Source organism: Melospiza georgiana, chromosome 4, assembly GCF_028018845.1.
Source record: "Melospiza georgiana isolate bMelGeo1 chromosome 4, bMelGeo1.pri, whole genome shotgun sequence".
NCBI classification, from domain to species: Eukaryota; Metazoa; Chordata; class Aves; order Passeriformes; family Passerellidae; genus Melospiza; species Melospiza georgiana.
The window spans coordinates 22597809-22741987 of NC_080433.1; the positions used below are offsets into that span (position 1 = coordinate 22597809).

Here is a 144179-nt window from a genome sequence, read left to right on the forward strand (position 1 = left end):
GATGTAACTCCACTAATCGTTGCTCGATATCCAGCACGCTTGCTTGCCTAGCAGGCGATACGGGAACGTACGAGCAGGAATTAAATTTATTCTTGTAAGGATTTGAAATTTTTTCATTTGAGAATCGCTCTGCAGTTGTGCAGTAAAGCCCTTTACATGTAATTTGCCTCTCCTCAATGCATGCGTTTAACTCTCTTGCTCTCTACTCATAATATCATAGGAGTGCAATATTATATATTTATGATTCTACGATGGCCTGATTTCGAAGCCGAGGGAAGCTGTGCGTGCTCGGTGCCTCTGAGAAATACACCAGGCACTGTCACGGAAGGGACCTTCCCTCGGTCACCCCCGTGTCCCCCTGCACCCCGCCAGGGCCGGACCTCCGGAGTGCCCCGGCGCCCTTCTCGCCCCCAGCACCTGCGCTGCCGAAGGGACGGGCAGCGGCTCTCTTGGCCGCGGGCGCTGCCCGGAGAGTCCCCCCGCAGCCCCGGCGCCAAACTTCCCCCTGACCGCCGCGGGAAGGAGCGGGGCCAGCGGCACCCCATCCCCCGAAAGGCGGGCGCGGAGTGTCCCGCCTGCGGACCGCACGCACCCGCTCCCCGAGGCCGCGGTGCCCCGGGCCGCGCAGCCTCCCCTCACGCCGGAGGCGGCCCCGCGCCGCCCCCGCTGACCCCGCGCCCGCGGCGGGAGGGGACGGCCCGCGCTCACCGCAGCGCAGCCCGGCCGCGGGCACCGAGCTCCGGGGCCATGCCGCGCCGCGGGCCCGGCGCAGCAGCGCTCCGGCCGGGCGGGGAGGAGGCAGGGCCGGCAGTGGGGGATTCCTGGCCCCCCAAAGGAGGTGGGGGAGGCGGGGGAGGGGAGGCGGGGGGGAGGGGAGGCTGAGCTCCCGGAGAAGGAGACGATCGCTCGCACAAAATCCTGCGTCCTCAAGCCGGCCCCGGCGGGCAGGGTACGTATCTGGGCAGCCCCCCCGCCCCGCTGCCCCCGCAGGGATGGGGGTCGGGGCTGGGGTCCGGGCGGCCGCCCCGGGCGGGAGAATCGCGCGCAGGGCCCGTTCCCGATGCGGGATCGGTGGAAGGCGGTGAGCTTCGACCGCCTCCCCCGGCTGGGGACCGAGGAGACGCGGGGGGGATGGGTCCGCCTGTGTTGCCGTGCGAGGGTCTGAAGCCCCCCCAGCTGCACCCCCCACCTACCCACCCCCAAGCGCGTCAGGGTTTTGCTTCTCCCAACCAAGCTTCCCCTTGGCTTCTTAAAACAAAAAAAAAAAAAAAAATATATATATATATATACACACATACACACACACATATATATATACACATAATATCTATGCCCCAAAGCCAGAGAGCGTGAGGCAGGCGGGGGGGGAGCGAGGGGGGGAAGGGCTTTTCTGAGGATCGGGAGAGAGGCGGAGGGAGAGGCGCCGGGAGCCTCGCAGCATCCCGTGCCCCGGCCCCGCGGCGCTGCTGCCGCCGGCCGTGCGGAGCGCCTGCGGAGCAAGGTAAGGGCTGGCACCGCGCTCCGGGGACCCTGCGGGCCGCTCTCCCGGCCGTGCGAGCGCTCGCTGGCGAGGGCAGAGCGGCCGTGCCCCGCCGTGCCCCGCCGTGCCCCGCCGCCGCCCAGCCGCCAAGTTACTTTGTTCGCAGAGTTGCCGCGGAGGCCGGGCTGGGAGCCCCGGGCGCCCCGGGCGCTGTCGCTCGCATCCCCGCGCCGTGCTCAGCGTCACCGGGCAGCAGCGCCGAGGAAGCCCCCGTGGAAAAGCCGTGCGCGCCTTCCCCGATAGTCCCTCGCACAGCCGGGGGAAGGGGTGATGGAAGAGGAAGAACTTCCCTTTGTCGTAGGAGAGGATTGAGTGACCTCCAAAGTTTTGTTCCGGGAGGAAACCGCTCGAATAAGTTTGGTAGGATTCATGCCGATTTGCATGTGATTTATTGCGCTGTTATTTGGTATCCAGCACGCTTAAAGCAGTATAGCAGACCAAAAGAAAAAAAAAGGTAAAAAGGTTGAGGACATGTAGATGGAGATTTCAGTTCTTTTCATTGCTTTCTTAGGATTAGCGTTTTCTCTCTCACGCTTTCAGATGGGTAGTGTGGAGTACATTTATAAATGGGTGTGCTTGTCCGTGGGTAACACTGAGGGTACAGATGGGAAACGTGAAGAACTGGGCAGATTTTAAATGCTTCATTCTCTTTGGCGGAAGATCAATAGTTGAAGATTCCTGCTTGCCCAGTCTGTACCTTAACAATATTATCATTGAGAGAGATCTGCTGATAATGTATGGTATTGATAGCCGTTGCAACTTCAGTTTAATGAATTTTGTGGTTAATTTAGACTAATGTAAAGGAGCTCCGGATATTCTGGATAAATTGATAACTAGGCATGATTATTAAACTTTGCATAATATTAGCTTGTGATGAAGTGAACTCTCAGGTTTCATAAGGTAAATATTTAAAATGCAAGGCTACATTTTAAAAGTGCATATTTGAAATCTGACTACCAAAAATCATGCATCTTTTGAGAAGACCAGTTATGGAGTCATTGGAAAATGGCAATCTGTGTTGCACCTATTTGGAATAAACAGTTTTGTGATGCCAGACACTGTAAATTCTCTGGTAGTGTACTACAAAAATAGGGGGGTTACTGATTTCTATTTGCATATAGATTTTTTTTTTAATTATTAAATGTAGTAGTTTTCCCTTGTATCATATGTCTGTGAACTGATTAATATTAGCAACTACCCATAAAATTTCAATGCTGTGTTTAAACAGTTTTGGCTTGGCTCTTGGGGTTTGTTTCATTGTCTCAATCTATCTGAGACATCTTTAAAAATCTTTAAAATTTCTTGCTTGTACACTATCCCCTCTATCTCCTTTCTTCTCTTCCTGTCTCCTGTGGTATAATTCACAGCAGAGTAACTGCAGAGAATACCTGTATATGTTTGTGTGAAGTAAAATGCCCATTTTAAAGATACACAAATGTTCTTGGTGGACAGGAGCCATCCCCTCATGCCCTGTATGCAAACCTTCTGGGCTGCTATTACAAGAGACTTGCTTTGGTGTTAGTTTGTGATGCCAAACAACAAACATTAGAGAATGCAAAGATAAAGCTCTGATCTTTGTTTAAACAGGTCATGGTTTTTATTTAATGCTGCATGCTCATTATGGGAACTGTCAGCAGGAATGTAAAGCAGACTGGAGTTCTGATCTGGCATACATTCACAGATTACTCTGACATTGATGTTTCTGCTTCTTCACTTAATAGTTCATAGAATGTAGTGTAGTTTTTGGTCATATTTATTTAATTGAATGTACTATAAACCTCAAGATTAATGTCCTGCTAGGAGCCAAACATGTTCAGATCTGCTGCCTCAGGTGCAGTCCTCTTGACCTGAAGAGTTACACTGAAGTGGACTTTTCTATTTAGTAGAACAAGTAAAAGTGTATAAAGAGATCATTGGTTTTTAAGTCAGCTTGAGTTCTGCCACTGAATTACGAGGAAGGAGACTCAAATCCCCTGAAACCAGGTAGCTGCTTAGTCAATTACCCAGTCAGTTTCTTTTTTTCAGACATATGGAAACAATATCAAATAGTAATTAGAAAGTGCATTCATAATTGAGAATTTTAATGCTTTTCATCCACGAGAACAGTTTTCATCTCAGTTGGTTTATAAACATAATACAAATAATTCAGTGCAGTCCATTTGATCCTTGCTGAATTTTGTTTTGAAGAATTCATACAGGATGTGCAAGGTAAGCTGAAGAAAAAGCCTTTTCACATTTTCAGTTACATGAAGGAATATTAGAATATTGCAACATACAGTATGAGCTTTCAAAATAAGACTCAGTGTAGCCCTGGAAACTTTAATTTGGGTGTTGTGGATCATACATCGGTTTGGGTTCTGTCATCATTTTCCATAGGTCAATTTCATCTGTCTGAGAGGAAAGTTTCTAATTATTATTTCTAACTTAAAACCTTCATTTTAAATCCTGGCTGTTCTAGGTTATGTTTCAAAATATAAGCAAAGTTGGTTAATGTAAGACAGTTCTTTAAGGTCGCTGGATTGTTATCCTTTAACTTCCCATTAGAAAATCATCTTTTCAGTCAATGTAATTGCAAATAAAATAGCATGAGAATGTGATGCTCAGGCAAGGTTGCAGAGTGACAGCCCCTGATAAGATCCATTGCAAAAAGTGGTAGAGCTGTTGCAGTGCTGGCTGTTTCCGTGCTTCTGCAGTAACCACCTCTGGAGTCAAAGCAGTTCATTCCTGAGCGCTGCTCACTGCTTGACCTCATTGTTGAGACTGTCAACAAGTGTGGCAGTTTTGCCATGCTTTGACAAGGCAGTGGGAATTGTATTAGGATCAACAATTAGCCATCGTGGTATATATGAGGCAACTTTCGGTCGTAACTGATCTGGAATTCATTATACTAACCCTAAACACAAAATGCTCAGCATCTTCCATTCAGTCACAATTTAAAATGCTATGATTTACTATGGGAGTAGAGGTTGAGTTCATAATATCATTTAAATATGCTGTATTCTGTGTCAGACTAATATCAGTGCAGTAAGGGCTCATCTTTACTGATTGAGAGGTGCAATGCAGAAATACATTTCAACTGCAAGCATTAGCCGTCACTTGTTACATATATCTAATTTGTACATTTCTGCTAAAACCAAGAGTGTATCACTTTTCTTTGCAAGCTTACTTTTTATATGGTGTGTCCTCTTCACCTTTTAAATTGAATTCCTCTGTCATGCAGTCAGCCCAGCTTCCCTTACGGCATCTAGGGTCTTGTCACTGAACCAAAGACTGAAGCCAGCAGAGCAGCTGCACAAGTGGCTTATGAAGGAGGAGATTGTGACTGATATTTTTGATTGTTTTTTCCATGTTTTCCTAATTGGCTGTTTTGCACAAGCCTCCTTTTTTGCCTGCTCTTGGAATCGCATCGCTGCGCTTGATGCGCTGTGGAACTCCAGCACCCTGCATGCCACTTGATTCCTTATCACCTTTTCCCTCCTCTCACCGACTCTTATCAGATCCCATCTTCTTCCCACTTCTGTCTTTTGTGATGCTAATCTTGCATTATTTTTTCCTAAAAGAAAATGGAAGGAACACCGTGTGCTGCCGTTGCACTGATAATTCCTGTGCTACATTGTTTTCCTCCCATATCCTTTGTTGAGTTTCTGGAGGCTGTAATCTGGGGCAGAGACTGTTTTGCTGTAGGGCTGTATCCAGCATCATTTGCTGCTGGATTTCACCTGGTCTGTGGACACTCATAATGTATTCGTAAAAGGATTATTTTGGCTTGGTGGGACAGCCCTTCTTCTGGTTCTTTGGTAGAAAAGCAAAACATTTCTGCTTGGAGGTTTTCTATACTGTATCGCTGTTCTGAGTTTTGTCCCTCAACACTGTGTCCCTGATATGAGGGGATTTTGGTAAAAGTTTAAGACACCTTGCCTAATGTAGTGGGGATGGGGTAGATTAGAGTTTAGCTACTGACAGAAATTAACTGGCTTGTAACTTCAACAAGAATGACAATAAATGTCAATTTCAACACATATTAGTGGAAACTTCAGGTTTGTCAACATCAAAAAAAATGTTCAGATTTCACCATGTTGATCAAATAAAACAGAAGGGAAAAGAAAAAGAAATGTACAATGAGTTCGTTTCAGAATTTGGTTATTTTCCTCCCAGATATTTTTACATTTTGATCTCCGTTTACTTTCCATCCCCAAACTGTGTAGTTTTATTTTAGCTTTTTTATTTTTGTGTCCCATGAAAATCTTTTCACCAGTGCAACTAAAATTTTTCAAGTGAGCGTTTCAAGCAGCCAGTGAATCAGCTGATGGACAGAGCACAGTTCAGGGGCAGCCTTTCTTGATCTCACATGGACCACGTAGGGGGGCTCTTTGTGGATATGACTTCAGGGTAGGAGTGGTTGTTGACTGTTTTTTCCTTACAACAGTCCTGGAGGCAATACCTGGAAAAATAAAGGTAACAATCTCAGTGACTCCATCCCTGAACATGAATCAGATGACATGAAGGGTTTCAGTGGGATTGATGCAGCTAAATGAGGGAGAAGTGGAAACAGCAGAAATAATATGACAGCATAGTAAATTTTCAAAGTTTTGTGTATAAGACAAAAAAAATGTAGCTGTGAAGGATTTGCTTGTTTAATTTTATAATTTATCTCCAGATCTTAGTAGAAAAAGAGACACTGATACCAGAAGCAGTATCACTATAAATATATTTGCATGTGAGCTGTGTTCTACATCCCACCTTTGACATATGTGCTGGTACTTTGGCATTTCATTCATCTTGAACTGCAGGGATGGATAGGCCGCTTCTCTTTTGTGCTCTTGTCCTTTCAAGAGTTGTTAGCATCAGATTTCTCTCTGAAATCAGATGAGAATATTGGCAGTAGAAATGAATCCACAGCCAAGCAGGGCTGCTGCACGAAAAGGGAAGAGCCTGTCAATTTATTACACACAAATTCCACTGAAAGCAATTTGGATAAAGTGAGTGTTGCAGGCAAGTGGCTTTCACCCAGCAGGACTTGTACTAGGCTAGGAAGTGAGGATATGGCCAGTTGTCACAAAAGAGTAAAGAATAAGAACATTTTTCAATTTAAAATTAAACCAAACTGTGTCTTAAATATGTTTCAGTACTTAGTCTTCTTCTCCTCAGTAAATAATATTTTGAAAGATTTAGGAATAGATGACATGCCCAAATTGCAAACTGAAATGTAGAATCAAATCCCCACAACCCTAATTTACTTCTGTTGGAATGTCCATTTTTTTGTAATTTCCCACATAACTTGTATTTTTACCTATTTTCCTTTAGAATGAGTATTCTCATTTGGGGAATTCTAATTTTTCCTGAATGAATATATACAAATGGTTTACAGTAACATAGCAGATTATATATTACTGCCAGAGATTAAGGCAAAAGTGAGAAATTATTTTTGTGGCTCTTAGATATTTATTTAAAATTTCCTTCCCTAGAGGTAATTACTTACATAGATTATCCACTCTGCAGGTATTTTTAGATAACTAAAGGTAGTATTGAGTGAAAATATTATATTTTTCAGGAAAAACATTTGGTTTTATTTTAAAAAGTGTCCATTTAAATACTTCATTGAAATATTACAATGTTTCTATACATTCAGGCGCTATCGTATGTAGGATTACAATAATGTGTTTAGCCTTGACAAATATTCAGTCTATCTGTAAATCTTAGAGCACTCCAGTATTTAAAATATATTGGATATATGATAAAGCAGAATTTTAAGGTGGAAACAAAGCAATATTATTAGGTTTTGTTGATTTTTCAAATTGAATAAATGAACAGTTTATTTGTATGGATGAGAAATTGATTCAGAAAATTATACTGCTAATGAGCCAAAATAAAACTAAATTTTCATAAATAGAATATTCATTTACTATACAGTTTTGGGAACTAAGTAAGGAAATGAGAAAAAGTAATTAAAAATCAAGTGATCATTCAAAATAAGACTGACAAAGCGGGTTTCTAAGTGGTAACTGCTTTAAATAAAGAGAATTGGATTTCTTAGGTAAATGTGCCATTTTTGTATTTTCTGAACTCAGTGTCTGTATCCTTTCCTGGATGCCTTGTCAGAACTTTGGTGTGCTGTAGGTACAGTATATTTTTGGATGAAACTTCATAGAAGTGGATGTTACCACATAATCCCAAAACCCAAATAATTTATCTCATCTCATTTTGTACCTGCGGTGTCCATATAATCTTTTTATTACAGTTAAAGCTCACAAGTATGTTTGTGTTCTTTATAAGGAAAATAATGAGAGAAATCTGCAGTATTTATGTTCGAGAGCAAAGGAAGTAACTAATTTGAAGAAAAAAAATTCAGAGTTTTCTCATACTGTATGTGACAGGTCTTTATAACCTGCAAAGGAGAGCAATGATGTGTGTTTTAGAATGGTGAGAGATAACTTGGGGGATTTTGTTGCCTGTTTTTTTTTTCCTAATGCAGGTTAAGGTGGTTGGAATTATAGAGAAATAAGAGGTCTATTTAAGTCACTGGTTGTTTCTTTTCCCATGTTAGAAACCAGATTGCTCAGTGCCCTGCAGATCTGCAGTTAACAAATATGTGAGATACATGATGAGGCACTAAAGTATTCATTGATATCTGAAATATGAGATTCTAAACAGAAGAGGACAAAAAGAGTAGGGTTTTGAGGCTTACAGGTAATTCAGAATTACGTTCCCTTGTTTTGCTTATATGGGTGGAAATAGCCTTACTTCCAGGGAAAAGATGGAGTCACAGAACTGAGTATTATTTGATTGATATCAAATTTAGATTTGCTGGCACAGAAATGTTTTCACTTCAGATGTTTTCTAAAAAGGCCTAGAAGTGCATTTAGTTTTGTTTATTGTTTTAAATGCAATGGGAAATGTTCCTATCTCAGACAAATCCTATTAATTTAGGAAGCCTAATGATTCTATCAGTAGAAGTGTGCATGATCAAACTTAAAATCCTCAAGTGTGTCCATGACATTTGACTGTGCTTCCATCCCTTTAAAGTCCTCATTTGTCAGGTGAGCACACCAGGCTGCCAAGGGGAGGCTCAGTGGTTTTGCTTTCCCAGGACCTGCATTCTGTTTCAGAAGATGAAGAGGAGGAAGAGGAAAGTGTGTTATTTCCCTGGCTCATCCTTTCCTGCAGAGACATGCCTTTTTAGGATTATTTCAATATTCATTTTTCGGTGGCAGAACTGAAGATAGCAGACTGATTCCATTGATTGGCCTCTATCTGAACTGTGTGAAATGGGTATTTTAGCAAAAACCCTTAGTATTTTCAGCCTATTCCTCAGAGTAAGTGGTTGCTTTTCTAGTCTCAGTATGTTCACTTACTGGTGGTCAGTTTGTAACAAGCGTTTTCAGGAGTTAAAGCAAAAGCAGGAATTTGTGACGGTGGAGCTGATTATTGCAAAAATTTTGCTGTGACAGTTGTGATTTTGGGGGTTTAAATAAAGGGTCTACTTCCTCATGTAAGGGGTGATCTGACAGTTTATGAGGGCCACTGTAGTATAGGGAAGACTTGGGTGCTTGTAAAAGCTCTTGAAAGAGTTTCTGCTTAGCAGTGTCCAAGACTTGAATGAGAAGCAAGTGTGTCACCATGCAGTCTATCACAAACTCTCAATGCTCCTCTTTAAGGTGCTTTACTGCTCTTGTCTTACTGGCTTTCCCTGAAAAAATACAGCTTTGATGTTTCATAGCTGCATGGAAATGCCTTTTTTTTTTTTTTTTTTTTTGTACTACATTTTATTCTTTCATTGCCTCCCCAAACATCAGCTTGAGAGGCTGGCTGAGCAAAATTAACATGTTTTCTGTAGCTGCCTCTCTGCCCCTGACCTTGGTACTGCCTGGAGTCCCAGCATTCTCTTCTCTCTTTGTCTCACTGGTGGTGGAAAATCTGGAAACTGCCCCTGTTCAGCTTCTTGCCGTGATGTGCTACAGTCACACTGTGCTTCTTGACCTTCAGATGTTTGCAGCCTAGCAAAGTTCAGTCCTCAACAGAGAACACCTTTATAGTTTTCTCCCAATTACTGACTTTTAAAAATTATTATTAAAATTATCATAATCAATATTTTATCTTGGTTTCTAATTATTATTTCAATGACATCTGCTTGATCCATGTAGCTTCAGTTCTGGATTCACATTGTGTGCTGCAGGAATTATTTTCAAGAAGTGTCGGTGGTGTTTTTAGACTTGAGACAAAGGGTGGACGATGGAGAGAACAGTGGGGCAGTGGAGTGAGATTTGGGAAGAGACAGTGGTCGTGAGAGTGAACCTAGAATATAAAGCAAAATATGTGAGTGGAGAAGTGAGATCAAAATAAAACATTGGCTTGAAATGAAAAAATAAAAGATAAATAGGATGTATAAAAAGGCGGGGAAGTTCATCTAGATGGGGAAATATTTATGCTGGTGAGATATAACACCAGAAATTTCAGGCTGAAGAAGTAAAAAAAATATAGAATCTTAATACAAAGATTTGTTTGAGGACCTCATAAAGTACTTAAATATAGCTGGGTAGTCCTAGCTACCTAGTCCAGTAATTCTTTAGGAGAGGTGTTTCAGTGCTCACAGTTTATGTCCTGATGTGAAGCCTTCTGAAGGCTGGAGCAGTGTCCATTACACACAGTGGACTTTGGGGCCCATTTGAACACACGCTGGAGAAAACAGCAGGAAATTAATGTACAGAGAACATTCCTGCCTTCTGTAAGAGGATGGCTTAGCTGATTTAATAGCTTTTTCTCAGTCTGTGATTCCAACAGCCAGGTTTGTGATATTTATTTTAGCATTCATGTTCTTGCAGTCCTTTTTACATTTCTCTGTTTTTCCCTGGCAGACATCCCGCAGCTCCATAAGTCTGGGGGAAGAGGATGGTTAGCATGTTGTTGCTGTGGGGATTTGAGTCTTAACTCTCTGTGTTGTTAATGCTGGGCATATAATTTTAAAACTTGCATGCTGCAGAAGCAGATAATTATTTCCCTGCTGCATTTTATACTGTGGTTTGGGAAAGCAATACATTTCAGAATATTAAAAGAAAGGAAAAGTTACAATTTGGGGAACTATTGGAAATGGAAAGAGAAAGAGGGGAGTAATGGGTGTCAGTCTGGTTATCAGTCAAGCTGGAAGGAGACAGCTTGTTCTGTCGAACACCAAGAATGTCAGTAGTCAGCCAATCACTTATGCAGGAAGAAAACCATAGACTGAAAGGTAAGGTTCAAAGACATCTGTGTATGTTTCTGAAATGAGCTTGAAATCAGCTTGATACTGAATTATCAGCTTGATACTGAATTATGCTTACTGATCCTGTGTGTTACATAGATGATTTCTGTTTAGCACAGGGCGGCATTTCAGTGACTACTGTTCTTTTTTTTTGCCTTTTTTTTTTTTTTTTAAGATCTTTTCTTCCCTCTCCTCTCCTCTCCTCTCCTCTCCTCTCCTCTCCTCTCCTCTCCTCTCCTCTCCTCTCCTCTCCTCTCCTCTCCTCTCCTCTCCTCTCTTCCCAGAACTTCCCTTTCCATCTTGTTTTATGGTTTTTATGTGTCCAGGGTTGGCACTGAGTGACTGAGCAGACGACTCAATATACCATTGCATTTTTCCCCCTTCCTATTTTTTTCTTTTTGAGCAGACGACTCAATATACCATTGCATTTTTCCCCCTTCCTATTTTTTTCTTTTTTCTTCTTTTTTTTTTTTTTTTTTTTTTTTTTTTTTTTTTTTTTAATCAAAGGAAACAGGTTATTTTCCCATTTTTCACCTGTACATAGGAAGACCTTTTTGCTGGGTGTTTGCTGCCATTCTCTCAGGCTGGCCAAATGGTGTGTGGTTCACTCACTCTCCGTGGGCAAGGGTGAATTCCCTGCTTAAAAGAGCTCTTCAGCACTAAGGGTGTGTCGAGTGGTGTACTGGATACATTTCTGTTCCCAAACAAATTTGTCTTTTGAGTTAAATTGTGTAGGTATGTGCCATTCCACTAACCCAGAAAGGGGAAGAGAGCCAAAGGGTGGATATTGGGGTACATGCAGGTTTATCTGCTGTTTCTGCAGCACGCTTGACATCTAACTTGTGACAAGCTGTAAAGGACAGAAGCCAAAGAGGAGACTGACAGAAGCTGTTTCCTCAGCTGCTGTGAACTCCTGAGAGCTTCCCAAGGCTAAAGGGAGATTTTAGGTCCCTAAGGCAATGCCTTAACTCCTTTGAAACCCCAGTTCAGTTGTGTGTAAAGTGGGCACAATCCCCAAATTGTAAAAAAAAGGCTGTGTTTTTCAGGTACTTTGAAATCCTTATGTGGAGATGTGGAATCATAAATTATTTCTCTTACTGGAGTATATTTCTAGAGGTCACCAGTTCTAATAGTTTCTTTCAAACAGAAGTAGGTTCACTTAGAACAGTTTGCCCCCTGTAAAATCTCTGACCTTGACTATTCAAACTTCTTTACAAATGCATCATTTAATACAGGAAGCTCCTTAGGGAAGGTTCTTCACATCTGCTGTCATAATTTCTTATTTCCTAAATGCAGCAATTTCTACTTGATTATTCTTACAAGGATCGTGCCTCCCTTCCCTCCCCCTGCTCTGGCACATTCCTTTGTGCTGCTGCTTCTTCTGCAGCCTAAACTCACCATCTGAGAGTGTTTGAAATCCCAAATTTTCTTTGTTGTTATTCTAGCATTTCCTTACCACGCCGTTCTAGGGGAGGGCATGTAGGAATCTGCTCCTTTATTCTGAGGCTGTTTCGCTGTGGCTTGTTAGTGACAGCAAGTTGTCAACATCTTACAGCCATTCAGCCAGTAACAAAAACCAAGCTGAATCTTTCATTTCGGCTTCCTGAGAACAAGATTTTGCCAAACAAAAATACTCTGCCACTTCTTGGAGCACTTAACATCTGCGGTAGTTAAGCAGAGGGCTGCAGCCCAGATTTTTAAAGATGCTTAAGTGCTTTACTGCCACTAAACTGAATTGGACCTAAGTACTTGTAAATAGCTTTAAAAATCTGAGTGACTGTGAAGACCTCCCTCATCCATCACTCTCGGCAGTGGTCCCTTCAGAATGGCAGAAAGGCACATCAGCTTGGTCACAGAAAATATTTCTAGTCCTGCTCTCCAAAACTCTGCATATTAAGTGAATTGTTGCACTCTAGCATGGCTTTTCATGAAATATGTCTTTGAATCAGATTGCTTGTATTCCCTAGAAGAAAATAGCCCCTGCTTGCATGAAAGTCAATGTTTAAGTCAGACAACTTGTAAAAAAGATGCAAAGTTATACTGTAAAAATACCCACCTTTATAGCTTATAATCCATTTTTTATTAAAACTGGGAAATAAGAGTAAAATTCACATTTAAATTACTTTCTGCTGTTTCTAGGGGATACTCTTTGCATTCCAGTTGGTTTCACATTGTTCTTCCCCTACCCATTTTTGGTACTGCTGTTCTAGACTTGCATAACCTTCAGGGAAAAAATTATTCCCAAACATAAAACCTGCAGGGATTTTACATTTTTTAATATTTAGTAACTTTTAACTGTGTGTTACCCTTGGAATCACTCTGTTTTCCTGTGAATTCAGAATGCTGGGGTAGTACTGACTGGAAATTATTTGAAGAGGGGAGCCCTTCCTATATATGTCCTTTACTCAAGGAGTTGTGTGCTCCTCAAGGAGTTCCTTCAGTGGTGCTATAAAACCAGGATCGAGTGCACAGAAAGCCATTCACTCTTCTGTTGATGTAAAGAACAGGCATTTGCAATGCTTCTCTCTAATGTCAAAGAGTTTGGGAAAATTTAGTTAAACTAGTTCTTGTTCAATTTACTTGCATTTGAGTGCTGTGCATAGTCATGTATTCCATTTCAGGTTTGGTGGGGGTTTTCTGAGGGAGGATGGGGAATAAAACTTCATCAGTTCTATGAAAAAAAAAAAAAGAATGTGAACAATTGTATTGGAAAAATATTGTGATTTGATGTGGCTTGGTCTTATCTTTTGGGTTTGGATTGAAAGTCTGAAACACTTGAGCTATGTTCTTGTTATAAATGAATGAGCCAATTTGATTAATAAGGAGAATTTATTCCATAATTAAAATACAATTGTAAAAAGGCCTCAAGCAAAGATCAGATTGGTGCTGAACCAGGTTAACAGCATTGGGTGCTACAGGGGGCTACTATGGCTCCTCTCCTCTGTGCATCACTGAGAGACAGCTCTCACAAAGTCGTTTTTATACATTTCTAAGTGTAGCAAGTTTACTTTTACTCCGTGCTTCCCACCCCTAGTAAAGCACGTTCACCAGGTTGCTGACTAGAGAAGTTTGTGTGCTTTGAGCAGTCTGTCTCTGTCCCTCGCCTTCCCCTCCCGTTCCACAGAGCCCTCGTGGCAGAGGAAGTGCCGACAGTGACGCTGCGTGTCTCCCTGTGCCGCAGGTGTTTGCGAGGGCAGCGTGCTGGCCGGGCCGGGGGCTGCCATGCTGCTGGCCCCCGCAGCAGGCAGATAGCAGAGATGGCGGCCTGAGGGCGCCGGGCCCGCGCGCAGACATGGCCTTCGCCCAGTCCCACATCATGGCGGCCAGGAGGCACCAGCACAGCCGGCTCATCATCGAGGTGGATGAGTACAGCTCCAACCCCACACAGGCTTTCACGTTCTACAACATTAACCAGGGACGCTTCCAGCCCCCGCATGTGCAAATGTAAGTATTATAGTGCTGTTATTGCTCCGGCACAGCCTTCAGAATGGTTATTGCCTTGTTGATGTGGTATTCCATGGACCAGTCACAAAGAATTCAAGGAACGCTGTTTTGCTGCCTTTCTAATAATATTTACTATAATGACAAGAAATCAGGCCATTTGAAAACTACTTTGTTAAAAGATGGGAGAAAGATTCCCTCACTGGTGTAAGTGTAATACATAGTACTTAGGTATTGAAAAGAGAAATAAAAAACAAGTGATGGCAATAAAACACGAGATGATACAAGGATGATACTTTCTGCAGTCTTAATAACTAATGTTTGTTTGCTTTGTGCTCTTGCATAATGATGTACGTGGTTGCTGAACATACCAAGCCTGGATCTGTATAGCACACATTCTGTTTGGTTAGTTATATTACAGCTGCATACAAGGGAAAAATGATATAAATACATAAAATACTGTGGGCACCCATCCGAAAACTTACTTTCCAAAAGTGCCAAGTGCTTAAAGAGTAATTAAAATAATGTGTTTGTTTCTGACTTCTTATATAATGACAACATCAGTAAAATTAACTGCTCTAGATGATTTACTTGTAACGTAAAGTGGAGAATTATAATTACAAAATGAAACCTGCCATAAAGTTTAAAGCCAGAAGGAAGAGCAAAACAGTAAAGCTATTACAAATAAATTAAGTATAAAATTCTACTGTAAAATATTTTTATAGGTAATGAAAATGTCTGCACCATTTTATTGTGTATATTAAAGAGAGAAGCAGCCTTATCTTTAGATCAGATGGCTGGTTTTAATTTTTTAATTAAAAAAGTGTTTGTTCAGTCTTCCTTTTCCTTTAGGAAGACTGAACAAATAGTCACCTGATTTACATTTTGCGTATTTAATATGATTTGATAACTTAAAAGTGTAGGTCATGATTTCTGCAGTTAAAAAACTCAGCACTTGTGACTGGTAGAATGCTGTGTGTCTATTTAGTGAATGCTTTTTTGGCATAAATTAGATTATATAAAAAAATCTGATGACTAACATATATATCAAGATGGTGAGCAAACACTTGGTTTTTGGGGGCAGTATATTATGGTCTGTGTTGGGGTTTTTTAGATCCTACTGAAATGCAAACAGTAAAATGAGTTGAGTGTTAGCACTGGGAAACATCTTTTGTTTATAGAGCTGGCAAATGGTAGAAAAAGTACAAACAAACAAATGTGGGTTCTGAAATACTTTTACAAATGAAAATGCCAAATGCAGGTTGCCTGATTTGTTGAGGCTTAGCTATTCTTTGTGAATATTCAGACAGCTCTTGGACACTCAGAAGTCTGTTTCCTGATCTTAAAAGCTAAATGTTTTTCACTGGACTGAAAATAAGTTATTTATTAGTATTCACTTGTCTCTCAACAATATGCTGCTTAAACTTCTAACCAGTAAGAAATCATGGTACTGGAGGCTTAGACAGTCAACTACATGATCGAAACCCAGCACCCAAGCAAGGAGTTGAAAATAAGATATCCTTAGAAAATAGTTTCTCAGAAGAGTTTAGCAATCTCTCATGAATGATTAATACTATTGAAGAAGCTTGTGCAAATAGAAAAACAGGCCAAATCAATTGAAACAGGTGCCACAATCTGACCTACGCTTTCTCTTTGTACAGAAATAGTAAATAATGTTTCTGAATACCAGCAGGATTGCTTTTTCTTCCTACCAGTGAACAGAATAGTAACAAAGAAGGGAAAAGTAGACATAGAAAGGGTGACAAAAGCACCTTTTATTCACATGATTGTTGTGGGTGAAATCCTAGCCCTGCTTCTGTGCATGCAAGTTTTGTCCTTAACTTCAGGGAGGTGAAGGCTTTGTGCATGGTTCAAAATACCTCCATTAGTGATGTTGCAGACAATCAGCAACATTTCACACAGACCTGTTAACATCTGAACTCTCAGTAAACTACTTTAACCATGGATGAGGGGGAGCAGAGGGTTGTATGCTCTTTTTCTTCTGCTCTTCCTTGGTCCTCTGTGCAGGTTTGGATTTCTTATTTGATGTTTTAGCTCCCAGAACATGCTGACAGCCCTTTCTAGACCTGTCGTAGTCTGGCATCCCTGTGCTTGAGAAATGACTGGATTGCCTCTGACAAGGAGGATGGTAAATTCTGCCAGTGTTTTCAAGTCCATCAGTCATTTCTGGAAAGTGCCTGTCTCACTCCTTCCTGAAGTACTGAAATCTAGTGTATAAACTAACCTCTAGAAGTGTTTTTGCTCTGAGATGTTCCAACTTCACTTTTCTGTTCCTCTGCAAGTTTTCCTTCTGATCTAAAGAAAAACAAAAGCATTTGCACAAAAATAATCAGCAGATCTGTATTCCTCTGCTCATGCTGCAAGCTGTGCATTGGGTGTTGGTGTGACAGCTGCTGTGGGAATGCGTTACACAAGAATATGGGGATTGAGCCTTCAGAAATTATTTCCAGTAATACAACTTAGATGAGTTTGTGAAACTTGACATATGCTTTTACCTATATATGGTCTCAGTGCATGCATATCACTTCAACATGAGAAATCTGCATCTCATTTATTTGGGTGGCTTTTTTTATATTGATGCCTTTTCCCCACGAAAATTTTCTGGCCTATTGCAGAGAATTTAAAAGTTACACATACTTCAGCAACCAGGAAAATGCTGTCCACACCTTCCCCATCCCCATCCAAAGCATGTGCATTATGTGCTGCATGGGGTTGCCATGGTAAGTCTGCTGTTCTTTCCACACAGCCTCCTATGTGAAACATACACTGCTCCCTAGCACCCGGCTCGCTGCTGTGCTGAGCTTTAAAAGATTTCTGAAAGAGAAGCTGTACCTGCTTTAAAGGCTACCCTAGCATGAAAAGTCATAGAGTGGTGTTTTGGACCAGTCCATATCCTTCTGTTTGCCAAGGCAGTATCCATGATTTAAAGCTGGCTCAGTAATGCCATCTGTAACTCGCTTTGGGAAGTGTTGGGCCGGGAGAGCAGTAATTCAGTTTACTGCACTGGTGTTTAATCCTTTTAGCTTGAACAGCTACAGTGATAGCCAAGGTCAGCCCCTCATCATTTTTATCCAACCTTCCTGGTTCATTTTGTGAACTGACTGCACCATCCTTCACCCAGCTCCCACTTGAGGGCAAATCCTCACCTCCCAGTCGGAGCCCCACCATTCACCACCCACATTCCTCTGCACTCCTGCTGCCGCCCCTGGAGCCTGCCCTGTGCAGCTCTCTCCTCCTCCAAAACAGAGGCATTTTTAACATCTCTTTTCATTAACTCTTTTCTTAACTCTTTTCATTCATCTGCCCTTCCCCACATGCCCTACACAAGGTGTTTCCAGCTGCTTGGAGTCCAAGCACTGCACTTTTTGCCCCCCAAATTTTGGAGTTCCCACTGCATCCCTGCTTACACATGCCCCTGGCATGTGGTTCATCAGGTAGGATTTGATCACAGCTGGGTTTACCCCTCAGCTCATACTCAACTACGTTCTGCTTAAAACCTGAACTTCAGAAAGACAGCCTTAAGGTGTTTGTACAAAAAGGCTGCTCCTCCAGTTTTGCTATAAAAACCCCAGTATTTCTTCTTCCTATGTGGCAAAGAAACAAAATAATTGGTTCATACTCTGGTTTTCTAGTTACATTGTAGAAAATACTAAGAACTTTTTTTGTATTTAACAAGGTTTCAGTGTTTTAGATTTGTTCCTCACCCTATCACTTATCCTGGGAAGTTGTCAAAACCACCTCAGTTTATCTGCCTATGAATTTCATAGATTTTTTGACACAGAGAAAAGGTTGAGTGATTAAAGATTATTATCTTACACCTTTTAAGCTCTAAAATGCTTTTTGAAAATTTACCTAGTAAACAGAAGTAGTATTATTAAAAGAAAATATCTCTGTAATTTTTTCCCCTGAGTTTGTTTATGTAAAAGTAAGCTCCTGAATTAAAGCACAACCAGCAAGGGATAGAAATATGTACTGTATACTGCAACAGGGAACAAAACTAATTTTATTTGCCCTTTCAAAAGAAATGTTGTAAAAGTAAAATAGTTTATAACATTTCTGTATATCTCTCTGGTTTCTAGTGACATTAATATAACTCTTGCATCTCTTGCTTTTTTATTTTTTTCCACCAGAATTCCCTAACTGGAGTAGCAGATACAGTATAGCTGCATATAGATAGATTTGCTTCTATGTATTCAAACAAAATATGGATTGAGGTTAAAAAGATTGATTTGGAAATAAGTATTCCTTCTATGGCAGAGGGGTGTTCTCTGATTTCCTCTTGTAAAATACAAGTGAGTCTCATCAAACTGGGTCAGATCTTCTAGTTTCTTCAGTTTTGAATGTAGAGATTGGGTTCTGAACAATGCTGCCTCACCCCTCACAGCATCTGATTTCATTTAGTGTAATTAAGCCCAGAAAGTCGTCACTTTGTCCTGACAATAGTCAGTCTTTAACATACATTTACAGCTGTTAGGAGAGTTTTAATGTTGCTTTGCATTAACACACTGAAACATATCTCCAAAATGTGTTAATTAAATTTGCTCAAATTGAGTAACTTGCAGAAAAGAAGTTATAATTAGGGGGAAAAAAAGCATCTAAATGTATTTATGTATCTAAAATAAATATTTTTCCTGTGTACAGTGTAATCATATTTAAACAATGAAATGGGATAGTACTTTTCCTTTGAAAATGGCAATACCTTTTATTTATTTGTATTTGTGTCAGAGTTACTGCCAGAGTCCAATCTCTTTTCCTTAATCTCTTTAAATTAATCTATCTACCCAACAAACACTGCAAATGTTGTGATGTGAACATCAAGAATTTTTACACCTCCCATTAGTGTTAGGTTTGTTTTAACAAATCTTTCCATCAGGCAGATTTAGAAATCTGTTTACTCTTTTGTAAAGGTAAAAAAGTAGTGTCAGAATTGCAAAGCAGGCACTGAGTAGGTAAATACTTTATAACCTTGTTATGATGCATTTCCTGCAGGGTTGATCCGGTGCCCCATGACGCTCCGAAGCCTCCAGGATACACACGATTTGTCTGTATTTCTGATACTCACTCAAGAACTGATCCCATCCAAATGCCATATGGAGATGTGCTAATACATGCTGGTGATTTTACTGAGCTGGGGCTTCCTAGTGAAGTAAAAAAATTCAACGAGTGGCTAGGTAGGTATTGAATTCTGTGTGGATTCGACAGTAAATTTGTTTACTGATTGTATCTGCCCCTTCTGCCTCCCAGTTAAAAACCATCACACACTCAGAAATCATGAATATTATTTTGACTTTTAAATTTGAATGGCAGTGAGCGGGAATCAGATTTTTTTTCCTTAGATTCAACAAATATTTTTGCATTTTTCCAACTGAGCAAATAGGATTTGTGAGACTATTCATCTGTTCTGCCTTCACACTCTCAAGTGTACATTAAGCAACTTCTTGGTGTTAGCAACAATTGAAGTCAGGAGGCTTTAATGATTTGCATAAAACCTCTTGCATACATTGTTACAACTTTGCTGCCTCCCCTAAAAAGTTGTTGTGACTGAAAACATTTTTCTGTTTAACCCCAGAGGGCTCATAGGTTTGAGGGTTTTTTTATATCTGAGGCTCAGCTGCGCCACAGAGATGAATTCTGAACAAAGCAAACCCTGCGTGCCTGTGGTTGCTGCCTTGGATGTAGCAGACCAGATGTAGATGCCTTCTGTAGGCAACTTTTGGCATTGCTAACTGAAATTCTGTTCCACTGGGCAAGAGAGTGATGATTTACATGTGCTTCTGCAATGTTTTGTATATGCTAAAAAAAAAAAATAAATTAAAATTGGAAAGCATGCGCTGTATCCAGACAAAAACCCTCATCAGTGTTGTTCTTGCAGCATTGCAGATACCTTAATTTAAAATAAAAGTGGCTTCTGGATTTTAGGACTTCATTAATTAAAAAAAGGTGAGAGGGAATGAAGGAGTTGGAGAGAGAAAGTACACAAAGTACACAGTTTAAGGGTAACAGATTTCAAGTTTTTGTGTTGATTTTCTTTCTTATAGTTGATATAGTTGATATCTTTGCATTTTTTTCCTTTTTATTTTTTTTTTTTTTTTGCTACATATTGCAGCAATCCACTAGGAAGGCACAAAGCAGACAGATGCATGTAGGCTGAAATGGAATTTAAAAAGGAAAGTCAGGACTTCACAATTTAAACAAATATTTACTAGCAAATAATTATTAGTACAGCTGATAAATATTTATTTGAGCTCAGGAACCCAATAATATGCCCCACATGGAACAATTGGTTTTTTCTGTGAAGGTAGGAACAGCAAGTGGAATAATTGATATAGAGCCATCAACTCTGTCTCTGCACCCAAATGGAACAAGTTGGTTATAAACCAGCAAGTTTTGACCCTATTTTGTAGGTCTTTACCATGTATTATAGTAATGTTCTGAAAATAGCATTTACAAATTATTCAAACCATATGGTTACCCCTGCTAAATAATCCTGATTTTATTTATCTGCTGGTGTGGGAAGAAAAGTGCTTTGGGATATTGCTGGTGAGCAAGGATGGGGCTGTGCTCATTGCTTGCTGCAATTGGAGTTTTTGTCTCCAGTTCTCCATCTGCCTCCCTGCTGGTCACAGCTGTACGGTGTTCTGAAGATGTCTGTAAGCTGAAATCCTCTCAGAATGGTAGGAAGATTTCCCAAGGCATTTCTGCGATGTTCTCTTCATCATTTTTATTCCAAAAAAAAAGGGCTTAATTTTCTGACTTTTCAGGCATGCTTCCAATTTCATGGTAGCGTGCGCTTGGGAAAAGGTGATCTTGGTGGTTGGAGTTATATTTTTGCAAGAGCAAAAGATCTGAGATACAGGAAGTTAGCAAGTTAAAAGGTTTTTGTTCAGTTTCTTGGCAATTTAAAATAAAGATTTAACTTAAATTTTTAATAAAGTTTTTGTTTAGTTGTTTATCAACCAGTTTATCAACTCTTGAATATACTGAGTGCTCACAAAATCTGCAGTAAATGGCAGAATGGTTAAAAGCATCCCCATTGAGAAGGAATTTCAGAAGGTTTTGCTGATTGTCCATTTTTTTGTGAAGGCGTTAGTCTCCAACAGCTTTGATTTTTCTAGATAGCTGCTTCCAGTACCTTCCATAATTTTGCAGCTAATCCAACCTTCTCCTTTTTCCTTAATATTTTACTGGTTTATTGAGAAGGTAACTGACAGACTCTGGCACCAACTTTTCCTCCAGTGACATTCTTCTTTGCTGCTGCCAGATTTCCCTGTTTATTCCTTCATGTACAGGGCTCGCTTTCCCACTTCTTGGTCTAATCTGTGTCTCCTGCTGTCCTTAGATTACAACTTTGTTTTTACCTTGCAATAAACACCAGGTTTGGTACAGCTTCCCTTGATCTCAGCTTCCCCTCAAGCACGAGATAAAACCCTCCTCCTGCTTTTGCTCCAAGTCTCTATGTGCATCACTGATTCCCACCTTTCAGTTTTCAGTTCTGCCATACCCTCTTGGGTCTGTGCCGCTCTAATCTCTCTGTTGCATCTTTCCAGATGAACTCACCCTTCAGCAAGTTCAGATTTTATCTTTGCACTTTACACAAAACTCCTGTGCCTGTCTGATGGAAAATTTATTTTACATTACCATCATTAACTTCCATGGGCCTTATGGTTCTATCAAGCACATGCTCAAGTGTTGTGCTAATAGAGGCACATTGGCTGGATGAGTCATCCCCTAAAATCTGTTCTCTTTTTCTGACTGTCCCTGGTTCCCAGGAAGGCCGCTACCAGCTCAGTAACGGCGCTTACGATCCCAGAATTGTCCCTGCCTGGGGCTGGTACCCAGGTGCTCTGTTTTGGCAGCCCTTTAGTCACCAAGTTTTATACTTCTGACCCCTAAAGCCCTCTAGTTCATTTCAGTTTGTTCTTTCTGGTGATTAATTGCTTTCTGTCATGTGTGTTTTTCTCTAAGCCCTTTCTCAGGGAGAGAGTTGAGGTTTCACTAGGGCTGACTTGGTGTCTAATTCTGTGGAAGAGATAAAATGTTGGTGATCACTGTCTGGGCTTATTTTCCCAGCCTTCTCTGGTAGGCAGTCCAGCATTACTTTTAATTTAATATATAGATTTTTCTTCTCTGAGTTTTTTAATTGCATTTTGGGTCAGTGCAAAGTTTGAGCACAGACACAGTTTTGCAGCAGAGTTCCAGAATAAGCACAGTTCATCCCTGTGCTGTCATAACAGGGATGTTGAGATGAACTGTGCTTATTCTGAACCTCTCACCTACTAGTTTCATTTGGTATTTCCTAATACTGGAAGAGGCAAGTGAAAAAATTTATCATTCTTTATTCTGCTTAAAAATTTTTAGGCTCTTTCCATATCTGCCCCTAAGATATTTTTTAGGCTGAAGATTGTTCAGAAGTCCTTAAATGCCTTTGATCATCTGTGTCACTCTTTGTACCTCTTTGTTCCACATCCTTATAAAAAGAGTGAGACCAGAACTGCCCATGTTCTGAGAACTACAGATTTATTCCCTGCACAATGAAATTTCCTAGTTCTCTTTTCCTTTTTGGTCTTGTGGATTATTCTGTTTTTAACAGAACAATGAGATGGCATTTTTCAGGGTAACTTAGGAAATTAAGGGAATGAATAGTCAGTTTACAAAGCATACAAACGGTGCCAACCTGCTCATTGCCCTCCCTTCTCTTTTTTTCTGAATAGACCCTTCTCCTGTTACCATATCTCAACTTTTTTCTTTTTTTATCTAGTTTGTTCTCTTACTGTATTTTTCTTCCAAATTTAAAAATTCAGTTTTGGAGAACCAGAATAAGATGAAGTACAAGGTATGTTTTATGGTAGGAATGAACAGGAGGCCAAGAACCCAGGGAAACTTTCTGATGATTTATAAGAATTCATGGTATGACTTTGAATGTGTGCTAATTTTCCAGCATGTTCAGGAGATTTTAATGATAACATTTCAAACAGACAAAAATAATCTGCAGCTTTTTCATTATTTTGGGTTTTGTTATTTATTCCCTTCCTTACCTGCATGTCAATCAAACATGTTGTAGGACAAATACAAAGACATATGTCCTGCCTTAGTACACTCATCAAATACTGACTCCAAAACCATCTCTATTTTTTATCTCCTATATTGTTGGCACTGAAAATTGCCCGCTTGGGTCAGTTGTTCATGTAATTCCCTTTGCTCAAGCCTGTAATATAATTTCCAAATTGTGTATGCTCCAGGACCCGCTGTCACTTTGAGCTTGTGGGTTACTTTCCTGGAAATTTAACTAAATAGCTGATCTGTGGTATAAGCTGCAACACATACTTCCATCTTTTCTCTGAGAATTCTCTTCTGTGCATGGATTGGGAAAATTACTTAAACTAACACATTGTGTAATATATATTGTTTCAGTGTGTTTGCTTGAGATTTTCCAATTTCTAAGACAGACTTTCTATTTAAGATTCAAGTTCAAGGTAAATTGGAAATAAAAAAAAGAGAAAGTGACTTGCAGTTGTAATGGAAAACAATAATTAGCTCTTCAGAGTATTTTCCTGAAAATATTATTACATGTTGTACACACACAAACACAGACAAAAAAAAAGGATTACATTATTTGACATGCATTTCAGAAGTTGACCTAGGAAAACTCAGCACAAAGGATGAGATTTTTTTTCAGACTAAAAAATAATTTAGAGTGAAGATATCTACCAATTGTAATAATTAGCATTACTAGAACATTATCTGTTTCTAGAATTAGATTGTATTTGATCTAAACTTGTAGTATTAGATTCTGTAGACAGAATCAGAGATTTGTTAATAAATATCATCTCTACTTTTTAAAGGTTTTGAAAAAAGATTTTCAGAAAAACTTGTGGTCACTAGGCTTAGCTTTACTTTTGCTTTACTACTCAGCTTTGCAAAATGATAGTAATTATTTTTCTTCCTCTCTTAACAGGTATATTTTTAAGTTCAGCAATACTCACATTTAAACCAGATTAAAACCACGTTGAAGATGAAAAAATCAGCTTCAGAGCAGCAAAAGGAATTAGAATTTATATATTGTAGTCATGCCATTTTGACCATCGATAATTGCACTATTTTTATGTTAATGTAGAAACCCCTTGAAAGAAGTATTTAAGCATTAATTATCTATTTACAAAATAATGGCTTTGGAAATGCAGTGAAAAACATTGAGCTGTGCAGGGATTCAGAACAGATGTCAGTTTTAAAAGACTGGGCATACTGAAAACAAATGTTGGTTTTTACTGCTGTTCTTAAATGTATGGTGGCTGGATGCATTTATACATCCAAGGCTCAGACACAGAAAATTGCACTGCAATGCACTCTCCCAGTATTTCTCCAGTTCTGGGGAGTTAGGATGTCCTAGGATCTTCAGAATATTAAACTGGCTTCTGTGAGGAATATTTAAGTTGCATCCCTGTATTGGGAAGATGATCCAAAGGAACTTTTTTCCACATAGACTTCCTGTGCCAGTGGTGAGAAGCTGTAGAGGTGATAGGTGCTAAAGCATTGTTCCTTCATTTCCAACTTCCAAACCCATGAGCTTCTGGGGGATGTCTTGAACTTTGTACTAATATTGAGCTTGCCTCCTTCCACTCATGCATTGAAAAGTACCCAAACTCCAGGATTCTGAGTCTGAGGTTTCATAAACACCGAGATCCCTGACCCTTCAAATGAGCAAGTGAATAAAAATACCCAGTCTTATCCCAGACTAGCAGACAAGGGTAGCTTTAGGAAGGCAGTGTGGCCCAGAAGTGAACAACCACAGAACTGGAAAGATCTGGGATGTGAGTCTGTGAACTGTCATTGCCTCTGGCAGAGAGATTTGAAAGAGCCTGAGGAAGACAGGCAACCAAATTCTAGTTAGTCATCTTCAGATTTGACAGCCTCTTTATTTTTCCCCCTTGTGAAATTGTGAAAATGATGCTTGATCCACCTACTACATGAATGTGTTGGAGGATTAATTATTCTCAGCACAGCACTTTGAACACCTATTGTGCAGCACTGTACACAAACATTAAACATGGTTATTAGTGCTGTGCACCTCGTATGCTGACATGACACACGGCTCTTTGTAGTCTTCCCTTCCAGAAGGTGACAAGTGGGAGATGCTGAAAGCACCTCCGTGGGATCTGAAGTTCTGAATAGGAATCTGTATCAGTGTGCACAGAGATCCATGTAGGAAGTGTAAAATGTTTTTTAATTGTTACTTTTTAACTCAGTTTTCCCAGCTCCTTCCTTTTCAAGGTCCCCAGATAAAAGTTGTAACCAAAACTAGAATATTTCAGGGGGTAGAAAAGATGTGGTAGGAATTATATCTCCTCAGAAAATTTAAGATTATAACTATCCCAGGAAGCAAAAAACCCCCAAACAGAGTTATGAAAATGGACTGTGACTTACATAGTCAGTGATTTTCAAGCCATCAAGTGCCATAAGCTGAGGGGACACATCAAAGGAAGGTTCAGTCCAGGCAGACATTGCAGTTGTGCAATTTTTTAGACATCTCTTACAGACCACAGGTGAACAGAAGGTACAGATCCATGTAACCTTTTGTCTTGATTCAGTGCAGCTACTCTAATGGCCTAGTTATGCATTGGGCTGGTTCTGCATAATTGCAGGGTAATTAAATAAACCAGGCTAAAAGGAAGCCACTTTTCCTTTAGAAGTAATTTTGACCAATTATATGTGTGTGGGTGGGTATAAAGCACAGTATATCAAAGAGCCTAAGTTGGATTATAATCAGGTGTTTTTTTAGTTTGATTTGCCTTCGTCTATTTTTAAGGAATCCTGTTTTATCAACGTGAGCAGTGTTATATGTGTTTGCTGTTTTAGTGTTTGGTATAATTACTGGCTTTTTCAATGCTAGAATGGATAGAGCTGGAAGGTTACAGATGACTTCAGAGGGAGTGTTCATTTACAGTATTATTCCAGATTACACACCATACAAAAAGTATGTTAATGTGAATTTCCCAGACATCAGCACCAGTGTTTAAACACAGAACTGTCAAAAAGATGCTAAAAAGCAATCTGAGACAGTTATGCAGTCTTTCCACTGTATCACTCATTGCTGTATTCTAAAAGGTTGAAATGAGAGGGAAGAAGCACTAAGTGGGCACTTACGTGATTGTCACTTCTTTTAATGAATACTAAAAATTTTGCTCAGTACAAAATACCAGGAAAGAAGCAAAACACATCTGCCTGTCCAGGTCGGCAAAGTTGGGAGCTGATAACCACTGTGAGCTTCAGAGGAGGTGCAAAGTTGATAAAGATCCCCCACTTGGTACAAGAGGAGCCTGGATTATGGACACCATGAGTTTGCTCTTGGATTATTTGCAGTGTTGGTCTGGTTTACTTGGTTGATAATAGAACAAGATGAACCCTTAATAACACAGACTTCCACTTTGAACACTCAGCTGCAGAGAAATAGCAAACAGGCAGTGTTGCTCAGCAGGCTGCATTATGCAGCCTGTAGTCCAAGTGATGGTTCCCCAGCACTTCAGGTTATTTTGTAAAAATTATGTTCACCATAAAAAGAACCTACTGGAGTTTGGAAGTAAAAAATTGCTGCAATAATTCTGTAATTGGTGCATAAACATGCAAAAATTAGATGTTCAGTTGATTTTCTTAATTAGTAATCTGCAGTAATGAAAGGAATAAACAAAGATGTTCCTAGCTGAAGAAATATATATGTTCCTATACATACTATATTACCAGAACTGCTGTCATATTCTTATCCTGAACAAATGAAGGCTAAGAAACTTTCTGAGGAAGCTTTGCTGTAAACTGACAAAAACTCCATGGATGAAGTGAAAAAGTCTGTAAGATGATAACACATCTGGCTATATATAAGTTAAATATGATAACCTGAGCTTGTTGACAGTAAACTAATCCCAAATTATAAGAAATTATATTGATGGAGGAAATTTAGGGCCGATTTTTTTGTGTAAGGAGTTGTTCTGGGAGCAGAGCCACTGCTGCCTGACTTCTTGGATCTTGTCTTATAGATCTGCTGTGGGTTCCAAGTTGCCTCATTCCTTTGAAACCTCTCCTTCAGATTGGGAATTATTTATCTTAGACACTTTCAGGAAATTCAAGGGAACATAATTACCTTTGAGGTCTTTATATAGTAAATGGCTTTTCAATCTGCTGGGCAGTTTCAGATAGGCAGAAGTCTAAAGCATTGTACTTCAGCAAGTTCCATATTTTCCCTAAGAAAAAAGATATCTTTTTCTAATACTGCTAAATTAAGGGCAAGATAATGTGTCTCCAGCATTTTATTGCATATAAGGGGAGATTACAAAATGGAAAGGGGAAAATAAGACAGGAGAGATAAAGGGTCATGTAGCTGAGAAGAAGGAAAAGGATGGGAGAAATCTCTTATCCCACATTAAGACAGAGGCTGACAGAGGTGAATGGTGGCTTGGAGCCCCATTCCAAATTGGCAGAAGGCAAAAGTTGAATGTGGCCTGAAAGAGAAAGCTCAGAAGCCCAGGGCTGAATCTGAGCCAGTGTGTTTCTGATAGGATTTTGATTTGTAAATGTTTCATTCCAAATCCAAATAGGATGAAGTGGATATAGGTTGATTATGGAGGAAAATAATTTTAGTTTCTTGCAAATTAAACATTATGAGAGTTAAAAACCCCAACACTAATTTTAGGGAAAAATAAAAGAAATTTTGCCTAGAAATGAAATTTTTATTCACCCCAAAATATTTTAAATGGACATTTTGCTTAATTTTTTTTTTTTCCTTGGTAATGTCAGAAAGACTGTGTGAATTTCCAAATATAACCCATTCCATCCAAGTGGCATTTTAATACAGAAAAAATATTTAGGTAAAATTTTTCCAACCGATTCTAGTTGCAGTTTATGGCCAGATTAGAGGCATATTTTAGCAGAATCTTCTCAGGTGCCAAGAACAGAAGGATCCCTGGACTTTGGACAAAAACACTTGCCTTGTTTTGGCTGGTCAAGATAAGAGATCAGACAAAAAATGTAACTTCCCCCAAATTCATAACTTTTCTTCTTTTTTTTCTTTGTTTGAAATTACATCTTTGACTCCCATAGCATATGTTCTTGCATGTGTTTCTTGGCACTCCTGAAGGGCAGATCTGTTTCTTACATGCTTCCTGTCTTATTTTTTTCTGAGGAATTAATTTTGTCCTGGATATGTGTGCAGGATTCCTGTGACAGCCATAATTTTTCTTTAATATCATTGTATACACAGAGCTTCTGTATTAATACTGAGTTTGCTACCTGCCCACCAGCAAAGCCATATGCTAGAATCAAATGTTAATTGGTTATCAGTTGGGGATTTAGTCCTACTCATCTGCTAGATGGATAATATGAGAAACTTACACCAGAGTTAATGGAACATATTCTCTAGTCTTGTCAAATTGCCCGTCTGCCATAGACTTGTTCCATTACAATCCAAACACAAAATTAGGTTTGGATTTGTTTTAGCATTGCAGGTTCTTTAAAATTCTGGTTTGTTTTTCAGTGTGGCTTGACAGGAGTCTAGAAAAAGGGAAGGGACCTTTGGAGGATATTAAGTTTAACCTTTTCCTCAAAGCAGGCATGGTTAGAGATCAGAACCTTGGCCTGGTGAACTCTGAGTGCCTTTGAGGGAGGAGATTTCCCAGCTGCTCAGGGCACCTACTTCACTTTTTTACCATCCTCATGGTAAAATTCTTTCCTTGTAGCATGTTCTCACGTGTGCCTGTTGCTGTTTGCCATGCATCTTTGAGAAGGACTTGCTCTTGCATTTACCCAGGCTCAGGTGGTTGCAGACCAGCAGCAGGGTCTACCCTGCACCTTCTCTGGGTCTGAACAGCCTCAGATCTCAGTCTCTCCTCTCATCCCAACCACCTTGGCTGCTCTCTGATGGGCTTGTCTCAGGGACTTGTGCGTCACCGAAGAGCCCGGATAGGACCCCACACTCCAAAGGAGGTCTCACAAGTGCCACATGGTGGCACATTGTTCAGCTGGTTTCTGAAAACTCAGCGTGGTGATTAACACAGCCAGGGTGTTACGGCCACAAAGACTCCCTGCAGAGTCTTTTTGAGTGCAGTTACTCCATCCTGGGTGCAGCTGTGGGAATAACTGATGAACATGGAAGCATTTGAATTATCTACGATCAAGAGCTGTTGGGATAAAAAATGGAAAGTGTTTGTTCTAGGGCTGTGCATAGGAACACAGCCATACAACAGCTCTAAGATTATGTGCCCTTGGGGATGTCCTGCTCCTAGCCAAGGAAGCCAGGGCTACAAACTGTGCAGAAATCTGTTCCTTACACATAACTTCACAGCAGCAGTGTCTAGGCAGGAACAAGATTTCAAAGATTTATACCTAAGTCTGACTTTGTAGTTCAAGAGCCCTCGGAGTATAAAGCAAAGCGCATTCTAAAGTATTCCAAGGAGCAAAGTTTGAACAAAACATTGCTAAATCTATGAATAAGCAGCAGAAGGTACCCTGTTAGTAAAAAAAATTAAGATTTGAAAGGTAAAAAGTAGTTAAGGAGACAAAGAAAAGAAAATAATTTTACCAAAGCCTGGTGTGGAATGAAAGAATAAAACAAACAACTGAGATGCATACTCATCAAAAACACAGTTGTTAATTGAAAAGCTGACAGACCTGTAACTACAGCAGTGCCTCTGGCCGCCACTATAATAAATGTAACTGTACATTTAGAGTAATTTGCTAATTTGCCTGAGTAACAACCACAGACAGCAACATGACATAAATACATTAGTGGAAGCAACAACTATAACCAGTTCATACAGGTTCTTGGCTGCTAGATGGATGGATCAGATGAGCTGGAAAAGATTTACCGAGCAGAACAGAAATGGAGCTGGTAACCACATTGTGGGATACAGGATTTCTTTATTCCTTTAAGGCCTGAAGATGCCCCATGTTGCAGCATGTAAATAACATTTTTAACTTGTGTGTGTGTGTACACACCTAGAAAGCTTGTACAGGTGGAGTACACATCTGCTAAATGCCAAGTGTTTCAGAAACTAAACAGAGAAGCCTTTCAGGTAAATCATTGAATCTTGAACCTTTAACATGTAATTATAAATATCTGAAAAGAGTTTTTGGTAAATATTCAAAAGACATATATGTATTTGGTCCATAGGAAAGACTGGAACCTGTACCATCAGCTTTCCTAATACAGGTGTTCCAAGTGTCTGAAACTTGTATTTCAGAATTACCCACGTCTTCATCTGGCAAAGTTCAGCCCTGTGTCACCTCCCTTAGGCTAGCACTGTTGCGTCTTCTGCTTCCATAGCTCTGAATCACACTGTTGCATTTTATTCTGAAGTCCTACTCATGCCAACTTTTGCCATTGCATATTAACTGGGTTTTTTGTGTTCTCTAAATAGCCTGCCTCCAGGTTAAGCTTGGGCCATCACTAAGGATTTTTATGTTATCAGCAATGCATTTCTAAAATTAAAATCCCAAAAAATTGCTGTTACGCAAGGCGGGTTTAATTTTCAGTAAGATATTTCTTTCTGGTCCCAATCTCCTCTTCTGACCGTCTTGATCCTGATGCAAATTAACAGTGCAGAAACAAAGCTAATGAATGCAGCTTTGCACAGTTTCTCTCTTTGTTTCTTCCAGATGTGCTTAGGAGGTTTGTGCTGAGCTGTTTGAGACAGGCAATGCCAGCTCTCAGGGGCAGAATCCAGTGAATAACCAAATGCAGAGTCAGGTGAAAAGTTTCTGTTTCAGTGCTGCTCTCAGGAAGAGCCCACGTGTGTGGGCATATATATGCTTGCCTTCATCAGGAGGTTGTTCTAAGGTTTTTCACTAAATACAGGTTGTAAAATATTCTTGAACATGAGTCACTTTAAATTATAGTCTGCAGAGCTAAGGAAGTCACTGAGAAAATGGAGCATGAAAAAAGCCATGGGATAGAGGCAAAGAGTGAGATTTCACTGTGGGATGTGGATTTTTGACAGCCAAACTGAGTCCATGCCTTGCTTGAAGGCTTGATATTAATGTCAGGGCACAGACCCCTCTGGCTGACCCAAGTTCTGAGTGTCAGTACAGGCTGACAAAGACCTCAGCTCTGGGAGAAGAGAGCTGACATGATTTTATGAAGCATTATGGCTGATCTTCTTTGAACCCTAATTTCTGTCAAAGAGTTATCATCACTGTCACAGTAAATGATACTTGCAGCACAAATGGCAATTAACTAGAAGTAAATAGTAGAGCAGAAGTCTGCAGACTGGTTTTTAAGGTTGATGAGTTGAAAGTAATTTCAACACATTAATGCTAAGCATGCTAAATCATAGTGTGCCATGAAAAAGACAGTAATGTCATTTACCTGAAATCAGCAGGAATTACAATAACATGTAGTAGGGGTAGGCTTGATTGTTTCAAATATGTGAGCGTATTACAGGAACCGATAACACTTTGTCTATCTGTTTGCTTTTATCAGATTTTTCATAAAACAAGTAATTTGTTTGTTTTTCACTGTTTTAGGTAGCCTGCCCTATGAGTACAAGATTGTGATAGCAGGAAATCATGAATTGACCTTTGACCAGGAATTCATGGCTGACTTAATCAAGCAGGACTTTTACTATTTCCCCTCTGTTTCTAAGCTGAAGCCAGAGAGCTATGAAAATGTACAGTCTCTTCTAACAAACTGCATCTATCTTCAAGACTCTGAAGTGACGGTGAGGGGATTCAGAATATATGGCTCCCCTTGGTAAGCAGGTTTTTAAGCATACATAAAAAAAAATATTGTTGATTGCTATCACATCAGCCATTTTGTCTGCATCAGCTGTATTTGAATTGCTGTGTTAGGAAGAAAAGTAACACTCACTTTGATAAAGTTTTTATATTTTCTTGTAATGAATCATTTCTGTGACAAAATAATGTACTGTAGTGTTGGTATGGTTAACCAAATAATGATGGGAAAAAAAGATTGTGTGCTCTTCAAACTCTCAGCCAGGAACAGTTGTTTAAAGTCCATGCAGGGGGCTTCTGTGTCATAAAATATGTTTTCTATCCTTGGTGAATTTATTTAATTACAGGTTAATATTATCGCAAGGGTATATTCTTTTGACAATTTCTATCCTGCAGAAAGTATTGGAGGTTCATTAGTGTGTACAGTAGTCACTTAATTCAGCAAGCTTATTTCAGCAACTCTGAAGGTCTTTTATTGCATATCCCTCAGAATCTTACTTTCTTTTATAAAGTAATAGCTTTCCTCAAGGTCTAGCTGAGCTTCTAAAGTCAACAACTCAGTGGCAGCTTAATATTTCATGGATTTTGCTCTACTGCATAGTGATCACTTAGAACCCTTGACAGTATTGAAGGCAGATGGACTTTGGTTCCTGACTTCCTTGTATGTGCTGCTTCTGTGTCACTTACTAATGTCCCATTCCTGTTTATTATTTCTGCTGATGGGCGATCAAATTGGATCTTTTGTGAGCATTTGGTACATGTTTAAAATAAGTAAAAATGTATTTTAAAAGGCAGGGTTTTAAGGGAATATATTATTCTTCCTTTTAACATCACATCAGGCTGAAATGTAGCAAACAAGTTGTCAAACCTGATGCATATACCCTGATGTGAATTTTCAGTGTGAATAAACTGTGAAATCTCTTGGATTTTTTTTCTTTTTTAGTGAAAATTGTCTTTTTCCCATTTGGTTACTTGAGATGGGTGTTAATTTTGTCTGAGCTTATTATTCTACATTTGTCTAGATTAGTTTCTCTCTTAAATGCACCCTTCTCTTTCTCCCTTTCAGACTTCCAGATCTTTCTGGTTTTTTTAAACCTACCAACCTGCTGTTTTATAGTTCATCTTCCTCTTGTGTGTACAATGTATGCAGTCAGTGTGCATTTTACTTAATTTTCCAAATTATTTGGGAAGATGTTAGATGGTATCAGTCCCAATATTAACTTCTGAGAAATGCCACTTGGCATCTTTTCCCATTTTGATGTTGAACTGTAAGTACTGTAATTACGCTCTGTTTACAATATGTCTGGCCACCTCATGTCTTCCTTGCAATGTTGGTAATCAGGCACCATATTTCCAGTGTCAGTAATAATTTTCTAGGGAGTGAAGTACCAAAAGTTGCATGGAAGTCTAGAAAAAATGAAATTAAAACAAAATACTGTCTATAAAGTAGCACTGTGTAGAGGCTAAAGAGAACCACTTGAACTTTCTGTGTGTGATTAGATCTGCAAAAACCTGTTGAGAAAACCTTTAGTCCACCCACTAACCCATAAATAATGTTTCTGTAAAATCAGCTCTACCACATTCCCTTTGTGACAAATCCTGTCACTCTGCACAAGTTGCCTGAGCTATCTGCCATGATCTATCCTTCAAATAAAAACAACGCTTTCCATCTCTTCTGCAACTCCAGGTCATGGCTACACTTCCACACTCCATGTTTTACAATGCTGCTAAATCATCTCCCACCCCTTTATGGTACAGGAAGTTGAGTGTTGCGAGGTCTCTTGAAGATATTTGCATTCTCCGTCTGGGAGAGAGTCTTGATGAAAGTCTTCCAGCCACACTGAGCTTTTTTGCTCGCTATTCAGCAAGGCAGAATGAAGTTTCCACACCAATTGATGACGTGTCCAGTGGAAACATCAACCGTAGTAATAACAGCCCTTCATCAATCTTTCAGGGCAGCAGATGCAGAGTCCCATCAGCCAGGTCACCAGTCAGAAAGCCTGGGAAGGCAAACAGTTCTTGTGTGGGGTTTGACTAGCTGCTGCTGGATTCCAGGCTGTGGTACACTCCTGTGACTAGTGAGCACCACTGTTCTTTGGTGTTTCTGTTGCTATACTTTGTTTGCCCTAAAAGGAAAGGTTTGTCATATCCTCTCTGGGAAATCAATCTCAGTTTCTTTCTACATCATAGTAATGTAATCTCTAAAAAGATACAGAAATTTGCTGAACTTTACATAGTGAATATTTTTTTTGAACTAGCATTAAAAAGCTTGACCACTAGAAAATATTTATCAACATAGTCAAAACCTCACAATTTAAAGTTTTTTAAGGTCTCAGAACTCCATAAGAAAGTCAAATTTCATGCAGTTGCTTGTCTAATATCCTAAAATAATTTTCTTTTTCTGCTTTAAAAATATGCACTTAAACTTTACATTTCTAGTTGCAGCACTGACCTTCTGTCTTTACATCACCTTTTGTAGAAATAATTAGAAGCTAGAGATTTCCCTCATACATAAAACATGTTGATCAATAGTTGCAAAGTACTTTGAGAACACTGGAGTAAGGTCTGAATGAAAGCCAAGCAGCATTAACTTAGTGTCATTTACCTGTAGCCATCTGCATTTGTATAAATAACCTGTACACATTAGATTATACTTCTATTTAAAATGTTTTAGTTGCAAATTAAACCATGAGAGCTCGATTGGTTTGTATAACACGCCAGTCTCTAAGGTCTTTTAAATATGTACCACTTGTGTGTGGTTAAATATTTTTAATAGCACTTGGTATTTGTCTTCTATCTAAAACCAAGTGGTTATTTTTAATTGCACAGAAGAAATGGGACAGTGTTTTGTCTCAGAAACCAATGCTCTAACTCTCCTGGGCTCCAAGGGCAAGAATTCAAGTGCCAGATTGAGCCTCTACTCACTAAAAAAAATTTAACTGTCTTAATTGTTAATTACACAAGTATTATCATTGAGCAGGCAGCAGCCATTTTGAAATGCCACTTGCAATGCACAAAAGCAGCTACTTAGGAATTAGCGCTTGCAAAAACCATATCTTGGACAGTGGATTATCAGGATAGATGATAAGGAGGAGAAGTGTGAAAACATTAGAAGTTTCATGAGAAACTTGGTAATACCAAGACTTTAAATGCGTCCAGAGCAATGCTGACTGCAGTGGGTAGCTGTTTGGCCTAGGGGCATGATGCTTCTCACAGTGCTTATGGGGCTGGCTGCCAGATCTGGATGGATGAGCAGGGCACCAGTAAGAATGTAATGTGCTTCAAAGAATCCCAGGATGGCTCAGGCTGGAAGGGACCACAGTGGGGCAGCTGGTCCCACCTCCCTGCTCCAGCAGGGCCATCCCACAGCACAGGGCACAGGATTGTGTCCAGAGGGGTCTGGAATATCCCCAGTGAGGAGACTCCACACCCTCTCTGTTCAATCTGTTCAGTCCTCAGTCACTGCCCAGGACAGAAGTTCTGCCTCCTGCCCAGGTGGAACCTCCTGGGCTCAGTCCCTGCCCGTTCCTCTGGTGCCATTGCTGGGCCCTGGAGCAGAGCCTGGGCCCTGCTCGGAGCCCTCCCCGCACACAGGGACACCCAGGGCTGAGGGCCCCTCTCAGCTGGGGCTCCTCTCCAGGCTGGACAGCCCCAGCTCCCTCAGCCTTTCCCTGCCACAGATGCTCCAGGCCCTGAATCATCTCTGCAGCCTCCACTGGCCCCAGTCCAGGAGCTCCCCGTCCCTGCTGTGCTGAGGAGCCCAGGACTGGACACTGCTCTGCAGATGTGCCACACAGCGCTGGGCAGGATCACTCCTGACCTGCTAGCACTGCTCTTCTTAATGCACTTCCTTCAGTACAGCTCAGATGCTGGGAGCTGTTGGCTCTTCTTCAGTATAAATGCTGGACACCCTGATTTATTTCCGCAAAAGCAAGTCATAGGAAAATGCACTCTGGTTTCATCCCAGCAAAACCCAGGGCATAGCCAGAACATATTCACAGACCTGGAAACAATCTTGTGCACACACCAGCTGTAGTTGCTGTGAATGTAAAAGAGAAGACTTTAGTTTTTCAATAACATTTACTGTAAAATGGAAAGCTTGTAGTTGAAAAGTACTTTTAAACTCCCCTTTTGTTCTGAACTGTTATGAAGATAGACAAACTGGCAGATCGAATAACTCAAATAATTCTGTGTAATAATTCCATATAATATACTTGGGACTGTTAAGATTTCCAAGGATGAAGCCATTTTCTAGAGGGTTTTCATTTATTTTCAGTAAAAAAAAAAAAATAAAAATCGTGTAATAGAAGTGAAAATACAGCCAGCAGGAACACCAGAGAAGTGGCAGAGAAAACACCCTTAGGTGTTTCCAAGACTTGGCTAGACAGTCATGGCTGACCAGATCTAGTGGTGGTGAGAGGTAGTGAGTGGTAGGTTGGGCAGGAGATCTCCAGAAGTCCTTTTTGAGCCATCTTTCTGTGATTCTGTCAATCCCACTATGGAGCTAGAACTGTGTGTGAGGCAGACACCTGAAATGGGCAGGTATCAACAAAGGCCTTGCAACAGGGAGTTTGCTGTTGTTATCACACTCACTACAAGCAGTAGATGGTCCCTTGAAGCAGAAGGTCTTTGTCACCAGACAGCTTTCTTTGTTATCAGATAGGGTATTAACTCTATGATGTCATCATTCATGGAAAAATATTAACAATTTATTAGTGAGTATTTGAGTTACAGATTTTCAGCCTTCTATTGTAGTTCATCACTCCCTCCCAGTACTATGTTGCAAGTAAGAGTTTTGGTATTAGCCACAGCTTGAAGATAGACTATACCATCCACTCTTGTTTCTGTAACTGCCAAAGATTTTAATTGCACAATTACACACTGTGTTTGCTTGAAAAGACCTGATGCATTCAGTGCACAAGATCTGCTGTGCTTGCTGAACAAGTCCACTGTATATTAATCCTTTTACAGTTCTTATTCAGAAATGCCCTGTAAAAAACAAATGCCTATAAAGGTGCATGTGAAATTTTGTATGGACATGGGAACAGGACTCTGAGGTTTGTAGAAAAGATGTGCATCTGCTAAAGTACTGTGTGTATGTTCTGATCCGGTGGAAAATGGTGAGTGGCCTTTCTGTTAAGAAGTGGATGATTGTGCATTTGTGACAGGATAAGAGTACATATTTTACCTGATGGTGCAAAACAAATGCAAGTAGCATTTCTTTTGAAGGAGAAGATCTTCTTCTAGCTTTCCATGATAGTTGTAAGCAGATGTATACAGCTGCAGGAGAAACTTTGGTCCTCCTGCTTTCAAGCAGGCATGCAAGGTGGCAGGAAAGCATGTTAACTCTGTCAGCACTTTTTTTTCCATTTTCCACCATGTGGGAAAGGAAGGGACAACTCTCTTGCAAACATAGGACAGTTTCATTATTCTAAATGACATATTGGTCTGGATAACTTAAAGAAGCCCTTTTGGATGAGATTGCCTCCAGACTCTATCCAGAGTGCATTTCTACTTGGCTTCAATTTTCTGTAGAGATCTATTCTTGTGAAACAGAACCTCATTTTTCTTTTTGCAGAAGTAAATTTTTTTTTCTAGTGTCCATGTGTTCTCATTTCCTCCTTAATTCTTTTGTTAAAGGCCTTATGAACTCCAGTAACTTTTAATTTCCCAGTCAGGGAAGATGTGAGAGCAAATATTAATGTCAGTCTGGAAAGGCATTTGTGACCATTTGTCCTGCAGAGACAGATGCCTGGGCTGGACTCCTGGGGTTTTGTAGGTTCCCTCCAATGGAGCATTGATTAGATTTGGCCTGGCATGTTTACACATGGATCAACAGCTCTGGTGCCACATTATTTTTCCAAAATTGGGAACTGAGGGAAGAAAGTTAAGGTATGTGGGAAGCAGTTTCTTTCTGTTCAAGTCGTGTTTTTATTGAGTTTAGCAAACTGGCTGAGGCCCATCCCATGAGCTCTGGCTTCATCAGAGAAGATGGATTAATTCCTTCCAGTTTAAAGAACATCAACATGTAGGTTGCATTAGTATCATCCCAAAGCAGCCTTGACAGGAACCTTAATCAAATCATCATCCCCCTTTGGCTGGAGAGCTGGAATTTAGTTCCAACCTGTTGTCCCTTTCTTGGTGTTCTGCAGTTGTCTGGACTATTCCAGCCAAGGATCTTACTCAAGTTGTGCATCTCAGTTGATATTTTCTTGTCTGATTTATGTTTTATCACAGAGTAGGTGACTTTGTTATTTGACTTCTTGTCAAATGTTCTCTTTTTTCTTTCTGTGTGTGCATGCACATGTGCACATGCACTTTGCATAGAAAGGCTGGTAACTTCCATGTGTAATCAAAACGGTTTCAAAGAGCATGCAAAGTGCCAAACTGAGGCAGCCCTATTTTGGTTCCACACAAACTCCAGGCCTAAGTCTCTATTTCAGTGCCTTCCTCCTCCATCTTTTCAAGAACCGCTTTTCATTCCTCGCTGAACTCAGTTTCCATCAGCAAAGATTTATAGATTCATTTCATGAGAGAGACACGCTTTCATTTTGCCAGTGATGAATCACCTAATGTTTACTTTCTGGGACCTTGTACAAATTTTTAGTCATTGAGGTGAACATCAATTAAAATGAAACTGTATTAAAATAATATATTGACTTCATTTAACATAATAAACCTCCCAAGCTGGGAATGTGGCTTCCATATAGAGCAGCAGCAGCAGCAGCAGCTGCTCAAGATGTTACACTGTGGGTTTCACTCCCCAGAATTCACAGAAAAAACTTCTGCCTCCAAGTGACCATTCCAATTCTTAGTTCTCATGTCCCCTTTCAAATAAAAAAACTTATTTAGCATCTTCCACATAACAAAAATGTTTTATTACTGGACAAAACCATACTAGATGTTTTTCTTAGTAAAATATCTGATCCTTTTATGTTCTTTTTGTGCTGCACTCTCACTTGGTCAGAAGATAAAAATACAAATGACTGAAGTGCACTTGCTTCTGTACTGTTTCCTGAGGAAAATTCCCTCTAAAACACTTCCAAACTTCAAATTAAGTGGATTTCTGAGCAGATGGTTTGTTTTCCATGTCTGTGCTACAGTTTTGTTTGGATGGATGCAGAAATCCTGGATGTGGATGAATTATAGACTGCTGGGTTTGGCTGCTCAGAAATATGTTTTAAAAGTGGTAGATGTTCCCTGATTGTTAAAGCTGGGAACTATTTGTAGTTGTTTTAATTAGTGACTTTGAGGCAGGCAATAGAAGTGAGTAATTTAGGAAGACTTGATGTGGTTCTTGAAAAAAATGAAAGTAGTCAACGGGAATAATAGACTCTACTCACTATTTAGAAATGAGGCATCTCAGGTTTCAGAAATTTTTGAGAGAAGTTTGGCATCTAAGCCTACCTGATGTGGCTGTTTTACTGTGGTGAGAATGCTGAAGATATTTTCTTTCAGGCATTCAGTATAAGGTAGGTAAGACGTGACAGATGTGTAAGAAATAGCAACATGTTCAGAAGAGAAAAGTTCGTCCTCCTGTTAAAATATATCATCAGTCTGAGGCACACAGATACAGGTTTAATTGTATTTTAACAGAATGCTGGAGGGATATATTTTTTTTCCTCTTTCATACTTACAAGAAGCCATTTTCCATTTTGGAAGTGGTGCTTCTAAAACTACTTAAAACCACACTGCAGCATGCTGTAGTTTAGTCTGCAGCATATGGAAGATCATAAGCATGTTTTTTCCTGCAAAATTATTTTGATCTATTAAGCTCAGCTGTTCAGGGAAAGTGGTATGGAGAACTGAACGACACTGAACTTCTGGACTGTGAAAGGTGTTCCAGTGGCAGAAAGTGAGATTTAACATCCTGCCGTTTTAGCATCAGGAATGGATCACTGGATCATTTTTCTCCTTATTTTTTCTTTTGTTTAACAACAACAACAAAAAATAGCTTAAATTGGTGCATTTGATGTGATAAATTTGTCTTGGAAAGCCTTTCATTTTCTGCATGACTTGAAAATACAGGAGATGTGAATGTCATTCAGCAGGCTCTGAGTATACAGGTGCTACTGCTTGTGTGAGCAATTATACTGAATTCAGGAGAGGTCTTTTTAATGAATACTTCTATACTAATTAAGTGACTGAAATGAATTAGCAAGAATCGTTAACATTTCTGAAAAAAGTGCATGGAAGAAAATAAAAATTTGTTAATTCCAAGTGAATTTTCTATGTTGAACGAGTATAGTTGTTATTAACTATATAAACTCTGCAGTAGGTATGTGAACAAATGAAAATGTGGACTGAACTACACCTATTGTAGTCCATAAATACCTCACAGTCAAACCAATAAGTTCTAGTTATTAGGTATTCCTGAGTCACAGCAGTTTAGAATATCACTTTTTTTATTCTTTTCTTGTTGATGAACATTCCAGAAAATGTTTTCTCTCAAATAAAATTTCTTCTCAGCATTGCCTGGGGCTGAGGAGTCTGGAACAGAGCATCACAACAGAGGAAAATCAGTACTTTAGAAACCTCTTGCCTGTTGTGTATTAGGGATATGGACCAGTTCCTTAACACATTTCCCTGTGACCTCTTGCAGGGGGAGTGTAAGCAGTTAATGAAGCCAAAATAAGAGCTCACTTTGCAGTAGAGCTCTTCCACCATGTCTGTACAAGTGTGCAGGACACACACATGCATGTATGCTGAATATAGACCAGAAATTGTGCTGATTTCAACATAACAATTTTGGGCAAATCCTATTTCTTGTAATGTCTGAAAATTTTGTGTGGCTTTGGATATCTTCATGTGAGTGGAGATTTGCATTTACTTGCTTTTCAATGTTTCTCCCTTTAGTTAAATTTGAGAGCAGTTGAAAAGTATATTGCTTTAGTTTAATTAGCTTGGTAGGGAAAAGTCCTTTCTTGGGCAGTAATTATTAGTTGTATATTATTAAAAGGAAGTAGTTCATGTTCAGTTACTTAGCAGAAATAATTGAATCTTCTGATCCAGTAAACTAGCTCACTTTGGATTAAGCTGGTTTTTAATTTAAGACCTGTAGAAGAGGAGACCTGTAATCTCACTATGGGGAATTGGCTTCACTTTCCTGCAGTCCATAAACCACAAGAGTGAAATTGCTATCCCCCACAGCAGTTTTCTCTTTATTTTTCACATTTGCTTGAAAGTTTAATTTTATGAGACAGAGCTGATTTTAAAGTTTAAAGTGCTTTTTTTGTTGTTGTTGTTTTGCTGCTTTTCCCCCCATTTTTTTTCTTCTTGAACAAAAAGACTACCAGCTCTATCTGTAGTCTGAGCTGTAGTCCCAGACAGCAGCAATTTCAGGGTGTTTCAAAGATGTAAACACAGTTGGGCACTGTGATGAGCCCCTTGGCAATATTCCAAGAGAAACACAAATAGCCAACTAGTTCAGAGTGGGTCTGTGTGGAGCTGATTCTCAGCCGGAGTAGCTTGGCAGTGCTCCACCAGCTTTCAAGCCATTTACACCTGGTAAGAATCAGCCTCCCTACTCCATGGTATCTTGTATGTGTGCATTTTCCCCAGGTTTTAACACAGTAAAGGTGTTACTACATCAAGAAGGAAATGGTGGCTGTACATGAAGAAGTGTAAATAGAGCCACTGGCACAGGAACTAATTGTAACAAAGCTGTCTGAGTTCTTTCTCTTTTCCCTGACTGGATTTTAAGGGGATAAGTAATTTACCACTTGTGAAACTGTTTTAACACAGAACACTTCCTTTGGAATTGCTGTTCATAAATTATTTCATTTAATAAATTAGCATTGTTTAAAATGAATTAAAATGAGGATTTTTCTTCACCACTAAGAAAGCAGACAAAATTGGAAGCAATCATAGAATTGTTTAGGTTGGGAAAGGCCTCTAAGATCAGGTCCAAGCATAAAACAAGCACTGCCAGGGCCAACACTAAACCATGGCCCTAAGATCTACACATCTTCTGAATCTTCAGGGCTGGTGACTCAACCACCTCCCTGGGCAGGCCCTTCCAGTGCCTGAGCACCCTTTCCATGACAAAATTCCTCCTGATGTCCAACCTGAACCTCCCCTGGCACAGCTTGAGACAATTTCCTCTCATCCTGTCCCTTGTTCCCTGGGAGCAGAGCTTGATCCCCCCCCAGCTGTCCCCTCCTGTCAGGGAGTTGTGCAGAGCCAGAAGGGCCCCCCTGAGCCTCCTTTTCTCCAGGCTGAGGCCCCCCAGCTCCCTCAGCCCTCCTGCTGCTCCAACCCCTTCCCCAGCTCCGTTCCCTTCTCTGGACACGCTCCAGCCCCTCCATGTCCATGTCTTGTCCTGAGGTTCCCAGAAGTGCCCCAAGATCCGAGGTGTGGCCCCAGCAGTGCCAGCCCAGGGGACAGTCACTGCCCTGGCCCTGCTGCCACACCATGGCTGGCACAGCCCAGGTGCCATTGGCCTCCTGCCCCCCTGGGCACGCCTGGCTCCTGTCCAGCCGCTGTCCTCAGCACCCCCAGGGCCTTTCCCATCTTTCCAGCCCCTCTGCCCCAGCCTGGAGCTGCAGGGGGTTGGTGTGACCCAAGGCAGGGCTGGGCCCTTGGCCTTGGGGAATCTCAGAGCACTGGCCTGGGCCCATGGATCCAGCCTGTCCAGATCCCTCTGCAGAGCCTTCCTGCCCTCCAGCAGATCCACACTCCACCCAGCTGGGTGCTGTCCATGAACTGACTGGGTGTGCCCTTGATCCCCTTGTCCAGATCATCAGTGAAGACATTAAACAGGACTGGCCCCTGGGGACCCCACTGGTGCTGGCCCCACCTGGATGTGGCTCCATTCCCCACCAGCCCGGTTTTATACCCAGTGAAGCAGGGCCCACCCAGGCCATGAGCAGCCGGTGTCCCCAGGAGAATGTGTGGGAGACAGTGTCAAAGGCTTTCTAAAGTCCAGGGAAACACAACCACCTTTCTTTCATCTGCTGAGGGGTTCACCCTGTCACAGAAGGAGCTGGGTGGGTCAAGCAGTAGCTGTCTGTCCCAAACCCACCTTGGCTGGAGCTGATTCCCTGGGTGTCCTGCATGTGATGACACTCAGCTCTTGGGTGGATCCCATCCAGCCCCAGAGACTTGGGTGTGCCTCAGGGTCAGTGGTGTAGCAGTCCTCCTGGATTATGGGGCTCCATTCTGCTCCCTGTCCTTGTCTTCCAGCTCAGGGGCTCTGTACAATGAGTACAACCAGTCTGACTGTTTAAGAGTGAGGCAGAGAAAGCATTGAGTACCTCAGCCTTTTCCTCAGTCCTTGTCACCATGTTTCCCCCTGTAACCAATAAAATATGGAGATTCTCCTTGGCAATCCTTTTGTTGCTGATGTACTTATTTTTTTACTGTCTTTTACATCAGTAGGCAGATTAGGCTTTATCTGGGAATTGACCCTTCTACTTTTTTCCCTGCATAACCAACAACATCCTTGTAGTCCTCTTGAGTTTCTTGTCCTTCTTCAGAAGGTCCTAATTTCCCTTTTTCAGACAAAGCTTTCCAGATATTACAACATGGGGTTGCACCTATGCGTGTCAAATATTTCTAATTGTGTAATCTACATCAGATAAGTACATTTTTAAGGTATCTCAGATTCCTAGATAGCTGAAGGATAGCTGTTAAACATGTACATTTTTGGTATAGAAAGCTATATTGCAGCAGTTTGTTTCCACCACTGCACTGTGGAGTGAATTTAGGAGTGTGGGAAAACATAAACATGGAATTTAGGATTGCTTGGATTTTGTTCACTTCGGGTAGACACATGGCATATGAACTATCGAAGTATGTGCGCGAAGTATGTGCTTTTTTAAACAAGAAGTAAGTTCATCTGTTGCTAGATTGGAAACATTATTAATAATACACTTCATGCATATATGCACACATGTTGCAATAATTTATTAGTTTTGGAAGCGTTTTCATGCTTGTTTAAATCAAAATGGATTTGAATTTTCTAAGTAAAAGAAGGTAAAAAAAATTAAAAGGGAGGAAAATCAGAAAAGAACTGGCAGACAGTTAGTCCATATGGCCTGATCACTCCTGGTATTTAGAGACAAGAATGTAAACCTGGTGACTTACTAGAAGGAGTAACTCTTGGGCCTGACTGTAACTGGGGGGCTCAGTAGCTCAGTGGCTACTGTGAGAGCCTTTTTTGTTGTTTCTCAGGGTACTTATTACATATCCTACGTATTTTAGTCATGTTTTATCTGAGAGAGCCCCTAAAAGGGGTATTCCATCTCCTCAGGCCAACACCTGCAGTGTCTTAGCAGACTACAACAAACACCAGCTAGCTGGAAGTGAGGAAGAACATTTTTTTTATTTCAGCTGTCTGGGCATCTGACAGTGAACGAAAAGATGTCATGCATAGATGGGCATCAAATTTCTTTTTTGTTCTGGGTTGGCCCCTTCTTGGTAGGTTTTACATTTAAAATGAGATGGTGACTGAAATCAGAGGGGCAGTTAATTCCTCTCCTAACCCTTCTTTCTGTGGCTGCCAGCTATCAGTATCTCAAATATGGGCTGGATAACCTGGCTGTATCTCTAGTTTTACATCCTGAGAACTCAAGAGACTGGGGGAACAGGCTCTGAGATATCAGGAACTCAAGACCTCATCTCTGCATTAAATCCCTAAGACTGTTCTGAAAGTCTGTACAGTTCTACATCTGCACCCTCAGCATTGAATCTTTTGACTAATTATTCCAAATTAGTTTCTACCTTTGTTTGCTTTATTATTTTTAAAAAATATCAGATGGGGTATAATCATTTGCTTTCCAGAAGAATGAGATAAACTATCTGCATTTGGTACTGGCATATTTTAAATTCAGTCTTTCATTAATTTTCCTCCTTACCTGTTACCTTCTTGTTTTCTTATTATGAAGATAAAGTAGATTTCATTTTATTTTTCATTGTTTTATAACAGATTAATGTTTAGAAATGATCAGTTCCTATTAGTCATAGCTCATTCTTTCTTCTTTGCAGTCAGAGCTGTATGAAATCCTTTACTAAACAAAAGATGAATGATTTCATGTGTAACTCGAATTGCAAGAGAAATAATTACTGACAAAGGGCTATACTCAGATTTTTATCCTTCTTTCCTTTTGTGAAAACAATAATTTAATTTGATTCAGAGTTCCAAGAGTGACAACCTTGGATGCAAAGCAGGTAAGGCAAACTTCCCCATGGAAGCAGAGTTGATGTGTCATGGCCAGTAGAGGATTTGAGTTGCATCATTTCAGTTTATTAGTTAGTACAAGGCCTTAACTTTCATTTAAAAAGATCTGGCTCCAATATTAAGAATAAAAAAAAAATTCTTTTTTGCACAGTTTAATTCTTTTTGCCCACTGCTATTCTCTAAAACTGTCACCATCCTCTCCTCTCTTACATGGAAGTTACTCATAAGTCTTCTCATGCTCCTGAAGATTTCTGAAACATGTTTTTCCTTACATTTCAGTTTTGTTTGGCTCAGATGCCCAGGTAATGAAAGAAATTTCAAAGCCTATAAACAAACAGTGCCCTGCCAGTCAGTCTTAGCACCAATGGCTGATAGCTGCTTTTGTCCTTTTCCTTCCTGCTTTGGATGGCCCTTTTGCATGCAAGAAGGAAAAGATAAAAAGCTCTGTGTTATTTCACAACTACTTTAGATGAAATGGCCGATACAAAATAAACCCCAAAAATATGAACTTTTGTGAATGCTTACTTGGCGAGAAAGTAGAGTTAAAAATAATAGAAATACTCAGTAAAATAGTTAATTACTTAATTCCTTTAATTCCTCAATTTCCTTTAATGAGGAAAGGCTAAAAAGGCAAATGCAGTGATTGGTTAAATTCAGCTGATGCAGTGGTGGGGAATGGAAAAATATGAACACCTGAAGAACCTGCCCACCAGGGAAGGTATGCAGTGTGTATAGTACTGTACACCCATGTTCACAGGACTGTAGCTTGTTGTGATAGTAAGATGATATCAAGACCAGGAAAAATGAGACTTAAATGTCCAACAGAGAGATTTTTGGGCTGGGAATCCGGGTGTGTTGGAGTTTTGCTTGTGTTTGCCACTGTGGAATCTGCTTTTCATGCTCCATGGCCTTTGACCAGCCACTCCTCTCAGTATGGCTTTCAGCATGGGTAGTCCAGTCTTCTAAATATGGAATATTTGCTTCTTTCAGGAAGAGGATCAGGATTGAGAAAGGTGATTTGGTCCATTCTTTTCCCACTGAGTTTCTTGACAGTCACCAACCAATATCTGTTTATATTCCTGTAGGAGAAAAATGACACCTGTTGTGGAGAAAAGACTGAAGCAAGTTGCATGTGTTTGTGAACCTTTGAAATTTATTTGGTAAGCAAAGGAATTCTAGAGAGAGAATGTGCCTTCCAGCTGTGGAAAAATAGAAGATTTTTATAGGAAGCAATAGAAATTAGGAGGTACAATGTGTTTCAGTTCTGCACTTTTTGCTACCAGGGTGCTTGCAGCATGCTGCCCACCAATCCTATTGAAACACCGCTGCTGTTCAGTCAAACCACCCAGAGCTCCCTGTGGCTCCTGGGCTTTTCCCTTGAAGTCAAAGAGGGTAATTGGTGCCTGCTGGTGGCAAGATTTGTGTTACTCAGCTGGGCAGCCTAGAGGCAGCTGCTGCAGTAAATCTTGCAGCTCTTGTGTTAGCTGACCCCCAGCCCTGCAAAGGGGGGATGTTTCTGGGAGTGTCACTGGTTTTCTGCCCTGTTTGTTTGCAGGGGTGCCCAGGTACTTTCCCCTTGAGCTGGAAAGGAAGGAAGCCATTCTTTGAGTTAAAAGGTTTCAATTGAATCAAGGCAATGGAGAATCAAATTTCAGTCTTTCATTGCTTGTAATAGAAAAATCCATGTGCATTGATAGTTCTCCCCAGTCAAGTATCCCTTGTTTTTAGGGCTGCCTGTCAGACTGAGATGGGTACCACTGATTTGAAAATGAAAAACCTTTAGTTTTCTCATAAAGGGCAGGTCAGATGTGTGTGGTGTATCCCCACCTTTTGCAGTAGATCACATGTAAAGCTAAGTAAAGCCCATTTAAATGACAAAAGAGTTCTTGGGCTACATATTAGCTCTTTCCCATAGTAGCTGAATAAAAGAAAAAAAATCCTAATAAATAATTAGGGTGGTAATATGTTTAACCATTATTTTTTTAGTACGACTTTTTTCTGTTGCTATTATAACAGAAATGATCCTTTCAAAGACAACTAAAGTGCTAATGATAGCTAAGAAGGTCATTCCTAGGAGGTTAAACTGGTTTAATTAGAATTTATGAGAAGGTTACTATAGGAGTGCAGAAAGATGTTAAGGGGTTAACCTATAAGAGATTACATTGTAGTCAGTGTTCTGTTAAAGTTTGAATTAATTTTTCCCATGGGTTTTTCACATTCTAATTTTCAACTAAATGAGACATCTGTTTCAGAAAAGGAAAATTTGCTATGGTTGTCATAGCAACTATCATTCTGTAAGAAAATTATTCCAATGGTTACTTTAGAACAGAAAGATAGAAATTCAGTACATAAAGCAACATCCGATTTCTAGCACAAACTCTGATAATTCAGCCCTTTTTGTGTGGCAGATTATTTGGCCTGCAAAACTTGATCAAATGTTTTAAACATAAGGTTAATTGTGCTGTAAACAAATTCACCTCTGATATATTTTCCCCCTTGAATCTTACATGTAGACAATCATTATTCTTATCAAAATAACAAACCGGTTGAATTTCAGTAGAGTGTTGGAAACACTCAAGCTGTTCTCTTGAAAAAGGTAAGACCTAAATCAAAGTACATTTCTACAGATGAGTGCTTCACTTCAAAGGTGAAATACATTAATGATGTATGTCTTTAATTGCCAAATAAATTTTTCTTGGGTTGGTTTCTTTTTTTCTGATAATAGTGGATTTTTCTCTTGTAGAACATACCTGGCAATGTTAACTTCGTCAAATGTAAGATTATTGAAAAATACATTATAAAAATAATTACACTTTTCCTGAGTAACCTCTAACTGGGAATACAGAAATTCCATGTACTCTACATAAAGAATTTAACTTTGTTTTCAGGTTCTATCATAAATGCAAATTTTAGACAAAGTTGTCTTTGCATGATATTCGGGTCATAGGCTCATTAGTGGGTATTAGAGAAGAAGGCTTTTTTTCCTACTCAGAAACTTTTATAGCTGTTTTGTAATAAATTTTCAGAAGAAGGGGCTTGGGGATTTATAAAATCCCTATATGCTTATAAAGATGGTATTTGCTTTGGGGGTGGGGGCACTGAAGTGTGTGATTTGTCTTTCTTCTCTCCAATGTAAAGCATGCCAACATCCTCCACTGAATACTTTCTTGGACCTGGTGGGTTTTTTTTCTTTTTTTTTTTTGCCAGAAATATTCCAGACATTTCCTTCCATCTCAGGATTGTCACAAAAGACAGCATAATGGCAAATCACACAAGTTGTAACATCTCCCCTTCACAAAAGAACAGCTCCAGCATGCATAACTTACCAGCCCCGCTGCAGTCACCACAAAGGGAGCGAGGGAGGGAGGAGGGAGGGACGGGGGAAAGTGCTTCTTGTCTTAATAAGCAGATCATGCCTATTCATAAGGAGAAATGGGCTTTTTTAGAAAGTGGCCGTGTGTAGTCCAGCCCTGGTAGAGGCAGGCAGAGGCTCTCACAGCTGCCTATGTGGTTTGTGGTCATCTGGATTTCAGCAGAATTAAGCTGACTTCTGGTGAGACCTGTGGCAGTCATGAATATTTCTCTTTAAAAATGCTTCATTGTAGTCTTAAAATAATTATTTTGTGAGTTTTTGACCTTTGCTTCTTGGGCAAATACTGGTCTTTCCCCTTGGTTTCCTTTCTCCGTCTGGCATACCTATGGACAGTGCCTCCCCTTGCTTCCCATCAGGGACCCAGGGACAATCCTGTCTCTGCCCACTCCTGGCATATCCATTGAAACTGTCAGTGACTTAAAATACATGGTTTACTGTGCTGACACTTCTTTTGCCACGTATTTGCCCTTGCAAATATTTTGTCAGTGAGATCTTGCTGCTAGAGAACTTATCCTGGGCCTACAATTTGCCCAACAGTTGAGTATTTTCTTCTCGGTGAAGAAAAATACTTGGCCTGTTAGGTGTGGAATGCAATCCCAAGGCAGGAAAGGATGAAGAGTTTAGAAAAAGCCAACCACTGCATATTTTTACAAAGCCTTCCACTTCTGTAATATCCAAGCACCTCACAAACTTCAGGTTTTTTATTTTCAAGGCATTCCTGTGTGGTAAGCATAATTTCCTTATCTCAGTGGTGAGCTGAATGTAAGGAGGGGCAGATCCAGCTCCACAGAGCTTGTGTGGTTGCTATGTGGCAATGTCACATGGTAACATTGCTGGTACCTTGCTGCACAATAAGCCAGCTGGGAGAATCCCATAATTGTTTAGGAAAAGACCTCTGAGATGATCGAGTCCAGCCGTAAACCTGATGCCACTAAACCATGTCCCCAAATACCACATCTGCACATCTTTTAAATGCTTCCAGGCATGGTGACTTAGCCACTTGACCTATCAGGGAAGAATTTTTCCCAATATTCAATCTAAACCTCCCCTGGTGCAACTTAACGCCATTTCCTCTTGTCCTATTTATTGTTACCTGAGAGAAGAGACCCAACTCCCACCTTTCTAAAACCTCCTTTCAGGTAACTTTGGAGAGATAAGGTCTCCCCTGAGTCTCTCTCTGGACCCTGGCAGCAGGAAGGTGAGGAAGGGCTGCTTGGAATGCTGAACAGGGAACCAGAGAAGTGTGAGTTTGTGGCCTGATGCAGGGATGTGCCTTAGCCAGCTGCCTTGGCCTGAGCAATGTTACTCAGAATAAGATTTGTGTTTCACTGCTAGTGCTGTTGGCATTTCTCCTTCACACACCTTCTTCACCTCCCTCATCACAGCTTCTGGAGGCTGGGACATATATTTCTGGTCCCAATAGCAGATGTTCAAAGATTCACCTTTTTTTTTTTCCCCTGAGACACCTGTTTCTCAAAACCCTGGTTATCCAGAGCATGTGATGAAGAGGCAGGGGATGAGAAAGAAAGCCTTTCAGTTATCAGCAGTTGAGCCTCTTTTTGTCTGTGGAAGAAAAACCTTTTGTTCATTGCTCTTCAAATATGAGTATGGCCACAGGACGTCAGTCAAGAAATTATTAAAACTTCCAACCTAAAACTAACCCCTCAATTTTATGACCTAGAATTAGAGCCTAGTCAGCAAGACATAATTTAACACTGTGGTATAATTGCTGTGAAATATAGTTTTTTAATCAATGGGATAGCAAGATACAGATAAATTATATTCTGACTAGCAGTGTTACAGTCCTGCTGCTCCATGATGAGCTGCTCCATGAGTATGTTTAAAAAAATGTAAATGCCTGTCTGATAAGGAATCCTGAATATGGAAAGTCTTACTTAAAAGCAAGTCAACACACCAGAGGACAGAAGAAATTTGTGTGTAAGAGAAGCAGCAGCATTCTTGTTCTGGTGGGATGTATCCAATTAGGGAAACAAAGCAGCAGAGATGATATCTCTGACTTTGGAGCAGGATCTGTCATGGTGCCAGGGTCTGTCCTTGCCCAGCTGGTCATAGGCTAAGGGCCAAACGTGCTGGGAGCCAATGTGAAACATAAGTCACGTGAAGGTGTCTGAGACAGCTGTTCTTCTAAATGTTGTGAGAGTCAGCGTGATAATCCACACATGGAGATCTTGGTATCCAGGCCTTGTAAGTAGCTGGAGCAATACTGTGAATATTTTACTCTGTGCTGCCTACTGAAAGCGGGGAGGACTGCTCGTATTTGCCATACAAGTTAAACTACACTGCTAGTATGGAAAGAGGGGCTTACTGTGCACACAAAGAAAATTAATGCTATTTGTGTCTTCAAATTCCATGGTAGCAAAGAGTCAATCTCAGTATTTTAATTAGATAACCAGTACATGGAAGTAGCACTGAAGACATTCTCCTCCTCTCTTGGCAGGCAACCTTGGTTTTATGGCTGGGGCTTTAATCTTCCACGAGGCCAAGCACTATTAGAGAAATGGAACCTTATTCCAGATGGAATAGATATTCTTATAACACATGGACCACCTCTCGGTAAGAAAATAATAGTGCTCTTAGCTGTGTATTTCAGATGATTATATGGTAACTGATGGCTCTCCTTAGAAAAAGAGTGCAATCCTCACTTACATAAGTCAAAAGCAACATGCATACTGATTTCAGCAGCACCAGGACTTCAGCTCATGATTATCTATGATACCTCTGCTCAATGGCAGGGAATTAAATAATGGCTTTAAAAATAAAATATTAACACATAAATCCATAATGAGCTTTACAAATAAGCAGGGTCTAGTTTTCCTATGCACATTTCTAATCTGCCACTGTTGAAATTACTAGATTGAAGGCATGGAGCCTGTTTGAAGAGAAATGCAGGATTAGGATTTTATTTTTTATCACTTTCTCCCTGACTTGCTACTGCATTCTCCCACCAACAAGTACCCAGAATCTCTTTTTTCCCTCATTATGCTGAGTTGGTGCACCTTCTGCCTTACAAACCCAGATGCTCCCCATTGTTTGCCCGTTCTTTGGACAGGATGGTTGAATTGCTTATCTGTAATACAATTTGGCAACATGAAGAGTTTAAAAAGAAATAGTTTTGCATGTACATTTTCCAATTATTTTAATATAGGTGATATAAAAGCTATCTATCTATAAGAGATTTCTCGTATTCCTAGAAAATTTGGACATTACCTTTGCTACAGAAAAAATACAATCACACAAACTTGTCCAGCTTCAGTAAAGGCTTTTAAGCTTTTTTTCAATGTATTTAACATACAGCAGTCTATATTTAATGCGACTGTGTGTTTGACTCTCACTAATTTAATAAGTAGACATGAACAAGAAGCTTGTACTCAAGTGTTCTGCTGAGCCTTACTGTGCTTTGCGTGAAATGGAGGCAGTTGGTTTCTTTAAACCTTTAGATTCCCCAATTTCCTGAAGCTAAAACCCTCATCTTCCACCCTTTCTTCTCTTTCAGAGCTTGGAGGAGAAAGTATCTAAAGGGTTTGTGTTTTGTTTTCTTTAGAAAGACATGTTTGCATTCCACTGCTCACTAATCCTGGGGGAAAGTAGCTCTTTGTGAGCAGTTTCTCACAGTTAGGGGTGTGTGTTTTGATTCTTCACCTAAGTGGAGTCTCATGCCATGCCACAGACTGATTTTAATATGAGCCTGTATTGTAAAAGTGGATGTCAGAAATTGTTTCAGCCCTGAGATATCAGCTCCAAGCCATTGGTATGGGGGTAATCCCTCCTAGGTTCTGAGGCACAATGCTGTGCCTTTCATGTAGTTTTATTTATAAGTGATATTTAAAACTTTTTCAGAAGCTTTTTCAGCACTTTGAAAACCCCTTTTAAAGCCAGCTGGCCAGCTGTAGAACAATTCAAACTTCAGCTGACTGGAGATTCACTTGAAATCTAATGTTGGAAATTGGAGATTCAACCAGCTTGCTGCTTTAGCCACCAGGCCTCTCCAGTAGCCTCAGGCATCAGGAGAGGGAGGAGGACCCCTAAAGAGCACTGCAGAGCTGGCACTCAACAGGCAGACTTTAATAATAAATTTAATAGTAAATTTAATAATTGAAAAGTAATTAATAATTGCAGTAATTCTGAGGAAAGGCCACCCATCTCCAGTGATTGTAATGGAGTAATGTGAATTCCCCCCATCTCCATGGCTCAGTAAATGGGGTTTTTTCCCTTTTAATTCTTTATCTTCAATCATCCCCCTAGAATTTCCTTTATTTTTTAGAAGTCCCTGTTTCTTTGTCTCTCTCTTATTGATGCATTAATAGATGGCTCAAGCACAGAACCCTCTGCCTGAGGGCAGGAGCTGTTGGTCTCCCTGACTCCCATGGCAACAAATATATGACACTTCAAAGAACTGAGCACTCTGCTTAACTTACAGACCCACCTCATTGTGCAGCTCTGTCCACAGACCCTTTGGGAGACAGGATCCCCCTTGAACCCCCCAGCCAATTATTTTAACCAGAAAGCTGATTCCTGTTGTTCTCATCTTGGAACTCAGAACCTCACTAGCGTTGTTCCTAATGACCATAAATAGCAATCAGTCCTCTTGCAAATTCTGGGCTTTTTTCTGCAGCATGGCTGACTAAATTCTGCCCACCATCCATTTTCTGTGCTGCTCTCTGATTCCCTCACTTCAAGAGTGTGCATCCTTCTGAACTAATTAATAATACATTATTACATAGTTTTGAAATGGTCTGATTTAGATGCAGAAGAACCATTAAGAGTTAATGAACTTTGATTTTCATTTAGCCATGTAACAAAAATCCAAGTAATTTTTCTCTTCTGTTTTAGAGTAGTGCTTTGGGATGAAACTACTTCATCCCAAAGCACTACTCTAAAACAGAATAGATGGGAGGTTCACAGAGGATGAGGAAAAAAGGTCAGAACAGCTATTTTGGACCATTTTATTAGTAACCTGTTTATTATTATTAACAAAGATATGCAATGTATTTCATAGCTTATGAAATATAGAATTTTTGATTATGGGATCAGTGTTAATGCTCATTTCCATATCTGCATATTTTTGTTTCCTAAAGATCTCCATTTATGATTCTTTTATTTCTCTTCCAAAAGTTCACTTTATTTTCTTTGGTTTTAATTTAATTTCACCTTTAAGTCTTCATTTGCAGCTGTCTGCCTGATAGTCTGTGACAAAGATTTATACTTTCCTGACAGCTGCAGAAACCTGTTTCAAGTAACCAAACATTAAAAAACCCCTAAGATGAACTCTAATTGTTAGCTAGGTGTAATCAATTATTCTTAGTCTGTGTAGTGAGGTGTACATAATAAGCTGCAAACATATGGGAAGGCTTCAGAAGGGTGATAATGCATGTAAACAAAAACATGTTCAACATAAATAATGCTTAATTTAATGGAGAAGTTAATTTTATGGATTTTTGTTTGTGAAGTTTTTGAAGTGGAAATACTTTCGGCTTTATGTTCACCGCAGACATTTTGACAATTAACTGTTTCAAATCACTGGAGTCATAAAACCTATGGCTATAATATCTTTACTCTGAAAAAAACCCCAAACATTACTTTATTCCAGAGGAATTGCTGGCCTCACTTTGACATCATAAGTGCTGTTTTCTCTGGTGAATTTTGACCTCCCTTTGATGGCACATGGGAATTCAGGAGGAGTGAGCATTGCTCAGCCTGGCTGTAGTACAGCAGGGCTTTCTTTTTCTACATTCCCTGACAGGTGTCAAACAGCACCTTTAGGTCTTTGACCATGATGAGAACTTCCTCTTTTTGGCACTTAGGATGCCCCACTCCCAGGTTTGTTTTTCTTTTTTCTGAAAATTGAACTTAGCTCTCTGAGTAGCTATGAAACAAGTGCAAACTTTTGCCATTTTGGTAAAACCTCACAGTTTACAGAGCCCAGTTTTCAAGCACTGGCAGCTAAAGAGGTATTTCTCAATGTGTGAACCTACCCTGAAGCTCTAGCAAATCTGAGAGTTTTCCAAGAGCTTGAATACCACACTTTTGGTCTTTTAAACCAGTTGGTTGGCTGCTTAGCCATGCTTGAGTGGACATCAAAAGTAAATGTATGAAAACCAGGTCCAGGCTCTGTACCTCTGGCTAAAAGCACAATATATTCACACTACTGCAGAAAATCCAAGAGATGCAAAGCTGTGACAGGCACACAGGGAAAATGTCAGAACAACAAAATAAAACCAGGAAGATTTTATCTTCTAGGTTTCCAAATCTGAGCCTGATGAAAATGACTGAACAATAGAGAGAAAACAGATTGATTGTTGCAAACACTCCAATACAACATCCTCCTTATACTACTACTTGGAAAGAAACATGGACTTCAGTTGGCAGTAAACTTCCCCCTGCAGTATTTTTAGACAAAGAGGCAAGTTGATGTAACATTTCTGTCTATTTTCATAAGAAATACATTTTTATGCGATTTTTGTGCAAGTAAATGCAGCACTTAAATACATCATCTGCAAAAGGCCTGAGTTTCTGTTCCCATCTGAGATTCGTCAGTTTAGGAAAGTGGGGCTTGCTGTGCCATGAAGTGGTTTAACTCAAGGATGTCACTTTTGGGCATGTAGTGGACTCCTCACCTGAGCTCCCCTGCTGTAGGATTAAATGTAATAACAGTAGAGTTGTAGTATTGGCAGCCCAGATTCCATTACATTGGTTCAAGTGTTCAATCTAAAAAAGTAGGTCCCAGGACTGGTTTTAAATAGTTAAATGTTCTTTTAAATTCTTTAGAGGCTCCCTTTGGTTTTACTGCTCTTTACACCTCATTCTCTTCAGGAAGAAAAAGGGGTAAAGCATTGAATTATCCCATTAACAACAGTGCAAAAAATGCTTTGATTGCAGTGACTATATTTATTCTTTGAAAAAAAAAAAACTGGAAAGAGTTATCATAGTCCTTTTTATCCAGATGAGCTTTTATGGTTTTCCACCAGTATTTTTCTTTCCTTCCTCTTCTGCATACCAAGACAGACACAGTTTTTGCCATTTCAATTCTCCTGTGGCTGTTTGTAAAAAGCCATGAGACATGAAATCTCAAAAATGCTGTATAACAGCACAGCTTTGTGGATTACCTCTCTTCTCTTAAAGCTTTTCTTCCTTTTCCAAAGGTTTTCTAGACTGGGTTCCTAAGAAAATGCAACGAGTAGGATGTGTTGAGCTGCTGAACACAGTCCAGAGACGAATACAGCCAAGGCTTCATGTTTTTGGACATATCCATGAAGGTCAGATCACATTTCTTTTTGTATATGTTTTTAGAAATGGCAAACAGAGAAGTCTTAACCAGCATTTTCAAACTTGAATGTCTGAACTGAAGCACTTGAATTCAGATACATATTTAGCTGTATATATAGAGGTGAAATTGGCTGATATCTACATTTCAATACTTGTACTTGAGCTTATCTTTCATTTTCTACATCTACAAAACAGGTTGATGCTTCCTTCACAGGGATGAGTACTGTGAATTTTAAAATAAGAATACAAGTCCAGTAGTTACAGAAAGTGACTAAATATTAGGATGGAGGGATTTTTTTTCCTTAGCAGAATCTGTGCTTCACAATAATTCATGTAAGATCTCTATGTGTTAACTTCTGTGCTTGTAAAAGGGGTAGGAATATTTTGAGTGTTGCTTCTAAGGCTTGATCTTCAAGATTTTACAGTAACTTGTCTCTCTCCATCCGAGTGTATATGAAGTTGAAATCAAGAGGGGTATCACCACTGACTGGTGTAGAAGTTCCAAGATATTTATGGATGCATTTGGTTGCTTTGTCAGGGGAAACATTTTGTGCTCAGACAAAACAAGTGGTTCTATTGACTATTTGATATTTTACTGGAGGAAAAAAAAAAAAAAAAGAGTTCCCTTTGCAAAAGCCAAGTAAATGGTGACAGATATGCTCTACTGAAGTCAGTGATAGCAGGAGCTCATCTCCAGGCAAAAGGAAAGGTAGATGCTGCCTGTCCTGTTCACAGAGAAAGGCAGAAGGCTTCAAGCAGTGCTGCCACCCCAAGCAGAAGCAGTGGGCTGTGCAGGAGTGAGCCATTGGCGTGAACGTGTGTATTATCAACTGTTCCATCTTTGGCAGAGTTAACTTACTGGCAGGAAAAGGTACTCCACAGCTGCCAGTTTTCTGCTTCTGGGACTGCTCCAGCCTTTGCTGTAAGATCTCTGTGGGTCTCAGCAGGGCAGAGATGGAAAAACTGGAGGAGCTGGCACACAGATACTTCTGGTTTTGTGAAGAACCCTTCCTAAGATATCCCTCTCTGACTTGCTTCTGGAGGCTTTCACCACAGCACATAGAAGTGACATGGCTGGTGGTGTAAAATTAATGGATAAGATGTTCAGATCATTATTTTATAGCTCAAGGATTAGGTCCTGTGTCTCATCTGCAGTGACCTATTAATGCCTGGTTAATGTCCAAAGTGCTGTTAAATCACAGAGTAAATAAATAATGCTGCTAGAGCAGTCTTTGATATTCCAACCAAGAGAGCTGGTGAGTACAGTTCAAACTCATTGTCATTTCAGAAATTATAAGCCAAGAGGGTTGCAGGGGATATAAGCAAACAACAAGCCATGAAGCTTCAGGCAGGTAAACAAAATCACATCTGCTATAACCAAGTCCAGCTTTGGCTCTCAAGGGAAGAGAATGGCACCTCCATAGAATAGTAAATCCTGTGAATTAATGTAGTTGGCACAGTAGGTATCAAAACACAGAAACAAGATACTCTTCTTGTTAACTATCATAATTTAGAGAAAACAAATGGGGAAGTGCAGAGCCTGTTTGTCAGTGGGATGCTAAATCTCTGCAGAGGAGAATTCCCATTGCAGGCAGCCTGTGCAAACGAAGCTGCACTTTGTAGAGAGAATGCATGATTTCAACAGATGAGTTCTTTCTCGGAGTGAGCATAGCTACATCTGCAGCAGTCATTTACTGAACATCTGGGGAGAAGAGGTGCTTATAAGAGATGTTTCTTCCCTGTTCCCTCTCTGCACTACCATGTCTGCCAAAAATTATCTCTGCACATGGGCTTGCCGCTGATGCACCCATGGAAGGGACAAGCAGCATGGCAGAGGCTCTGGCTAAAATTCTGCTTTTCCCAGTATAGCCAGTACTCCACTGAGGTCATGACCAAGGAAACCCTGCTGGCAGTGGGACAGGAGTGAAAACTGCAGCATAAGGAATCTTCCAGCAAAAGAAAGTGTCTGGTCTCTTCAAATATGTAGCCAAGGAGACAGAAAGTCCCAGCCGCGGTGCTGACTCTCCTCTGCGCATTTTGTGTTTTCCTCAGAACAGTCAGTCCATGGCAAACAGAAAGGGATTTAAAGAAATTCCTGTGACAGGAGCCTGACAGAGTTTTCTTCCCTCCCTAGGTCCTAATTATAGTGTAGTTTTTCCATGGAAGGTGCAGGAGGCCCTGCATTATTCAGGGTGTTTCAAGGAACCAAAAAGAAAGGAATTTGGCTACTGTTTCTTTGTTTGCAAATTATTCAGTTTTCAGTGCTGTGAAAGACACAAAATTGCATTCAGAGAAAACATGGGGTCCTCAGTACCTAGGGTTTGAATAGCTAGAGCTTAGTGTGTATATAGCAATGAATACATTTCACTAAACTTTATGAAAGGTGAGATTGAATCTTAGTGCAAATGCTTTCCACCAGGTGATTTCCCCAAAATCACGTATTTCTGATGTCAAATGCAGTTCTTCATATTGATCATAATATTTCAGTGAAAGTTTCCAACATTAGGCCTTTAGCTTTCATATAATCAACCTTATGGGTTTTTTTAGAGATTCATTAAAAGATTTTTGACAATGGAGAGTGTCTTCTTTTTTCATAACACCAAGGTTGTCAAAGGGCTTCTTCTTCACTTTCTGAAACAGCATTTCACTGTACTTCTGCAGGAATTAGAGCTGAAAGTTTGCTTTTCTGCAGATTTAACTCTGGAATTGTTTGCCTTGGGTGTCTAGCCAGACATGAGATGTAGCTGAAGCTTTTTCACCGCTGGTGAGACACAGAGATGTGTGTGTTCTCCTGTGGAAATGTTCTGGTGTTTTAGGGTGTGAATTCACCTTGTCTGTTAGACAATGCACTCAATAATAAAGCCATCTTTTCTCAGCCTGGGCAGGCATTTTAGTGCCTTTCCATCAAGTTTGGTCAACAAGTTCAAAGACATAGCAAGAAGAGGTTCCTACTAGGCAAATCCCGCCCTCATGCACATGCACACGTACTTGCTTCAGTCAAGCAATGTTTTTTTTTCATTGGTTGCTTAAAGGATGTTCAACACAGGGCAGGAAAAAAAGGTGGGAAGATTAAAATTGCCCAAAGTTTGCTGCACTGATGACTGCAACCCTAAACTATCAGAAGCATCCTTTCCAAAACTAAAACAGTTTAAAGAGAAAAATCTCTGCAGAGAGAAGTATCTGTCTTTCTAAGGAGGCCTACTGTGCTGGCTGCCAGAGATAATAGCCACCAGCTACTGAAGGCCCATTTTGCTTTTCTTACACAATTTAAAAAGTTATTCTGTAGGAAAAAGATGGTATTGATTCAGGGAACATTTATGTTTTGCACAAAGATAATTTTTAAATTCCTTCTGAATAATAAAAAATGTGGCACTTGTCATTGTGTGATAAAGGTAATTAAAAATGAAAGAAGATAATAAGGAATAATGAGAGTAACCAGAATTTTTCTTCCTTTTTAGGTTATGGTGTCATGGCTGATGGAACCACCACCTATGTGAATGCATCTGTGTGCACTGTGAATTACCAGCCACTTAATCCACCTATAGTTATTGACTTACCTACTCCAAGGAACACATGATTATAATGAGGATTTAAAGTTGTACCCAACACATAAGCAACTTTATATTGCTGGCTGAGAATCCCAATAGGGAACCATTCAACAAAAAAGCAAAATCCTTTTTTTCCCTGCTAGCTCTTCACAGATAAATTTGGAGTAACAAATGTGGACAAGGAACAAAGACATTTTGGTGCCAGAACCAGATTAAAGACTAACATTTCACCATTAAAATGTTTGTGAACACAGATAAGTGAATGCATTCCACATATATATATATACATATATATATATCTATATATATATATCTCTAGTAGGGGCTTTTGTACATACCGTATACTGGACTTTATTAAAAGAACGATGTCTTTCAAAGGAGTGTTTCTTTAAGAAAATTTGCAGTTTAAACGTAAGTGTTTAGACTAGGATTTCCTCATTTCAGATGTTTTTCAGTGAGCTCTTGTTAAAAAAAAAAATGATGGTAAAGATGTTTTCCCTTAATCAACTTGGCAAATATAAAAGATGATGCACAAATGACCAGTCACAGGAGGAAAGCTATTTCTCCAAGTCCTCCAGGTCTTTGCATCTATTCAAAACCAATGCAATACAGGCCCTAATTCACTGTACTGAAATGAAGTTTTACTACATCTGGCATTACAGATGGCAAGGGAAATGGTGCATATTGCCAGCATGCTGTAAACAGCTCAACATTCAAGAAGGGAGACTGTGTTAAGTGCAGTATAATCTCAGGAATTTGTAATCTGGCCTCGCCTGTTTAAAAAGAAAAAAAAGATGACATTTCCCTTTAAAAAAAAAAAGAAAAAAATATACCTGTGTTTTCATATGGTAAAGAGATATGTAATTGTATTTAAGGAAAAAAGAAAGAGAAAGGACCTGCAAAGAGCCCACCCAATGATTAGTAATGGTATTTTAAATAAAACCTACTGGGACCATTGGTTTACAAACTGCTAATGGGACATGCAGCCAATGATGAGATTACTGGTTTCAATTTGGCCCTGGTCAGGAGTGGTTAAATGTCATTGTGATCATTTTGTCCTTGGGAAACATGGATGTCAAGGGAAGATATCAAGCCAAGGTGTGGTTCAAGCACTCCCTTTTGGGTGGCTGTGAGTGACAGGTACACACCAAAGTGTGCAGAGCAGAGGTCACCTCAGGGGACCTGGTATTGCTGTTCGCCCACTCGTGGACACTGCTGAGAGAGGCTCAGCACAAACCCAGTAGAAACCCTCTGTTGTGTTGCTTTTGGCACCAGACAAAGCAGGGAATGTGGCAGGAGCTGGTTGGGATGGTCCACAGTCATGCTCCTGCCTGTGCAGCTCTTCTGCAGGGCTAGCAGAGTTATTGAAGCTGCTGGGATTTCAGTCCTGTCCTAGGCAGAAGTTTAAGAATTGATTAGAAAGCTACCAAAAAAAACCCAGGGATTCAGACATGTCCTGCAAGAAATGGATTTCTGTCTTGAACTAACAAATACGTCCTTTTGACTTGATGGAGATAATTTAACTGCTGTATTCTGAATGTGGGCATCCTGAATTTGGGGCTGACAGCATCTAGGCATTAATCTTGTTCACACACATTGGGCACACCACAGCACTGCCAGCTTAGAGCTGATTGCAGATTTATGCATAGCCCACACCTGCAAATGTGCATTGGAGAATTGTGTGTGTTACATGGATGTAAATGTGTTTTATGTAACAGCTGCATGTACATTATACAAATAAACAATTTAAAATACCTGTGTTGCAAAACCAGGCCATGTGAGCCTCGACTCTCAGCTAGGTGGGCACAAACTCTGCTTTTCACTGGCTTCCCATGTGCAGCAGCTCTTCCAGGTGCTGCCTGGAGCCGAGACATTCAGGCCCGGTAACTGACTCATGCTGTGGACCCACAAGAAGCCACTAGACCCCTCAAAAACATAAGTCACAGGTCTGTCATTTTTGTAATCTGTTGGGTGACCATGTGTCTAAACTAATGTGCTGCTTTTTTTTCCTGAAAGTGAAACCCAAAACAATAGGTGACACCTGCAACTGGTTTTTGGGGGAGTGGTTCACAAGTGGATGAGCAGTCTGCCATTAAGTCAAATGGGGCCACTTCTGTCAGAGCTACTTGTGCAGAAATTTCAGGATCAGCTCCTAAATCGGTAAGAACTGAAATTCATAGTTGAATATGAACTCCTGTCATCATTGGGAAGATGAACAATAGCATGTAGTTAGAATAAAAGTGACTTATCTAGTCACAATTCAAGTGGTTTGCAACAAATGTGGCAGGAAATTGGCTGTATGTTAAAGTCTGAAAAGTTTACATTCACGGCACTTAAATGTTAAAGTGAAGGGAAGAGGTCCTTTTATTAGCCTCAGCAAAATTTCTATGTCAACCATAAAATATTCTCTTAAAAATAATTTTTCCTAAGGTATCTTCCAAATACTGTGTATTTTTATGTGGAAAGGATATGAAAGCAACTGTTACTTCAAAATATCATTTAAAGTACTTGAGGTATGAAAGCTTAAAGATTATTTAATCATTTTGACATAACTTGAGTGTTGTAATTTTTGGTCAAGCATGTTAGACGAATAAAGTCTTAAAAAAAAAACAACACACAACAAAAAATAAGGTCTCTTAATGTGCAGCTCATGTGATCAGCTCCATGTTGGAATGACTGCCATCTTCTCCAGGGGTAGGAGCCAGGCTGTGGGACATTAAAGTTGTTATGGAGGGGGGTCAGCAGAGGGTGCCCTGCTTTTTCCCCCATCTTCCAGCCACCACATCTCCTGCAGAGGGTAATGAGCTCGAGGTTTGGGTTGCAGAGAGGGGAAAACAGCAACCACCGCCTGTAGTGGATGTATTTTGGTGGGAGAATGTGCCTGGTGGGCCTGGGAGGCAGGGAAAGCTACCGCGGGAGTGCTGCAGCAGAGCTCTGGAGAGGTCAGGAACTGGGATGCCATCCTTTGGGAGTAGGCAGCAGTTGGGGGAAGGAAAGTTCCTGCTCTGAGTTGGGTGTCAGGACACATCATCACAGAGAGGGAGATTAAGGCCAGCTGAGTATTTTTATTTTAATTTTGTGGGCACAGAAAGATCTGAGTTTCTGATCTACCTCAGATAAGGGAGGCCATGAAAAGAAAGATTTCCACAAATCTGGCTGTGCAGTTGTCAGCTCTATTTAAATTTGGGATGACCTCTCAAGTAATTTCCTGCCCCACCTCCCCTTTGCTGACCTTCATTGATATTTATCCAGGTAGTGGTGCTCCTGAAAGAAGGTGTGCTGATGTGTATCACTAATATGTGCATTCCCATCACCAGGCAGAATTGTTGGCTGAGATTAATTCTGGTTCATTTCAGCAATGAATAGGGGAGATATCACTGCACGTCAATGAAAAAAAAAAAAAGACAAGATTATTTTTACCTCTCTCAGTCACATACGGCTGAGGATGTGAAATGTTCCTTGACTAGAAGGAAGGAGCAGGCTGGAACTCAGCACCCACCCAAGCAGCTGCTTTTGGTGCTCCAGGAAGGATCAAAAACCGTGTCTTGGGGTCATGCTGGGGACACAGCAGGTGGCAACGTGCTCTGCTCTTGCTGCAGGAGGGATCCAGAGGAGATAAGAAGTGGTTTGTCTTTTCCAGTCACTGACTGCTGCCTACAGTCAATGCAAATACTTCAGAGGAAGGAGGAATGAGACATCCCTTAGAAGGCAATTTTTGGAATAATCTACCCATGGGGACTTTTGCCCCCATCCCATTTATTGCTGTTTGTGTGAAAATTTCTCTCTTAAAAGCTATATTATTGCTTTCTGCTCAAGTAACTCACACAGAGCAAACATAACTGCAAATGGTCTTTCCTTTCAGGTATATTCTTGTCCCTTTCTTGCAAGTCTCTCTGCATCTGCAATTTTAGTGATATTTTGGAACAGGGAGCACCCTGGATGATTATGCGAAGTGCATTAGAACAACAGTATTTTGCTAATCCTTGTACATGTGCTGCTGCTTGGGTTTATTGACTGTCCCTCTGTTCTCTTTTTATGTGCAAAGTGAAAATAGGAGTACTTATACACACCTCTTTTGTGCATTTGTTATTTTGTATATTGGCCATTATGTTGCTTTTTACTCACTTCTTCTAGAAATTAAAATAATTTCAATTCTAGCTAGACTCTATTCCTAACTTCCTTACTTTCCCATCTTGGAAATGCTCCCCTCCTCTCTTTTTGATGTGTCATTTGGGAGTTGGTGAGAGGCAGCAGTGCCAGAAGAGGACCTCATCTTCCTTCCTATCTGACCGTTTAGATACAGTTCTCTGCTACTTTCTCTCCTGAGTTTTATCCAATATCTTCTTTTTTTTTTTTTTTTTCTAGGAGTTTTAGGGATAATAGCATGTATTTGTAACCCCCAATGGACCACAGTGGTGAGCTGCCCATGGCCCTAGCTCGGTTTTCTCTTCAACAGGTGAGAACTGATCTGGACTTAGCACAACTGTCACTCCTTCCTCTCAGGGAGCCTTGCCCAGGCTGTGTCTGTGGTGGGGATCTTCTTCCCCAAATCTGGCCTGTTCCCCTGGCTTTGGGGTGCCCCTGGCAATCCTCATCATCCCTGGCTGGGTTGTGTGACATTTGTGTAGCCTTCATCCTGCTTTTGAGGTTTTTGTTTCTTAGCTGCTGCCTAAACCATGACCCTCCTATGCCCCCCATGAATAGCTCTTCCACAAAGGTCTTTATCAAAACCTTCACAATTGTCTACACCAATTATATCAGCAATAGCTCTTCTGGCCAGGACTTTGATGTACAAAAGCTTTCAAATAGATTAAAGGAACAGGCTTTTCTGCACAAATTGGTCAGCATTGTTTCCCCCCACCCAGTGAAGTGTATTCCCTCTCCAGAGCACCATGGACTAAAACTGAGCAGAGCAATTTAACCTCACCACACATCAGTGGGTGGGTGCACACGATGCCCTTGTGCTCTTTGCTCTCACCCAGGGCCATGTGGCCCTGGTTAGTGGACAAATGCTCCCTGCTGTGGGAGAAGAGCCCATTCTCTCCCTCAGAGCTCTGGTCTTGCCTCTGCATGGCCTTGGGGACAGGGGGAAACACCAACGCAGACAGGTTGCTGTTTCCAGAGCTCTCATTACATTTATCCTGTCAGTGTCTCTGTGTTCTGAATGGGATGAGCAACTTGAGCAGGGCCAGATGGGAAAATGCTGGTTGCTATAAACATGTTGCAGTGGCTTATGGTAGAATGAAGCTTCAACATCAGAGTAAGGGAAAAGCTTTGTTTAGCCACATGAGCTGCCCAACACCCAGGAAAGGCTGGGGAGAATCAAAGGTGATGTTAAAGCACCCTCCTACCAATGAAGCCCCACGTGCCCCTTCCCCACTGCAGTTAGAGACTGGCTGGGGGAACTAGGGCTAACCCAGCTCACTGACAAGTGCAAATTTGCAATACTAAAGATATCAAGATTGGTGGTACAAAACTCTCCACAGAGGCCACTGGAAGGGTGAGAAGGGGTCTCAAAGGGTGCTGAGATGCCCTCTCTCAATGAGTGCCCCCTTGTCCACAAGGGAATGTCTGCATGTGTCCTGGTGGGGACACTGCCTGTGGAGGTGTGGGGCTGAAGCTGATGGAGGGCACTGGGAGACTCCTGTACCTCTGCAGGGCACAGAGCCAGATGGCCACGGTGTTGTGTGAACTTCAGAGAGAGGCCTGTCCCTGCAGGGTTTCTCTCTCAGCCTGGCGATGCTGCTGCTGTGCTGAAACACAAGGGACAGGAAGCAGCAAGGTCAGGTCCTGCACAGCCCTGCACCTCGGGCGTGCAGAGGAGGCCTTTGTGCAGACACAGATACGTCCTCTGTGCCCTGTAGTAACCCACAGTGGCAAATTTCAGGGTCTCCTGGCAACTTTACCTCCCACCATGATGACCTGGGCCAAATTTTCTAGAAATAATAAAATTATGCAGGATAAAGCAGTTTAATACAGGCAATTAAACCTGTATTTCCATTTCTTTCTACTCTTTTCTAAGGTTGTTGCATGGCACAGCCATTCTGGTTATGTCTGTTATGTGGTATTCTAAAATGCTGCTTCACTGTGTCAGCTGCTGATCATGTTGCCTTTGTCACCAGCTCCTGTGCTTCCCATGGTCACTCCTGGTGGTCCCTGACATTTCACAGCACTCACACTGGGGCTCTCTGAGAAGCATCTTGCCATGGACACTCCCACTCTGGATATCTCTTTGGGGTTCCCCAAGGGTGAGGGTCAACCCATCCCGGCCTTGTTTTTGAGCCCACAGATAAAACTCAACACCTTCCCCAGCAGCTTTAGCTCCAAAGACCTGCAACAAGCCAGGAGTGGTGTAGGAAAAGGAGACAGGTCCTTCTGCTTGGGAGGAACCTGGAGACAACTCCCACCATCACCTCAAGCCTCTCCAGGTGAGCCAGTAGCTGCATACAGGGTAGGTTCCCACCACTGGGAAGGAAGAGCCCTGTCCTGGGGGGAATGAATACAAATACCAGACAGAGCAAAGGCAGAGCAGGACAGCAAGGTAGAGCAGGCATGGCAGGGCAAGCCCCCAGAGAAAATGGCCCAGTGGGGTCCACAGCATCAGAGCTTGTTCCATCAGTTGTGAAATGACGCAAACCCCTGGCACCCCAATAACCTTGTAGCCTGCCCGTGGTGCTTCCCACCGCTCATTCACACACCAGGGGATGCAGCACTTCTGCCCTTGCTTGCAGTGACATAGATCCCCTGTAGTGACATACACAGAAAAGGGAAAGCTGCCCTGGAGCCAGCAAGGAGTCATGGGAAGGAACTGCTTCCAACCTGCTTCCCCATCACCTCAGCCTGTGCTCTCTGGACGCCCATCTCTGAGCAGCAATGGTTTACCCCCGTGCCTTCAAAAGCACCTTCTTTCCCCACCTGTTCCAGCAGTGTAAACATAATTATGAGTATTGCTTGCTCAGAAAGAAAGAAAAGCTCTGAAGTGTTGCCTATCCTGTTCGTTTCTGCAGACACCCTTAACAATAATTAATCATGTGTATTAACATGGGGTCAAGAGACTTGTCAAAACTGCAGCCCTTGAGTGGTAAACAGAGCTCATGCAATTAGCAGTCCCCACTTTGAAAACGCTAGGATTGATTCATTGTTCTTTCTAACACCTAAGAAAGTCAGGGAAGTAATAAATCATGAAAATATAGACAAGGCACTCAGTAAACTATGATGAAGACACTTCATCAGCTGCCTGCAGCTCTGTGTCAGTGTGTTTGCATTGGAGTCAACACTGAGTTGGTTGCACAGCAGCTGGAGCCACCAGGCACTCACAAACACTGCAACAAACTCTAAAATTTTGTGGCCTCTTCTGCATTAAAAGTAGGGGATTTCTTAACTGCTTTTAATCCAACTGCTACCAAGCTTATGTCTTCCCTCAAAATAAAGGTGCAAGCTCTTTTAGTGCACAGATTTTAATCAGAATAGTAGGACTTTCTCTGCCATCCACAAGGCTGTGTGGGTGGAGGGGAAAAGGGTGCAGCTGCATTTGCTGGTCAGGCCAGGGTCCTTCCGTCTCTACATGAACTCAGGATGCCACAGTGCAAGACACCTGTCTCTCCTGGATCCTGGATGTGCTTTGTTAAAGCAGCCCCTTTTCACTTGCAAAAAAAAAAAAAAAAAATTAAAAAAAATCAATATTTGCTAAAGGAATAAAGGAAAAAGGACAACACCAGCAGAAAAAGAACAGTTCCTCCAAACTTTGAAGCTGGTGTTATCTATTAGAAACAACAAAAGGAACTCAAAGCTGGGAGATGGAAAGCAACAAAATGTATGAAAGAAAATTACTTGAATGGGGCTCTCAGAAGTGATGGTGATGTTTTGTGCTCCCTATTGGCTTTGTTTCTGTCTCTGAGTGAAAAAGGAGAGCCTACTTTAAAGAACAGCCTTGTCTCAGTAGTCTCTGCTTGACATTATTAACAGTGGTTATGTTCTGCAGTTGCGATGTTGGTCTAAAAATCATCAGGAACTCACAGCCCACATATAGAGTTGAAATAGGAAGGTGGTATGTGGGGTTTTTTTCTTTTAATTTTTTAATAAAGACAAAATAAAGACTTTTTATTCTTTAAAAGGTCCTTGTAGTTGTAAGAGGCAGTTACTTCTCCTGACTCCTTCATGATTTCAGAGGCTTTTCCTTTCCTCTATACATGACTTCAGAGAACTGCAAAGCTGTTCCCACTAGATGAGAGTGCTGATACCAGTGGGAGTGGCCTTGTCAGAAGCCCAAGGTCCATTGAATCTGCAGAGCAGCTGTGGAGAGCTAAATGATCCAAGTCTTTTTTCCAAGTTGCTCAGGTGAGAGCACCTCTGGAAGTATCCAGCCTAACCTCTTGCTTTAAGCAGTGGCAGCTGCTCAGGGCTGCTCCAGCTGAGCTTTGAGGATCTGCAAAGGTGCAGAGCTCATCCCCTCTCTGGGCATCTGTGCTGGTGTTGAACCCCCTCATGGTGTAAAATGCTCTGCCTGTGGCATGGAAAGCTCAAGCCCTGCCCTCCCCAAGGGAAGCCACCTGCCTTGCTCCCCAGCCATGTTGCTACACAGTGGCATCCTTCAAGGTAATGTCCAGAGGGGTGGCCAATGCCAGGCAGCCACCACATCCACCTGGCTGCCCCAGCCACTTCAAATCTTAATGTACACAGAGAGCAACAGCAAAAAACCCTGGGCTCTGCCAGTTCTCTTTCTGCTTTTCTGATGTCTTCAATGCAATAGTTTGATTTGCTTTGGTTGTTTCAGGAGAGCAAAAAGAAAACCTACTCTGAAGAAGCAGGTGCTGGTCTTGGTCCCTCTCAATTCAGCAGAAGAATGAGCACTGAGCTCAGCAAAATGAGCTTCTAAATGAGTCAAAGGCATCTTTATATCACCCCACCCTAAGGTTTATGAAACTTTTTAAGACATTTTAAAGAGAAACCTGTTCATCTTTGCACCCTGCTCTTTTCTGGCTGAGCTGAAGAAGCCAAGAGTGACACCCCCTGTGCTGGACCTTCACTTTCCTGGGCTGCTTGACATCAGCCTCCTTTCCAAGGGAAAGGTTTGGCTGGGATATGAGACTTCAAATGCAGGAACTGGAAAATATCCATTCATTGGGGAAGGGTTTTGCTTTAGAAGTTGTTCAATTGATGATTGATAAGTAAATAGAGTGCTCAGCCTTCTTACTATTTCCCCAAGTCTGAGGGATTTTGTGCACTGGGACAGTTGAAGGCAGAAAGCATCCCCTCACTGGGCACCTGGAAGAAGCAGGGAAAGACAAAACCAGGGGGGAAGATCAGCTCCTGTTGCTTGGAGAAGAGGAGGGGAAATATCCTACAGAGGACAGGCTGGCACCAACATGATGAGCTGACAGTGGAACCACAGCACAAAGGACAATACCTCCTGAAAACATTGGTGCATTGATTCATGATCTAACTGTATAAAATTTACACTCAGAATGGGACTGAGGGAGAGGGATGTCTGCTAAATGAAGGAAATCAGAAGATGCAAGGACCTGACAGTAAAAATGCTGCTTAACTGGGAGGTATAAATTAAATTATTTTTGCTTTTTAGGGCAACAGAAAAACTGCACGGCTCGGAAGAGCTCCACTTCTGCAGAAGATAGGGCTGTCTGGAGATGCAAGGGGAGGTTTCAAATAACAGAAATGTCTGAAAAGAAGGGACCACCAAACCCTAAGACTGTTCAAACTCTCAGTGTTGGCAACACATAATAGAGACAGACTATGCTGTGCAGAAATTCCTAAATTGATTATGTATCAAGATTAAAAGCCCAGGTAATAAATGCAAGGAATAGAAATTGCCTGTTTAGAACCATGCATTAGAACTAGCTGATATTAATGAAACCTAATAGGATGACACATGACAGGAATGTTGATTAAGTTGTTTATAATCTCTTTAGAAAAGATCAACTGGGCAAAAGGGAAATGAAAATGGCTCACACTATAAAATGTTGATGCTGGCAACTATGAAGTTAGTCAGCTGGAATATTTATTCAATATTATCCACTACACCTATGAAGCAAAGCTTGTGGTGTCCCTCCAGGTGATACACATTTCACACATTACATTCAATTGAATCATAGAATATCCTGGGTTGGAAGGGACTTGCAAGCATCATCAAAGTCCAACTCCTGGCCCTGACAGGACAAAGACAACCCCAAGAATCTCACCATGTGTGTGAGAGTGTTGTTCAAATGTTTCTTCAATTCTGGCAGATTTGGTTTTGTGAGCACTGCCCTGGGGAGCCTGTTCTAGTGCCCAGCCATCCTCTAGGGAAGAACCTTTTCCTAATATACAGTCTAACCCTCCCCTGACACAGCCTCATGTCATTCCCTCAGGTTCTGTCACTTGTCACCAATGAGAAGAGATCAGGTCCTGATCCTCTGCTTCTCAGTTGTGAGGAAGCTGCAGACTGCGAGGAGTCTCCCTCAGTCTCTTCTCCAGCTGAATAGACCAAGTGCCCTCAGCCACTCCTCTGAAGACTGCCCTCCAAATCCTTCCCTATCCTTGTGGCCTCCTTTGGATGCTCTCCAAAAGCTTAATGTGCTTTTTATGATTTTTATGCTGTGGCACCAGAACTGCCCCCAGGACTGGGGGTGAGGCTGCCCCAGCCCAGAGCAGAGCGGGAGAATCCCCTCCCAGGCCTGGCTGGCCATGCTGGGCCTGGTGCCCCAGGACAGGGCTGTCCCTCCTGGCACCAGGCCACTGCTGGCCCATGTCCAGCTGGCCACAACCTGGAACTCCCAGGTCCCTTTGCAGTCTGTCCATACAGCCAGGGGTGCCCCATCCCAGGGGCAGAATCCCCCTGGAACCTCACAGAGTGGGAACTGCCCAGCCCCATCATTTGTCCAGGGCTCTAAGCAGCCCGTGATGGAGTCAACAACTCCTCCCAGTTTGGTGTCATTGGCAAAATTACTTAATATTCCTTCAAATCATTAATGAGGATGTTTAGGAGCACAGGGCTGAGGATGGAGCCCTGTGGGACCCCACCAGTGACCGCTGCCAGCCTGGTGTCATCCCAGGCACTGTCACCCTGTGTGCCTGACCCCTGAGCCAGTTGCTCACCCATCACAGGATGTGTTTATCCAGCTGTGGGCCAGAAAGTTTGTCCAGAAGGATCCTGGGAGAGGCAGTACTGAAAGCTTTGCTGAGGTCCAAAAAGGTTACATTAACCAGCTTCCCTCGATCAACAGGTGGGTTACCCTGTCATAAAAGGAAATTAAATTGATCTTTTATCCCTATAGAGGAAGACTACTACTCAATCTCATATCAATATTGTTTGCAGCATACCCCACACTTGTCATTGTGAGGTGGCTTGTTCTGAATGGTAAAAAGTGGAAATTTCAGTCCACCAGAATTTCTGAAGTCCCCAGATGGCAATTTTCTGACAGAAAGGCTACTTCCAGCTGGGACATCTACATCATGTCTCATCTTGGTGGACAAGGAGAACTCGTTCACAGAATGAGAGTGCTGAAGCAGCTTGAGGTATCAGCAGCACAACTTTGGTTACATCCACTGTGGGAACATAAAATAAGGAGATAAACCACGTCAGATAAACTCTTTGTCTTTCAAAAGAGAAATTTCATAAAGGCAAATGTTAACACACCAGTGAGGAGGAAGAACATTTAAGCTGGAAAATAGAGATGGTATTTGCAAACTTTTTAATCAAGTTTGCCAAAGAACAGTCCCAGAATAAAGAGAGATTCAGATGAGTATCAAAAAAATCTCACCCTGGTTGGGAGGGTAAATAAAAGCAGACTCAGACAAAAGATATATGAAGGGAGGGATTCGTGTTAAAAAAGGAACAAGTAAAACAAACACGAAGAGGCTATCAATGGCTTAAACCAGTAATAATAACAATACAAAAGCAAATGGAAACGGGAGGTATTTTTTAAAGGGTGGAATTTTAAGATATGTTTGCTATTGCAGACAAAATGCCCGTGGTGCTGGTGAGACATTGCACACAGTTACTTCGAAGCCTAGCAGTCCTAAAAGAGCATGTTAAATGGCAATTACCAAATTTATTGATTCAGAATTATATCTGAGAAGGTAGGTTTTTTAAGCTGCTAATAATGAATGAATGTTCAGACACATGAGGACATGAGAAGTTTCAGCAGTCCAGAGAAGGCTGAAATTGTGCCAATATTTTTAAAAGGGTGAGAGAATGGCCGAAGCAAGAGAGCATTTCCCAGACTTTGATCCCTGGGGAAAAAAAGCAGTGATGGGATTGATTGTGCAAGGCTTTAGCAATAAAGAATTAAAAGACACTAATAAAATTAAATGCTAATCAAGGTGGGTTTAAGGTAAATGGATCTTCTCAAACTAATTTGATATCTTTTTATGAGATTACAAGTTTGGATGACAAATGAATTCGTGTTAAGGTAATAGACTTGGTAATAGACTTCTGTAAAGCACATGACTTGGCACCTCTGTCTGGTATTTTGAGGAAGAAAGAGGAACGATATAATTTCAACATGGCACACAATAAATGAATTAAAACCAACCAAAGGATGTAATTAAATAAGGAATAATCTTGAAGAGGCTATATTTTTGGCAGGGTCATCCAGGTACTGGTTCCTGCCCTGATATGAATTGCATGCTACATCTTGATCAGGAAACCTGCCTCCCCCACCCCAAAAGGTGTCACTGAAACTTTCAAATGAACCAAGTGCTGGACTGCAGGAAATACTGAATGGGACCTCTCACGAAGACACTTGGTCCAAAGTGTTTTAGAAAATGAGGTACAGCAAATCCGTTCTACATTTCAGCATGGACATGTATAAACCTGAGTCCCTCATCACAAGGATATGGAGAAACTTGCCTTGGGGAGAAGAGCTTTAAAAACAGAGGCCTTGGATGTTTGTCTGGCTGGCATAAAGTATGCCCAGAAGAGCAAATGCAGCAGTTGACTGGGCAAAGCTGGCAGAGGGAGGCTGCATGTCCTCTGTTTTGGGATCCTCATGGCTGAGATTTGAAAATGCCCAGTTCAGACATCCCTGACTTCAGCATGAATTTGAGAAGCTGTAATTGACTCCAGGAAAGCCTGTGGAAATGGGGAAAGGGCCAGAAAATTTGTTCTAAGAGGTGAAAATCTTGGAAGCTGACTCTGTCTTGCTGAAACCAGAAGACGTTTAAGTTGATTTTGCTGTGACCTTTATGTAACTGCAGGGTGCACCAGCTGGAAGTCACACAGAGGCAAGTTCATATCTGAAGCAGAACACCGTCTTAAAAATGTATGTATTCCTATGTATGGATATGGTATTTTCTTTACAAAGAGAGTAATTAGCCACCAAAACAACCTTTGAATGATTGCACTGAATCTTTGCAACTGGCAATTTTAAAATCAAGGTTTCATGTGTATCTTCAGACAGAAAATAATTATGGGAGTCCCATTCATTAACAATAAATAAGGAAACAAACATCCATGTGAATCCTTTCAACTCAAATGACTGTGATTTGGATCAGGCCCTGCCTTAGCTGGGGGAGAGGCTGCAAAATGACCCGTGGCCAGGGTGCTTCAGCCTCACCGGGCCTGTGCACACCCCTGCAACTAAGGAAAATGCTCCTTTACCTAGGCATGCCACTTCACACCCCGGCAGGCAATTAAAATGCAAATTAAAAATGTTAATTAGAACTGTTTCAACATCTATTCTAATGCACAAGATGGGAATTCTGTACAGTGTACCAAGAAAGATGCATTGTTCCTTAGGCAAAACCCTCCCGCCACTCTTGCTCTGAAATGAGCAGAAAGAGCTGCTTTTTTTTTTTTTCTAACCTGAAGGAAAAAAAAAAATAGAAAAGAAAATGGAATGCTGAGATCTGATCCTGATCTCAAATGCTGGCATAAATCTACCAAAGCCAGAGGAGTGGTTGTTAATTTAAGGAGGTCAGGATCAAGTCCTGAAATTACTTACACTGAAAGGAGGTGAAAAAGGGTATCTACCCCACAATCAAACATCTGTGTAGGAACTCGTTTTACTATTTTCCTCCTGTCCTTTTTTATTTAAAATCACCAATTTAGGTGTAGTGGCCAAGACAAACTCCAGCTAACCTGGGGCACTGGAGGCCACCTTGTTTCAATGGGGATTTGGGAAGGAAGGAGGAGGCTGTGCCACAGAACTCAGCCTCCATGGCTCTGCCTGCACAGCACTCAAACTCTGTTTTTACACTGACAACAGCTCTGTAAATGCACATCAGCAGGTCTCCTTGCCATGTTAAATATGTAGTTGCTCATCCCATTAAGGCTCATCCCAATACACCCTGATGCTTAAGACAACTTTCTTCCCTTTCCTACTTTAAATCTACCTACATCAAAGATGAAATCTGGATGCTCCCAGAGCTGTGATGAGGTTGTTTTTACAGCTATTTGAGCAGCATGTTATACCTGCTTATTTGAAGATGATGATATTTGTATTGTTGCTAAGAATTCATGCCAAGCATAATTTTGGGGCGTTGTGAAGATATCATATTTGCATATTTTAAGTATTGATATAATACAAAATTCTCTTTATGACTCTTTTCACAGCATAATAATGCTCTTTCCACTGCATGACAGCCTTTAGCTTAGAAAAACTCAAAAACAGAAGGAAATTATTTTTTAGAAAATGGATCTTTTTTTTAAATCTGATTTTCATTTTCCCATGTTTGGAGCATCCCTTACTGCTCATGACCTGCTGCACATCATTCTGATAAAAACAGTAATTGCACAAAGATACAAGCACTTCACATAGTAATGTCTTAATCAAACAAATGACTGCATTTGGAGGAAGTTTGATTTTTTTTTCTGAAGCACACTCTGTTTTTAGCCTTGCAGAGCCCATGCCAGTTGTCCATGTAGAAGATGGCTCGCATGAATCTCAGGGTGGAAGCACAGGGATTCTCTCCAGCTCCTTCTGGCTGCATGGCTGACCCTTGGAAAACAGGAGCAGCTGCCAAAAAAAATCCCCAACTCCTCTTCTATTTCAGCGCTTATCCATCCAGCAGTTTGCAATTTTAATATAAAAAATCACCTTGGGTTTCTCAAAATTCAGGCAATTGAAATTCAGTTTGTTGGGTTTTTGTTGGGGTTTATTTCTTTGAGGTTGTATAAACAGTTGGTAAGTGACATCCCTGCCTTTAAGAACTCAGTAAGAGAACCCAGCATGATTTGATTTGTTTTTACAGCAAAAAGATTGTTCTTTAATCCCTTTGGAGTTGTTGGATTTGATACTCCTGCCAGTCGAACTAATGAAAAATCCTCTGGCAGAGTGTGTGGAAGATCAGAGCCATCCATCCCCTCGCTGCATTGCCTGTCCTGAAGATGGTGGAAGCTTGAAAACTGCAGGGCAAGGGACAAAACCCCTGCATCCCTCCAAACAGCTGCATTCCATGCCAGAAACCAGTGCAGAGATAGAAACCTTACTGTATTTGATACAAAATTAAAAGCAGTTATCAAACAGGAAGTACAGGAGATTCGGGGAAAACAAAAAGCAAACAAAGAAAAGGCACACCCAAGCCATTAAACCCAGTAATCTTGAGTAGTTAATTTTTTCTCCTTGGTTAGAAGCACTATTGTAAAAATAATTCGTGCGGTATTTGTGGTAATCTTTGATATCAAAGTAGCAATTCACTGTTTAATTAATATGAATGATAAATTCACAATATAAACTGCATGGAGTAATAACAGAAACCATTTTTTACTAATGGAACTAATGGAATTTTTTGTAATGATCTATTGTGGGAGAACGTCCCTAAATAATAGCAGTTTCAGTTTTTTCTGGTAATCAACTATCTAAGCAGCAATTTCAGGGACATACAGATAGGCATCAATTTTGGGGAAAAAGTCTAGCAAGCATTTTTTAATACTTATTTTCCAAATTCATCCAATTCCAAATGTATTTATTTTGTAGTAGAGTACTAATTACACAAATCTTAGAAGCTAAAAGAGGAAGAATATAAAGCACCCAACCTTAGGCATCCCCAAAGCTTTTTTACCTAAAACCTTTGCAGTATTTCCTGAAAAATTCCAAATGCAAACAAGCATTTTCCCAGAAAATAAACCTCTATTTGTTAAAATGTTCTGCACTGAGAATCTTTCAGATTCATGCAATGGTTCATACATTCACTAGAAATAATAAGAAAAACAAGATTACATTCCTCTACTCTTCTCCATTCCTAAGACTTTCCTTGAGATATAAATATGTATTTTTATGTGCATTTGGACACCTACAACTTGCTCCATTTTTTCTCCCCATAATATCTGTTGACTTCTCTTTGTGTTTTACTTGGGAGAAAGAAAGATACTAAATCAGCACAGCTGACAAGGGCCCTTTGGTGTTCTGATGAAAACTGATTTAGGAACTAGACAGTAAAATATTTATCTAGCAGTTCTTCAGAGTGGGTGTTTAATTGTTGATATAATCCCAGGAAGCAGGCTCTGATGATCATGTTAGCCTTTAATTATCACAAGAGTTCAATGGTCAAACAATTATCTTTTCTTTCCCTTGCCAAGATCTAAATACCTCACAAGGTATTCAAAGAGGATTTCTTTCTAGTACTGGTAATCTAACCAGAGTTTTTTGTCTGTAATTCAATTGACTGTTTATTGTGTAAATGCATACATATGTGTATTTATTTATTTATTTATTTTTTTTTTCAATGGACTGTGGTGGGTACATCCCTAATCTGTTCCCCTCCCTTCCCCATCCTTGGGCCTGCTCTGTGATTTCAGAAGATCCTGATAAGCCTTGACCAAACTGGTGAATGATGCCTTGAGCAAACCAATGGAGCCATGAGGCATTCACTGATTGTACCAGGAGCTCCTGCCTGGCAGAGGTTGGACCATCAGCTGTCCAGTCAAAGTGGGAAACAAAGAATAAACAATTTATTATTTTTTTTTATCTGAATCATGTCCTGAGTGAAACAGCCCCACTGGGAGTTATAGCCTGAATGAAATGTTGCAATTGATGCTGCACTTTGGGCAGAAGGGCAGTAGTTACCAGCTTGGGCTACTGCCAGGATGGAAACTTAGGGGTGACCAAAATCATCACCTGGAGACCCTATAAACAGCATTCAGTCCTGAGTGAGGCCCTCTGAGCTCTCCTGGATTGCAGTGGCTGTGCCAGCATCTCCCTCTGAGCGGGACCCTTGGCGGGGCTCCAAACCCTCAAGCTTGTGGTGCACAAAGGATTGTCACTGACAACAAGAACATCCCCCAGCCCACACCTCCACAGCCTTTAGGTGCAACCCTTCCCCTTGGGAAGCTCCAGGGGATTTGATGTGAGTATTTCACAGATCCCAAGGGGAACTCTGGGTAGGTGCCTTTGCACACACAGGTTTTACCTCTGTGTGTGCATGTGTGTGAACTGATTCTGGTATGAATGTTTCTGCCTCAAATCCATAGCTAAAGCACTGTTATAATTCTTGTGAATCCTACTGAATTGCTTTGAAAATGTTGAAGTCATTAAATGCTGCTACACCTTTTGTACCCTTATCTTTGCATCCAGATCCTTTGTACCCTGACACTCTCTTGCACTTCCAGCTTCCTTGTAATTCATTCCAAATTGCTTCTAATTTGATCTTCCTGTGGATGTTTTAATCTGTACAGCAAGTAATAGAGCGGACCTCTCCACTAAGTTTTGTAAAGTCACATTTCCACAAATTCATATTGTTCATATGCTTTTGCCAATACTTTTGATGATGTCCTAAAGCAGCCAAACCACTCATTTGCAACAAGGAGAAAGATGTGGTATCCACACACAGCTGGCATCAGCCCAGATTTCAGTGCTTGGTCCATATAAACATGTACTTAAGAGTACACATATGGCACTGCAATCAGGAGAAAAAGATGCATTAAGAAATACGATCCCTTTTTTTTTTTTGAATAATGAAGGCAAATGTATTAGAAGTAATACAATTGGAAAATGGCAAATGAGAAAATTCAATAGTATGTCTTGTAAACCTTTTTAGTGAAGTTAAGAGTGTGCCAGTAATAAAATCCATAAAGTTTAAAATTAATTTCCTTAAATGAATTGCTTTTGGAAATGTCTTAGGAAGCATTATTTTGACAATGTTAATTGTTGTCTTTTTCTTTTTTGATAAATGGATTATGCAAAATTAATTCCCTCACTGTGTAGATTTAATCCACAATACAGGACCACTGTCAGAATTTAAAACTATTTTGAGTTTTCTTATGAATAGACACAAAAAACCTGCACTCAATTAATTTATTAGTTTGAAATTATAAATCAGTCACTGTCTTTATCTAGAGTTTCCTGCATTTGGCCAAATCCTACTGTACAAATGCCCAGAGAAAATAATTATAGGATATTTTTGAAGTTCTGTCATAGTATTCTAAAATATTAGGGGGTGACTTCCCTTCTGTTATATCAGTGCTCTCTTCATGAAGAACCTACAAAACACAGAGACAACTTAAAAACTTATTCCAGTGCTTTGAGTGAGAAAGAAGTCAAACCAATAATTTACTTCACTAAAATTTCTTTAAAAAATAATTTGATGATCCAGGTTCACTCTAATTTTCCAGGACTATTAGAAAATCAAGCCTTCCTTTATTGTCTCTTACTCTTGCCATGCTAATACTGTCTCCCTGAATGGAGATAAGAACACCAGGATTTGGAGGGGTTTTGTCCACTTTTGACTGGGAGTGGGCACGACCCCTGTGCAGAGAAGCTAATTTACACAAATGAAATGTTTAGAAGGCTTTCATTATTGTCTGGATATGAGGTGATGAAAAGGTGAACTATCTTCCTCTTTATCCTCCTTGGATGATCTGCATTCAGAGAACAGAAAAGATAATCCAATCACCCAAACTGTGCAAAGCCCCAGATACATATCACAGTGTCCATGACGCAATTTAAATTTTAATTTTAGCATTTAATTTCCATGGGAAAAATGCTCAGCCTTCCTAAGTGAGAACCCACTGGAACAGGGTTCATCTGGTTCACCTGATGCTAAAACACAGGTGCATGTGCCTGACACCTTTCAGGTATTTCACCTGGTACATCTTTCAGCACTTCAGCAGTTTTAAATATTCTCAGTGCCCTCACAGGAAAGAATTGCATTAATTTCTGAGGGTTACTTCTGTGTTTAGATACACTAAACACCACTATAGAGGAATTTAAACCAGGCAACTGGCCAGTGACCTGATGCGTCCTTATGTATTATGCTGGTTGTATTTAGTTTCCTGGTAAATTCAGATTAGTCTGACCCTTTCCCTGTTCAAACTCAGCATCAGAAATCACTGATTACCTCTTGCAGATAGAACAGCCATAAATAGCAGTGTTAGTACAAGAAGTTAGTACAAAGCTAATTTCCCTGTTTCAGTAAATTAAGTTACCTAGGAGATAAAGGGATCTCTATAGCCCCAAATCACTTGATATCTTGTCAAACAGCAGGTTCATACCTGTCCGGTAGGATTTTGGAATCAGAGGGTGTTTCTTGATCTAGATCCATGAAGATTTAATGTTGGTTTTGTGACTGGTTTTTGGCACTTTTTTTTTTTTTGGTTGTTGTTGGTGGTGGTGGTGTTTTGGGGTTTTTTTTGGTCTAGATTATGTCACATTAGAGAGCTTGTCTTGAAAGCTGTTGCCATTGCTTTAACCACAAAAGGTAATCCTCACATCCTGGAGGTGTCCTAACATGTCCAGCATTAAATGGGTTCAGAGCCCCGCTCTATTTCTTTTTCTTGCAATTGAATAGCAAATATTCAGAATTATTCCTAAACAGGTAGTGATTATTATTATTATTAGTTTATTAAAATTGTGGAATTAGTAAAGTTAAGCAAAATTCAAATATCTCATGGACCTAGATGAAGAATCACTGATATTTAGAACATGTGAGGGTGTATTTGCTGTTTGAGGAGATATAAGGTGCCTGAATACTTGCAGAGGAGACAGAACCCTTACCTAGTAGAAAATCATGAAAATTTTCCATCAGGAAGCTTAGATTAGAGAGCTATTAGTTTTAGGCTATTATTTAATAAATGCAACTGACTTGTCTGAAATCTGCAATATTTAACATTTCATACAACTTAATCATAAAATTTAAAAGTTTTCTTCATTGGTGTCCAGCAGTGCAGCATTTGGGACTGAATTGGCTCATGGTCCAGGACTTGGTGGATGAAAATGACTGGCATTTACTGACAGCATCATAAACACAACTGGGCAGAACTGTAATGCAGAATGAAAAGATGCTGGATTGTAAGAATGCCTTAGTCTGTGACTGGCTGCTGAATACTTGTTTACAAATTATTGCAAGATTCTGTTTACACAAGATTATTTTAACCTATAACATTTTGATATTCTTGGGAAGTGCAGATGGTATATTTACTTAATCACTGTCAAAGCCCTAACTTTTTATTATTTTAAACTGATTCTGAAGTCAGTGTTACTTCTGCTCAGTGTTTTCACATGTGTTACGCTTGCCTTGTTTCAACTCTTTTTTTTCAGTCATTTTTTATTCTCATCAGCGTTCATTTTTCAGAGTGAAGTTTTGCTTAAAAGTGACTGAATGTACAAGCCAACAGTGGGAGTGGTAAGGTATTTAAGAAAAAATAATCCCACTCTTTCCTACACTCCTTCCTGTCTTAGCAGTTTTTGAACCTTTCTATGGTTCTGCTGCTGGACCACGGGGTTATTTTCCCTTGGGACATGTTGTGACCTGTTGTTTTAACCTGGCTCAACTTGTTACATTGCTGTACCCTAAACTGCAAAATTAATTACATAACCTTAACACTGGAGTGATGAGTAAGGGGCTTTTCCCAAAGGCAGCAAGCTCCAGTCCTCTGGCAGGCTCTGGACCTGATCTACCACGTGTTTCTTCAAAAAATACATCTCCATCTCCGCTTCTCCCACTTTCCTGGTATTTATTGTTGTAATTGGGTGCCAGCTGTACATGTCAGTGGAGCTGTCACAGGCAAAGGAATGAGCAGGTACACAAATAATGCAGTTTCCAGCCCAGAGTACTGAGTACCCCTGCAGACTGAATGGAGGGAGAAAGCAATTTATGATGACTGCAACTTGGGTTATTTTCATTGCTCAGAGTCTGGATGCTTCCATGAAGCCTTAGGCTGTTTATTCTCTCAGGCTTTTGAGAAAGAGAAGGAATTGTGCCTGCCACCAAAAGAAGAGGGGTTTATTTGGGCTTTTTATGATTCCTCTTGATGTGTGTCTGCACACTTAGGTGGAAAGGACTGAGAAATCTATGAGGAAATTTAACTCAGAATATTACCTTATATAAAGGTGCTCAGATGTGGATTGAGATCTTCATTATTTTTTCCTGAATAGAATAAATTTAAAAAAATAAATATTTGAAACCGCTGCATATGGATTTAAATATTATTGCTTTATCCTCTCCGGAATATGGGGATGGAATTTCACAGTATAGAGTTTGTGTATAAAGGAAACCTTATGTAAGATAATGAGGTACTTTGAGGCAAAACTTAATGGCTTTACCTTACTCTTCCTACTGGTAGTGAATACTTGATAATTCCTAATGATGCTTTCTTCATACCTTTGTAGCAATATGTTCATTCTACATCTAAAAACAGTTTGGTAATGTAATTTCTATATAAAATGCTGCTACTAACCGTATCTAAACTAATTAGGCACAGTCAGAAACAGCCTAAAAATGTAGCATGCTCGCTGAATGAGCAGATTTGGAATTTGGCACTGTTCCTACTACAGAACTCGACTGGGATGCTATTACTGATGCCTTCCTTTCTGGGCCACAAGAGCCAGATTTCTGTGTCTCTTCTGATCTCCTGCTCCCTGGGGCGGCACTGTGGGCAGAGGGGAACAGCTTGTGTGTGGCTCTGGTGCTGTGGCTCCTCTGCCTCTGCATCACAGCCTGGGGAGCAGAAATGTGGGGCAGGGAGAGCTGCAAGGGCACACAGTGACCTGACCCATCCTGGCTGCTGGCCAGGTCACACTGTGAGACAACCATGGGCAGTGCAATGAGAGCCTCCTCTGGGCCTTCCTTACACTGCAGCAGAGGCAAAACTTGCTGGATGTTGAGGCCATACTATTTCTTTTTATTTTTAGCTTGCTTTTTATTTTAAGAAAAGCTCTTAAATAATTAGCCCTTGTGTTTTCCCAAATTTTAGGAAATATGGCAAATGTACCATGTGACTTTGACTTTGGCTCATAGAGCATGATCCTAAGCAGTTATATGCCCCACTTGAAGGATTTACCAAATAAATACTAAGCCATTAGTATAATGGGATTTTAAAAAAGAAAAGAAGGTCCTTGCATAAAGTGACTATAGAAACAGGTCAAGAAATATCCTGTTAGTACAGGAAAAAATTATTCCCCTGTGTGTCCAAGTCAGAGTACATGAGCCATTGTAAGCCCTTTCAGAATTCTTGTTGAGCAAGTTGATTGGGACCTTACCACTTGGGTCAGTTCTAAGTCTGATTTGCATTTGGTCTGGAAAACTCTGGGTAAAAAAAGTGTATTTTGTACTCTTAGTGTATTCAAAATTACAGTATTCGTTTAATGGGCCATGACCATTTTTTATCATTTTGGCTTAATCTGTAAATCATCATAGTTACCCCAAGCTCTTTGTTATTAAGCAACAGATACTGTGTTCACAAAAAGCACTGAAATGCCATCTCAGACCAAATGCAAACCAGTGCAAAGTCACTGAGTTAGGAGATGGCTGGTTTGTCACTGGGAGAGCTCAGGGGCTCTGCAGTGATCCTGTGCAGAGCCACAGAAGGAATAGCTTGGGAGGATCCTGATATTCTGTGTCTTCCATTGCTGCCTCAGCGGGACCGGGGGGAGGTGGGAGCAAAACCTCAGCCCAGAACACTACAATACATGCACACGTGCTATGTTGGCTTCTAGATCCAGCATATAACCTCATTTTTTAGAGATTTCCCAGTGCTGCCTGGAGGGTTTCACTGGTGCAGGTTTGCTGAGGCCTCAGCAATGTTTCCATGGAATGAATGCTGCAGGAGCATTCATCACCATCAACGTTCAGGCTGACTGGGATCTTTCCAACAGCCCCAAGTTTTGGGACACTTAAGTTCTCTTCCTATTGTCTCACACTGCCCCGTATAGCATTTGCAAATATTAACAAGGAGTTTTCTGTTGCTTTCTCTGAAAGTTGGATCAAGTCACAAAGGACACATGCAGCTGATTGTCTGGGCTTTTCTAAGAAAGAACCTATAGTTAATGCAATGATTGAGCTCACAATGGGCCAATGTTTAGATTTACTAGCACTGACAATTTGTTTGCATCTTTAATTTGTTCAATCTGTTATTTCTTTTTTCAGTAGCTAAACATTTCCATGTAGAAGTAGTCAGAAAACTCAAGCATGTTCCAGGCAATGAAAAATTCTAAATATTTTAATTTTTTTTTTGTTGCAGGTTTGGTTGTGCTAAAGAACATGGGTCCAACTCTACAAGGAGGATGTTTAATTTTTCTTTCTGGAATGATTTTCTTGCTTTTCTGTGAATCCTATCACAGGCTGAGGCCAGTATGGCAGTGGAGAGGACCAAAGTGCATTTTTGATAGGATCTATAAGTACTGATGCCAAAATGAAATGAACCTACTACATTCCTAATCCTCTTACCTCTCTCAGATCACTGGTCTTCATGGCAAGTCTGTCTCTTAGACTCTCAGGCACTAACAGCTGTAATTTGGCATCCACCAGAAAGTGGGAAAATCCAGCAGAATGCTCTAGGACTGGCCACCAAAAACACCTACTGGAAAACCTCATCTGAAAGCTCTGCCTAGCTTTTTTAGATGACCACAGATAAGCTGACTGCAATTTTTTAAAAGCTGCTTTTGCAGCTAATAGGTCTTTCTAATTTGATGTTGGTTCTCAGAAACCTGATTATGCTTGAATGCACAAATTTTGTGTCCAAAGGATATGAAAAACCATATCAAAAATAAAGGGAAAGGATGCTTTATAATAGAAAAAAATCTAGGGTCCATCTTTTTAAAAAAATAAAAATACAGTTTATTTGCCAAAGCTTGCACAAAACTGGGAGAACAAGAAAAAAAGGAAGATCCAGGACATTTTTAATTGAATTGGGCCCTTAGTGTGCTGTTGAAACTACTAAACCACGTGATTAGACATAATGATTGAGCTGCAGTATAGAAGAATAACTCTTCAACATCAGATGTAAATCAAATATGTGCTGCACTTGCATCCTGGCTAAGTACCATTGAGGGGAATTTCTCCTGCTATGGGGTGCACCTGAGTGATGCCACCATCTCAGAAGGCCATTAAAGTTCCTCAGTTACTGTTTTCGCTCCAACAAATTATTCCATCCCGAGGGCAAAATAAAACAAAAAGGAAAAAGGAAAAAGGAACATAGAAAATCTTCCCAGCCTTTAGGATCATGTATATTGCATGCCAAACAACACTATCTCTACAGAAGAGCTGGGGACTCTTGCTCCTGCTGGCCTGGCACCCTCTGAGCTGTGTATGGAATTGTAAGGCTGAGGCTGAGCTGATTTCCCACTGAGCAGTGCTTTATTCCATAAGTACGGAGTAAAGTGGGACTCATGACTTAAGCTACTAATCAAAGCAAAGATTATCAGAGCCTGCCCTTAAATGAGCTGCTCTCAGTTCGTGACTGTTTTGAGAGCTATCAGTATTGCTTTTCAGGGTCTTCATTATTGATTTTTAATATAGATCTAATTGGGAACCTCAGACTGCTTTTGATTTGATCTTTTTCGGCAGAGACTTAAACCCTGAAGGAAACTCGTCACCTCTTTGATGCGTGTGCCAAGCTGCCGTCAGACTTCAAAGGACAAAGGATACATTTTGAATTTCTTTTCAACTTTCCCCCGTTGGCCTGGCTGCTGCCACATTATGAATTATAAACAATTCTATTTTGTGCTTGTCATTGCACTTCACACTTCATACGAGGATCTCAAAGTGTATTACAAACTTCAATTAAATAGAACAATACCCCAATGAACTGGGTTAGCTACAGTTGAAAACTATTCCAACACTCAATGAAGTCTAGCTGTTTGAGGGACTGCAGATAGTACAAGCAAGTCAAGGGAGTTCAAGTAGAGAGAAGAAGAGTGCCTGTGGTAAAAAGGGGATGTCATAAGGCGAGATATTAATCCACACCTCACTTGTAGCATGTTTACAATCATTAGCCTTTCATTAAAAAGGTCACAGTATCAAATTCAGAAGACCAAGAAGCCAAACTTCAGAAGGGAATTCTTCATCTATTACTTGAGACAGCTGAGCCTTGCTAATGGCAAACAGTAAGTGGCCGTCATCCAGGAAAGGATAAAAGAAGACATTTTCTGTGAAGTTACCCAGACTATGACTGTCAGTAATGCTTCTGTAACAGCTCTGAGCAATGACAACAGGCAGAATGGCAGGGGTTTGGATTAGCAGTGGCAAAACCTCTACCCAGATTGGAAGGCTCTCCTGGGGCATCTTCATATAGATCTATGTAGGCATATCTTTGAGGGGCCTGTCAAAATCAAAATATCTCTGGAAATACAGGGCTTGAATCTCACTCTCACAGAGGCTGGTGCTTACATAAATGAGGCTCCTCAGGCCTGCCTCTAGTTACTATTATGGATGACAGTTTCTATCAAGATTTTTTTCTTCACTTGTCTGAGGTTCTTTTAAGTATAAAATAGCTCCTGTGTCCTTTCGCTTCTTCTTGTGTGTGAAGTAGAAAGATCTAGCCTGGAGGACTCTTCAGCTTCCTCACTCTTCCAAAAGGGAATGAAACAAAGAGGTTTTCCACAGCTCAGGAAGGTGTTTGTTCTCCTGCCTCAGCCAGTATCAACCTTGAGCCCACCCTGGCATTTCTGCCTGGTGTTTGAGAGGGAGGAGCAAAGAGCAGGACCACGCTGCCACTTTGGTCCCCTGATGTCGAGGCTTCGGGTTCTGTTCAGCACTTGCACTTGGGAGCTCACCAGAAGTGTGGCTACTGGGATGAGAGCACACAGGCTGTTTTAGGGGAGGGTTATGCTATTTTCAAGGGGGAAAGGAAAATATTTTTAGTTTGTTTTCAGTGCTTCCATCTGCAATTTTACACCTCCATAGGAGTGCCTGATAACATGGCAGACTGTGCAACCGCACTGCTGTAATTACAAAGTAGGCCCCACTACTGCCTGCCATTTATAGTCCAAAACATTGGAACAAGAGCTCAGAGGGGGTGTCTGCAATAATCAAAGTACCAGAGCAGTGTTTTGTAGTCATGGACAAGTCTGAAGGGTCTGTGTCTTGTCCTTCAGTTTGCTTCCCAATGGCAATGATGCATTCATGGGCAGGAAGGTGAGAGTGATTTTAAATAAAACCTGAAATCTTTCAGTCAACGTTCCTTCTGCTTTACCTTAGTCTTGGGAGAAGGAAAAAAATCACATTGAATCATCATTGGCAAAGATAAACAAACATCTGTTTTCATTTTAAGTTCAGGAGAAGACGACCCTTAGGACAAACTAGCCTCTCAAGGTTCTCCTGAGATTAGCACTGGGCTAATCAGATGGTTTGTGCTGCCCTGACTTCAGCAACTCATGCTAATTTTAGGGTTCTGTGAACTATTAATGCTAATCTCGTGGAATCTTTAAGGAGAAAAGTAACTGAGAGGTGGCCAGGAAGTGTCAAATCCTCGCCCCTTTCTTTGTCCAAGGAGGACAGGACAAAATAGCTTTTGGGAAAAAGGAATTTGCATTAGCTCCCATGGAAATACTTTTTATCCCAGGCTTTTTTTTTTCTCCATCAACTGGAAGTGAATTAATTTAAATTGAGAAAAGGAAACTTTTAAGATAGAAAATACACAGATAAAGAGCTAGAGAAAGAGAACTACTGTGCTTTAAATTCACACCTTCAGTATTAGCAATAGCATCTCCGTGACTTTGCTTCAGAAACCCTGTGATTATTACAGTTCATAACCGTACTCAGAGATAAGGAAAAAAGTAATCTCACACAAATGCAGCAACAAATGTTCATGGAATGATAGTCTGAAAACATTTTCATTTCATCCAAATTTTTAAACTGCTTGCCTACACATAGGAGTATGCAAACACATGTCTCTAGCCACAGCCAATTTACGCAGTTGTACACTTAAATTAACAAGACAAAATAATACAGTTTTCTTACTTGTCCTTCAGTCAGCCACTGGAAATGTCAGTTACATGCATATGTGCTCCTCTTTTTGATACTGTATTATCTTTCGAAGAGTAAATATCTTGAAACTCTTGTGCAACTGTGTTAAAACCAGCAGTCAGTACTTCTGGTATCTGTGAGGGGATGGCTCTCCCTGACAGCTCCCAAGCAGATTTAGGCTGAATGACTTTTTGCCCTTCCTCAGTCTAGACAAGAAACATACACAGAGAATCGCTAATGGATCCACTGAATAAATTATAAATCGTTGGTGTGGCATTTAGCCCGCTGAAGAGGGAAACATCCATGGAGAAGGCGGCCTCTGAGATCCCGCAGGCAGTAAAACCTGCTTCCATGAATTCTGGCTCGCACCACAAAAGAGAAAAGGGGCTATGAAAGTAGTTAAGGGGGAAAAAATAGACTTTAAGTCTGGTGACAGGCCAACAAAAGCACAGGATTCCAAGACTGACCTAAACTAAAAAAATTGGTCAAAAACATTCGGTGATCTTACAAAGAGGGTTATTCTGTTAATGCAGAAAAAAGGGAAGTGAGTGCTAACTAGCCCAAAAAATCCTAAACGTATTCTTCTCATCTGAATAGTCTTTAGCAAGTAGTGGAAACCTCTTTGATTGAAAAGGCACTTCACTCCTGAGATGAAAGAGAGGGCAATTATGTCCCTTTCCTTTCTAAGTTCAGGTATATTTAGGGCGGTACTTTTTCATCTGGTCATCCACAGTAGCGTTAGTGCAGTGATACGATGCAGCTGAAGGCTGTAAAGGTGCAGAATGTGTGAGAAGGGGCGGAGGAAAATGTATTAATGCCGGCACAGGATACACACAATCCCCTGTTTTTTCAATCTAACACTGGTGTTTGGCTTTTAAAACCTGCCACTGGGGCTTATTACTGGCTAAACTCCCATTGTGCATTCTGCAGGGTGGAAATGCACACTTTGGGTAAATGCAGGAGAAGGTCATATGGCAGGCAAAAATAAATAAGACAAAAGGCAGTTGTAACAAACTGCAGAGTAAGGCACTGCTAGGCTGTGATTTGGACACACCTGAAAAAGCCAAAAATCTAACTACATGCAAAAGGCTACATTTTGTAAAGTTAAATATCAATGAAATCTGCTCAACATTTGCATTCAACCTCCAGAATTAGCAACTTCAGTTTTTTAAAATTAAACCAAGTTTTACTTACAAAATAAGTCTCAGGAATGGCACAATATTGAAGAATAAGAATAATAACAATTTTAAAAAACACTATCAGAATTTTGAAGAAGAAGCTGCTTATTTTTGGGAATGAAAGCTGACTTTCCACCCACTGTGCTGTCTAAACTAAATATGTAAAATATCTTGAAAGCAAAGTTTTCACAAACACAAGTAGCAGCCAGTTTTACTATAGCTGTGGTAAGAGGTCCTGGTAAAAACAGCAACAAGAAAAAAAAATGTCTTTTTGGTTCAAAGCTATTTCTTTACAGCATGTTAAATATTACGATTGCATTTTATACCCCCATGCTGAAGCATAGAATCTTTGCCACCTTCTTGCTCCATGCAATATGAAACACCAAAAAAGAAACAGATGGCTTTTGGTCCTGTGCTCCTGTTTCCTTGTCACATCTCACATGATCATTATAACTGGATGGAAAAGAAAATATGTTTCTTACTGCAAGAAACCTGCTTCCTAATCAGAAAAAAACTCCTCTATCTTGAGATACAAGTACCACTTTTCAGTATGACTGAAAAAACCCCACTATTTCAGTACTATTTTAGAGAAAACATGCATATGGGACAGGCATTACTGTTAGATTGTGAAGAGAAGAAAGAGGAGAAGGGGAATTGTGCCTGCAGATGCAAAACTGGACTGTGCCATAGAAATGAAGATTGCAGTGTGCCTTCAGCCTGACTGACATTGCTGCAACTAAAAAGCCCTGTACTGCTGCTTTTAATTCTTCTAATGAAGTCTTGGGGAAAGTGTTACTTCTGTAATCTTTAAACAAACCATATTTTATAAGTGCAAGCTTTCTTAATTTATTTAATCTCAAGAAATTTTCAGGAGACCTAGTGCAATTTGATCTTAAAATGGTTGGAGAGCCAATAAAAAAATAAATCACTTGTTCTTGCAAAGCATGGATTGAAAATTCCTGTACCCTGTATATTCAGAGTATATCCCTGACTCCATCATCCATGAACTAAAATAATCACAAGGAACAGAGCTGAAGTAACGGAGCTGGAGATGAAAATCTCAGACTCTTGACAGGGCACCAGGTAATTTGTCATTTCTTGCATTTGAAGCAAGCCTTGGACACAGTGTGGGTTCCTCTGTCTGACTGTCAGCTCATGGATGAAAGAGAGAAGCAGGAATGAACTTCAGGGCTGTGCAGTGTTTGCCCCAGCAGTGCTTACAGGACAGATATAGTGGAATTTCCACAGGATAGAAAAGGGTTCTTTTGTTCTGTTCTGCTGTTCTAGTGGTTTTTGGCTATTCACTGCCACGTGCCCAGTTCACCCCAGCAAGATCTGTGTGGGTGTCACTTCAGAATCCAGGGCCATGGATTTCCTTAAGGGCCACCCTAGGTAGCTCAGTTGCTGTTCGAAGCAGGGCTGTATTTTTCTTTAGAAAGTTCCTTGCACAGCCTCATGTCCTTTTCTATAAATGGCATAACTGTGCTGATTAGTAATAAAAGAAGGTTCCACCACCCACACCTGCTCAGTGAAGCTCCATTCCTGCAGCTCCTTCCTGCTTCTGGAAGATTTTTCTGTTAAGAGCAATTCTTAAATTAGTTAGTAAATCAGTACATCAAGATAAACTAGAATTTTTCTGGACCTCTCCAGAATTGCATTGCTCTGTCACAAGTCTGACCTTCCCTTTCTGGAAAAGCTCAGAAACCAAAGACCTTGGGAAACAGCCCCGAAATAAAATGCATTTTCCTCTTGTACATGAGAATGACCTTGGCCAGAAGGAATCACCCTTTTGACAGCTTACATAGATTTAGAGGCTTCTGAGCTTAGCCCATGGGTGCTCCTTTAGCCTCACAGCACAAATCCTCAAGTTATTTTATACAGATGCTCTTCCCTGAAAATGTGTGGAAGCAGTAGGCTTAGGTGCCTGAGCACAGATTGTGGTGGAAATGTATTTTCCTCTCATGTTCATATAACCAGTAATTCACCAGCCAGCCTGTCCCAGCTCTCAGTCTCAGCACTGTAGAGAAGCTTGTGCTTTATCCCTGGTTTACACATGGAGCTGTACCCTCATCTGGCAATGATCAGGCTGGCTCCTTAACCTGAGTGCTGATTTACACCTGTTGAGGATTTGATTGCTGCTGTGCAACAGGCGCTTGCAATGATAAATCCAGCTACAAGCAAAAGATGAAAACTCCATTGAGGATCATATTGTAATGGACTATTTTCCTTTTCACCAAATTTTTGCAATACACAGATTCATGTTTTGAGGTCACACTTGCAGGATAAGATATTCTTGGGAGTGTTTGGAATATGCAAAATATACAATGGTTTGACAAAATCATTTGATGCAATGAGTCAAACGTGTCTCACGTGCCTTTGTCTTGCCTGAGAAAAAAACCCCACATTCTTCTAAATGCAATTAAAATAACTATTGTATTAAACAACTATGAAATATTAACTACATATTGAAGGGGGTAAAGAAATGGGAGCCACAGTGAGGCTCTTTACATATTCCCGTTGCAATTTCACTGTAGAACAGGTCAGCAAAATCAGATTCAGGTCCCCACATCTGAATGAAGGACTGGAATAGTAACCTGAATTTAGGAAGGGAGGTTGTGGAAAGACTGATGATGCCTTGTGAAGGCTGACCTAGAACACAGACTAGACAGAGCTAAAGAACAAAGTAGGTATTTATTAAAAGGCTTTGATGGATACACCTTGGGCAGCACAAGAGCCCAGCCAGGGCCACACCCAAGATGTGTGGACATAAGCTGCAAGATGAACCCAAAATAGTCACAAAATGGATGACCAGCCATGGGATCTCACACTTTTATAAGTTCTGGTCCATTTGCATATTGCAGTTAATTGTCCAACTATAGCCTTTGCTTTGAAGTCCCATCTTTGTTTTTCTCTCTTCAGCCCACTGTTTATGCTCTTGGGCCTGAAATTTGGAAAATTTCTCCTTGGTCCCCATCTAGAGAAGGAATTGTTTTGTCTACCTACTGTGTGAAGAGAGCTTACTATCCCTAATATGAAGCTCAGAACTAGACACTAAAGAAGTACAGAATCTGAAAAATATAAAAGCCAAAACCTGAGGCATCACTGAGGATGTCACTTCTCTGCTACATGGGGGTTTTGAGATCCACAGATTCAGTGTGGAGTTGCACTCTGTGCACTCCATCACTCGCAGGCAAATGGGTGTCTGGGGAGGCACAGCACAGCCACTCTCCATTTGTGGAGATGCTGTGCCAGCACTGTCCTCTCTGCTGATTTAGGAATGGCAGAAACTTCAGTCCTTGGGCCTGCAGGTACAGTTCTCACAGTGCCAGACTTCAAGAAGAGATGCAAACTCACTGTACAGGAGGAATCCTTTCACGGGTACCCATCCAAGGAGAAGCAGGAAGAGCACTATGGATGAACAGACAAGCCTGCAGTTTTGCAGGCAGGTTGATTAGATGGCACTGGCTGAAAACAAAAGGCACACAGCCACTGAAGAAGGCACTTGGCAGCATGAGACAGACTGCAAAGAAGCTCAGAACAGGAAGCTAAACATGAGCAAAAATAGAGAATTTAATGTGGAAACAAGAAGTTCAGGATGAAGCTAAGCCAAATGCCTGATTTGATATTGAAATATTCTGCAAATTTTTATGCAAAGTCTTGGAATTCAATCTGATTTCCAAATGTCATCATTTTATATGAAAATACTTTTTTTTAAAAAATAAAGACATTGCTTAGTCTGTTTCCATTCATTCCTGTAATTTCCTTTGCCAGCTGAAAGACACAAGTGTCAACAAACCCCTGGTTAGCTCAGTTCCTGCCCTTGAGCAGGCAGGAGTGGTAATTTGTCACTTCTGCCTGTCATCTCAACCTGACCTGCCCTCTCTCTCCTCACTGCTGGACTTGAGAGGGGAAGGTTTGCTCTGCTTCCAGCAAATCACTCAGCAGCCTCAGTTCCAGGGAGGTTAAACACTGTCTGGCCTTGATTATAATCCATCATTTCCCCATACATTCCCCTCTCCAGGCAGCTGTGCTGATCCTGGATGAACACCTTACTATTCTAGGCCTGACCAGCATGCCCTGAATTAGTGCTTTTAACACTGTATTTTTCTGCTTCCACCTCTGGAACAGCTCACACTGGGGAAGGACATTCTGTTCTGGGGGAAGCCTGAGTGCTGGCTGCAGCTTTCACTAGTTCTGACAGCATTGGCCACTTGTGCCAAACCAGAAGATCTCCACTCAGGCCTTACTAATCACAAGACTGGCAGACCAGCCAAGAAAAATGTGTGTTCATAGCTCCAGGGGCTGGGTTCTTTCAAATATTCTTAGAGAATCCACCTGTGGTTCATGGAATCTCACCTAAGCCTGTCTGTCTCCTCCCTCAGCTCCTCTGCAGGCAACATCCAAGCTAAATGTCATTAACCATGATTCTTTCCTGCTGGAATACTGAGCTGCAATCACACTGCTTAAAAAGTTTTACATTTCTTTAATTCTATTTTTGTGCAGCACAGCCTTACAACTCTACACTGATGTATTTCAGTGGGCAACCTGCTTGTATACAGATGCTGTAATGTCTCTCCTAGAGAGTTAATCATAATGTAAAGCTCATCAACATATGTCAAAGCTATCAGAAGATCCACGTGATGCATGAAACATTTAGAAATAATTGCCATAAGATTTTTTTTGTCTCTCCTTATTCAGCTGTTTTCTAGGGAAAAAAACCCTCACAACTTAAACCTGTATGGCTTTTGGGTTTGTGAATGTTTTCCTTTGTGGTTATGGGTTTTATTTATGAGGTGCCAAGTGAGACAAAAGTCATCCCAGGCTCATACTTTACTAGTTCAGTAAATTTTCCATACTTTAATGATCAAGCTGCATACTTTACTTGTTACTTTTTAATATACTTCAGTGATCAAATTGTATAGCATAATGATCAGTTTTCCTAATGTGCCTGAATGAGTTGCATACCTCATTAATTTACATACATATTTTACAGGCTAAAATTGGAGAGTTTGGATGAAGTGAATAATTTAACAAGCAGCCTTTTCTCACAACCTGCACAGGAGCCCAGGAATACATGTGAACCAGGGTGGGATGAAATTGTAAATGTGTGGGTGGGAAATGTTGAACTCAAAATAAAAACAAAAGATTTCAGAGCACCTGGAAAGCTGAGCCAGCACTGCAAACCTGGTTTGTATTTGCTTTGTCTTTTCAAAAGTGCTCCCTTATGGACTAATTTTGGATTTTAATGATGGATTTATCCGTTCTGCTACTACCATATCCCAACAAGCTGTTCAAGGTGAACACTCAATATTTTAAAAAGCAGTTCAAGCTGCAGCCTTGTCATGGACCAAGTACCTCTAAAAAGATGTGGAGGCACTTTGTTTTATTGCTCAGTTGAGGTGCAAAGTATTGGGGGACTGTTAAAAGAGACCTCATGTAAAAACACAGAGCCCTGTAGAGTTTGACCCCATGGATTGTGCAGCCTGACAAGTTATTAAGGATGCTTAACACCTCCTTGGAGGAGGAGAAGACATCACAGCCAACCCTGCCCTAACAAAAGCAGATGCCTGTTCTAAAGGTAGCTCAAGAGCTTGCTGGTGGGTCAATATTACAGCACAAAAATAAATCCTTTCAATAATTATACAGGCATCTTACAGTTTATACCAGTGGTGTTTCTATTGATATGACTCAGTTGAAACCTACTGAATTTATTCCAGCATAAAAGCAAGAAAGGGGAAATGTGGCATTTGCAAACCTTTAGAAAGTATCCCACTATTCCATACCTGAGAACCTATTTGTTAAGACTGCGTTTTAATTTCAATAAGATGAAAGCATAAATATTTTTAAGTCCCCAGCTATTTTTTAAATAACTATTATTATGGACAAGGTAACACTTGCACTACTATAAATATTAATGCTGTAATTACAGAGAATAAAATACATTTAAGCAACCTTATAAAATTTTTAATAAAGCTACACTTAGAATAAGCAGTTTGGTAAAACTGCCTATTGCCAACTGACACACAAAGTCTTTAACCAGCTACAAATGCCTGTAAAACATTACAAACGTTTAGAAACACACTGCAAACTTTTGGAGCTGTTTATTGATTTTCCTTTATTTGAAACCTGTGGTCCTTCCTCTTCCTTCTCTTGTGCATCACTCAAGCCCTGTAATTTTGATACCTGACAGACTTTGACTCAGGATTTGGAGAGGCTGAGGCAGGTCTCACTGGTTTTCCAGCTTCTTCCTTATGACAGAAGGTTTAATCTCTGTATAGCTCTGTTTAGCACAACATTCCAGTATTGCCATGGCAATAGAGATGTACAGTTTGCCATTGGATGATAATTTTTTTTTTTCATTTTACTTGTGCTTCGAGCATGTACTTTCAAAAATGAAACATGGTTCCTTTCTTAGGACATAAGTTGCAAGTTAATACTCTTTTCTAGTAACCAACTTTCACATCCTTAGCCAGGTTCAGAAATTAGCTGTAAGGAAATATTATTTGCACTCCTGAACACTCAGATCTACTCACACCTGTTTCCTGCTGGAAAAGGCAGACTGAGAGTTGTTGCTGCAGGCCCCCAGACGGGTAATAATTGACTCCATGATTCTCCAAAGGCTGATCAATCACTTTATTAGACTACACTTATTAAGAAACCCATTGCCCTTACAGACAGCCACAATACAGGTGGACCCAATTGTTCCATCGATCTAAACGCCATCACCACTGGCCAATTCAGAAACCACCCTTTGGAGGAGCAAATCTCCATAACACATTCCACATGTTCACAACAACAGGTGCAGGAAGTGAAGATAAGAATTGTTTGTCATTCTTTTCTCTGATCTTCTCACAGCCTTTTCCAGGACAGTGCCTGGGGAAGTTGTGCATTGCCCTCTGTGGCCAGAGAGCTGCTGCCACAGAGAGGGGAGAAGACAGAAGAAAGGACTGTGAAAATTAGCAGCACACAGACTTCTTTGGTTTACACTTTTAATAATGTTCCTCCTATTTGCAAACATGGTAAGGATGGCTGCACTGACAGGACATGATTATGAACTGAGTGATCTGCTCCTGCAATCTGCACCAAGTGAGACACTCTTGGCACTGACCTCTGCACAGAGAAACAGCAAATCTGGTTTAATCTGAGTTGCTGCAACTCTCATATTCAGCACATCAAAAGACCCTGTCCATAACTACAGCCAAGATTTTCTCTGTAGTTGATTAATCTCTGTATTTGACCTTCCTCCTACACCTACTCTGGTATTCTAGTTTGGCACCAAGAACCTGGTGAGATTCCCACTCCATTCATTTTTCTGTATGCCCCTGCCAGTCCATCAGGGATCATTTGGCATATTTGGATAGCCCATGTCCTGCATCACCCACATGGAGCAATGGGGCTGCATCCATCTCAGGCTTCCAGCTTGCTACACGTCCAAACCAAAATCTAAGTGAGTGTACAAGTTAACTTATTAGAGCAGTTTGAAAGAGGGTAAGGAATTTGTGGAGTTAAATAGAAGCCAACAGAAATATGTGTGACTTTTTGAAAATATGTGAATCACATGCTTACTCAGTCATTGCTAACACATCCAATCCTATCTTTTAAAGAAATGTATTATAGCTTGGTGGCTCTTCTGATGTCTGAGGTAGTTTATACTTCCCAGAATACTTCCCAGTGTGCTGTGAAATACCTACAAAAGCTGAGGTTCTTGAGAAAGTGCCTGAACTGTTCATCTCACCATTTAAAAGGGAAATGGCAAAGCACTTGCTGAAATTTCAGTGCTTACTTACTCCACTGTCATCTTTCTCCAACAGAGAAAATGCCTGAGAAGCAAGAATTCAAATTATTTAAGCATACCTAGACATTCCAAAAGAGCAGTCTTTTTTAGTAGCCATTTAGCAGTTCACATGGAAACACCTGAGATCCATATGCCTTTTAATTGCAGGTGGTTTTTACATGAAGAAACAAATCACGTTTCTCAGAACCACATTTAACTTGAAGCATGCTTTTATTTTAAAAATAAGTTGCAATTGTTGAAATGAGCCAAAAATAGTTTGCGGTTCTGTGATGTGTAAATGTAAGTACGAAACAAACAACAACCTGCTAAAAGGCATTATAGCAAATATACAAACATTCCAGAAAAGGTAGTGGTTAAGACAAAAGATGAAGCAAACAAAAATATCAGAGGGCTTCCTTAAATAATTTGCATTAAAATATTTTTTAATTAAACTCACCTGAGTATATTCAATTTGCCTTTTGTCACTCCCACCATGACTGCTGGTGAGGCAAGTTCATTTTCTGCACTATAAAGGACTCAATGGCCTTTCATCCTCATTAACTTCAGGTCATCCTGAAGGCTTACATTCTTCTCATCCTCCCTTGCACAAAATTCCCAGCCTGTTCCTTGTGGGAGTTTTCCATAGGTTTCCCAGGGGAAACAGTTGAGGGAAGAGTTGCAGCAGCAGCAATTTGGAGACAGCAGTTCAAGAGAGTGGCAGAAATACCAGAGTCTAGAAAAGCTGTGGGTCAGTTTGTTGTGATCAAAGTTGTGGCAATGTGACCCCAATAAGCTTGGAACAAACATTCCAGGAGTCTCTGAATAGTGTGAAAAGAGATTTCTGTAAAGCAGCAGCACCTCTGTGGAACTCTTCTTTGGGTTCTACTTCCAGAGACATCACTAGCAGTGTGTTTGCTGGAAGCTGTGTTATTCCTGACTGCACAGATGAGGTTTCAGAAACGAAGCCATTGATAATCCACCAGTTGCTGACAGGGAGTTTCCATCTCCATTGTCCTCCCAGGGACTGTTCCTTTTCCCTCCTCTGTGCAGGCAGCAGGTCCCCTGTGGCCACACACAGCTGGCCAAGATTTTACAACATTGATGCTCCTTGCCTCAGGTCCCAGGGCCAGAAGAAAAGTGCTGGTTTTGACCAAGGCAGAAGGCAGGACCACACTGCTGGTGATACAGGATCTGCCTCTAAAAGCACGAGCTTAAACTGGGCCTGAAACTGCAGGTGCAGATGACACAGCTCTAGAGTTCTTTGTGATGGCAGGGTTTTCTTCCAGGTTTTTTTGATTATTCTTTTCCATGCTTGATAATAATCTTGCTGTGGCAGGAAGAGCTATTTCCTCTAGAGGATGCTGCCTTTCAGTAGGCTGCAACACAATGGTCTAAGACTACTTAGCATACAGTTGTTTTTTTGTTTGTTTGTTTGTTTTTTTTTTTTTTTTTTCATTCAGAGCTTTCCAAATTCTAGGGAGAAGTGGTTATTTTTATTGTTCTCATTTTACAGGTGGAGAAACCAGGGAACATGCTGCTTGACAGCTAATGCCTCTTATCTGTCTGTGTCAGAATCAGAAGTGGCCCAGAGCATAAATGCAGATACTTGCAGAGCCCCAGGTGACAGGTGATAACTTCTGCAACCACTATAATGTGCTCACATCTGATCAGATTGTCTTTATCCTCAGTTGCTACATGCTTCTTTTGCCTGATAAAACCATAATGCCTGCCTGCAGTAGCACATTATATTCAGTTATAACAAATCTCAGCTTAGAAAAATCAACAGAGCTGTTTAGGAGATGAAATATTTACAGGCTTGGGACACAATTTAAAGACAACTGGAGTAGGAAAGGGTTTAGGGGGTTTTTTGGGAGAGAGGAAGGCCCTGATAATTTGCTCTTTGCTTTTTCCTTTCCAAATCTTACTGCCACAAAACCTCTAGGCTTGATTTGATATGTTTGCTTTGTGGAATTATCAGAATACAATAAATTAAGAATCCTGATGTTGTCAGAAGGTGATATTTCTACATAGGCCAAGGTTGTTGGTAGCACTCAATAGCAGAAAAGTTTTGAAGCCTTTGTGGTAGTACCCAGCCAGGCAGAAAAAAATAGACATTAAGTAAGATGAAACTTACCTTATACAACAAATCCTAAGATGATGTAACTGTTTCCTTTATTAGGGTTTGTTGTACACTGAGCTCTGCAAAGCTTGCAGGTGGTGCAGCCTGCTTTTGTTTCTGCTGGTATTCAGATGCTCTGCCATCCTCAATTGCTCTCAGGAAATCAAAATAAGAGAGCTTGCTCTCATGAATGCTGATTCCTAAGCTAAGGGAAAAACACAGAATGAGATATCAATGATTCTAAATGATTATCTCATGCTGTCTGAACTGATTAATTATTTTGATGTATTATTTGTACTGCAGCAGCACTTCAGGATATGCTTGTGGTGTCCATGTATAAATCTTGTTAGTTCCAGCCCAAGCTTTTAATCAAGTCTAAGATACCCCTCCTGTCATTTAAATTCACCCACAGTCTCAGATGCAGATCCAGGCCAATCTCCAGGGGCTCAGGAGGAGACCTGCTTTAGCTGGGCCCAAGAGCAAGACCTTCCTGTCCATCAGCAATAACTCCTTGCTTTTTAAACACAGCACACTCTTTGGATCCCCATTTACTGATGGGCTCACCATCCCAAATGTGGCTGGAGGACATGCAGTTTCCCAGCTTTGTCTGCAGAATTCTCCTTCACACCACAGTGCAAGCATAATCCAACAGACTCTGTTGAGGAATGGATGTTCTTGGCGCCAAGTGCTGCTACTGGCCCTTACCTTTCAGCTTTACAAAAACACCTGTGACTTGTAGATGCTCCAGTGTTGCTTGACCCTCCTATATGCTGGGATCATTCTGAGAGGAAGCAGCAGAACCACAGGCAGCCTTGCAAGATGCAGCACCTTTCTGTGGTTGGTGTTGTGGACATAGCAACACAGATTATTAAATACTCGCAATTTCTCCACCACATGGGAAGTAACCAAGCTTTATTCCATACAGCGCTTCTGCCTATGGTTATGGCAAAGGGCTTAACTTCTTTCTCACCCTGCATTTCACTTGGCATGGCTTGGCCGGCCAGTAGAGAATTATTTAACACTTTCTTGGCAGGGCTTAGACCCATTGTCTCAGGCACAGGCCCTGCCCTCTTTGGCGTGCCCAGTGAGCTGCACAGAGGGCTGGTGCATTTGGCCCCACTGCCAGTGGCTTGTGTGTCCAGCAAGGGTAGCTTTCCACTTCACTTGTGGCTAGCACATACCTGGGAGCCCATCCCATACCTGGGAGCCCATCCCATACCTGGGAGCCCACCTCCTATATGGGAGCCCATCCCATACCTGGGAGCCCATCCCATACCTGGGAACCCATCCCCTCTATGAGAGGGAGCCCATCCCTTCCATGGGAGCCCATCTCCTACCTGGGAATCCATCCCGTATATGGGAGCCCATCCCATACCTGGGAGCCCGTCCCATACCTGGGAGCCCATCCCCTACATGGGAGCCCATCCCAAACCTGGGAGCCCATCCCAAACCTGGGAGCCCATCCCATACCTGGGAGCCCTCCCCTACATGGGAGCCCATCCCAAACCTGGGAGCCCATCCCATACCTGGGAGCCCTCCCCTACATGGGAGCCCATCCCAAACCTGGGAGCCCATCCCATACCTGGGAGCCCATCCCATACCTGGGAGCCCACCTCCTATATGGGAGCCCATCCCAAACCTGGGAGCCCATCCCCTACATAGGAGCCCATCCCAAACCTGGGAATCCATCCCATACCTGGGAGCCCATCCCAAACCTGGGAGCCCATCCCATACCTGGGAGCCCATCCCATACCTGGGAGCCCACCTCCTATATGGGAGCCCATCCCAAACCTGGGAGCCCATCCCCTACATAGGAGCCCATCCCAAACCTGGGAATCCATCCCATACCTGGGAGCCCATCCCATACCTGGGAGCCCATCCCATACCTGGGAGCCCATCCCATACCTGGGAGCCCACCTCCTATATGGGAGCCCATCCCAAACCTGGGAGCCCATCCCCTACATAGGAGCCCATCCCAAACCTGGGAATCCATCCCATACCTGGGAGCCCATCCCAAACCTGGGAGCCCATCCCATACCTGGGAGCCCATCCCCTACATGGGAGCCCATCCCATACCTGGGAGCCCACCTCCTATATGGGAGCCCATCCCAAACCTGGGAGCCCATCCCCTACATAGGAGCCCATCCCAAACCTGGGAATCCATCCCATACCTGGGAGCCCATCCCAAACCTGGGAGCCCATCCCATACCTGGGAGCCCATCCCCTACATGGGAGCCCATCCCATACCTGGGAGCCCATCCCAAACTTGGGAGCCCATCCCATACCTCAGAGCCCATCCCATACCTCAGAGCCCATCCCATACCTTGGACCCCTGCCCATGGGCTCTGCAGGCTGCACTCAGAGCTTCTCAAATTTCTGTCTGTCACCTGGAACATCTGCTGGATTGGAGGCACTGGAGAATTCTGTGTTCTGTCACACTGGAAATGGAGTGGGACACAGAGCTGACTGCAAATAGCTCCAGGTAACAGCACTGAATATATTTTTGCATCAGATATCAGCAAGGGGAATCATGAGATCTTGCATATGATTGGGAATTTTTTTTTTTTTTTTTTTTGCAGAGAACTTTGTTGCCAAACAAAATTAAGTTTTATTTGCATATTTTACTATAGAAGGACTGTAATTCAGGCAAGCTTCACTTATACATAAAATATGTGACTATAAAAGTGATTTAGCATGAAAAATTAGGACAAGATGAATAGCATTGACCACTACATGAAAAGCTATTTTCAATGTCCTGTGACTTGTGGTTTCTTAATGAGAAGGCACCTGATATATTTTAAACAAGGACTCCAAACAAGCCCAGTGAGCTTGTAGAGCTCATCACCACAACGGATACAGGAGCAGGGACTTTCTCTGCCCTTGTTTTCCCTGTGTTAAGCCAGTGTAGCCAGAACTGGAATTCCTGCTCTTAGAAGCAGAACTGTGGAATTTCCTGCTCTTAAAAGATCACCAGAGAGTCTCCAGAATACAATTTACACCAGGCATGTTTGATACAGGTCCACTGGCTGCCATGGAACTATTCCAGACTGACGTTAGAGTTACCATCTTTGGAGAGGTTTATAAAAGACTTTAATAATTTTATAGCAAACCATCAGAACTATGGGTTCTTCAGACACATGTGTTAGGCAGACATGCTGCTTTCCCCCTGTGCAGCAGGGGAAAGCCTGCATTTTATTTTCAGTCTTACACTCAGCTTTTTTGTTAGAATTATGACCATGGCAAGTCCTAGAGAGGCAAGGTTTGACGGAGGAGATGGCCCCACCACACAACCCTGATTTTCTGGTTTAAAAATGAATTACTGTAACACACTTTTATCATCTGTTTCCACAGTAAATCACCAGGGCCCAATGCCTCAGCTACCAATCACCAGAATATCCAGTTACAAGAATGTCTAATTAATGGGGAGAGCCAGTAAAACAAAGAGGAAGCTTTGTAAAACAGGCTGGAAAAGAAATTAACTATAGACCCTATATCTGTTAGTAAGAAAAAAAAACATTCAAGAGCCCTGATTTTGCATCTTGCAGCTGCACAGCACTCCCACATACTACCCGTGTCAAGCTGGCTCCAATATTGGAGATAGTGTGTGGAAAAGGAAATAATCAACACCATTTCAGTGGAGAAATAAATTGCCAAGTGGGCATTAAAATTTTAGTAATAAAACTAAATGCATATGCTAATCTACTCCGTATTATTTAGAAAAGACTATTTTGGATCAAGAAAGGAATAATCTGCACAAAATTACAATGAATGGAGGTGTTTATCATCAAGAGGTCTTTGAGAAAGAAACAAGCAGCAGATTCCTATTAAGGTTTCAATTCATAAAAAGTTGATCACCCAATTAAAGGTGAACTGTGAAAAGACTTTGTTAATTTTATTTCAGAAATGAGTCTGGTGTGGCAGGCACTGGAGAACAAAACCCAGCGCTGCCAGGCATGTGACCCCTGGGGGCTGGCTTGGTGCAGAGAACTGCAGTACCCAATGCTGGAGCAGGTCCTTTGTGTTCTTCAGCTTCTACAATAGAGATTTTTCTTCTTTCTCATATTAATACAGAGAATTAAAAGGATAGCTTGTCATGGCAGCAGCACTGGATCATTTGAAAGCTAATGTTATCTTATAGCCTGATTTAATTGTGCTTCCATTTTGAACAAGTTGTTGCACACCCTTGCTCAGTTAAACTGAAATGAAATAATTGAAACAGTCTAGTAAAGAAATGCACATACTCAAATAATACTTAAAAAAAAAAAAGTAAGAGGCTATTTAACATTTTTTGCCTGCAAAATCAATTCATTATGCAAAAATATTTTTCACACATCTGCAGTTTTAAACCTGTGGGTATCTCCGTTAGCTTTAACAGAGTTTTTCCATTTACTGAACACTCAGTAGAAGTTTATAGGCTTTGGTGGGTGTGAACAAAGAGGTCCTAAGGAGATAATCATACAAACCTGTTTAGAAAACTGCTGAAATCATTATCATCAAGTTAAGGCTTGAATTCTTGTAATGTCTTGTGCAGGCCACACATTTTTACATAGCCATCTCTATTTTTATCCTTTATGAAAGGCGTTATTGAAATCTTGGAAGTAATCCCTTAATTTACCCCTGAAAGACAGCAGAAGTTCATTTTAGCTCCTTTGTTAAATGGACTTAAAAGGATACAAACAAATACACAGAACAGGGGTGGAGGAGCAGGGAAAGATTTTGAGCTTTTTTATCTAGGTGTGGTAAGTTCATATCATTTATTCAAAGACTACCAAATTGTTCAGAAATAAACTTGAAATCCAAGATTCCCTCCATTTAATTGGTACGTGGAATTGTATGGCTCAGGCCTTTTGTTATAAAAAAATTACTAGTGAAAAGAACTGGTTCGTCTCTCCATTCAGAGCTGCAGATGCAAAACACAGTTCTCTCTTTTAAAGCCTGTCTTGATCAGAGTTACATAATGTTTATTACTACTACAGCCATTAAAATTACAAGGGTTTGGCACCATAACTCTCTAAAACGTTTGAGGCTGCTGAAACTCTAACACAGCAAGACAACTTCAACAAAACCTGCTGGACCTGACCAACACCTGGAGCAGAACAAGGCCTGATCCATGCCCATGTGCTGCACTTCAGATCAGGACCTTCAAACCTTTCTGAGATATCACTTCTTGCACATGATTGAATTCAAGCCTCCAAGTCTTGACATTTTCTCCCCCTTCATTTTGTCACTTACATTTTACTGACATCAGGGACTTGGATCAAATTTGGAAACTCAAGCAATGTGATTCTCTGCATCTTGACTCAATCAAAAGCCTCTCTGCAATTTGTTCTCAGATGCTTTCCTCTCAGCTTTGCAGAATCCTTGGTTTTCTAAGTTCAGTCTAGCCTTTACAAGGACAATGCATTTTCCTTGCCTAGTTTTTCTCCTAAGAATCCAAACTTTTGGAGTTTTAGCTTCACAGGAACAAAAAGCAATTTCCCCATAGCCCTCAAGCTCCAGGAAACACCATTGTGTAAGCAATCACCCATCTTTAAAAAGTCAGAATTATGAAAGGACTTAGGTGGGTTGTTAGCATTTTATTCATTACTTGCTTCAGATCCACTGTACCTTTCACTGTTACGTGGACTAACTCTCTCCTTAACCAAGTTTCACTTGCAAGAAAACATGTTTTTTCAACATTTTTCTCAAGTTCAGCTGAAAAGTATACATTATTTCTCAGCTTCACAGCTTGCTTGAACTGTATTTTAACAGTTTTGGCTCAGCTCAGTGTTGTATTCAAAATATCTGGAGACTCCTTGAATGCTCTGTAAAGTATCTTCGATCAGTGGGTTTTTCTCCAACCTTAACTATATTAGAAGGCTGAATGCTTTTACCTAAAAAAAAAAAGCCCAAACCACTAAAAGTCACACTATTTTCACATTCTGGAAGCTGGTCTTTCCTTTGCCTGCAGAGTGGTTTGTCTCAGCTCTGACCATACAGGTGGACTAGCAAATATGTGACAGTCCTTACAACCAGAGAGCAGAGCCAGAGTTCTGCTGATTTGAGAAATATTCCACATTAGAGAGAGCCAGAGCTTTGCTCTCAGTCTGTGCCCCAGTCCTGGTTTTGACAGGTGTCCTGGAAACACAGGCCACACATTTCCTTTTTTTTTTTTTAGTAATACTGCCTGTAAGCCATCTTTTGAAGACTTTAAATATCTTCTAGTGCCAATATATGTAAGGGCAGGGGTTGTATTTATTAATGCTTTTAATTTGAGCATGTTTCCCACATTTACAGCTCAGTAAGTCCATTTTGTGTACTAAACCAAAAGCTACTTGCACAGATTTCCTGTGTGAAATGAACTCTCATGTAACATTCCTGTGCAAAGTGGCCTCTGCACACCTTTGTTATCCTTGTGGGTGGCATTTTTGTAATGACTTGGGCTTGTATTGTTGACAGTTCATCTTTTATGATATTTCTCCTCCCTTACAGTTGCATTTTTGTCTAATCACCTTCTCAGGCCCTCAGATGTTTTTTCAGATTCCTGACTGGTTTTCTCTTTACTCAACATCTCCAGTTTAAGCAGGACAGTTTTCTCAAGTGCTTGGCTCTCCCTGTGAAAACTCAAGAATGAACTTCAAGCCTCAAGGAAGTCTTTGAAAGAAAAACCTCCTGTCCGGGGGTCAAAAATTGCAAGGTGTTAAACACCTTGGCAGACACAAGGAAGTTTGCTTAGATCCAGCGGAACAATCTGGATTTTAAAATTTTCTAAAAAATTTACTGATATATTTGTAAAAAGGTATGCAGCCCTTTTACCTGTGAAAACATCCTTTACAGGACAGTGGCTGCCCTGAAACAGATACTTGGTCCCCAGAACAATCTCAGTCACCTCTCTTTTCATCTTGCTGTTGCTCACTAGCTCATTTTCAAATTTCCCACCATTAATGCCAAAGAATGCAGCTCCTTTAGGAGCTTCTGTCTCACAACTAGAGGGATGCTCCTAGCAGCACACACTGTTCTGAAGATACAGCTCTGATTTCTGGGTCTCCTTTTTCTCTGACACAAAGGATTTCTCAGAGCTTATCACCTGTGTTTATGGATCCTTCTCAACTCAATGCTTTAACCAGGCCCAGGGATAGACATATTTTAAAAACCAAACTCTTTCTGCCTATAAATTTAAACTATCATGTTTATCTTTTTCAAATTAAGAGCATTCAATTCTTTGATACAAATCAGATTCTTACTAGACACCCTCAGTTTCAATAGTCTTTCCCCTATATGGAGAGATTCCTGGGCCAGATATTTTGCAGTGTGTTTGGAGGTAGCAGTGACTGAGCAGCACTTTTTAATTTAAAGGTTGTTTATTTTTAGTCTGCAGCCCACTTTTGAAGCTTGTGCACAGCATTTCTTTGTGATATTTTGTTGTATTGCATGCTTGTGCACCATCACATAGATCTGGGGATATGGATGGTATTCTCTTTTGCCTCTGCTTTTTCAGTTGCAAGGTCCTGCGAAATAACTGTATTTCCTATGGCTGCTGCAGAGTTTCTAAACTCCTGAACATAATGTGAATCTATAGTTTTCACATATATCAATTTGGCTATTTGCAGATAGCTCTAAGAATCTTTAAAATTGTCTTGTTTCCTTTTCTGACAGACAGCATGTCCTTCTCCCCTTCTAGTATTTCCATATTGCCCCCTTACAACTGTCCTAGTTGGACTAAACAGATTTTTCTAGCATACCTTTTTTTTTTTTAAATCCTACTTTTCTGGGATCTTTTCTGTATCTTTGGATCTTTGATTTGATCCTTTAAAATGGAATCTCTGAAATGTCATAGCTACTTGACTGATCTGTTATTTTAAGATCAGCCAAAAATTCTTCAAAGGATTCCTCCCTCTGCATTCTTATATGAAACCTGTGTCTTTCAAAAGTTCAAGTTTCCTTGTGAGTGCAATATTCCTTCAACTTACTTTCTGTTAACTGCACGGATTGCCCTCTCACCCTGGCTTGGTTTCATGCCATTAAAAACTTTGATAGCTCCTACTCCTGCAATATTCCAGAAAATAGTTGTGAGCTTCCTTATGATTAATCTGGGCACTGGATATAAGTTCCAAGGCATGATGTGAGGCTTTCCAAGGAAACTGCAATAATGCCTGTGTGATTTAGAGGCCCTAAAAGCCCCTGAAGAGCTATCACTTTTTCTCTCACTTTCAAATCTCACTTTTTCTGCTTAATTCCTTCCTCTATTTCACATCCTGTTGCTGATGCCATGTGGCACTGGGCTTACACTCACAGCAAGCCTCATGTTGGGAGGAGTGTGGAGGAGCTCTGCAGAGGGTGCCCAGCAGTCAGGGTGCACTCGCAGTGCCTTCCTGCTGGCTTTGCCCTCCCCAGTCTCCATGTTCCAATTACTGACTAACCAGCCCCAACTCAGCCTCCGCGTAGATACCCGACCCTAGAGAGCCAACATCTGCTAATTACATCTCTAGATTTCAACTTTTATTATGTTCAGAAGCCTGCAGACTCTCCAGCAGAGAAACAGTCCAAGATCTCCTGTCAGAGGAGGGTTTGCTTTTTTAGAGCTTTGCAGCAATGGTGTGGTGGTGGAGGAGGATGGGGACTGAGGCCCAGTAAGAGGCCAGGAGAGTCACACCAAGGAAGCAGGACAGCAGCTTAAAAGCCAAAGCCAGCTGACCACCCTAAGGACAACTTGTGATTTCAGCCAGACACTGATCTCTGCCAGCCACAAAGTCTGCTCAGCACAGCCCCTTCCATCATGCAGGGGTGGGCTTTGAAGGGTTGATATGGTATACTTTGGGCCTTCATTGCAGGAAAATTCAGCAACCCTTTTTCAACTATATTTACTTTCAGTGCCACTCTTCATCACTGCTGTCATCTTCCACTTAAATCTTCACAGAATAGTCCCAATGAAAATAGAGGCTGAGATTTTGAGATTCATATTTTTGGAAAATTGAAGCATTCAACATTTTTTGGTCTAATAAAAGATTTCCAGGTGGTAATTATTCCACTCACAGCAATAAATATCTACATGGGGAAAATGAGGATTAAAACCATAGATCAAGCTGCAATGCCAAAATATAATATTTTCTTGCAAATGTTTCGTATTTTTTCTTGAAGATCTGCAGAGCCACTGCACACTGTTCAATGTCTGTTTCTAATTTGGGCAATTTGTTCCAAAAGCAAAAGGAAAAAAAAAAGAAAAGTGCAAGGCAGTATGTTTTGAATTGTAAGATGCCCAGAGCTTTTGTCTGCCTCACAGTGTGCAATCACAGGGCCCTGAAATGCTCCAAAGCTGTGGGGTGAGGATCACAGCCCTTGCATGAGGGCAGGAGAAGGACAGAAGCTGGGGACAGCACTGGGCAGGGAAAACGCCAGGGCTTGGGCAAGGTCACGGAAGGGGGAGCGGGTGCTGGTCCCAGTGCTGCTGAAGTGGGTCCTTAAACAGCAAATCCACTCTGCAGGCAAAGATCTCCTCCCTCTCTGAATGGGGAAGGTGAAAGGGATCAGTTTCCCAAACACTGGGAAGGAAGTGGGGGCTGAGGCCCATGGGAACACCCTGGCTTGGTTTTGCAGCCCCTTCCTCAGTCTTGCTGACTGAGAGCCGATCTCCTCACACCCACCTTAGAGTCAGAGCGGGGGTCCCCACCTCTGCTTCTCTCAGCTCAGCTTTCTGAGTGACACTGGGCTGGACTCCTGCCTTCACAGCCTCCACACACATGGATGTTTTCATCCACTGCACAGCGACCCCAGCTCTAGAGTAATTTATGGCTTTCCATGGCCTTACATGAAATCTGAGAAGTTCAGAGGTCTGGATTCAACTTCTCTTGCACATCAGATATCCAAGAGAGAAAAACAGACAGGCACTGCTGGCACAGGACAGCTGCCACTACACAGGAGGTGGGTGAGGAAGAGTGGGAGGCAAAAAGAGAACATACAGCAAAAATGAAAGGTGGTGATAATCAATAACAAGACTTACTTTTGCAGACCTTGAGTGATTAAACAGTGAACTCATTCCCAGACAAAGCTGCAGATGACAAATTTCAAAATATTAAAATCAGAACTGGGTGTCCTGTTCAAGAAAAGCAGAAAAGCAGAGTCTAATAAATAATTAGAATGCAATTTTGGAAAGGCTTATAAAAGTCCCTTCTGCAAACTGTCAGCACTCAGGATGAGGGAGCCCCCAGTGCAGGGGTCAGAATATTCCACGTCCATCTATTAGAATGCTGCTCTACCTCAGCCAGGAGCATCTGGCTCCAGCTGCTAGCACATAACTGCATCCAGGTCTGTGTGCCCCAGTCCCCAATTTTTGTTTCTCCAAATAAAGGTTAAGCAATGTGTGTCTGTGAGTGTTGTTGCAGTTCTGACCATGGTTGTTGTTACAATAGGTTCACAACAGTAAATAATTCTGAAGGATGCAAACCTGCCAGCATCACACATCATGACTATTTCATTTTTACCTGGCATGTCTTCTCCATTGATTTAATTACTCTCCAGCTGCTTCAGGAGTATTTTGCATCTTTGAGCCACACTGTATAATTTCTGCTTGCAGCACACAGCATCTTCCTGACTTGCAGAGCTGCTTCTTATTTATAGCATTGGAGGCAGGGCTGCCTTGCACTTGGCATTGCACTAACAGGAAAGAAATAGAAGGTTCCTGACCAGAAAAGCTCTTCATCCAAGTCAGACTAGAGATAACTGATAACAAGGGCTGGTACAAAGAATGGAGTGGAAAAGCCCAGCATGAAGCAGTTTCACATCAAATACAATAATAAACAATGCCTGCAACTCAGCAGCTGCCTCACCATCTCTGCTTTATATTATACAATTCTTTACAGGTGGAACTCTTGTTGATACCTGCGGGTGTCATAAGTGCAGTTTATGCCAGAGAGCTGCAATGCAGGTGGGAGAGACGTGATGCTGAAAAAAAAAGCACAGTTTTGCTCTTATTCTTTCAGGCTATTTGGGATACTGAGAAACAGAATTTTAAAAAGCAGGGGGAAAAGGCAAAAGCCTTAGCTTACAGGCTTCTGTCTGTCTTTTGTGGGGCAGTTGTGAGCTAATTTCCCAAGCTGCCTCTTTATGTGCAAGACAAGGCTGCTCTTCTCTGTTTATGAGTATATCAACTTTGCCAACAATGTCATCGGGAATTATCTTTCTTATAAACAATAATTTATTAGTTTCTAGAACTTCCAGACCCTTTCCAAGTACAAAAGAAAGCAAATCTGTGCTCCTGGGGATATATTTTTACATGGGTTTTGTTCCTGAGGGTCTATACTCCTAAATAATAAATAAAAAAATATAATACATTTCAGGAGAAGAGTGAAAGCACAAGCAAGAAACACAGTAAGCATCCAGGTAGTGTTTATCCACAGAAATATGAAGTTTTTACAGCACCATGTTGGGGCAGGGGATTCTCCTGCTGCCTCAGTCTGCTGGCAGGTGCAGGGACCTTAGAGGAGCAGGAGCAGCAGGCTGATCACTGCTGGCTCTCTGGGGCAGGCAGGGGTCATTAGGCTCCACTGCAAGCAGCAGATCATTTTGTCATTTGTCTGTCAAATGCTCTTCTCAGGAGCAGTGACCTCTCAGCTGTGAGTGTTGATTTTGTTTCAGACAGAGACACGCACACGAGGTGCTTGTTTCTGCCACATGGAACCAGGGTCCATCCTTGTCAAGGCTGGTTTTGCTGCACTCCAGAGCCATTTCCTAGCAGTTTAAGGAACTGCTAGAGGTGTGTGAAGCTGAGTGTGATTGTCACCCATCCCTCAACCAAGGGACAGGGAGTGAGACAGGACCACAGTATCCTACACACCCAGCCAGGCCAGCTGCAAGGAAAGCCCCTGGTGAGCATAACCAGGTCCAAGCCAAGGTTGTCCAAAGCAGCCTGGTGGGGAGGACCTGCCCTTGTTCTTCTCCTTCAGCCTGAGCTGATAGCAGCACTGGGGCTGGAACCACGAGCTGATAGCAATCAAGAGGCCAGAGAGTGGCCCAGGCACAGGGGACGCCTGGCACATCTCTGCCAGGGAACCTTCTCAGCCCCCCAAAGGGAGCAGCTGCCTCCAAACTGCCCAGGAGGAGCTGTCCTTGGGGCATTCTTGCTCCCAAGCAGTGCTTGGGGGACATGAGCTGTCACAAGTGAAAGGTGTGGCAGTCCAGCAGCAGTCTGGGAATGTCTCTGGACTTTGTGCTTTGCCAGGAGAGATGCTGCCACAAGGTCTGTGTAGTGAAGGACACAACCCATGGAGAATATCTGTGAAAGAACAGTGCACACTAGCTAGGCTCATCTCCAGCAAATCAAGGGAACAGCACTATGGATCAGCTTGGTCCAGCATCTTCCAAAGGCTTTTCAGAGCCTTTTTATTTTAGTAACATTGTGTTTGTGTTGCTCAGAGTGACATCTTGACAAACTAAACACAAACACTGAGAGTTAAATGCTAAGCTCATAAATAAGTTACTTGGTCTGATTTGTAATTTCTTTTACATGCAGAGATTTATTTTCTGCTCTTCCCTGCTGCTCTTTCAGTTTTGAATGCTTCTTTTGTTTATTATTCTAATAATAAGCAAAATTAATGCTTGTAAATGTGCATGGCTGTCATCCGTGATGTGTTGGCTGAGCCTGTGTCAGTGGACGGAAACTCTATCCCCAGTTTCTTAAAAATTCTTGGTGAGTTAGTTATCCCTTTTCATCTGTATCATACCTTGAAAAAGAAATGCTCTTTTTAAATATTCATGTGTTCCCCATAGAAAGGCATTACAGATGTCCTTAACTGACTTAACAGCTTAGCTCTCACTGACTTCCCTTCCTTACAGAGGTGCCATACCACACTGAAAATGAATGAGTGACTTTACATGAGGCTCAAAAGATGGGGCTTATGCATTGTAATCACAGAGTCTATTCTAAAAATACTACCCCGAGGAGCAAATTGCTGGGAGTATTCTCCAGCTCTCAGTGCTGCAGTCTTTCAGTATGGTTTGAGATGGAGTTCTCCAAAACATAGATTTTCAAGTGTCTCAAAGTGGTCACACAAGATGCTCAGAGTTGTAATCCTTCAGAAACATAGGTTTAGCTTCATAAACACTTCTCATATTTTCTTAGGTATAAATCCTTCCATAGACTGTTTCCTCTGGAGTTTCTCTCCCTGCCAGTGCTCTGATGCATGGCAATGCCTAATTTAGCTCCAGCTTCACTCTAGTTCCTTTATTCAAGTTGCAGACATATCAGGCATGTAAGAGATTTTTGCTATTCTCTAAAAGGAGTGGCTGATGGGAGTGAAGTTATGCAGCAGATAACTGCATGAAAAGGACACTCTGCAACGTGCCATAGGAGAAAGGAATAAGAATGGGAAGTAAAATCTAATGGAGTAGAAAATAGTTCATAAATGAATCAATGCTAAGAAAAATCGATATAGTTAATGCAGTTTGTAACCAAAATGCAATACACTGAGATTCTATATATTAGAGTGATTACTTTTCAAAATAGACCTGTAATGAAGGTAGCTTTTTATATAATGTCACATACAGCTGACATCTCTCCCACTGCAAATACAGTTTATAGCACAGCTCCTCTTTGTTCAAGGCAGACAAGCTCCCCCCCACTTCACAACAAATTACCTGCCTATAAAAACATTTTACGATATTTCTTGAAATCTTTACACAGCATGAAACTGCCTTGCTTTCTTTTGCTAAGTATTTGGTAGGTGGCATTTTTCTTTTGACTGTGTTGCTTTTATTTAGGTTGAAAATATTGCAAGTAAATGTAGTGCTCTGAAGAGGTTGTGCCTTCATCCAGGCAATGTGGACTGTCCACAGACTCCTGGATGGAAGCTGTGTTTGAAGTTCCCACCTGACCTGAGATATCTGGCATTGACTTTAACCCAGCACACACTGAGCTGGGTATTTGTGTGTAGAAGAAAAAGTGCTGGAAAAGAAGTTAATTTAACCAGTGACCTGCAGTGCCATCTGAAAAGAAAATGCATGTTCAATTAAAGGGAGCAGAAATACTGAAGCCAAGAGGAAGTTCTATCTTTGAATTCATTGGAAACTGATGGATCTAACTGAACTTAGTATGATAAGACATAGCCTCCTGCAACAGAGTGTCATGTACTGAGGTCACAATCATAACAAAATAAAAGATTTCTTGTGCAGAGTAATCTATTGTCATTCACTGCACTACCAAAGGCTCTGTAATCCTATAAAAGATGCATTATTGCAAGACCTAATCATTTAGAGTTGTTATACCTTGCCCAAAGCTGCTTCAATCCTTACAGGGTGATTGGAATGCCAAATGGGAATGAGAACTTCTTCAAGTCCCTTGGCTGTATAATGCCATTTTCTTCACTGTCAAACTCTTGAAAATTCTGGAATGCAAAAGAAATCATCACTAACAAGAACCAACAAGTTTGACAAAATGTCTGATCTCTCTGCAAGATGAATAAATAATGGGAATTGAGAAAGAAACAGAAAATAATAGAATAATAGAATACTTTGGGTTGGAAGGGACCTTCAAAAGCAATCTGGTCCAATCCCCTGCAATGAGAAGGGACATCTTTGACTGAAAACTGTGATGGGAAGCACTGAGTGTCAGCAGAGGAGAAAGCTGTGTTTCTGCACAGCCTCAGTGGTCAGGCCTCAGGTGTAGCCCATTAACCCTCTTACAATGGAAACATTAAATAAAATTAACAGTAGAACATGAAGAAAGTTTTAGAAATAACCATAGTAGCACCTACTACGTAATGAACGTTAAAAAATTGCATATTATTCAGACAGTGGATTTCTTTTTAATTACAGAGTAAGTTTTCATCATTAATGAGCTATTTTGCACAGGTCTCTTTGAATATTTATAGAATCTGAAGATCAACATTGCATGATGTTCTGAAATCTATTAGTGCTGCTTATTTATTTAAAGAAAACATTCTTCTTACCCTTACCAGGTCATACCATCTGGTTCTTGCTTTGATAACAAGATAGTAATGAGCGTGATCACAAGCTAGCTCTGCATCCGTTATCATCTGTTTTTTTCACAGAGAAGAAAAAAACCCCAACAACTAAGTATGTTATATGTTAGTGGGAGCTTTAATCTCCACAAGTTTCCTTCCCTTTTGTTGTTCTTCATGTTGGTAGCGGTTTTGTTTTCTAATTTCTAAGATACACATTAAAGATTGTTACTTCACATCTGTGTATACTTAATTCTTTAAATATTGCCTTATTTCCCTGGCTGCAGGTTAGCAAAGATGTTTTAAATTTTGTAATTCCCTATTTATTTTCAAATCAATGCTGTTCAATTCTCCCTCAAACTCAAGAGCCAGCATGGATCATTTATACACATAGAAGGAAATGTTAATTATCTCAGAAACAATTATATCCTGAAGTGACTCCAGGAAGATTATCCTTGATTTACATCAATTACATAGACCAAAACTATCTCTGTGAGTCACCAAGGCATGGCTAGAAATGGGGAGTAAGACAAAAAACATTTGCAAATTCAGCCATCATTGCAAGTGCCTAAATTTTGGGAGCTGGCGGTTCTGATTGAATCCAAGCACACAGAGGAGTACAGGAGGCTCAGGTTGCAGCACTGCACAGAAATCTGACTAAATCCATGTGCTGTACAAGGACTGCCACACCTGAGAAGCACTTCTTGAGAGAAGAGTCCATAAACATAAACAACTGACCAATAAAACAGTCTGAAAACTTAACTGTGAAAATGCAAGTGTGTGCTCTTTGTTAAAATTCTGAATCAGTAGGAATATTTGAAATGGGGAAGTTCTGGAGCTAAAGTCAAAAGATTTCAATTTCTAGCTATGGATAAACTGAAACAGAAATGAGAGCACACCAGTAATTAATAATCTCAGATTTCAACTGATAGGAAGATTCAATTATAATTTGGGAGGTTCAGGTGGGATAACAGGAAAAATTTCTTCACTGAAAGGGTGGTTGAGCATTGGAACAGGCTTCCCAGGGAAGTGGTGGACTTTTTGTCCCTTGAAATGTTCAAAAAATGAGCAAATGTATTAGCACTGTGATGTGGTTTAGCTGCCATGGTGGTGTTGGGTCAGAGGTTGGCTTCATTGATTTTGGAGGTTTTTTGCAGCTTTAATGATTTTGTGGATATCAGTTTCCTTTCTTGTTTTAGACTGATGTCCTTGATTCACTCAGTTGTCCAATTCAGCAAAAAATAAAAACAAACCAAGCAGATAAATATTACTACCATTAGAGCCAAAAGTAAAGCAGTAAGAGACAAATAAAAACTGGGAAATAAGTCTATGTGTATATATCACATCATCACTGCCACAGTGGAGATGAGTTGCTGATCAGGAGCTTTTCCAGTCCTGTTGTATCTTGTCATTATTTTTATGAATTTTTCTCCCTTTTCATAGCTAAACAGAGTTTCACACTGAGCTTTTAGAATTACTTTTTTATGGCTTAAATTTTGTTTATCATTGAATTTAAGCTAAAACTTTAAAATTCCAGACATTTTAAGCAGTATTGCTTAAAGGAAAGGAAGATGTGACTCTTTGTCCTCCATCCACTCCATGGGGCCTCTGCACATCTCTCCTCATCTTGTCTGCTGCTGGTGCTCTGCTGGCTTAAAGCTCTGCAGCATGAGGCTCCACAGTTCTGCAATACTCTGGCAGCAATATTTGTGCCAGAACTCACAGACACTGACTCAGACAGGTAATACCCTGCCTGCGCTTCCCTCCAAAAGCACAGCTGATTCCCAAACCATGTTCCCAGCCCCAAGATGCAGCAAAGTTGTCCAGGTTGGAGGCTCACTCAGCTCTCAGGCTGCAGCTGGGGCACCAGTTTATGTATTTGACCTCACAGACTGAAACAGCCACCAGGGGTAGTTCTGGCACTTCAATCCAGTCTCAAAGGACTCCATGTCTAATCAAATGCAGCCATAAATCACTGAGAACTTGGTACAGCTCCCCATTTAAGCTTGATAAAGATGTATTTTAATACCACATCTTCATTTATACCCACTACGAGTGTTCACGCTGTATATTCATTTCTGTAAACACAGCAGGTTACTGTAGGTGCTGTGCAACATTTTCTTGCTTGCTTGTGAGATGGCAAGAGCCAAGGAAGTACTTCCTTAGCTGCTTGGGTGTGAAACAGTCAACAGAATTCTTGCTAATGTAACGTGGAGGTCAGGTTCCTTCCCAACAACCCCAGTGGGTACAGGAATTCCTCAAGGCAAGCAAAAGCTGTTCAGGACTTGCTGATACTGTCACCGTTGCTGTCTGCTTCACAGAAGGCAGAATAGGTGTCCTAACAAGGAATATTTAACTAAATATATTAAACTAAATATATTTAACTGGTCTACTGCATATTTTTAAAACATAAATAACACAGGTTTGCTCTCAACTTGTACTCATAACAGGCAAGCATTTTAATGCAGTTTAAGAATGCAAAGCATTTGTAGCTTTGCCTTACAGAAAATAATAACCAAATGTAAAAAAGCTGGAAAATCAACTCTTGATTAAGATCACCATCTTGCAAACTTTGGGGACTAAGAACACCTTCTTGAAGGACCATTCTCATGAATAGATGGGCTGTTCCATGAATGAGTAGTGCAGAGATACTCTTTGCTAATTGCAGAATACTTAATAGCTATGCTCACAAAAGGATGGCAAAAAATAACCCAGAATGTATTTTCCTGGCAGAGACTGCAGAGAAAACAATTAGTAATAAAAAAAGGTTTTGCCTTGAACGTGAAATGTATTAGAACTGGAAGTTTCTGAGAACACAGAAGCCTTGAAATCCAACATAATTTTAGAGCCACTTTCCCAACAGCTCCTCCAAACCAACTTTTAAAACAAATGTTTGGATCAAAATAGCTACCAGCTTCACTGCCAAAAACAAACCAAGCTCGATGTATTTACCCCACAGACATCCATCAGCATATCATTAAGGTGATTGAAATATTCCTCAGCAGTCATGCAGTGATATTTAGCATCATTTGCTCTGTGGTTTGGGCTGTTACATAATGTAGCTCCCAGCCCATTCAATCTCCCATCTGCAAGAATGAAATTGAAGCGAAGCAAATATTGAAAGTATATTAAAGATAAATAGCACAGTAATAAAGCATAAACAAACCAAGAAATTCTACAACTCAATACTATACAGCACAGCTTGACAAAGTCCAGCAGCTGCCTGCAGCATTAGTGGTGACCACCCAATTTGCTGTAATGGCCTTGGGTGCTGTAATTTCCCCAGCACATGATGAAGAAGGAAATCTCAAGCTGAAGAAAGCCCTACTGCAGTCTGAACCAAAGAAAGCCCTGCTGCAGTCTGAACCAACGTGAGCTGTATCAGGGGATTTGCCCTCAGAACCCCTTGGCTTTACAGACCATCACCCCTGAAACTCTTCTGCCTGATGTTTTGGCAAGGATCAGTCCCACACAAACAGACACAGAAACATTGTCACAGGTTTGTTATCCCACAGCCACTCCCAGCAGAGCACTCATGTACTTCCAGTCCTGAAGGACTAAGGTTCTCTTTTGGCCATAGAAAATCTATTTTGGTGACTGACTGAGATCTGATCCCTTCTGCTCATTGTGCAGTGGTATTCTAGGAGCCTGTTTTGCCTCACTTCTCTGGGGAAAAAGAGAAAAAGCATCTTGTGTAACCTCTTGAGCATTTTAGGAGTTTTCTGCAACATATGAGTCACAAAGAGGAGTGAAGAAATTCATGACAGATTTTAAACTGGGAAAAACTTGCAATGAAAAATATACATACTGACATTTCACTACACCCTACTCCTGATTGTGATAAAAACCCGCTAAGATAATAGTCTTTCATAAAGGAATGTTTCATTTATTTTTAAAATATTTCCATACGCTGGCCTGTATAACAGAGTTACAGAGCCTGTATAACTGCTCAAAAAAAATCACTAAATAGTTTTCACTGCATCATTTTAACTTCTCCTAATTTTACTCTTTAAACCCTGTTCTCCTCTACAGACTTGCACTATCCTTTCTTTTTATTTATTTATTTTTTTTTAAATTTGAGTTTCTATTGAAATACAGTCAAGAACATTTGCACTTATGTTATCTTCCTACTAGAGATTATAAGAAGAAGATCAGGTCTCTTTTTCTGTAACTACAGACCACCCTCTACCCCAGTGAATCACAAATCATAGAAAAAGAAAAAAGTTAGGAGGGTTTTTTCCTTTGCCTTCTAGTTTCTGAGACTCACTTTATATTAAATGTGGGTCACACTTCCTTTTACAACTATGTGATATAGTAACATATGGAAAGAAAAGCTGTGATTCTCATAATTGGCAAAAGCTTTAAATACAGACAAAACACTGTTGATCCTTGATTTAAATCAAAGAGCTGGCACACTCATTTTTCCTGAGGTCAACCTGTTTCAAAAATCTTTTATTGTGCTCCTGGATGTAAAGGTGCGTGTATTTTGGTGGATACCTGATTAGCTGGCTGCATTCACAAACTACATTCACAAACTTCTAAACTTCCAGGCCTGAATGAGGAAAAACCTGAATATTATGTCAGCCACCCACAAGTCAGCTCTTCCTCTTGTCTTACTCCTAAAAGAGAAATAATGACAGCAGAAAATAGTAGTAACAGCATGAAAAGAGTAAATGCAGCCTCTGAGAAAAAAATTACAGAAGCACAATACAGAAGCTAAAACAGGCCTTGAAACCAATGACAAAAATGTCTTCAGTGGCATCAGAATTTCACCCACAAATTTAAACTTGAAACATAAATTTAAAAATAAATGATGAATGGATAATTACTAACTAGCTCTAGTCTACACTGAGGCTTCCACCCCAAGCAATTGGCTCACACTGCATAAACTTTGTTTTAAGGGCTGAAAATGAAAACCCTTGACTGCAGTGCCTTGAAATCAGTGAAATGACTGATGGGGTAAGGCAAGCAGCTGAGATTTTAAAAAATGTGCTCCCAAACTATGAGTACACTCTTATTAACTCTTTAGCAACTGTAAATCAGTGAAGACCAGCTCCTGCTTATACAGGTGGACAACACATCTGTACCTACACCAACAGCAAACCTTGCCCTCTTACTGGGATTCTTGATACCCTAATAAAACCATCAATTGCATTATAGGCAACAGCATTTCAGCATTCTCTAGTAGCAACATTCCTTAACAGCTTAAAAATCCAAAAGCCGTATTTTAAATTAAACCCAGGCCACACCACAGTTTTCTCACTGTATGCACTGCCCATAGAACTGGACATAAATGTCTTTCTTTCCTTAAAGGACTGGTTACTGTCCTCTGGCTTTTTACACAGAGTGGAAAAAGCCTCTGAACAACACTATCATAAACCATCGACTATAATTTAGGATATAATATCATTCCACAACTGCGAGTAAGAGTTTCAAAATGCTGAGAACAAGAATCTGCTCAAGACAGAGCAATCAGTCATTTACTTTTTGCAATCTGTTAGTGGTGACAACTCCATAGCAACTACCTGTGGATCTTCATTCACATCCCACAGGTTTCAGCCTCCCTCTTGGCCTCATCAGCAGCTTAGCTGGATCACGAGCCAAAAATACAGGCAGTGTGCTAAAAATCACACAACTGATCTCTCCCTAATTTCACCAATAGCCTTCACTTGAAATACAAAGCTTCTAGATCTCTCAGGAAAGGTTTGTTTCATGCTTTAGTACTGTTAAGTTTTTTTTTAAAACTTCCAGTATTGCCACAAGATCCAGATAACTCAACTTTCCATCTGGTAACCCTAAATTCAATTAACTAACAGTAGATTAAATTGACTGTGATCCATTGGCATGCCATAATCTTCCAACACATGCTGGATGAGAAATAAAGTAATTCCTATAATGACTCTTTTTTCTTCCAAATATGCTGTTTTGAGTAATAAATATCTGTGTGTTTTATTCTATGGCTCAGTTTTAAATTACACTGAAAATGATGTCTCTTCCTTGCATTGACAGTAAGCTATTTAAATAGAGTACTATTGTGTACAACTTCAAATCTGTCCAGGAACATAGAGCAAATTTAACTATATTTCTGAGACTGGTAATTCATCAAAAGCACTGAGCAACAAGCTAAGATAAAACTTCACCTGGAAAGCAACAAGTGCCAGAAGAAATCACAATAATTCATTTAGTAAACTTGAGGAAAAGTGTCATTAGTAGAATTTGCTGCTGTCCCTGTTCCTCATGAGCCATAATTAACTCCTGGACAAGAAATGCTGCTGAATGGATTCAGATCCCAGAACCACACAGATCTATCTGCAGGGAGGTGGGAAGCATGACCCCTTCAAAGCAGATTTAGGGATCCATTTGAGGTAATCTGTTTTAGCAAGGAACTTTCTCATCTTCCTCTCAGGTGTCCTTCTCTTTCTTTTTTCTGTGTTTCTGCAACTAAGAGGAGCAGCAGTCTTGAGTGGCAGCAGTCTCCCATTGTGCCCCTCTTAGTGTTACCTATCCCTGTTTTGCTTGCACTTCTCCCACCTCCTGTTTCCCTGAAAAGCTGTAGTTTCAGCCCCTCCTGATGCTGAGGGTTTTCTCCAAATTTTTATGTTTCCTTCAGCTGCTTTGGAACTCCTGATTTAGATGTATTTTTTATAACTATTCTGCACAGCTCTGTCCTAACTTCCCAAGTGTTCCTACAGTGATTATTCTTGCCATTATATTTTACTTAATTATACAGATTAAAAGAAAAAAATAATTAAATAACTGAACAGCATAAGGAGTGCTAAAAATTTGAGAATAATTAGCAAATTATCATTCCTTTCTATGAATGTAAAGCTTCTGGATAAGCAAGCACATTTTATGTTCAGTTGAACAAGTATTTACCATCAGATCAAATGCTTAATAGCAGTGATAAAGAAATCTGGCTGCACAAATCCAATCAAAGCTGGGGAGAATCAGCCACAACAGTAATGTTGGTGACGACAGTCTCAACTATGAGCACTTTCATCTGGAGAAAAAAACCCAAACTGATAAAACTCTGCTGAAATTGCATGCAAGATTAATTCATATTAAATTGGGGGACTAGGTCATTGTTCTGTGCTCACAAAAGGCAAAGTGTCTGCTTATTTAAAAGAAAGGGGTTGATGATGACCTTACAGGGAGGAGGTATTGAAAAACCTTTACCAGAGTGAAGTCACACATAGAAATGGTCCTTAACACAGCTGCAGGTACCATCTTTCTGATTTTGAACCACATCAGATGTTAGACAAGTCCAAGGGTGCAAAGGAGGGTCTGCACCTGCTTGCCCAGCTCCTAGAAAAGCCATGTCAGCCATGCCAGAGATACTAAGGTGCTCTTTGGAAAAGGAGCTGGGTTTGGCATCTTCCTTCACTAACATGCCTCACACAGAATCCCAGAATGGCTCAGGCTGGGAGGGACCACAGTTCCTCCTCTGCTCCAGCCCTCTTGTTCCAGCAGGAGGGGGCTGTCTGTTCCAGGCAGCCGGACTGCCCTCTCAGGGCAGTCTGTTCCAGTGCTCAGGAAAGAATTGCTTCCTCGTGTTCAGGTGGAACTTCCTGGGCATCAGCTCCTGTCTGGTCCTCTTGTGCCATTGCTGGACCCCCATGGAGCAGAGCCTGGGCCCTTCTTGGACACCCTCCCTAAAAAACAAAGAAACAAAAAACAGGAAGAACCAACAGTATAACCCTGCAAAGGATAACTGCTAATGTTATGTCTACATTTCTGGGTTGTTCAGGCAAACCAAGATAATTACCCCTCAGAGAGTGCATTCTGCTCACTCCTGCAATGCCACTGTAGCATAATGTTATTCAGATAAAAAAAGCTTACCCAGTTCCATGCTGGGGACAGCTTTTGCCCACTTCTGTGGCTTGGTCTGGAATGACAAATCAGAAAACAGGTATGGGTTTGTGTTTACCACAGTCACAGCAGTCTATCCCTGTTGGAGTGACCTGCGTCACCTCTGAGGAAAAGCAGCCCTGGCCAGCCATGCAGCAGCTGCCTGGCTGCTCCAGAGAAAGCTGTGGATGAGAGCAGCGGTGGCAAACGTGCCACCAAGGTGGGCAATGGCCTGGGCTCACCTGCTCAGCTATGGAGCCAGCAGGAGAAGCAGCTGTGCTGCCTGGGCAGGGATTGCTGAACCTCTTGTTGGAAGTGTCAGGGAAATCAAAGCAGGAAGAGTGTGAAAACTCCCAGCTGGAATACTATCTAGACTATGAAGTGGAAAAGCCTCTTCTTTTACAAAAGTTGCAGAGATCCTTAAACACCACAGTGATGGAGAATCAGCTTCAGACTGCATTTCCCTGAACACATATGTGCCCAGGCAGTTACCAGAGACATAAGGTAGTCTGCCACTTCAGTTCTGACAATGAAACCCATTTAACCAGTTTATTCACACAGAGCTCTCATCCCTATTCATTCCAGGCTTGTTTCACTCAGCACAAGCAGGGCAGAACAGAACTATTGCAGGGAAGCATTTCCCATTTGAATGATCATAAACAGCAGCAGGAAGACAGAGTTCCTGGGCAGTCTTAGAATCATAAAATGAATTGGGTTGGAAGGAGCTTTAAAGATCAGTGCATTCCAACCCATTTGGCGCAGGCAGGGACACCTTGCACTAGACCACAGTATTCAGAGACCCATCCAACATGGCCTGGAACCCTTGCAGGAATGGGGCAGCCACAGCTGCTCTGGGCGCCCTGTGCCAGGACCTCAGCACCCTCACAGGGAAAAATTTGTTCCATATATCCAATCTAAACCTGCTCTCTGTCAGTGTGAAGCCATTGCCCCCTGTCCTGTCACTCCAGGCCCTTGTAGATTGTTTCTCTCCATCCCTTCAGGCACTGCAAGGCCACAATGAGGTCACCCCAAAGCCTTCTCTTCTCCAGGCTGAACAATCCCAATTCCCTCAGCCTTTCCTCCCAGCAGAGCTGCTCCATCCCTCTGCTCCCCTTGGTGTCCCTGCTCTGGCCTGGCTCCAGCAGCTCCCTGTCCTTGCTGTGCTGGGCCCAGGGCTGGATGCAGCCCTGCAGGGGGCTCAGCAGAGAGGGGCACAGGGGCAGAATCCCCCCTGCCCTGCTGCCCTGGGGCTCTGGGTGCAGCCCAGCACAGGGGAGCTCTGGGTTGGGGCAGGGCCAGCCCTCACCCACAGCCCCCAGGTCCTTCAGCCAGGGCTGCTTCCTCTGCTCATCCCCAGCCTGGATTGATCCCAGGGGCTGCCCTGACACAGCACTTACCAAACCTTATAAGTTTTCCATGGAACTGGACTCTGTTGAGTTTGCACAAGCCAAGAACATCACAAAATAGTGATGCATATCCCTGATTGCATGTGCATGGTGATGTTTTATCCTTTGTGCATTGCCAAAACTTGAGAAATGCATCATCCCCAGTGTAATAAAAGAACAATGAAATCACAAATACTGTTCAGTAGCTTCTGGTGCTCTGTCTTTAAGAGTTGCTGCCTGTTGTATATCTCTGTCCTTCAGCCTTTTAATTACTTTATCAACATTTGTATTCAAGGCATATTTGTTGGTTTGGTCTTCAAGCTGTTTGAATACAAAATTGAAAGATTATACATGAAGACAAGTCACTTATTTTGTGGTTTCAAAGATTTGATTCTGCAATAATGATCAGGAACTGCTGTACTGACAAACAAGACAGAGCCATGGAAGAAACAAAATGATAGGTTCATCAAATTAGAACAAATTGATTCCAAGGCCTGTGTTGTGCTAACTTTTCCTTTACAGAAAAAAAAAAAAAATTAAAGAATGACTGATACTGTTCTGAATGACTTCCTTTGCTAATGGAGATGTTCAACCCCCATATCACAGACTTAGTTTCTAATGAGCCCAAGTTCTCCATCAGCTAAGGAGCCACCTTGATCCCTTAATACCTCCTCAGTTAGCATGAGATGGCTAAGCTAACATGAAAGAAGTTAATGAAAGCATTTCCATTGAATTTAAGAGGAAAAAATTATCTTTTGATATTTCATGTTCTTTAAGATCCCAAGTAAATCACTCCCATGCTTTTTCCCTTTGGAGGAATGTTCATAATACTTTTCCTTCTTGGATTCTATAAGAAAGTGCATAGATATGGACTATATACTCTTCTTGCTGAAATACCACAAGCTTCATCACTGAGCCATTGAAATATATAACAATTAAATATTTAATAATTTCTAAAGACAGAATGAAATGAAATTAAAGTGTCTGCAATGTGTCCCATTTGTATCTATTTTACATCCATTATGGATTTACTATAACCCATGAAAAGGAAAGTTAGAACAATTATTTTTGTTAAATTTTAGAGCATGTATTTCCATATAAGCAAAATGCAGAAATATTCAGCAGTCTCCTTTTATAGATTTATTAAGTGTGTTTTATAGTATTCCCTAAACTTGAAGATAATCTTAACATTTTAACACTTATTCTAAAAATATGCTAATGAAAAGAATTTGGCTTTGATCTGAGCAGCACACAGCAGATTAAGTCTAAGCCTCCACAACAGGGATCAAAAGATGACAGTGACTGGTGATTCCCTCATGAGGATCTCAGATGGACTCATGTGCTGGAGGCCCCTGGACTTCTGAGATATCTGCTACCCTGACTGAATGGGAGACATGGCCAAAACATCACCAGCTCTGTGGTGCTCCTGCCTGTCACCATGGGCCTAGCCATGGACATCCCTGAGAAAAATGAACAGGTAATTAAAGCACAGGTGATGATGACAAACTCAAATCTCCTTTATACCCATTCTCCCTGCTGAAATTCAAACCTGAGCCTTGTGTCCTGGAAGTGAGTGAGTGACCCTTGTAGGGTGTCATTTAAAATGCATTTTCCCTGTCAGGATCTTGTTCACAGAGGAGCCCTCTTTGTCCATCAGCTTTCTAACCTAGGAGGCAAGCCTTAGACCAGACTGAAGAAAGGAGCTGCCAGAAAAGCTCACAAGAAGGGATTAATCACAGCCACTCATCAGAGGACCTAAAATTACTTGGACTTGGGTTATGCATCACAGGGTCATATAGGAGACAAAACCAGACATCACAGATCAAGCATGCTGGTTGTCAGCACATGAATATTTGAAATGTGGTATAAAGAGCAGGACCTGGAAATCTTTATGGACAATAGTGTTTAGATTTGAAGCTCTTGGAGATTTGGAGATTTTTTTATCCCCTAAGAGTAAAAGAGCTGTTTTTAATTGGTTGAATAAGGATTACAGCTGAACAGGGGTTGTCCAAAACATCATTGGAATGTGGCAGTGACATCCTGTTGATGCCACAAAATCCAGTGAAGGGAAAGTCATTCTATATTTTATCCTGGTTAATGCAGAGAAACTACTTGAAATGGTGAAATACACCTTAGGCACGAATGATGATGGAATGAAAAAGTTATGACATTTACAAAAGGAAGGCAAGAGAAGAGGGGGAAAAAAATGTAGATTTCTACCTTCTTGAGGAACTGTAGTCTCATGGGAAATGAGTCTAAAGGGAAAATAACTTGAGGATAGCTGGAGGTGCAGCAGTGAAGCATACCAGCACAGTATATAGGGCACAGTATATATAGTATATGAAAGTCCAGAACACAATGTGAAATTCAGTATTAAAAAAAAAAAAATCAAGAATAATAAGAATTCTTATTAGTGAAGCATTTGTAGAATGAGAGGGATCAGGTAAAAAATCTGGCTTTATATTCAACAAAGATAGAGCACTACCAACAGATTGCATTAAGGGTATGAAACACTTAAAGCCTCTTTTGTATCCAACTTTGATAAAAGTCAAATATCGGCAGGTTTCCTGAACAACAAATATCAATAACAAATAGGGAAAGAACAAATTACAGAATATTGCTATGTATTCATATTAGCTCTTAAAGAACTAGCTAAAATTGTCTCCTAAATCTATGCAGAAATGCAAAGACACTACCTAGCTTTAAAAAAAGGGAAGAAGAAAAACTGGAGACTTATTGACATATTTCTAAGAAATCTATTCCTGCTTTCAGGCAGTAATTACAAAGTCACAAAGAGTTCAAAGCCTGTTAAGAGACACAAGAGTCACTGGGGATCCTTGAGATCTATCCTGAGTTCGGGCAAGCTTATATTTTAAATTATATTCCCCTCCAACATGCAACACTTTCACCCTGCTTTCCTAGGAAAACAAGAACAACACAATCAGCTTTTTCATCCACATCTGTCAGCTTTTCCCCTGAATTTGGTGTCCATTTAGCAATTTCAGTCAAACTGAAGAGTGCTAGGGGCCTTCAGACACAGTTATTACAAGTCTTGTGAAATTGACAGTCACAAAAGGGAGAGAGACTCTTCATGCTCCTAGCTGGGAAGGCAGATCCATTATTTTTTCCATGCATTAGCATCTAGCCAAGCAGCATGTGCTCCTCTGGGCTAGCCATGGACTGTGTCTTGCCCAGATGCTTTAAGTGTGCAGTGAGAGGAATGTTGTTTTTACACCTTGAAGGAATAAGCCACAAGCTCATTTCCCAGCTGTGTGAGGCACCAAACTCACTCCCTGCACATTCCCATCTCACTGGGGCTGGCTCCCAGCATTCTTCTTCTTGTCTCAGGCCTAACCAGCCCAGCCCAACCCTCTGCTCTCACACACCAGTTCTGGGTGCCAGGAAACTTGTTGAAGGTGTGGATAAAGCTCCAGATGGTGGCTGAGCAGAAGATGGGGATGGAGATATTTATTAGTGAGGTCGCTGGTTTATGTTGAATTTAGTGCACTGTGTCCTAGTGACAGAGCTGTATTCCATGTTGGTGAGTCATCTGCATTTTTTGTATCTTGCCAGCTCTCTGCTTTGACAGTCTTCAGTGAGAATGCTGTTGGACCTCAGTAAAAATAACTTTGAGGAATTTCTGAAAGCTCTTTTGACCTCAAGAACAGGAAGGACAAACTCAGCTTGCAGAAAAAAACACCAGGTTTGATTTCTTGACTGATGTACAACTCATATTGGAGCCAATCTTGGAAGGCATCTGTGGGAACACTCAGTACTCAAAAAATATTACATAGAAGGAGCCAACCATAAGGTCTTAGATATATCCTAGTGTCTTGCAAAAACAAATTTAGAAATTTCAGAGCCAGAAGCAGCCTGCTAGAAGTTTTGAGGAATAATGAAGGTCATGTGGAACAGGATCTTTCACCTTAACCACTCCACCCTATTAAAGAACTTACAGATGGAAAGTTGTGGAAATATCAAGATTCCACCCATTACAGACCATTGGTCCAACATCACCACTGTAGTAGAAGAGGCCAGATTTGCTTTCCTAGAGACTTCATGTAATATTAATTTCCATTACTGGTCACAAATTCTCACTAAAGAGAGGAACTGGGGGACTTAAGAAACACAAAAAGGTCACATCATTTAGGAGAAAATGAGGAAGGCTGAGGAGAATTGAATCTTGCCCCCTGTCTTCTGGGTCAAGACAGGGCATACTCCTGTCTTGAGATCTATTGACAGAAAAGTGAGCATTGCATAGGGTTCTGTTTTATGGAATTCCATATGTTTTATGGAATTCTGCTTATGGAATGCCAAAACCCAAGGGAAGATAGGGTGTTCCTCCAAGGACATATCAGAGTAAAGCATTATCTGGGTCAAGGGAAAGGAATGCTTTTGTCCTGGCTCTACCACACATGGAGGTTAGCATGCAACTGCAAAAGAAATACTTTTAGGAGAAGCTCACCCCATAACAAGGGACAATTTGTTGGTGGCTGCTGTGTCCCCATTGTTCCCCACTCCCCCATAATCAGGCAGGCATTTGCATATATTCAAATTAAAAGAGAGGCAGGTCAATAGGTGGTACCTGTGTGTAGCCTGGGCACAGTATTGGTGCCCCAGGTGCCACAGGAGTGTGGCTGTGCACATGGGGGTGTGACAGCAGCCACAGCCATCAGATGTGTCACAGCTCCCCATCCTCTGAGAACATTCAAATCCAGGTCCTGAGCCATGAGCTGTGCTGATTCTGCTGAAGATCACAAGCTTTCTCTTCAGCTGTCATCACTGGCAAAACCCCAATTTTTGAGTGAGGCACTGAGAGATAATCCTTGTGGGCCCTGTAAAGAGAGCTCAACATTTGTACCTGAATCCCTGAGTCTTTGGTGAAGGATCTATGTGTGTTTGCTCTCCTGTTGCAATGCTTTGAGAGTTGTAAAATTTTGAATACATCTCTGTGAAATGAGAGATCAGCCCAGGACAGTATTTACCATTAGAAAAACAACATATATCCTCAGTCTATCTGAAAGTCTAATTTCTACACATATTTTTTCCTTATATTAAACAGAAAATTGTCTATAATAACAGTAACTTTTGAAAGCTCTGTTTGCCTTTTTTCTTCTCTTTGGTGCATTTCTTTTGATATATGTGAGCTGCAACCACTTAAATTCTCCAGGAAGAACAGCAATTTTTAAGTTATCCAAAAGCATCTTATAAAAGATTCTATCAGAAGGTTATCCTTCTATTTATTGTATAACCTGGAAAAAATAAGAAGATAAAGTAACTGGGGAGGTTGAGAACAATATATAATACAAATGTCTTAAGGCAAAGATGATCAAGGCAGTAAATTTCCTTTCAATACACAGCTAAGGGCATTACTAAGAAAGCCATCCTTGGGAACTTGCCTTTCCAGGCTCCTTCTGTTAACTACAGAGAAAACAGGAACCTAATTTTAGCACTGTATCATTACCTGGAAGAGCCTTATTACCTCTAGAAGGAGCCTTAGGATACAAACCTTTGTGAATACCCTGCATAATTAAAGCTTAAATTGTATGGTGGAAACTGGGAAGAAGCTCAGCTCACCTGACACTGACCTGTCAAATCAGCTGCATTGGTGGCAGAGGGAGCTAAGATCACAGGCACTGCACAAATAAATCAGTTGGAAATCATGAATGAAAGCCCTTTGCCTTCATTCAATGCCTGGTGTATGAATACAAACTGAAATCCCTGGCAGGCTAAGTCAGTGCTCCTGGGTTTAACCAGGCACGCTGTTTGCTCAGCCCCTCATCTTATTCTGAGGGAGCTTCCAATGGAGAGGTGGAGCTGGTATTCCCTGTTAAGTGACCCTCTGAAATCACTTCTGTATAAATTAGCAGTGCTCAAGGATCAGAGCCCTTGTTATCACTGTGTCACTGCTTTCCTGAGCTGCTTCACCTTCCAGGATTTCATTCATGTTCATGAAGCTTTGGAGCAGTCTTGGATGAAAGCAGAAGGCTCTTGTGGACACATGGCATTCTCTACACTTCACTTACTCCATTTCTATTTAGAAGACACTAAAAAAAAATACCTGTGCTAAAAAATCCCACTTGGAACTGAACATATCAAGTACCTCCTTCCTATGCATTCCTTCAGGGGAAAAATAAGAAAAAAAATCAAAGCTTTCATTTCTCTTCAGAAATCTAATCCACACCATATATACTGCAGGAGAGGAAGTGTCAGGGGGGTGACAAGGAGAGGAAAGAGTCACCATTTTCCAGCAGTTGTGAAGCTCTGTTTAGCTAAAACAAGTGAAGCCTTCACACAGAAAATGACTGTGAACACTACACAGCAACATCTGCTTTGTGACTCTAATCCATAAAAGGCTTCCAAACGCCCTTAAAAATTGTTCCCTCTTTTCCCCTGTCTGAGTGCCATCTCCCAGGAAGCCATCTGGGACAAGCATGCCAGTTATTCTGCTTAGCGATGGCAGTATTGTCCTCAAGTGCCTCCGGATGAGTCACATCGATGCAAAAGTCCAATTATAGCAGGAGCCCCCCAAAGCAGAAGTATCATTTCAAATAAATAAGACTGATGTAGCTGAACCACTGGAATTCAGAATGTAATTCAGTCACTTCACCACCTTTTGCTCAAAACCCCTGCATCCCTTAAAGCACCCGTGCTAAATCCCCAATCTGGTTACAACATTCCCAGCACAGATGTGATAGTCTTAAGCCAGTGTGTATGCATTTAGAGGAGTCAATTACTTTTCTTTTTTTCTTTCCTCCTTATTATTTTAAAATACAGCCTTTTTAAAACTGGTATTTCTTACCATATTAGAGTAGCGAATGAACAGTGCCATCCACTGTTTCTCTACATAATCCACAACATTTTCCTAGGATGTCTTAAATAAGATTTAACATAAAAATTAATGCCACATTTGGAACTAAGAAATATGGATTGATAAAAAGGTATGAGGCAAAATGCATGTTTAAGGGGTCAGGCTAAATACAGAGTGAGAACTCTACAAGGAGATTACAACAAAGGGGATTTTATGAAATATCTCCTCACCCATGGGTGAGCCATTCCAACCTAATTAGCTATACCAAATACTATTCCAATCAAGTAGGTATTTTTTTATCTTGCTAAGTGTAAATTCTCTTTCCATCTTATTCTAAGAACCACATCTCTTCTCCAGAGCAGTCATCAGCTGCCTAGATCATGACCCTGATGAACAATACTGCTAAGAACGGGTGCCTTAAGAGATGTTTACTGTAGAAGAATTAATGATATGGTGTGAAGGAGACCCTGTTTTCTAAACATGGCCAGTGCAAGGCTGGATGTCCCTGAATGCCCCTGGCAACAGGGCACAAGCCTTGTCTTTCAGATGTGCAGTTCAGTGTCAAACTCATCCCATCCCTGGCGTTGCACATCTCACTGGGCAGAATACCTGCACTTTTCAGCAATGTGACAGCTTAATAATGCAAATATGCAAATGTGCTCCATGTTCACCCTCACAGAATCAGCAAGTGTCATTCCCACAGCTCCCTGCACTTTGCTGGAGCACAGTCTCCATGCCCAGCATTTTCCTAGACTGATCTCACAAGGCTTCTCGTTCATCCTGTTAAAACAAAAGCAGAACAGCCATTGACCACAGTGATGAATGAATTAAGCCATAACAATTTGCCTCTCAGTACCTTACTCTATATTATTTTCTTAGAGGTAATGTTTCGAATTTCAAGGAAGGGCTGCTTTCCAATTCAAAGTGGCTACAATTCCTGACTTTTCTTACAGTACAGATCTCTCATTGACACAAATAATGGTAGAAACATTATTTAGAAAATTGTATAACTGTCGAGTCTCAGGTAATTCAAAGGATAATTACTTGTTCATGATCAATGAGTAATTATATACTACACAACACAGAGCTATAAAACTGACAAATGGTGAAAGCACATAGTTATTGCACACTGTGCTGGGAACATGACTTCCATGAACCTGGTGCATTACACCCAAAGTTTTCTCTTAAGATATTTATAGAAAGGAAAATGTGTGTGGCAGAATTGGTTGCACTGAGCATGCTTAGGCTCATTCATATTTCAGGATAAAAGATTGTTTTCCAAAAATCATTTCCTATTGATGTTGTTGTGTTTGGTCCTCACTCAGAATGATCAGCAGGACACTAGGCTGTGAGGGTCAGACTGGAAATGATTTCTTTGATTTTTCTATTATGTTTTCAAAGGTAAGAGAGAGTTCTACATCCTTCTGAAAGTCACTGGCTGTAAGCAGTGAAAACCCAAGCTCCTGAGTGTGCAGGTTAGACCTGATTATAAACTGACCTGATTATGTAACTGAAATGTGATTGCAATAAAATGCTTAATATAATTTTCTGGTTTTGGGGCATGGATATTTTGACCCCATGCTACTCATGCTTGTAGCTGTTTGGACTCCTCAGGGTCTCCTTTGGGGAACCTGTTTAGAATGAAAATTACATTTTATGTTGAGAATATTAAATTTCCATTTCTTGTTCTTAACAACAACAGTCTACTGAAGAAAGACATTAATTTTGATTTCTTTATGTTTGCTAATGCTAAATAATATTTGATAATGTCATGGATCTGCAGCATAGGTTTCCTTTGTTGAGAAAAGGCTTGTCTCACCTCTGAAATGCTGACATCGTGTCAAACTCACAAGAGTTTCCAACATTCAGAGCCTAAATAAGTTACAAGCTTGTCATATGAGGGATGGGGAATCTCTTTCACCAATCTTCTCTTTCTGATATGCTTAAGGCAAACCAAAAGACTCAAAATCTCCACCTATAGCTGCCATATTAAAGGACAGAAAGTAAGTTACGGTGAAACAAGAACTTACCTTAAACCTGTTACAACTCACACACCATCAACGTGCCTCCCAGATTGTTGATCTGGCAAAGAGGGACAACACAGCTGTAGCTGTAGAAGCTGTAGGACTTCTCTTCATTGTGCCTGTACACTCAGGATCACAGGACTGCAAAACCTTCTGAAAATCTTTCTGGTTTTCCACAAATTTATCTGAAGGGATCTCCTCCACCTAAAAGATGAAGGAATTAGTAATGTTGGTAAGGAAAAAAAAGTGTTCCTGTAGTTTTGATAGCATTACCACATGGAAAAATGAACTAAATTGACAAATTTTACACTTAAAATGACCTGGGTTATCACTTACAGTATTACAAGCCGGAACAAGAAAGGCAGGTTTCTTATTTCATATGTTCCATTAAGATATTTGCAAACCATCTAAGCTAAACCAAAATTACATTCCCTCTAAAAAAGTTAGCTTACTAATTTCAAAGCATTGCGCAACATCAGGCCCAGAACTCACCCATGAAAACACTTGTTCTGAAAACAGACTGGGAAGGCTGCAGGAAATCATCCCCTCCTCTCCCTTCATAGATTTGCTTCTGTAAGTGACTGAAGAAGCAGGTCTGTGTCTGCTGAGGACACTGAGCTTTTGCTGCCTGCTCCTCCTCTCAGTCCTGTAAAACAAAACCCCCTAGGACTGAGTGCATTGCAAGTGGCACTCAGGTCACTCAGGGCATAATTTGAAGACAATAGCTTTTATCAAAGGAAAATGATGATGAAATTTGGCCAACTGAAGCAGCTTTAGAATCTGTCTGTAGCTACAGCACTTAGATTAAAAATGTTTTTCATGCATAAATTAGGTGTGTTAAAAATAAAGGTTCTGAGAAGAAACAAAGCCAGGATCCTGTTTGGATAAAAAAAGTCTCAGCATAACTGCAGATCTGACCAAACATTGTACTACACAAAATTTCAGGTGACGTTGAAGGAGGTGAAGAAACCCCTTGGGTTGTCTTAGCTGGCTGGGGACATAGATTGGTTCCAGGTTCCGGTTCTACCAAAAAACAGCTGGAATGGACTTGAGCAGCTGCACCAAATGGTGCTGTTGTTGGAGCCACCAGAGTAGAAAATTAGCCTGATACAGCTCCTAATATACAAATATTTCAAAGCAATGCACACCATTCAGGGCTGTTCAATGGAAACTTCTTTTTGTGCATTTAGCATCTCTCTTGAGACCTGTGTAGTCCTTTGGTGTCTTTGCTATCTCTCTTGACACTGCTTTTTCTCAACAACACTCCAGAGTACCTAAGACAAAGCTAAATATGGAGTCTGTTCACACACTAATGCAAACCTAAAAGGAAAATTATGAACAGCTTCTTTACACTAGGTAGTAGATTTGCAACCTGCAGCTTAGGTTATTTCTTGGAATAATTCAGTGAGCAAAAGAGTATTTACTTCTGTCAGGGAAAGCAGGCTAAATGTTGCCTGTGAGTTTCAGCAAATATCCTCTCTGTACCTTGGGTGAACGGTTCCAAAGGAAAGCATTGTAAAGCAGCTGCAAATTCAGAAGTGTCAAAGCTGTGCCCAGGGAAATATGCAATGTCTGTGTAGTACACAGAATATATTTTCATGGAATCACAGAATATCCTGAGCTGGAAGGGACCCACAAGGACCATCAACCCCTGGTGCTGCCCAGGCACCCCAACAATCCCACCCTGAGCATCCCTGAGAGCATTGTCCAAATGCTCCTGGAGCTCTGGCAGCCTTGGGGCTGTGACTATTCCCTGGGGAGCCTGTTCAGTGCCCCAGCACCCTCTGGGGGAAGAACCTTTTCTGATATGCATCCTGACCCTCCCCTGACCCAGCTCCATGATGTTCTCTTGGATCCATTTGAATCTATGTACATTATAAAGAATTATAGATATAATAAGAAGTAGCAAAATATCAGAAAAACAGATCTGACAACACAAAGCTAAGAAATACTACTATGGTTCCTCTGCTTCATTCACATGAGTCAGCTAGAGATTCTGCAGGGGTTTTCAAAAACTTCTACCAGCCATGAGATTGCTTTGCAACTGATGCTTCGGAAACAGAGTCTAGAAGTGATGATTAGGATTTTTGATTGCTGCAATTAATGTGAATCTACTAACTTAGCTAAAAACTGTACACAGAGCATAACATTTTACAAAACCACAGTCCAGCATTTTGCCACAGTCATTATAAAAGAGACTATGATTACAGAATTAAAAAGAAACACTTACTACCAGTTCTTTTTCTTCAAACATGTCTTTAAATTTATGATAGCCAAGCTATCCAGTCTGCTTTGGATCAATTAATTAACTCCTGGAAGGCTCTATTTTTCATCTGAAATACCAGGTTCTCTAAAAAAGCTAATGAAGGTAACTTCTTGTGGCCTTTTCCCCACAAGCATAAAAAAGAATAAACACTTACCAAAGCAGTGCTGATTCCAGCATGTCACTCTACACTGCCAGATCATCCTGACCTACAATAACTGAGAGGTTGGACGTGTTTCAGTAGCCTGCATATTTTTCAGATTGTTTTTTATTTTCTCTAAAGAAACCTGAGGAGACATAACGGGTAGAAAGAAGAAAAAGATGAACAAAGGATTTGGAACAATAACAAAAAAATTAGGAGTAAATAGTTCCTTCAGTGATTCGGTTTTCTTGGCTAAGCACTAGACAAATAGCTTTCTGTTCATAAAATTCACCCTAAGAAAATTCTGTTTTCCTTTAGTCCTCCACAGAGATCCAGGGTGGCAGTAATAATATAGAGGATGAGCAATTATTTACTTCATCAGTTGGTCTGGGAAATACTTTAAAGTTTGGCAATCAAAAGATAATGGTCTTGTGAAACTACTATTGGGTATTTGAATTTTCTTTAGAGACTCTTGTCACTGCATTAAATCATATGGAAGCAAAACCTGATAATGCACCTACCTCCCCCAGTAAATAACTTGGGGAATCTGGTACTGAAGACACAAAGACAGCTTGTACTTCACAAGAAACAATTGTACAGACTGGCTTGATCTTACCCATGAAAGTGAAATATGATAAAAAGAAATTGCATTTTGTTCAAAACTTACCTAATATGGGAATGTTAAGACATACTACTTCAGGATTCATTAAACATTTTCTTAGTTGGCCACTTTGCAAACTCAACTTTATTTAGTCAAAAGGATTTAATTCCATTGCCCAGATCATTTTCTAAGTCAGTCCAACATCAGTGATGTGACTGCACATAGATGTACTGATCTATTCCAACAAAAATAATCATAATTTTATGTATAAATATCAACTATTTTACTTGTCTTTCTTTCATGGTGGGAGCCTCCAGAAGCTGGGGATTAAATAGTTCTTTCTTCTGCCTGTCTTTCCACCATCTCCAATACCTCTGCCTTTGTTAACAACCGCATTCAGAAATGCTCCTGTTCAGTAAATGAATAAAAATCATAGTAGTAAAGTGCTTTACTGAATCATTGCCTGAATGTTGTAAGCATTATTATTATTATTATCTACTGCAATGTATGAAACTGATTTTCTTTTCCTATAAATTGCTAAATGAATTCTTTCCCTCTGAGGTCACACACGTATATGTATATGGATGAAATACTGCAGAGCTAAAGTGAACAGTTTTTATGTAATTATATTAGAAAGGAATTGTAATCTATCATCTATATAAAACCATCTAATAAAAAATGCCAAGAGTGCTTCTGAAGATATGCCCAGTGCTTCCTTTGCTTGTGTCAACCAGACTGAGAGCTTTAATTTTTTCAGACTATTATTTGCTCACTCAATTTAGAAATACAGAGCCTACAAGTTAAGGAGTGCAATATGTAGCAAATCAAAGTAATGAAAAAATACAGCTTGTCCACCAAAGGGATGATCACCCAAGCCAGTATGGGACACATATCATGGCACTCCATCATGACAGACAGAAAGGCAGCCAAGCACAGCTCTGTGCAGCATGAGGGCTGAGGAACTGGCAAAGACAGGCAGTTCTTATCAGAGTTCATCTCCCAAACCAAACACACAAAGGAATCCAGACTCTAGGAGATGCTACATGAAGGTCCTGCTGAAAAAGGAGGGAGCTGTGGGACAGCAGGTTTAGTGCTCCCAGTGTCACACATGGTGTTACAGTCCAGCTGATAGATGGGAAACTGCAAACACAAACCTTTCACAAACATGAGAGCACTCTGTTTGTGTTCCATAATATTATCTTACAATAATTGTTACATGGTTCTGACGCTCATTAGCTTTGTCTGTCATGCTGATTTTCTCTCTTCATATGAGGAGATTTGCCTGTCTGTGATTCCTCCCCTGTGCTCAGGGACCAAAGGGGTGTGCATCCATTCCTAAGTGCCATATTTGGGTGTACACAACCATGACACCTCCCTTGCTTCTCCAAAATGCTCTGTCTCAGGTCAAGGTGCAGCTTTATCCTGCACATTTTAATGCCTGCCCCTAACTGAAATGTCACTCACAACCCATTGGTCTCCTTCAGCACGTGACATTTAATAGGTGTTCATGCACTGTAGTTCTAAGAGATAATATTAAACCCACGGTGCTCTGTGAAACTTATTAGAATTCTCTGAACACTGAAGTTTACCTCATGCCATGTTTCAGAACTGGAGACAAACCAGATTTGTTTCTCTGATGCATATAAGAGCAAGAGTAAGGAAACTTTCCAATACCGCCTCAATTCCTTGCCCTGAGATGAACAATCTCCTCTTAGAAGAGACTGGGAGAAAAAAAAAAAGAATAATACTGCAGGTAAAAGGTTATAACTTGACACTGCAGTTCCAAATTTCCAAATTTTCAGGAGATGCAACAATATGACTCTCAAAGTAATTTAAAAAATAATGCTTCATCTTCAAATGACACAAGTGCCAATGTTTTAGGTGACTGAGTGACCATATATTATCAACACAAGAGCTAAAAAAATCATTCATTTCATATAATGCAATGTATAAAAATAATAGATAGAGCAAGAATATTTTTAGTTTAAAAAGCACAACTAATTTATATCAAATATTGCCCCCCACTACAATTATTTTCATACCTTTTGGTTTCTGTGTCTCCATAAACATGAGAAACCCTCTGAAAAGATTATAGGAGGCTAGAGAAGTTGTTTATTGCTATTTCTTTGGTGCTGAAATACTTGCCTCACAATTTTTTCTAGGATCTGAGATTTTAAGTAAATCACAAAATATTACAAGACTCACAATAGAATATCAAAGGGTGCTTCACTCATCCTTTTATAAAACATCAATCTCATTCAACATTATAAATTCAAATTTGTAGTACAGCTAGAGGGAATATTATATTTCTAGCTCACACATTAGAAAGCCCCAGTACTAGGCTGGGGTTTTGCTTTCAGGATATGGATTAAAAAGGTAGGGACCAGTGGCATTTTAGACTCCAACACACTGAGAACATTTTGGAAAGAGCATCAGCTGGAAGAAGAGGGAGCAGGCCATCACCTGTGAATTGGGCAGTGATGTGATGGAAAATTAGAAGTTTGCTGCATGAGCCTTTTAAATTTTTTAGATAAGAACATGAATGGATGTAAGTCCTGGAGCAGAAGACATTCAAGTTCATATCTACCTCTATCTCCTGGGAAAAAAAAAAAAAAAAAAAAAAAAAAGGCAGCAGGAAGCTTCCTTTTGTTGTCTCTAAGACAGAAAAAATAACTTTATTTGGTTTATATGGGTTTTTCACAATAGCTGAAAACCTACTCACATTAACATAAATTCTTAAGAATAATACAGCAGCTGAGCAAGAGAACAGTATTTCTTAAATGTTGCTGTGCAGATCTTAGTGTAAACAGAAAATATGATGTCCAAGAGGACTTTTCTTGTGTTGATCATGTGTGTCTGAATATTTTTCATAGCACTCCTTCTCCATTAAATGCCAAAGCCAGTCAGTATTGCATTTCTTTTCACCCACAAGGGAGTCAGCTTTTCTGGGAGCTGCCACACTTTATGGTACAACACGGATAATAATGGTGGACTCAACAAAGGGATGCCAACCGCTGCAAATTTACACATCTGGATCCCTCTATTGGCAGTGGCAGATACCAAAGTGTGGTGAGTAACAGAATCAGGTAAGAGAAACCTTCAAATACATTTGTGGACAATAACCCATTCTCAGCTAGGTCTGTTTCTAATGTTTTGCAGGGGCTGATTTTTAGCCCTTTTCTATCCATACATTTTATGCACACACATCCATGTATATGTGTCTCTCTGTGTGTGAGGGTCTATAAACTGAGTAAACACATCCCTCTCCATGGATATCTGTATAAATATATACATACACATATCCACAAATAATCTGAAAAAAATACCCTCTCCAAAACTTTGAAAGACTGGGTGACCATAGATAACTGAAAAATAAGTGGAATGGCAAAATTATAAAAAGAAAACTTCACTAACACAGCACAAGTGGGAAGAAGAAGGAAGGAACAAGGTTTCTAATGAAGTCCTGCAATGAGAAACAGAGAAAATAGGCCAGAATAGAAAGGGAAGCTTGATTACAAGCTTTACTACAAGATTTACAGTTCATAACATATAATCAAAGCATAAATAAATTGCCAGTATGATTCTAGGCACAAGGGACTCAGGCAGTCCTTGGCTGTAGAAACAGAGGACCACATAGCAGTACCTGAGAAGTTATATTACTTATTTTTCTCATCCCAATGTAACTTCTGTGAAAGCACCAACTCTCATTTCTGCCATAACATTTCATGAAATGTACAGAAAAACCAGCAGGAGTTCAAAGGCAGCCACAGGGAGGATTAAACTACTGGCCAACATGACTTAAAGTGAAATTGTAGGAGGTCAAAAATTTTTGGTCATCAAGGAAGTTGTTACAGATTGTTTAGTCCCCAGCTGCACATATCTATATTAAAGAAACTTGAAAAACAGAGTCTGGGTGTTGTTCTAACAGGAAACAAACACTGGCAACCACCAGATGACTTTGAAGAAGATAGGAGAAAAATGCTTAGCTGTAATAGTAATTAACAGAGGCGGCACATAAAAATAATTGCTCCTAACTCATCAAACGTAAAGAAAACCTGCTTTAAAGAGGGATAAACATCTTGGATGTATCTGCACAGCTTCTGAAGAACACTGTCACTAGAGAAATGTTCATCTCCTTTAGCTGGGTCTATTTTGCTAGAGGAAAAAAGAGTTTGCAATGCTTTCATGTCTCACCCTCTTTCACTCACTATATTCTTCTCAGAGCAGGAAAAATAAATGACCTCATTAAGACTTTAGGTTTGATAGGATTCGAAATAAGAATGCACTTGGAGGAAGCATTGCCAAGAGATTTTTTAACTAAATTTAATCAAGGGTGATCTCTGCGTGAATACACATCTCTTTTTCAATAAATATGTAGCCACAGGTGACTCACATAACAAATAGGAGCTTACAACTTACTTATGTTTGCTTTTTCTCAAAGAAATTGTCTGCTTTCCAAAGGTGCTCACAGGATCCTGGAGTTTTTCTCAAAATTGTTGCCACGCAATTTTACCTGTGGCTTTCAGGCTTTGTGTCCAAATCTGATTTTTTAAAAAAAGAAAAATGCTTTTTAGAGACTTCCTTATAAAAATACCCTACATTCCAATAAAAATTTTGAACTAGAACATCACATCATCACTATGATGCCAGTGTGTGCAACTCTCATCATTAGAGTAAGCTTGCATAGCTTTTTTTGTTGCTAAATATGTAAAGTGAGCCAACTTATTTTCTCCATTCCAAGTGCCTGACTGTGGAATTCATCTAACCAAATGCACATGCCTGCACCTGAGCGAGCCACTCTCAGGTCCCTTTATAGTCATTGGGGAGGAAGAAGCCCTTTCTGGACAGGATTCATCTCATCCTAAAGCAGACATCTCTAACTGATTAGATGAATCCTGCCCATTGTTCCTCTCCAGTGACTATAAAACAGAGTCCAGGAGGGGCAGTTCAGGCATAGACATTCACATTAGAGATGTCTACAATGAGATAGTAGTTAATGCATCTCTTCTCATTATTTACACATAACAGAAGAGAAACTAACTAGGGGGAATAGGATATTGAGCTGTTTTAATGTTATGATGTACATTGTACCCAAATTTGAAAGCATCAAAAGTACTGGAAATGTTAAACTACATTAAAATTCTGGGAACTTAACTAGTATCATATTTCATAGGTAATTACTTTAAAATCAATAAGGACCTGTCCACACAACTCTCCAAACCCTATCTCCTATTCAGTTTCAGTGGTACTGCAGAAAGATCCAATGGCTAAATGCACTCCTGCTTCAGATGGTTTTGTAGACAGCTACATCCCTCAGGTATTTTTTGAAATGTGCTGAGTTCCTACTATTGGCACCTCAGAAAAGCTTTTAAAACTCCTAATGCTCCTCAAAATGGTGGCAGGTGGTATTAAGAGCATTTTCTAATCCAGGATGAAAAGGACAAAACTAAAAAACCTACCAGAGGTATGCCAAGTTTCCAGGATCTTTTACAAAAAAACTCCTGGTTTTGAACTGTCCAGTAGTTTGCTAAGCTCAGCCTAAACTGCCAGCAAAGCTTCAACACAAGTTAGAAGAATCACACAGTTTATTGGTAAACTGCAACCTGACAGCACGGGGTGTGGAGGGAACCTGACTTTTCCAGTGGTGCAGCCTGTGAGCAGTAGATGCCCCATGGCTCAGGGGCTGAGCATCTTCCACTGCCCAGAGCCCAAAACAGGGGCTGGGAAGGGCCAAGCACCAAACACTCAAGATAAATGAAGACAGAGGCAGTGCTGGCATTCAAATTTCACCAGGGAGTCATTTCATTCCCTGCAGGGTAGGGTTTGCCAACAATGCTGTTGAGGAATGAGTTATTAAAAAAAAAAAAAAAGCTGTGGGAAGGATAGATATTTCATGTCTGATTATTGTCTTGGAGAAATGAATATGAAACAAACAGTATGAAATAAAAGATTATTTTTAAAATTAAGGCCAAGATAATAACAGTTATTTTGAGCCCCCAGCTGAGATCTCTTCACACTCAAAAGTCTATGGGCTGCTAAATCCCTCAAATCACACTGTAGAGAGCAATTCTGCACTGAAAATGAGCAACCAGGCAAAGCTGTGTCAGTCAGAGCAGCAGACCTCTCCATTTCCACCTCCTTGCTCAGTAATCCCACAGTTGCTTTTCAGATTCAGCAGTGACAGCTGCCAAAATCCTGGGAGAGCTGGAGGGAGCTCAGGAAGAAGCACCAGTGAGGATGTGTGAAGCTCTGGCATTCCTCACTCCGGTTTGTGGTGCCGCTGATCAGTCCACCAGATGCAGTGGCTTTGCCACATATTGCAGATTGAGGAGTGGATTGTGGAGCTCTTTCAGTGCTGCCTGTGTCTGGCCAGCACAGCACATTTCTCTTGCCTATTTTATCACAGAAAGGGATGAATTTGGCCCTTCCAGGAGCTGGGGTGAGGAGCTCATGGAGGAACTCACCAGCATTGAGCTTTGGTTTTAGATAAAACTGAATCAGTTGGTATAAAAACTGAGAAGGAATTTCAGAGCATTTGTTTTTTTTTTAATTTCAAAACATTTCCTCTTTATACTTATAAAACAGGCCTTCAGATTTCAGGCTGTGCTAGAAAGGCAATAAATACAGAATGTAGATGCCATAGGTAGAAATACTGAGAAACAGAAATATTGCTCCACTGTAGGGCCAGATAAAAATGTGCATCTTTTTGAGGGATAATCCAGCATTTTATCTACTGTGGGAGGCCAGCTAAATTACAAAAATAATAAGAATAATTCTGCATGGTATGGCTTTTTGGAGGTATGCTTATGGATGTGTCCAAGTTCAGAAGAATATATTTCCAAGAGAATTGACTGATTAGAGCGATAACAGCATGGATAGCTGGCAAAACCATGTGATATATCATCCCATACTGGTCCTTGACAAACTACTAGGAATTTAGGCATTTTTAATCATCGGTGCCTTAGCATCTGATACTTTTATACAAATCATAAATCAAAGAAATGAAGCATGAGGGTAGCACAAAAACTACTTCTGCTGCTGAAACATGTCTTTGTGTTTTTGACTGCTATTATTTTCATCAGAGTCCTGACCCACTGAGAATAATGATTTACCTAATATCACAAACAAAAGTCACCAATTAAAAATCCTGGCAGCCACGAGAAAAGAGTCTTAGAAGTGAGGTCCTCTGGCAAAGCCTTCACATTGGTCATGTATGATTTGCTCCCAGCCACTGACAAGAGCACCCTTCACTCACCCCTCTCACTCATCAAGGGAGCAAAGCTCAAAGACACAATCTCAGCATTTCCCACATGGGAATGCTGAAAGATTTTGTGAATTTTATTCCTTCAGTTTATGCAGCCCTTTACACAGCCTCAAGTGATGATGTTTTGTTTCTAAATGAAGGAAATTTGGAGAGTAGAAGTGATGGAATTCAGGGAATTCAGGACTCAAATGAGTGATGCTCTCTGAGTGAAGAACACCTCAATGGTGCCTTGGATGTGCTTGATTATGCTGCAGAGGGGACAGAGACAGAGAAAAATGTGTGGGTGATCTGGTCCTAAACCAGACAAGGATAAAATTGTAGCTGAAGTCTCCAGGCAAAATTGAAACCACTTCTACAGGCCCTGAATTTTGTATTAGGAGCCCATGAACTGTAAATACCTCAAAGAACTATAAAATGCTGTCATGTATTATTTCTTACAAACAGGTTCCTGGCAAACAAATGTCATATTATATAAATAAAATTTAAAAACCTTGAAATCATGCCTTAGCCCATTAATTCCTTCTACATTTATTATCAAGTACTATTAAGTTACTTCATTCTTAAATTTAGATGATGAGGAAAAGCTTTTGCTTTTGTTGTTCCCTTCACCTGGTGGAGCTTTTGAATTGTATTATCTCAGAAATATCACCTGAGATAACAGCATGCATAGGCTTTCTGCTTACAGAAACGTTTCTGCTTACAGAATCATTAAAATGTCACTATATTTTTCAGTGCTAGAATAAAGCTCCAGTGGAAGAATACATGCAGAATCTTTCCATTATGCAACTGCCCTTAAGAGTAAGATTTACTTGAAGATTTAAACTAACAAGTGACATTAATTGAAAAAAAAAAAAAACAAACCTCCATAATAGCAATTTTTTGACAAAGTAATAGTCGATCATTGGTATATCCCACTGTGAATGATTAGAAGCAAATCAGATTTATCTGCTGAATGCACAAAGCAATATGGTTACTGCAGATGACACTCTCATACAGCACCTGCTGTTGCAAAATGTATATCTGCACTGAGCTCTGTGCAGCTAACCAGTGTGTAGACAGAAAAAAATTCCCAACTTGTTACATACGTGGGCAATTCCATTCTTTCAACAGGTTAAATAGATAGAATGTGAATTGTAGAACCATCATCCAATAATTCCTGATCTGGTTACTGACCTCCTCACCCTGCTTGATTTGGGTGCCTGGGCAAGCTTAAAGCAATATTTTGGAGTAAAAATGCTGTGTAAGAGTTAAGTTGTTCTCCCTTTCTCCTTGACTGGCCATATGCCCTTGGCACTGTTGCCAACAAGTATAAAGTCTTTTCTGTCAGTTTTCTTCTCACAGCTTTTGGTTTCTCAGTACAAGAGACTAATCATGAGAGATACTGGACTAGATTTAACCAAAAGCCACAAAAAATTTCATGCCTATGGTATTTGGCTTTGAAAAGGAAAATATGAATTTAGGAAGCTAGTCAGTGCATGACAGTGATCCTATTCAGGAAATCACATTTTGGGAAATGTCCTGTGGCCTAAAATCTGTCTGCTGAGATCCTTGAAGCTGGGCTGTAAAGTGTTTTCTCTCCATTTATATTCTGTACACTATTCTGCCCATAAGGCGATTGGGTTTTGGTTACAGTACTATGCCTGGCTGAAGTAAAATAGTACATTGACTTGGATTCAGTAGTTGGCATGATTTCCCAGTCCTCAAAGAGGCCTCAATAAAAATATTTACCATTTCAGAACCTAAGTTCAAAAGATTTTTCCCTCTTTTTGGCTTAAATTTGAATTCCCAGGTATGAAGTTGCTTTGCTATGCAGCACAGAAGTGCCCCTTCAGTTGTCTTGTCCAGTGGCTGACAGTGAGCATTACAGAATGAAAGCTTTCACCATAAGTTCATTTATTCACTTTAGTGTCGCTTTTTTCTTTCTTTTCCTTGCCACACCCTCATATTTAAAATGGAGAGACTTGTAGAACCACACTGTCACCATGCAAGTATGGTGCAAACAGTTGTGAAGCTGCTATTGCAGCAAATTTACACCATCTCACACCACTTGAATGCAAGAAAGTAAGGCTTCCTTTAGGAAATTAAATACAAATTAGTGAGCAAATGGAATTAGAAAGCAGTAACATAAAGCTTCTATTCCATTAAACCTATGTATCTCACTGTAAGGGGAAAAAAGGGGGTTTTTTACCCTGCTGTATCAGCTTTTGCATACTGTTCCATATATACTGCAACACAGGCACAAGTAAGATGAATTAATGATGGTAGTCACAGGAAGCAATAATAAAGTTATAAGACAGCAGCGCTAAAAAATGTCCCCTAAGAAAATAATATGATTCTTACCTATTCATTAGCTCTTGAAAAATTTCTTTTGGCAAAAGAAATATAAAGCCATTTATGACTGACTTCAAGTAATCCAAAGACACAAATCCACTCTGACTGACATCAATTTCTCTGAAGGCTTTTTCAATGTCCTGATAGGCTGAACACAGCTGTAATGAATACAATTTATAGTGTTTTGTTTAGAAAAACCAAGTTCATGAAGCTTTTAAAACAGTGGTGCATTTTTTACAAGACCTTTTCAAATGTTCTTCGTCGTGAACTGATCAAATAGGTTACCCTGGCATGCTCTGACGGTCAGATGTTTAATTAATAAGCTCACTACACAACTGTATTCCCAATCACATGCTCTCAAATGACAAGTCAGACAAGTTTCTCAAATAATAACTCTACTTCAAAATTCAGAGCTAAAAATACTTTGTGGATCAGTCTGCTTGATAGCACCTGTATAATGTAACCTTAAAGCCATCCATGGCATAACCTAGTACCAAAGTTCTCATTATCAAAATGGGTCATTAGCACAATTGATACTGGACAATGTCAGAAGATGTGGAATAGTTAAAGGAGATGTTGTTCAAATATCTCTTATCACACATTTCTTTGGTTGGCTTTTATTTTAATTCATGTGTTGTTGCAGAGGAGATATGTGGATGTGGGGGGGTTTTTGCTTATGGGACTTGTAAAATGCCTGAAAGTTGACTTACTGCAGATTTTAAAAAGGTTCATGAAACAATAGGAAGACTGGCCTGTTTTTCTGAGATGTTAGTTCACATTGGGCTGTTGAATACTGAGAGCATCTTTTAGGCTTTTCTCCTTCCACCATTTTTTGGCAAGTTCTCACCTGCTTCTAAGATTATTGTTCATTCCAAACTGCTAAAATTGCAGAGTGAAGATACAGGATAGAGAGAAAGCCCAAAATAAACAACCAGCACCAAGAGGGCTTGTAAGGTGAAGCATGGCACTTGTGTTGTGGCCTGCAGTGAAGGGCCCTGCACAATGAGGGTAATCATTAAAGATCTCTTATCGCATCCTAAATGCATTCATAATTCATG

General features: G+C 40.8%; 1 protein-coding gene across 4 annotated transcripts; it reads left to right on the forward strand.

The window, feature by feature from the left end:
• The first annotated feature begins 876 nt into the window (after positions 1-876).
• On the forward strand, positions 877-61090 carry MPPED1 (metallophosphoesterase domain containing 1). 4 transcript variants are annotated; one of them, XM_058023729.1, is made up of 7 exons: positions 877-949; positions 13957-14219; positions 19227-19408; positions 31743-31968; positions 50961-51076; positions 55663-55776; positions 59245-61090. In XM_058023729.1, the coding sequence occupies exons 2-7, from the start codon at positions 14068-14070 to the stop codon at positions 59361-59363; spliced, it is 909 nt and encodes a 302-aa protein (XP_057879712.1). In that variant the 5' UTR covers positions 877-949; positions 13957-14067; the 3' UTR covers positions 59364-61090. The 4 variants fall into 4 exon arrangements, with proteins under 4 accessions (XP_057879712.1, XP_057879711.1, XP_057879709.1 ...); XM_058023728.1 differs by lacking the exon at positions 877-949 and adding an exon at positions 1402-1501; XM_058023726.1 differs by lacking the exon at positions 877-949 and adding an exon at positions 1800-1900.
• The last annotated feature ends 83089 nt before the right edge of the window (positions 61091-144179 follow it).

What these genes read in the sequence shown, in the direction of transcription:
- MPPED1 (XM_058023729.1), top strand. Translation starts at nt 14,068, where the DNA reads ATGGCCTTCGCCCAGTCCCACATCATGGCGGCCAGGAGGCACCAGCAC. An exon ending in AGAATATATGGCTCCCCTTG is followed by an intron (nt 31,969 to 50,960) that starts GTAAGCAGGTTT and finishes CTCTCTTGGCAG; the next exon opens with GCAACCTTGGTTTTATGGCT. An exon ending in AACACATGGACCACCTCTCG is followed by an intron (nt 51,077 to 55,662) that starts GTAAGAAAATAA and finishes CCTTTTCCAAAG; the next exon opens with GTTTTCTAGACTGGGTTCCT.